The sequence below is a fragment of the Chaetodon auriga genome, chromosome 24 (genome assembly GCF_051107435.1).
Source record: "Chaetodon auriga isolate fChaAug3 chromosome 24, fChaAug3.hap1, whole genome shotgun sequence".
In the NCBI taxonomy this organism is placed as follows: domain Eukaryota; kingdom Metazoa; phylum Chordata; class Actinopteri; order Chaetodontiformes; family Chaetodontidae; genus Chaetodon; species Chaetodon auriga.
This window is the reverse complement of record NC_135097.1, coordinates 3371000-3511011: the sequence shown is the minus strand read 5'-3', so window position 1 is coordinate 3511011 and position 140012 is coordinate 3371000. Positions and strand designations below refer to the sequence as shown.

Here is a 140012-nt window from a genome sequence, read left to right as displayed (position 1 = left end):
AACTTCCCACCTGGCCGAGTGATGCAGAGGTGCACCTCAGCGTCTGTCAGTGCACCGTGACATCACTGCTGGGTGTGGCCACAGGTCAAACTGTCACTGGTTTCAAGCGGTTTTCTGATACTGTATATTGCAGTGTATAGATTATTAATGTGGACTGAAGCTGACACACGTCTTGAAGCCCATAATCGTGCTCAGTTTAGCGAGCGTAGACACAAGATGGCGATTCATCGGGCGAAGCGTGACTCATAAATGACACCAAGCAACAAAAAAAGCCAGGGTGTTAAAATGAGTTGTTTACAAACACTCACACACCATGTTTATTCACACCGTGTCCAAACCGCAAAGCCTCATGGCTGCCAGGTAGTGGGCTGGCAGCAGGAGGCGTGGACACACACACACACACACACACACAGAACTCATCGGGGCGTCCAGGTCCATGTGTTCAGTGTCAGAACTGTGTGTTCTGTTGTTGTAAAGCTCGCTCGTCCACGACGCCCTGCCAATAAATACTTGAGCTTTCCTCCGACGGCGCTGAACACAGCCGGGCCTCCTCTCCTCTCAGCTCCCCGATCACAGAAACTGAGCTCCTCAACTCACGTCTTTGCGCTTTAAAACCTTGATTTGGACATTTGTGAGCTCGGGCAGAGGATGGCGCTGTTGGGCTCCAATGCGACGCAGAGGTCCGGAGCTGGACATGCATTAACCATTTCAACTTTTTAGGAAATACTATGCAGGAAGTGTTTGTTATTGCTTGCAAACACATAGTTTCGGGCGCTGCGTGCCATTTTCATCGCTGCTTACTGCCTACCCGGTCGCCACCTTTTAAGTCCCGGCCTTACCTGTCCTCTATTACCGGCTGGGGGCTGCACACCCACTACCCAAAGGCTGCAGCCCAGAAACATCCTGAACAGAGTTAAATAAGAATAAGAAAAACAGGTCGAGCTGCTGCACAGCTCTCGTGAGTCATGGTGATGATTGAGAGGGATTATTTTTCTATGAGTCACCACATTGTTTTTTACTCTATCAACTTTTAAAACCCTTGCAGTTTCTGTTGAAAGCGCTTCCTTGCACAGCATCGTGCCCTTGTCTCCTTTCCTTGCTTGCATCCTTTCCTACCCTGCAGGTATCTCCCTCCACGCTGAGGTGATATTCCCCTCTTCCTCTCTCTAACTCAACCCCCTACGAGCAGCACTCTCTCCATCCGTCATCTGGAAGTGATTGCGTCCACCATTACAGCACGCCTTGGCCGACGCTGAGCGTGTTGGTGTTGACAGCCAGCCCTTTGTCCGTTACGGGCCTGAGAGAGGAGCTCTGCACAGAAACACGCTGATAAAAACCGACTCGTGCTGCGAACGCACGCACGCATGATGCTCGCTCGCAACCATCAGTCACTGCTACGAGCTGCAATTACCCCGAACGCACAGTACCACATCGCGAAAATACTACAAGTGAAAGTCCTGCATTCAAAGCCTTACTCGAGCTGTTTTCGGCTTTGTGACGATGCACTTTTAAGCTAAACCAAAAGAGGGTTTTTAAACAGTTTATTTAGCTTCAAATGCTAGCTTCAACCCATAGACCAACACTTAATCCTTCAGTTTATCAACAACATTCACAATCAGAATCACCAAATTTGGAGATACATGATTTTCACTGGAAAGGAAGATTTTTATTTTTTTTTTACAATTTTGGTCTATTTTTGTACTTTTATCCATAATAATTGTCAATTTCATGTAAAAATCCTGTACGACCAGTCAAAAGCTGCTCATATACAACCACCAAAAGGCCTTTCTCAGAGTGGACATTTGGTAGAAAAGCACAGATTTCAAAAATAAAATGAATGATGGCTGAATTCAGTTTAGCTTCTGTTTCAGGGTCTTGGTTCGTCCTCACAAAAGACGTCTGAGCGAGCTAGAAATCTGGTGACAGTGGCTGCTGGCAGGGCTAGCGCTGAGCTGCTGCAGCTAGCGAGCAACCGTTAGCTTGGTCACAATAGACAAAACTCAGAGCTTTTCCTTCTATCCTTGTGAGCCCCTGAACCCAACCTTAACCATCACAACTGAATACCTAACTTCCTCTAATTCTTCTCCAAAGTTGTGAGAACTGTCCAAAATGTCCTCACTTTCCAAAAATGTCCCCTCTTTGCTGGTTAGCAACTTTGGTCCTCACTATGTATCAAGTACAAGAACAAGTTTCCATGACTTGTGGGGACATTACATAGACTTCCATTCATTTCCTTAAGCTAACCTTAGCCTTAACCCGAGTCGTCACCCTAAAACTCGGTGATTTACATGATGAGGACTTGCATTTTGTCCCTATAAGCAAAGCGAGTCAACACATTTGTGTTCCTACAACATGAACGCACATCAACGCACACACATCAACACTATCACTGCATCTTCCCCAGCGTGTGTCGTCTCACATGTTGTGTTTACATACTGCCGCCATCACGGACCCATCTACTCTTTGAACAACGTGCCTCGTCCTCTCCGTCCTCTGTGATAGGAATCTGTCCTCAAGGAGAAGGTATACAAACCGTCCTCGTGTTAGCGCCGCAGAGAGAGACGGACGGAGATGTGGACGATGTGTGTGCGCAGCAGAGAACAAGAGAAGAAGAGAAGCGCGAAGGAAAAAGAAGAAATACGTCTTGTAAGCATGATAGACGACAAACTGGAAAATCTACACACGCCCATAAAACACTTGTAGGAAACTTGCTGGACCCAGAGGAGAGAGAGCTGCTCTGCACATGTACTGTATTTCATTACACACACACACACACACACACACACACACACACACACACACACACACACACACACACACTGGGCCTCTTCCTGCATTATATCACTGCTGTTACTCAATCTCCTGGACTCCTGTGGTATTTGTTATTTTTCACAGTGTGGAGAAATTGGAGGATTTTGGGATCTTCGTGGCGATCCATCAATCTTCCTCTGCTGCTCCTCCTCTTCAGACAGATAATCTTTAGCTTCCTCTCCACTCACACACAAGGACGAGTCTCAAATCAAAACAAAAGCAAACAACATCAGAGCTCCTGAGAGAGACTGTGACTAAAAAACACTTCATTTCACATTTATAGGCAGCATATACACATATATATAATGTAGTTTTAAGCCGATATAAGTGTTTATTAATGTATTTGTCAGTTATTTAAACTCCCCCTGTGTGCCTCCACACCTATGTGGTGTATTAACAGACGACAACGCAGTAAAACACTGCTGTAATAACACAGAATAGGTCTTCACAGGAGAAGTATTTGCATACAGGAGCGAGCTTAAATGTGCAAGATGTGGCCAGAATTTGACTGAAGTTAGCGTGCTAACAGCTAGCTGCGTGCTAACAGCTAGCTGCGGTCTGGCCTGTCTGGATATGTGGATTCGTGTTCCTGCTCACCTGACGAATGGAAGCCCACATTCGCTCTGCTTTTAGCTCTGTTTTGGGTCTCTACCAGGTCCTGATGCTCCAGCTGCTGTGACGTTTGATTGATTAGATCGGTACTCTTCAGACGTCAGGTGACCACATGCTAACTGCTAACAGGTTTTCAGACTTTTGACCGTCGAGTTCAGACTTTTCATCGAGCAATAGACGAGGGGAAACTCAAATTACATAACTGTCTGTTACGCTGCTGTCAGTCTCTCCTCCTTTCATCTTCCCATCCTTCCTCCGACTCCCTCCTCTTTCCTTATCTCTCCGCTTCCTCCTTCCTTCTCCTTCATCTCCTTCACGAACTCATCTGCTCCTTTTCATCTCCTCCAGTTTCACTCTGATTTTCATCCCTACTCCCACTTTTACTACTTTCCTTCTTTTTATTCAACTCTGTCTGCACCATATTTCCCAGTCTGTGTGTGTGTGCATGTGTGTGTGCGTGTGTGTGTGTGTGTGTGTGTGTGTGTGTGTGTGTGTGCGCGTGTGTGTCAGACTTTACTCATATACATACTGTACATTCATTTATATTCCCAGACGGTGCTCCCCGAGGGAAGATTGTAAGACTACAAGCTCAGCAAAGTGTGTGTGCGTAGTGTTGTGTGTGTGTGTGTGTGTGTGTGTGTGTGTGTGTGTGACTTCACACCATTTGACAAACTGGTGTTGATATTAGAAAAAGAAAAACTCTGAAGTTCACAGCAGGAGAGCAAGACTGCGAGAGACACTTGGAGACGACATGCACACACACACGCATGCACACACACACACACACACACACACAAACAAACACAAAAGCTCAAAACTCTGCAGTCGCGACATGGATGGTTGCCATGGTAACCCGTCCAACCAGAAAATTAAGAGAAAAGTTTTACCACCACTTTTGAGCGGGGTGTGTGCGTGCGTGCGTGCGTGCGTGCGTGCGTGCATGCGTGCTAGTGCGTGCGTGCGTGCGTGCATGCGTGCATGCGTGCGTGCGTGCGTGCGTGCGTGCGTGCGTAAAAGGGAACTGACTGGGCTCTCGGCCAAGACAGGAAGCTCTTAGTCGGTCTGACTCTTTTACCTGAATCTGCAACTCACTTTCATTTTCTGGAGAACAACAGCACTTTCTCTTTCTCTGATTGGTCATTTTCTTCATTTGCACACACACACACACACACACACACACACACACACCGCCCCCTCTGGAGGTATTTAATGGCCACATGCTGACCGCAGAGACCACTGAGGGGCCCGGAGCTCCACCTCCACCTAATCCTACCTCCTCACTAATCACGCTCACTCGTACAGAAAACTGAGCATGTGCAGACACACAAAAACACAACGCACAAAAAATGCCCACTCACACACGTGCACGCGCACACACTCTGTTGGAACGCACACTCGCACAAAGAGCAGTGAAAACAGTCGGAGCTCCAACAGAAACATTAAATGTAGAACTTCTACTATGGTTTCTCACTGACCTTGAAAGCACACTGACTTATACCAGACACACACACACACACACACACACACACACACACAGATGGTGATGTGTTTTGCTGACTTTCTGAGAATTACCGGTGAATCACACAGCTCTCTCCAGTCCGTCACATGAGGATGTGATGAGACAGAGAAAACTGAACGGAAGAAAACGACCAAATCACAACACGAGCGACTTCCTGTTTGATACTGAAGGATTTCTACCAGGTTTCCACTGAAATTTACCACGAACGTTCAGAAAACCAGAAGAAGAAAATGCAATTTTACGGGTCTGTGAGTGTTAGGAGTCGGTTCGTCCGGGTAAACAGCAGGTGGCGCTAGTTCTCGAGTCTGAAGACGTGATTAAAAGAGCACCGGTCACACCTTAAAAATACGACAGAAATATGGGATTTATGTTTGTGAGGAAGGTTACGGCCTCATCGCTCCGTGAAGTTTTCATCTGCGGCCATTTTTCATCTCCTCGGGGGGGGCATTAGAGTCACATGATGGAAATGCCTCTTCTGTTACGGATGGTTAAACTGATGGATAAATGTGAAAAGAAGTTCAAAGTTTCTAATTCAGGTTTCAGAACTGACCATGATAGTTATTTTTTCTACAAAACACACATCTTACAGTAGATATTCATCAAAAATCGAAGTGATTTTCATGCTATCAGGACACTTTTGACTGACAAACATCAGCGTTGCTGCAGTGGAAACCTCGTCCTGCTCTGGTTCCAAAGTATCCTCAAGAAGTTAGAAAGTGCTTTGTTAAAGAGCTGCAGCTGTTTTCACGAGCAGCACACGGAGATGAGTCTTTATCGCAACTTGGTCGTGATTCATCGAGTAAGTTACACAAGCAGCAAAGTGAACACAGAGGTAAGAAACGTGGACTCAAAGCTCTCCGTCGTGAGCTGACGTCTTGAGCTTCCACAGCCTTCGTGTTTGAGGGAGACGCTGTTGTTTCAACGAGTAACTTGGTTTTTAAAGATCTGCAAACGAGACCCCCTTCCGGCAATTTGGCAGCTGTGGACGTTGAATTTAACGAACAGCTAAATCAGGTTATTAATAAATGAAAGTCTTTCTTGTCGAGTGTGTTGGAGTGATGGCAGGAAGTTTGTGTGCGCTGCGGCTGGCCTCTGAATCACCGCCTGTAGGAAGATAGATGGTGAAGGAGGAGGAGGAGAAGTCGACATTTTGACCCCGGAAAGACGTGGAGTGCACGGCCTGAATCTGAGATACTAACCAGTGGGACTACAGAGCATCTCCGAAACCAACTAAGACGTCCAGAGTCATCCATCGCCACTGAGCGCATCATTTTGTCGGGTCAGAGCCTGAAAATATCTCCAAAAATCTCCTTTTTTTAAGAAGCTTTTTTTGCCTCCCGCGTGTCACCGCTCGTCAGTCGAAGGAGGACGAAGAGGAGGGAAAGAAAAGCAAGAAAAGTGGAGAAGGGGAATTACAGAGGGGCCATCAGGGAGGGATACCGAGTCATGTGGTCCATGTCCACCCGTGGGAACGAGGGAGGAGAGAGAGAGGAGGGGAGCCAGAGGGAGGAGAAGAGGGGAGTCAAAGCCTCTTTCTCACTCCCTCGTCAACCATTTGATTTCCATCACAGGATTTGGAGAGAAGTCAGTGGAGTGAAACATTTCCTGCATCACAACGTAGGAATCTGATCTTAAAGCTGCAGAGCGAGTCCATAAAAGAGTGATTCAACAATTCAGCGTCGCACTCTTAGAACAACGTCGGACTCAAGAAAGGATCAAAATCGATGCAACACAACCGGAGATATCTACACGCCTACCTTACCCATAATGCAACTCCGCCAGAGACAGATCAGTCGGAGATTCTAGTGTCCAACAAGGCTCCAAAACATGCTGCAACGACCAGTCATTTTGCAGTGAATCAGATATTTGTTGAGTCTGTACAATGTCAGAAAACACTTTAAAAAGCTTCCCAACAGCCCAGAACACAAAGATGTTCCTCTAAAAATGATGGAAACAAGAGAAAAGCAACAAATCTTCCCATTCAGGAAGCTGGGACCATCAAGAGTCGCCACCTGAACATTAACAATTCCCACGTCGAGTGAATGCACCATAAAGCTAATAAGCAATGACTTGCACCTGTGCAGGAAAGGTGTGAACATTAAACACGCACACGGGTGACGAGCTTGACTTCAGGTGCCGGCAGCTTCATTTGTGCTCACCGCGCTGCTTCCTGGTCCGTGTTAGCCGACGCTGGTGTGGAACTTGGCCGCTCTCCGATGGAACGCTGGACGCCTCCCCGTGTGATGGATGAGTGTTTATGAAAAGTGAAAGCCCTCGCTCCACTCGGCCTCTCCAAACCACACTTTCACATTTCAGGCCAAAACAACCAACTGATGTGCGCTTTTTCTGAAACACTAAACACATCATGTACCGAGTCGTGCAGCCAGCAGCAAAGCAGAAGAGGGTCGCGCTGCGTCTTCAGGCCACTCCCACTTTGTGATGTCATGGCAGGTGTGTCGCCTTCACAGCTGACGGGTGAACGGCTTGTCCGGCGGTGAAAACGTCCTTATAAATCACAGCTTTGTCGAAACAAACTGGAGCAGGGAACATTTTATTACAACAAACTTCAGCAAAATCTGCCTTTAAAATCAGTTCGGGGTCAGAGGAAGAATGTGGTTTCCCAGAGAATTAAGCTGGAAAAAGGCACCGAAAGAAAACACTTAACTCTGGTTCCCACTCACATACTTGGGATATTCCTGCCACACTCAGGGCCTCCGAGAGAGAGCGGCAGGAAATAAAGCCAGTGTGAGGAGCAGGGCGCCGCGGAGGTGCTGCGGAGGGCCAACTCCTCCAGTTCAGGCCTCTGAGCGACAGCTTCCAGTGGGAATAGGACGTCGCTATCAAGCCCTGCAAAGCGACGCCCTCTTCCTCCGTATCAGCGCAGCTCTTCCCCTCCGCCCCGGGTGGAGGAAGCCGGCTCTCTTCGCCGTGTCGAGGCCCTGGAAGCAGCTCAGGAGATCCGACTCCTGAACAAACTGTGGAAAAAATCTCCTCATCCAGGCCGTCCAGGAACATGTGTTTCAGCGTGGCCTTATGCAACTCTGACCGAGCTCTGGCAGGTGGGGGGGGGGGGGGGGGGCTGTCAGCGGCTGTTACAGGAGGAAAAGCACACGTCCACGAATGAGATGAGGGAGAAGAATGAGACTTTTTCTCATCATTACCGATTTGAAATAAATAAACTTTAGACGTGTGGAACTCGTGGATGTATTCAGAAATAATGGACACTGCGTTCAAAGATGGCTCCTCATTCGCGCAAACACAAGCTGCTCGATGGTCACGTGGGATGTTCAGGAAAGTCAATCCGCACCCGGCCCATATCGTTAGCATTAACCGGCGGTGCTGCAGACGTCCATCGTGAGAGTGACCCGACGTGATTCGTAGTTCACCTGGTCTGCACAGTGTTTCTCTTTGCATTCTGGGTCCTGAGGAGGAGTTTCTGTGGAGATGAAGGCTCACTCACTGGTTGTTGAACTGTGGGTTTTGTATTGAGCACCAACAGAGAGCATCTTCTAGTCTGCTTAGAAGTTTGATGTCACTTCCATCAAACAACCCTCGTGTGATGCATGTTCACACATTACAGGTGAGACGGTGTCGACCTGCAGCGTCGAGCTGAGTGAAATCTGAAATCTGAGACTCTGAGCTTTGAGAATCAGCAGAAGAGGAAAACCCCGATGGTTACGCCTTGTTGCTCCTTGGGGGAAAGTTGGATCAATGTTTTCCATCTTTGCTGAGACAGTAGGACGCAAGAGAAAGAGAGAGAGAGGGGTGGTGGAGAGAGGATGATGATGAGAGACGAAGGCCCGGCCCGGCTCTATTGATTGTTTAGCCGTGTGCTCTGCCCACATGTTAGTGATACAGTCACTAAGAACCCACACAGACTTTAGACAGGCGAGAGGAGGGTGAGGATGTTTGCATCTCACACACATGAACACATGAAATGCTTCACACACACACGCACACACACACACACACACACACACACACACACACACACACACACACACACACACACTCGGTAAAGTAAACTCAACGGCGAGCAGCGTTTTGTTTTATCTTTCGTCCTCTCCTCTTTCCAGCTCTACATCTGGTCTGCGTTTAGAGGGACTTTCTCTTATCGTACTGTACGTGCGCACGCACACACACACACACACACACACACACACACACACACACACACACACTCGTAAACTCTTGTTCGCAGCCACATTCATTCGCTGACTCTTCAGCTTTGACTCAAACGGAGAGAAAACGACCTGCGATACATTTGTCAGGTTTGCAGCCGTGGTGCAAATCTCCCATCATGCATCTGGGCTGCGTCTTACCTGCATGGGGACTGTTGTCAGGCAGACAGAAACACTAACAAACATGACAGATATCTGCACAGAGTACTGCTGTGCTGTGGTATTGAATTACGATTGAACAGTATTGATTTCTGTGCGATTGTTCAGATTATTGATTTCTATTGTGAGACTTTCAATGACTCGTTGAAAGCTGGGAACAATGACCCTGCCGTCGACTACACGGCGACCTGCGCTCAAAAAGCCACATTCAGACTGTCTGACAGCAAGAGCACAAGTTTATGATTTAGTGGAAGTTTCTCTTTTAGGTCTGTGGGGATAAGAACGACGAACCCTGTGTCCACACAGGACGCCGCGAGAGCAGCAGCAGCAGCTTCACTCCTCCATCTGTGTCTACACAGGACGCGTTCAGGCGCAGCGCTGGGTGTAGGTCTCCAGCATCACGAGTGAAATGGAAGGAAAGAGACCTGAGGTGTAAAAATATGCGTTAATGTGCAAATAAAGCAAGTTAAAGTAAAATCTGATCCATCAGACTCACCTGAAACAGATCACACGCCAAGTTTAAGAAAAATGGCTTCGAGAGCACGAGGCCAGACAACGACTTCTCCATTTAAAGAGCAACACTTTGACTAAGTTCAGCTCCAAAAACTGGGTTTGAAAACAAAAAGGAAAAATCCTTCATGTGCGTAAAAACTGTCTTCACCCCAAAATATGTCCCTGAAAATGACTCTTTAAGTCGGATGAAAGTTTTCAGACTTTAAGTTCTTCTCCTGAAACGTCTGGAGACGCATAAAAATACTCTGCTTTGGATGATCATTAGTGTCTGATGTGTTATTTCTACAAAAGCTTTAATTACTTGAATATGCAAACGTTCATTTCACAGGTTTGACAGCTGGAGACAAGACGTCTCCTCCTTCACTCTCAGTGTTTGTACGCTGGAGGCTTCAAGCTTCCTGCTGAACCACGATTGGCTCCAAACTGGCCGTGATGTCACAGGTAGGTACACCTGTTCAACTGAGATTTAAAGGAAGAAACTTCAGCAGGTGAGTGTGGAAACATCCTTCTGGGGTCCAAACGCACAAACATCCTGAATCCAGAGAAACATTTCAGAGCAAAGACTTCCCACTGAGCTTCATCCTGAACCTGAGCTCAGGTGCTTTGACCCACTTCAGCTCACTTTGACTCCAAACCCGAGCCATGAAGGCTGCACGGGTTAAAGAGAAAACAAACGAAAGACAGCAGGCCTGAAGGAGGTGACAGGTAGAGCGACAAAACTCCAAAACACGCCTGACATCTCTGCACATCAGACGAGTTCACATTCCGCTCTCCACACCCACAACGTGCTGCGTTCAGGAGCAGCTGGTAAACCAAAGACACACGGGTCACAGTTACAGAAAGTTCACTGGTCAGAAAAAAGGGGTAATGCTGAGCCTCTTATGTCATTTTAAGCGTGAAAGTGCCAAACAGAAATAAATCACATCAAGTCCTGACACGTCTCCACCCCGTAAACGTCACACGTTGCCGATTAATTCAGGTTTTACGTGAAATCCCAGCAGACTCCAAACACCTCTGTGCATCATCATAAGAGTTCATGTGTAAAACTCTTGATTTCCTCCAGCAGCAGGGCACCAGCTGACAATCACAAAGCCTCCCATGATGAACCACCCGACAGAGACGTCAGGCTGGGCCGCGCAGAGCGCAGTGGTGTCCGCGCACCGTCTGACCAAATGACCAAAAAGCACAAATCTCTGCGGAGAAGCGTGAATTCAGGCCGACATCCCAAAGTTTGACACCACTGACTGAACTCCAGCAGGCTAAAAAGCTCCTTCAACTGTCCTCCTGCAAGTGCAGCCTGTGCAAAGTGACTCCAGGTGTGTGTGTGTGTGTGTGTGTGTGTGTGTGTGTGTGTGTGTGTGTGTGTGTGTGTGAAATGGATTTTAATTTCCTCTTACTTCTCGGTGGAGGCTTGCTGGCCAGATCCGCGACGTGCCTCTGCAGCCGGACCACTCTGCCCTCCAGCGCGCCGGACCGGTGGCACACAGACACCAGCTCCCCCTCCAGCTCCTCCAGGATGCTCACCGAGTGCCGGGACAGATCCGAGAGCTGCCGGAGCACCGAGCACAGGGTGAAGCCGCACACGTCCACCAAGTCCCCGAAAACCTCCGCCTGCTGCCGCGGACGCGCCTCCCGCAGCCTCCCGCCGTCGGGCTTGCACACATCTTTCGGAAGTATCGTCCGCTTGCAAAAAGGCATGATTCCGAAATAACAAACTCCGCAGGTTGTCAAGTTATATCCCTGTGGTCCTTCTCCCTCCGCTTGGCGCACAGACGCATGCTACGAACCCTACGGGAGGAAAAAGTCCGCTGCCGCTGGAGACGCTTGGAGCGAGTTGCGCGTCGTGCGCCCTCATTGTTTTTGACTGCGAGGAGCTTTTCTCGGTTTTTTTCGGTGGAGAGGAGAGACTCAGCTGCTGCGAGGATTCATGTCAAACAGGCCAGACTGTAACACACAAAACATCCGGTTTAAACTTTCAAAATCAAAGCCGGAATTCAAGTTTTTTCCTCCACATAATCCGAATAATCGATGTGCCAAAATGGATGTGAGCATTAATTATGAGGTTTATCAAGCTGTCGTCAGTATTTCAATATGCACACTGACAAAAAGATAAAAGACCATATGAGGCCGGAGAGAAACTTCACTGTATTTTAATAATATTGAATCTTGAAAATAAAACACAGCTTGCACAAAAAATAAAGGTAAAATGATTAAATTTGCTTTTTGTTTAATAGGTTGCCCATTTTTCAAAGTTAAATTCTATATTTTATATGCAGGCCTTGTGATTCTGCTCATTCACTCCTTGAAACAGAAGCAAACTGTCATTGTAATTGATTTTAGATTAATTATTAATTGTGCACTATTGTATAAAGTACATTTTGGACTCTTGTTGATTTGGACGCCTCATAATATTCTGTAGGTGCTTTTATTTTGAAGACATCGAGCCCAGCATCAGACGTCACCTTGTCTGACTTGACGGCGACACGGGGCGCAACAGTCTGGTGTTTCCCGAGAAGAAAACCTGTCTGGAGGAGGAAGAGAGGACGGAGAGAGATGGAGGAAGAGGAGAGGAGAAGAAAGACGAGGAGGCGAGGAGGAGGAGGTGTGGAAGTGTGGAAAGAGGAAGGAGTAAGTCGGGGGGGTGGATCAACTCTTGGGGAGTCCTTCACGCGTCGCTGTGCGCGCCCACGTGTGTGTATTCGCGTGCACGCGTGTCAGCGTGGAAGAAAATGAGCAGAAGTGAGAGAGAGGCTGCAACTGTCCACATACTTTTGTCAACTTCTGGGAAACAGTGAGACGCCTGAGTGTCCACATACTTTTGGCCACGCAGCTCAGCATTCATTTCACTCTGTTGTTGATTAATGTGCATGCTTGATATGCTGGCTGCTGCACGATGGCTAATAAAACGAGTTTGAACTTCAACTTGAGAAAGAAAAGAAAAGAAAGGAAAAGAAAAGAAGATTAAAAGTGCTTCCAAACACGTCAGTGGAGGCTTCAGGGTGTAAAAACGAGGCCGATTTAAACAGCCGGCTTTGGGAATGAGGAGAAGAAGAACCAGAGGAGAGAAATTCCTGAGTGCCAGACAACATGGAGCGCTGCAGGCCCCCTCCTCCATCTTTCTTTCTTTACTCTATAAACTGAGGACAGGTCCAGGCCTCCACTCATATTTCCAGATGGAGAAGCAGTGCATGAATACATAACACACGTCGAGGATCGTGCAGGATCAGAGGAAGTCGTCCCTCCGTCCAAACCCTGGCTTAGAAAGATCCGTTTCTAACATGATTTCTGCATATTAACACTGATTCACAGGGGAATTTACCCACGTGTGTGTTTTTCTGCTACTTTTTCTATTTCACTGGCTCTTTTGAGCTGAAACTGACACTTAAGTCTGTTGTGTCGAATTACAAAACACAGAAGAGCAAAAAGTTGGCGCCTGAAGCTTCAGTTTATTGCAGCGACGCAGAACCGATCACAGATTTTCATATTTGTCCTTTTAACTTTTTAAAAACACTTTTAAAACTTGAAGCTTCGGTTGCAGCGGTGGCGTCCACAGGTGTTTCTTTGAAAAACTACAAATTCAAATCCTAAAAATCGACGCAAAAATCAGCCGAGCCCACTTGTCTGAAGGGCAGGATAAGCAGAATGAAGCGTTGGTTACCAAACCCTGTTAGCTGCATCTGAAACTTCCACATCTGTCATTGTTCTGACGTGCCATGAGTTACCCATTAATGTTACATCACACAGCACAGTCACAAGATTATGATTTCACCGCGCCTCTCGCACATGTGCAGAGGGAGGTTTCTGTTTTCCTGCTTCTTCCGCAGCCCCTGAACGCACCCCAGCCCTGAGCCAGATCTCTCTGGTCAACCAGCATGACCAAAGCCACTGTGAGAGGATTCTTTGCGTCCCCACAAAGTGACAACAAGTGCACGGCTGGGGGGGAGGAAGCGAACGCCTCTTTAGGGCCTCACCTCTCAGGCACACATGACGTGGCCCCCTGGACCCTGAGGAGAAGGGTGGAGGAGCTCCGTCCTCCCTCTGCGGAGCTGTTTGCTTCACAACTGTTTTCCCCAGCCAGCTGCTCACATCTTCTGCTGTAAATCTCACCATCAGCGTGTCCTCTGTTCACCTCGTCTCCTGAGAAGTGACGCACGAATTAAGAGTTTAATTCCAGAACGAGGTCTGAAGAATCTAATTCTTCCTCTGTTTAATCTAATAATTGTGTTCATTTGTCTTCCGCTGGTATTTTCAAGGCCTTTTACACACATGCTAATGATTCAGCCACACTTTGGTTTGTTCATTAGTGATATCTGACTGTTAATGCTCAGAAAACTCACACTTTTTCCATTACAACCTGCAGAAACGATGCATCTGTGCACATATGGAGTCAAGATGGCTGCCACAGCTACACGTCAAGACAAGCTGACTAAAGAAATCCAAGAAATACAACACAAAATATCTAAAAATCTAATCCTGCTAAGTTAACATGCTAAACTTTCTAAGCTAAATGTTGGCATGTTAGCGATACAGTAAGAATCTACTCATGTAAACATATTGGCACGCTAAATGTTGCACGCTAACATAAACGCTAGCGTGATAAAAGCGATGATGCAAGCCTGTTGTCTTACTGTAACGCACGTAACACGTGCTAAAAGGCCAATGGCACTCATGATAGAATGCTAACATGCTTAATATTACATACCAAATGTTAGCATGATGCTGTCTAAAACATACAGTTATGATAATAATACACTGACACACTAAATATTACATGCTAAAGTCTGACCATGTTATCATACTATGCTAGCATGCTAAAGCTAAAAGTTTACATTTTAACGTGTTGTTGGCATAAGATAATGCACATGATAGCATGCTAACTGCACACAACTGAACATGACAACATGCTCATGTAAGATTATTAGCATGTTAAATACTAGACGCTAACTTCAACATCAGCGTGATGTCGAGTCTGTTTTCATACTGTGACACATGTGACACATGCTAAAATGCAGAAAAGATGATGCTAATGATGAATGCTACCATGCTAAATATTAGAAACCAGATGTCAGTGTGTTAATATGCTAATATAAGCATGCTAACATGTTAGCGAAGCCACAATTGTAATTTTCTGGTGTGTAATGAGCTTTATGTTAAAATTAGCTGAGTACATTTACTCAAGTACAAATTTGAGGTACTTCTTCTTTAGAAGCGCACTTGAAAAATACGAGATATTGATCAGGAATCGAATTACTTGCCGCAAACAATGTCTGCTCAACCTCCTGTCTCTTCTGTCTTTTGTGTTTTAGATAATAAGGACATTTTTAACCGCTCTGACCTTTGACCTTCCTGTTGAGACGGTGACAGTTATTGATCATTCCCATTGCTGTCACATGACTGCAAGCTGTTTTTCAGAGTGATTTTAAACCGACATCCAATATTTAACAAGAATAAATCAAAGATCGCAGAGAATTCTTGAGGAAAAACTGAAAAATGTGCAGCATAAATGTCTTTTTTTATTCTTTTTTGCCCGTTAACCGTCACGCAAACCCTCAGATTCAGCCGCCTGCTCGTGGTATTTATCTCATTTTGAAGAAAAGTTATTTAGGCCTTCATCTTTGAGCATCTTCTCACAGAAGAACTTCTTGATTCACTTCACTTTCGTCCTCTTAATCATCTCGTGACACCCATGCTCTCCGTCTCCGTCAGCTGGAGGACACACAGATCTGCTCCTGCAGCTGGAGGTGGATTTACAGCGCGGTGACGTCTCAGCGCTCCTCCACAACACTTTCCAGGACTCTCCACTTTCTCTGGAGCCTTGTGAAAACTCCCTCTTCTCCAGGCCCGCGAAACGCACCCCTCCTCCCTGATACCCCTCCTCCACCCCCCCCCCAAAAAAAGCACATCTGGCCATCAGAGCGCCCCCTGGGCCCCCTTTAGAAACCCCTCCCAGACGTGAACTTGGCCTACCTAAATGTTTTTGTTCATGCAGCCTGTGTCTGTCTGACGGAGAGGGGGATGGAGCGAGCGAGCGAGGAGGAATTTCAACATAAACGGCCTTTTATTGACACAATTGAAAACATCAACATGAGAAACTTATGAGAGGCAGAAGAGAGCGAGCGTGTGTGTGTGTGCGTGTGTGTGTGTGCGTGTGTGTGCATGTGTGTACGTGATGGCAAAAATGTTAACATGAACTGCGCAAGCGGCTGGAGAAAGAGCGAAGGACGGGAGGGAGCGGCCACATGACATCATCCGCACGGTTGCCATGGCGCTCCACTAATCATATCAGTGTTGTCACTTTGGCCAATCAGTTGCCATGGCAGCCAACGTGTCACTCAGTCAATTAAGCGACGAGCTCGTCAACAGATCGTCCACGATAGGTCAAAGCAGCCGTCCGAAGCCCGCCCTCCCGCCAGCGACCCCGACTGTCACCGAGCCAATCGGCCAATCAGCCGACAGTCAGTCAGGCAGTCAATCACATGGAAGCAATTGATTAGAAACAGCTGTCCTCACCCACTCTCCCCCTCCTCCCCCTCCTCCTCCTCCTCCTCCTCCTCAAATGACTGAGTTCATTGTTTGAGCAGCTCGGCCCGCCTCTCTGCGCTCGCACAGGGAGCACGCTCCACATTCACCTCCATTATTTTGTCCACTTTGTCTCCTCTCACTGTTCAGTCTGTCTCCGTCTGCTGTCCGTCCTCGCTTTAATCAATTAGTTTGTCTCGCTGATGCTCGACTCAATGCAGGTGATCAGCAGTTTATTTCAGAGGGTCCCAAGGTGAATCTGAGGGGCCACGTACGGTGGCCCTGAGATTCTGTGTTGATTTGGCGCCCCCTGTGGACACAAGCGGTAGTGTTCGCACCGGCTAATCGTTTTAAATGCTATTTTTCTTTTTTAAACTTGTTAGCAGGATGTAGATTCAAAGATAAAGCATCATTTGGTCTTTGTCAGATTAATAACTGGAACACGTTGATGGCGAAACAATGAAATCTTTGTTTTGGTGCCGTTCACAAAGCGAGCTGACACTTCAGTAACAGACTCGGTAATAGTCTCGCCTCGCTGCTGCTCGTTTGTTGTCAAACTGGTTAATTTCCTTGTGTTTTGTCTGTTTGTTCAGCTGCAGAGCATTAAGTTTGCAGCGAGCACTCGGGGCCTCTGTTGACACAAGATGAATAATGTAACACCAACGAAATACGACAAAATATTTATTTTTCAGACGGCTCTCTGATTGCCTTTTTTACTTGTGAAATGCTTCTCCCTCGTCACAGGCATCACACGCAGACTTGACTGACTTTTAAGAGGTCAAAAGCCAAAAAGGTTTCTTTTTCCTGGATTGGGTCGCACCATAAATCCATCACTAAATTTGGCTGTCAAGTCCTTCCTAACTTCTTCCAAGCTAGTTTCAAACTCATGATTACTGTGTTGTGTCCCTGAATATGCAAAGAATTTCTTAGCTAATAAAGACTTTAAAATATGTAAATTGGTTCTAAGAAGCAAACATGTAAACAGGAAGTGACAGCAGCATCATGTGCTGTCATATAACTCCCTAAAATAAGGTTTAGGGGCTCAAACAAGACATTTAGCTCACCTCGCAAAACTTCTAAAATATAGGTTTGACTGCAGCTTGTACTGGACACGTGTCGTTTTTATTTAAATATCAATATTTCTGTTATATTTGGCTGCGAAATTATAAGGTTATCACAGGTGAGATGCTGGTAGCCCGCCGATCGACTCAGCGGCCAATCATAGACTCCCCAGTAATCATACGTTTGACAAATTGTTTAATATGCAGGACTTTGATGTCACCTGTTCGAGGTCCTGAGAGTCCCGCTGATGTCGTCTTTGGGCTGAATCTTCTCGTGTGTCGTCCCTGAAAGCTGAAGGACAAAAATACATTTTGGGAGCTGAAAAACTTTCAAGACAAATGCAGTCTGACTGTTAATGAGCCTCTGGTGTGGATGCATGAGGTAGATACACGTATGGAGGCTGAAGGCCTGTTGTTTCCTCTGTTTGATGTGAGTCTGCGCAGCCTCCCGTCACCGTGTTTAATCCTCTGTAAGATAATTCAGCGTATTAGTTTTCTGCTCTCTGAGTGGATGTTTTCCTCCATATTTCCTCTGCAGCTCACATTTCTTTTGCTTTTCTCACCATCCAGCCAAACGCACTTCAAAGCCGCTGTGTGACTGTGCAGAGTGTGTGTGTGTGTGTGCGTGTGCGTGTGCGTGTGCGCGTGAATCAAACGTGATTGTTGCTCCGCTCACGAGGGGATGCAGAGCAGGACCAGAGCAAAGCATGCGCCTGGCGAGTCTCAGATTTCAAATGTTCAAAGACTGCGTTTGGGCATGTGTGCGCGAGCGCGAGCGTGCACGTATTTGTTTACAAGAGCTGGTCCCAGGCCAGCGAAAACGGGGACAAGGCTGCCACTTTTGATTTGCTGGTGAACCGCAAACCCTAAAAGTATTTAAAATGTGCACTTTCATCTTGCTGCACTGCCTCGCGTGCAGGTCTGTTTACACTGCAGCCTCGAGGTCACGTCGAGGTCAGAGGTCAAATGATCTGCTCTCAGTTTGTACCTCAATTACGATCTCTATTACCCTTCCTGGCCATGTGAAAACCACAGATCTCCAAATTTGGTGACTTTGAGTGTGAATTTCTCTGATAAACAGGTTTCCTCCTCCTCCTCCTCCAGCTAAATAAACTCTTTAAAAAGCCTCTCGGATCAGCTGAAAATGCATCGTCACACAGCTGAAAACAGCCTGTTTCACTGAGCTCATCACACTTTTTGGAGATACGTGGTTCTCACAGGACGGCCACGCTGATGCACTGCTGTAGATTAAAGCAGCCAACAGGATATAAAGTCGCTCAACGAGCTCAACCTGAAACATCTACAGCAGTAAAATGCAGCAGATAGAAAAACACTGACAGGAACATTTTACTACAACATGAGTACTTCTACTTACGTCATGTTTTGAATGCAGGGCTTCTACTTGTAGTTTTTTCAGTGTGGTCGTAGTACTTCAGTAAATGATCTGAACACTTCCTCCTCCACTGCTGGATCCTGGAATAGAATAATAAAACACTGACAGGGAACATTTTACTGCAACATGACGACTTTTACTCCTCACACTTAAAATACTTTCACTTGGAGTGGAGTATTTTCACACAGTGGTATTAGTACTCTTACAGTGAAATACTTGAATACATGAGACTCACTGTCCTCACACACTGTCCTCACCTCTCTCTGCCAGGACTGACGGATTAATGTACTGTACAGGGTATCAAAGAGCAGACGGTCATGAGAGCGAACATTACACACATCGACACACACACACCGACACACACACACACCGACACACACACATCGACACACAGGTTCCTGCTGTGTGTGTTGTTATGGTATGAATCATGTGTTGGGAGTGGAAGTCACGGGGGAGAAGGGCAGCGGTGATCTGCGCACACAAACACACACACACACACACACACACACACACACACACACACACACACACACACACAGGTGAATCTGACGGCCAGAACTGGATTAGTTACTCACACACACACACATGCACACACACACGCACACTGAGGTGGTGCGTGCCAGGCCAGGTTTCTGCAGCGCAGAGCAGGCTGTATCCCAGCAGTCACCATATGGACTCGTACTGAAGTCAGAGCACAGAGAGATGATGGAGGGATGGAGTCAAAGATGGAGAGATGAGAGGACGGAGGTAGAGAGAAAGATGGCAGCTATTTCCAAAAGGGATATTAAATGGGAGGAGGGCAGGGATTGGTGCAAAGAAGGGTGGAGAGAGGGTGAAAGATGGGAGGTATTTAGGGAGGGGTGGGAGGTAGGAAAGGCCAAGAAAGAAGGGAGCTGAGGGGAAAGATGGAAGAGAGAGGGAGGGAGGAAGGAGAGAGAAGGAGAGAAGTAAAGAAAAAGGCTATTTTGGGAAGGATGGTAAGGAGGGAGGCGAGGGTGGTTGAAAGGAGGAGGGATATAGGAAGCAAGGAAGGAAGGTAAGGAAAGGGTGAATGGAACGAAGGATGGAAGGAGAAAAGGAGGGATGAGGCAGGAAAAAAGGGAGATGTAGGAAGGACTGACTGAAGGAGAGAAGGGAGGAAGAGGTCTAGGAAATGAGTTAGGGAGTAAAAATAGGAAAGGACAGATGCAAAGACAGAGATATTGAAAAAGAAAGGATGGAGGATAACAAAAAGGAAGTAAAGACAGTTCAGGGAAGGAGAGAAAAGATGAAAACTATGCAGGGAAGGAAGAAAGTGAGGAAGCTTGAAGGGAGGAGGGAGCTAGGAAAAGAGGCAGAGAGCTAAATCATGAGGGGATGAACACAAAGAGAAAACTATGGAAAGTATTTAGGGAATGATGGTAGGAATCTACTTGAGGAAGGATGTGAGGATGAGTGCGCTAAGAAGGGATTTAGGAAAATGTAGGAAGGTGGGAAGGATGAAGGAATGGAAGAAACAGGGAAAGATAAAAAGAGATGGAAAGAAGAAAGTAGGAAGGGAGGATGGTTGGAATCAATGAAAGGAAGGAAGGAAATTAAGGAAAGTAGGAAATGAGTGAGGGAAAAAAGGATTGAGAGGAGAGAAAAAGAAGGAAACCATTCAGGGAAGGAAGGGAGGGAGGTTTAAGGGAAGAGGATCTAGGAAATGAGGAAGAGAGCAAAAATAGGAAAGAACATAAGGAAGGACAGAGGGAGAAAGGAGGAAAGGAAGAATGAAACAGAAGGAATGGAAGGCAGGAAAAAAAGAGAGAGGGATTAGGAGCATAAACAGATGGATGCATGCATGACGGATGGAGGGAGAGGATGGAGGGAAGTTACCAGCCGGAGACCTCATGAAAAACCCGCCCACATGGAGGAATTAAAGGGACGGCTCGCCTAAAAATTTGAGTTTTACTGTCCCAGACCTTCATACACATCTTTAATTAACTGTTGTGTTTGCACTGGAATAATTCCAGCTATGAAGGAATGATTAATATTAGTTCCGTGTTTTCGTTTCCTGCTTTGACAACTTAAAGCGCCATCTGTCAAAAAGGTGAATTAATGTTGGGTTGATGAAAGATCTCGTCTACGTGCAGTTTATCGTGGCATCGAAGAGGAAAAAAACATTATACAATAAAAAACTTACAGGCTGCCATGTTTTAAACAGCTTAATTTAGGCCAAAAGACTACAAAACCCACCTTCAGTGAGCTGCCAGCTGCCATGACATCACTTCCTGTTTTCAGAGTCGAAGACCTGGAAATGAGGACTTAGCAACTTCTCATCTTTCAGTTTTATTCAATTGTTTGATGCATGACGTCATTTAAAAGGTGTCGTTTTAACGTCCCGCTTGGAAAATTGTTTTTTCGTGTTTTTGTCTCTGAGGCAAATTTAGACAAAAACATGTAACTACAACATCTGAGGTTTCAAACATTTCGATTGAAAGCAGGAAAATCACACAAAAACAAGGCCCGGGTCTAAATTAGGTTTCTTTTTTTCCTAGGGTGGTGAAGGAATGACCTGACCTTCTCCTCCCCTGATTGGCTGGTGCCTCTTGCCTTCATTAGTTGGGTTGGTCAGGTTTACTGAAAGTAAAGCAGGTCAATCCTTCGCCATCCTAGGGAAAAAAATGCTGCTCCCTGCACAAACGCTGGGATTTGTAGTCTTCAAACGTGTTCTCACTAATTTTTCCTGCACTCCGTCTCTTTCTCACGCACCTCTAGCTCTAGTTTGAGAAGCCTGATGGAAAAAAAAACACAGAGAAACAAGCCGAGCGTTTTGTAAATAACAGTTTATTTGTCTGTTCGTGGCCACTTTAGCTGCTGCCCTGCTTGGCGGCCAGCCTCTTGTCTCTCTCCTCGGCGATGGTCAGACGGATTCCCTTTCCTCTGGGCAGGGACACCCACGGCTTGTTGCCCTGAAGACAGAGAGAGACAAAAATCAATAAGCTGATGAGGGAAAACATAAATACATCGTCTTTGTGCTTTTTGTAATAAGTCAAAAAGGATTAGCAAGTTTTCTATTCCTCTGATGTTTTAAACAGCGTTTCTGGATTCGGGGTTTTGTCTGTAAATCAAGCTGTCAAACAGGTTTCTGTTAAAATCTGCTGAACATTAACTTCGAGGAGATGAGCCATTAAAAATATGGCTGCAAGGATCTCAAAACAGACGACGGCGCGACGATGTGTCGAGCTCTCTCGTGGCCGACAGAAGCTCGACTGTGCTGACATTTATCCCACGGCCAGCTCTTCAGCAGAAGGTGAAGACAAGCGGCGGGCCGAGGCCGTCGAATAAATGTCACGCGGCACCGAGACGACGGCGCTGCTGACAGCTCCGGTCACATCGGCGGCCAAGTGAACGGCAGGCGGCGAAGAGACGAGTTTTACTACAGAGACGCTCCAGGCCAGGTCCTCGTTAATCACTTCATGTGTTTGAGCTCAGTTCATACGAATCTGCCTGCAGCTACTGACAAGACCAGCAGGAGGAAACAACGCTGAGGGTGTCCGACAGTCAGGCTGTCACACTGTCGACTGACTGCTGTTGTTTTAACCCTCAGGAGGTTTTTCCGTATTTAAATCCCGCTCTCGATGAAGCCTCTCTTGTGGACGTTGGCCGCCTTCCCGTCCATCAGGAGCACCTGCTTCGTGTTACATCTGTCAGACCTGAGCAGCGCTTCCACTCCTGTTTTTAATGGCGTATTTCATCATGCATGTTGGCATCTTGCACTGCGCTCATTTAGTCATTATTTCTAGTGTAAACAATACTTTCTCACGGCATGCTCAGGATTTATTATGAAATTAGGACGTATTTTGACTTTGTTTCTGACGGGCCATGCACATTATGCTTCAAACGAGTTTCCGTCTTAACTGACTGGGAAGAGCTCTGAGGTTTTGAGCTCTATGAAGAGTCAACTTGTGCTGGAAAGACGAGGTTTCAAAGATGATTTTCTGAAGACGTGGAAACTCTTCAGATCAGGATTTGCTTGTCAGGGAGCTCAGAACTTCTTAGAGGAATTGGTAGTGTATTTTCATGGCTGATCAAAACCAAGAAATGTCATCATCGCTCCGGAAGTCATCTGAATTCTGTCTCAGCAGAGACAATAAAATATTCTGTTTGGGGTGAATTCTGCTTTATAGCAAAGAGGATCCTGACGCGTCGCCTGCGAGCACGTCTAAACGCATCAACGCTCAGGTTGAGCTCTTAGCCGTCAGTTCACAAGCGGCTCCTCTGGGACCACGGACCACAACAGTCCTGCATGTCCTCACCTTGCCGATGACGAAGATGTTGGAGAGCCTGGTGGCGAAGCTGTTGCCGGTGCTATCCTTGACGTGAACCACGTCGAAGGAGCCGGGGTGACGCTCCCTGTTGGTGATCACACCGATACGCCCCAAGTTAGCGCCGCCGGTCACCATGCACAGGTTTCCTGGAGGGAGCAGAGGAGGACAGCAGTGTTACTGAGGCATCAGAACATAAAGTTCTTCATCTTCAAAGAACCGACCTTCCAGCAGCCAGAGGAACGTACCAGTATCAAACTTGATGAAATCTGTAATCTTGCCGGTGTCCAGGTCGATGCGGACCGTGTCGTTCACCTTGATGAGGGGGTCTGGGTAGCGGATGGTGCGGGCGTCGTGGGTTACCAGGTGGGGGATTCCCTTGGTGCCAATAAGGATCTTCTTCACCTTGCACAGCTTGTACTGCAGAGGAAGATGAGAAAGGTTAAAGGCAGTTAACGACTGAAAACAATGTCCAGACGAAACAGCAGATTATGCTGAAAATCAAGCATTTTTCAGTATATTTGAATTGAAGCATATTCCTAACTTTGAAAACTGTTCAAATGGAGCATTTTCCAAACTTTGCAGACTTTGAACAAACCCTGTGGACTGGAATCAAATTTCATAGAGAATCTCTCATTACGCCGTCAGCGCGCTGAATCTGACGAAAAGTTCAATCTTTCATCTCGATGTCAACTGTCAGCGACTCGGCATCGCCAGTCTGCTGTTGTAATTCTTCTCACAGTCGAGGATTTTCACCAGATTTGACCGAGGTTTTGGAGATTAAACCGGTTTGAAACACCATCGGCTGCCGCTGCTGATCTTCAGCTTTGGCGAGAGGCAAAAACCAAATCCTTAAAGCCCGCCTCACATGCCGATTACACCTGCTAGATCTGCAGAGACTCTGCCGCAGCTCAAAACTCAGCCGCTAAAACAAACTCAGGCTCTGAGTCGTGTAGCAACAACCTGCTATTACTGACAGTGTTAATCTTAATCATGACCCCAAACTTTGACCTTTAGCCTCCTTTCTACCCATTTCCTCTCACCATTCTGAGCGAGTGATGGCGATTTTAAACAAAGGAGGGTACTGAAGGAAGCCTTGTTCCCTGTCATCTATGCTTACTTCCTGTTTTCATGGTAGGATTTGACTGTTGAGTTGTCAAACAGCATCAGGGCGTAGTCTCTTCTCTAAAGGTAGGATGAAGGATGCAGGACTTACCTTGGCCTCCTCGGCGGTGATGCGGTGGACGGTGAAACGTCCCTTCACATCATAGATCAGACGGAAGTGCTCGCCGGTCTTCTCAATGCTGATCACATCTGGATGAACAGAAACAATACTGAGTCTTAGCATCCAAATCATTTTCATTTAACATGCAGGTGGTATTTAAAACAGATATTTAAAACTGACTGGGTTCCACTTAATGCTCTGGAAATAGTTTTACTTTCACACCTAACAAACCTTATCTTTACTCCTCCTTTTTTTACTCCTGAACCTCCTGTCAGGGTCACCATTGCTCCTGACTGATGCTTCGAGGGGTAGCTGTCATTCCTTCACTATGATCCAACAATGTTTAACTCCCATCTTGCCAGGTCAACTGAAACCATCAACAACTAGCCACAGTCTTAGAAGTCAAGAGCACAACAAGCTACACAGTCTCAACAAAATGCAACTTTTCCACCGCTACTTCCTGTTTTACTTGAACTTTAAGTCCACTCCTAACCTTTAGCATTAGCTGACTTCCATCTCAAGATCCCAATTCACCATCGCAGAATTTAACCAAGACCATAAACTAGAGGAAGCCAAAAGCATCGTGTCACATTTGAGGATGAACACGTGGACAAACTTGAGGCCTTCTGACAACAGGATGGCCTTCACATGTTCAGAACCAGGTTCATTCGCAGTGACTCAGATCAGGAAGCGGGGACAGTTTCTTTCAAGACAAGATTACACGTGCAGCCAAATGTGGATAAACTTATTTCCAGTTTCCTTTTGGTACAAGTTTCATCCCACAAGTGCTTTGAATCACTGAAAGCCTGACCACTGCACCGTGAAATACAGATGAAACATTTACGTCACGTGAAATCTCATCAATTTAGTCAAAACAGTCAAGTTAGATTTGAGAGAAACCATTAGGACAATCCACCATTAATAATAAAGTACTTCATCTTCATTCTGAGAAGCCATCAATGTTGTCATGAAATTCCTCCTCTGCTTCAGGCCCAGAGCGACCGAGTGTTTAACGTGCAGGTATCTAAAGAGGCCGCGGTCGTGCTGCGAAGGCATCCCTTGGATTTGGAAATTAAAATGCCACACCTCTATATGAGGCTGTTGGCCAGCATCAAGGTGGAAAGAAAACTGACTGGGTGACAACCTGAGAGAGGCGAGACAGAAAAACATCAGCTCCTCTGCTGCAGGCCCGGCGATACTCGCTCCACCGCCATCATTGAGAAATATATTCAGAGCGGCAAAAACATGACAAAAAGTTGAGATGAGGCCAATGAAGTGCTGAAAGTTTAAGCCAAATGAATAATAAGGTGAAAAAGAAAATCCACATTTGCATCAACAACAAACAAGGACGAACCAAGAAGAAAGCTGTTCATCCTTAATATTCTCTCAAAACTGAAAGTAGCAGCACTGATGACTGAGATGGTTTGACAGTGAAGATGTTTTTCTTTCCGATGTCTAATTTAGGTAAGGCCAACATGTGTCCCATAATCACTAGTTCACTTCCGAATGACGACATTTACGTGTGAATCAAACCCACAAAGTCCTCTCAGTATCACCACTTCCAACCAAATAACTGGCTGCAGTCCATCCTTGTCTGGACCAATGTTCCACTACAAACTGAAAAGTGACTCAATGTTTAAGCATTTGAGCATTCAGACAACCAATCAGAGGACAGGACCAGATCGGACAGAAACAGACATGTAATGAACAAAACTGAACCAAAAAGTGCCAGCTGATCTTCAAAACCAACAAATGATTTTCAAACTTCCTGAGAAACTTTATGACCGAAGCCGAGCAAGGACAAACAAGGTCTCAAATTTAGTAAATCAAATTAGAAGCTGCTAATCTCAAAGTCACACTTCCTGCCGCACACTGTGCATCCCGACTGGGAGACGAATGTTTGCTTGCCTCTAATAAGACTTGACAATAAATCAGAAGTATTTAGGTGTAAAGGTTGGAGCTCAGAACTTCTTAGAGGAGTGGTCGTGTAGTTTCAGCTCATCGCTGATCAAAATCACATATTCATCATTGCTCCTTCTGCCTCCAACACCAACAACAATCTACAGTTCTATGTAACTCTATGATGCATTACCCATAAACAGCAAAACACTAACCAAAGACCCATTCTGCACAATTTGTGGAAAATATCTGACTAAACATTGGAAAACAAATCTTACAGCAGATCTGAGCTGCACTTAAAGCTCCAAATTCATCTAATAAGTGAACTCACCCATGAATCCAGCAGGATAGGTGACGTCGGTGCGGACCTTGCCATCGATCTTGATGAACCTCTGCATGCAGATCTTCTTCACCTCATCCCCAGTCAGGGCATACTTGAGGCGGTTCCTCAGGAAGATGATGAGGGGCAGGCACTCCCTCAGCTTGTGGGGACCGGTGGAAGGACGAGGAGCCTGATAGAACAATCGTATCATTATCTTCATCGTCATCATCATCGTGGGGGATGGATGCTAACGGTCCATTCCATCACTCATGGCAGTTTGAGAAGAAACCTGTTCAACACTCAGCTACCAACTGAAGCTCATATCTAATCTTTCGTCTCAACCATTTTTATGCATGTTTGAAGATTCAACAGCACTCTTAAATCTATTTAACCCTTAAATCTCTTATGCAAACAGAGACATCTTTATAAATCCAGAAAGTCCTATCTTAACGTCAAATAATCAGCAGTTTGAGCTTTTATTTCAATTCTTTCCGTAACGTCAAGACCTACTCTGTAAGGCCGAATGACAGTCTGTCAGAGGTTAACAATGGGCTGAAAAAAGGCCAAAGGCAGTGTTGTAGAAATTCAGGCAGCTACTGCTGGTACCCCTGTCCTAACAGACACACATTCATGTCAGGGTGATGGTTTTCAATAGGCCATGGAGTCACAGAACTAAGCCTGTGTTTATCTGAAGGCTAATTCCCTGATAATGACGAAAAGATTAACACTTGGCTCTGTTTTATAAAGTATTTTAATAAAGTCTAACAAGCTGCCCGAGAAGTAGTTACCCAGTTTCCCAAACTGCAATTATTTTCCTAATCAAAGCCACTAATGACATCTGAGAAAGCTGCTTTGAAGGTTTTACTGAACAGTATATATCGTTAAGCTCCAGGTTTACAGAACAAATTCTTTCTAAGCAGCAATCAGTTCATGTGATCTTCAATGTGATGCTTTGCTCTTTATTCTAAGCGTGATTAACGTGCATGTGAAGCACAAACTGGCCAAATGTAAACATATACAGAGTTAAGTTCAGACACGTAACATCCATGTGTAATATGATAAACCATAAGCGAGCAACACTGTCTATGCTGCATACACAACCTTTACAGAGCATTTAACTCGGGCCCCCACGACAAGTCCCCTTAAGTTATAGGAATAATTGGTAGAAAGAAACTAGCCGACGTAATTTAAATCAATGCATAGAATCTGGAGGAAACGTTACTTACGAACACTCCGGTGAGCTTGTCAAGCATCCAGTGCTTCGGCGCTGCGACGCGCTTCAGGTGCTTCTTCGGTCCTCTTGCCTGGAGGAAAAGAGAACCAAGCCGGTCAAATAACGGGACGAACAACCGGTGGTGGCCGCCAGACAGCAGGACAATAAGCTGTACTAAAACATACAATATATTGCCAAGTGGATACTGCTGGAAACCCCGCTAACAGACCCCTCGGTCCGTCCGGTTAGCATGGTATGCTAACATGCCGCAGAAATGAATGCCGAATAGCACAACCGGCTGCGGCCTAGCCAGGCTGACATTATCGTTACACGTTTAACAGAAATAATTTACAAAAAATTACACATAACTGCTATACATAGCTGTAATCTAGATGTACAAAGTATCGCTAAACGATACTTGCAACTACGAAAAGCAATTTTTCATTTATTTAGCATGCTAACTGCGTTAGCCACAGTCAAGCTAACGAGCCGTGGGTGATAAAACCGAAGTCAGGTTAGGTCACTTCAAATCATCCATAAAGAGCAAGAATCGATGCTGTTGGTTACAATTTAGAGATCTACCATTTTATAAGATGTTGAATTTCAAACTCGGACGTATATGTGTGTGATAATACAACAGCAAAAAGTGATGTTTAGTGATTGTTTCAGGGAGGAATTGTGAAGGAAGCCTGCTCACCATGTTGGAGTCTGCGGGGAAAAGGACCTTTCCTCTTCCGGTATTGAATGATAAGGCGGACTACGGCAGACTGGGAGGGACAAAAGTGCTGAATGTTGCATTATAAATGCTGTAGAAAGAATCATAATGAAGTCAGGGCAAACAAATTGCATTTGAAGGAATTTACCTTTCCACATATATTTTTGAATAACTCTTAGAAGTAACTACAGAGTTCAACCAAAACATTGATGTTAGAAACAGCAAAAAAGATTAGATTTTACCTGCTAAATTGACTTTTCCAAAATGCTGACATAAAAGAAATAGGAGGAAAATCAGATTGAGCCCTCCATCAAAAGTACATTATTTTTGCAAGCCGACAGAAATACGTGGCCTATATATCTCTGGAAGTGCCTTCTTAAATTCATTGTACAATTTTCCATCTATTTGATGCTTGTGGATTGAAATAAAAATAGCACCACGTCTTTGCACAAGCCACAGATTTGAAATATCCCGTGTATCCTCCATGTGGCCCTGCTGCTGGCGCCTGTTTCTCTGTGTTTCAGACTGTCCTGGTCAGGAAATGCCAGTGTCGCAGTCAGAGCCCAATCCTGTTTACACTTATGGAGATAAAACTCCTCCTGGGTCTTTGTCTTCCTCTGCCAAATGATACCAACTGATGCACACATGCCATCTCTCTCTCTGAAGGCATCTCTGCTTCCCCCCAGGCTGCAGGAACTAATCCCACAGCTCGGGACAAACCTGGGCTCTATTTCTACCTAATTAAAATGCTCCTGTGTGTGCATATTCGCACATTTATCTCTGGCGACCCACTTTATTTCGTTATTTTTCTTCTCTTGAAGCGTACATTTTGTGTATGCACAAGTGTGGATCCAGCAGAATCAACCCACTAACCTACATTTTAGTCAGACAATTTTTCTCACATTTTGCAGAGTGATGGAGGAGCTCAGCAACAAGGCCTGCAGCCAGCAGCGAGCCGGGGACCCAGCTATGTTTTCTCAGCTTAAATTTCCTGACCCACTTCCTTAAAAATACTGCTGTGCTGATCGCTCAATCCGGGAAGTTCAGGGATCCAGGAGGGATTGCAGACAGATTTCTGGAGTCAGATTACAAAAGTTGAAGGAATAAGGAGGTGACTTTTGTTTAGGCTGGATGTCTCGAGGCTGCAGTATTGGTTAATACAGACGTAGAGCGTAATAAAGTCCAGCTGATGGCTGTAATGAAATGAGCCTGCATGGCTTAAGATGGATCGTCTTGTTTTTAGAGAGAAATACACACTTCAGTCAGATTGACCCTTTAAAATGCTTTTCCTGCTTTGTAAACCTGAAACAGGTCACTATTAACGCCCTTTTTTTGTGTTGCCATAATCATATTAATTATTTGGTCTTTCAGGAATATTTATCCACCCAACCTAAATTTAACCAGGAAGTCTCTTGAGATATATTTCACCTTTTATGAGAGAGACCTGATGAAAATGACACACAGTCACTTAAAAAAATTATTTACTGCATTCACATATAACTCAATAACACAGGAAAGGAGACGCATGAAGAGGAGAAGCTTGAATTAAAGTACAGAATATTTATGTCATTACTCATCTCATGTGCTTTATGCTGCCATAAACAAACTCTTTAAAAAGCCTCTTGGATCAGCTGAAAATGCTCGAGTACTTTTACTTCTCATACTTTAAATGTGTTTTGCTGATAATAATATTAATCAAATTCCCACATAAGTAGTATTTCCCTTTTTGCTTATCATTGGAAACCATCTTTATGTGTGTACTTGATGTACGTATCTGAATACTTGTAGTACTCCTCTCTGAATACTCCCTCCGCCTTCAGCAGGCCTCCTCTTTTAATGGTGCACTGTTTTTGGACGTGAGCTCCACAATGTCCAAGTTCATTTAACTATCAGGAAGCAGTCAGTTTGTTTGTTTCTGCTTGAAATGCACCGAGGAACACTTTCTCTAATGTCTCATCCAGTACAAGAGTCACTGTAATCTACTGTTTATACAGCTGTAACTATAGTTCTGTGCAATACTACTATCACCGCTAGATGGCAGCATTGCATTGAGTTCCTATGCAAGCCTGACACTTCAAGAGAAGAACTTGATAACTTCATCAGCAACAAAGACTGAGAGAAGTGTTAAAATGAAGAACATGCACTTTTAAACGTGAACTTGGTAATGATAGGGCCATACAATAGTGTGAAATTACTTTTAAAAGGCGGAAAACACAAAGAAATTTAGTATGTGGTGTGTAGTTGCCATCATACACCAGCAGATGGAAGCATTGTACAAAAAACTGACAGTACCGACGTCAACGGCCTAAACATAAAACAACAGAATAATAACAAGAGCACTCAATCATTGTCACTGATATGCTCTCATATGACTCTACAGGTAACACAGGTGATGTTAGTATGCTTCAATTTATTGTAATCTTTAACCTTTCTGTTAGCTAGAAAGTTGTAACTATTAATTATCTTTGTTTAATCACATATAAAACTTTTTCTGTACACAAACCTTTGCTAATAACTGTATTCTTCTCTATTCTCTTTACGGCACATGTATGTGCTGATGTGGTTGAACTTATATGTGTTAATGGAAGACTGAAAGTTACTACATGTGTGCACTGTCTGCTGTTTTAATGACAAACATTCACGTCAGCTCAGTTTTCAGTTTCTTTATTTCCCCCCAAACTCAGAGCCGTAACAAAAATACAAGCGTTTTTTTCAATATGATTTCAGTCATTTACATATTCATATAGATGTACAAGTGAGAGCCGGTGAGCAAAAGTGCTTTAAAATCATCTTTGAATAATATTCATTTCATCATTAGAAAAAAAAAAGAAACTGCACATGAAACCAACGAAATAAAACACAGAATGAGACTTTAATCTACAGGTTTGAAAGTAAATATGATTAAAAAAAGAGGGAATAAATCAGTGCAGAGTCTACTTCAGGTTCACAAGCAGACCTGGCAGCAGAGCAGTGGCTGAACAGTTTCATTACCGTGGAGAGGAAACCTTGTAACGGCGACCTTTTAACACACACATCACCGGCTGCGTCGAAGGTTTTCACAGGCCTTGATGTGTCCGAACATGTTTCACGACCCTGAGACCCAGAGGCAACGGCCGAGCGAGTCACAAATCACCGCTGTCACATGCAAACTGTAAATCCACTTCATGAAGGTTTACATGGACGCTGAGCTCAGGAAGAAAGAGCATCACAACATCCAAAAACACACAGTCTGAGTCATGAATTCATTACTGTGAGCGTGAAAACAGACGCAGCAGCGTCCTGCGTTCGCTGCTCACAGCCAGGAAATAGTCTGGTCCAAAATCCTGCATTTAACAGTGAAATGTACAGTTTCTGTGTGGATTAAAGCAACAACATATAACATGTTAATTAGTGAGTTTCAGAGGTGTCGCTAGGCAGATTTAAGCAGAGCCAGGGTAGCTGTTTCCACCTGTTTTCACTCTTTGTGCTAAGCTAAGCTAACTAGCCAATGGCTTTAGCTTATTCACCAATTTATCAATCGATTTTTTCATCCAGCTAACGTCTGACAAGTGGCAGGGGTGTTATTTCGTCCATCGCATTTATATGTATGAGGATTAAAACCCCAAAGATATTCAACTCTGTAAGATTTAAGACAAATCAAAGCAGGAAATCCTCACGTTTGAGAGGCGAAAACAAGCTAATATTGGCTTTAATCCATTATCAGATCAACAGCCACAGCTCACAACTGCATGAGAACTTAATGATGACGGAGGTCTGGAGCAAAGTGAGGCCTGTGGATGCACTGAAGAAAGGGAAACAGGCTATAAAATGATGCTAAAATGAGCTGTATGAAGTTCAGGGGATCTGCAGTTTGAGCTAAGATACATAAAACCAACAGTGTGCTGCTTCAAGATAGCATCAGGCTAAGAAGAAAAAAGCCCATTTTCAGATAGTTTACCGCAATGAACCGAACTTTTCTGCACTAATTAGGTGGTAAAATACACCCATGAGGTACTCCAAGCAAATTTGAGCCACGGCGAGGATCTTTTACATGGACTTTTTGTTTTTGTCATTAGAAACCAAATAGCCGTGAGGTGTATTTTGGCTCAAGAGGTCTCTGCTGGGGTTAATCTGCAATATCTGGCGTCAAGGAGAGGAGGAAATGAAAGCCCTCAGACGACTCAAACATCTCGACCGGGCAGCTTCTCAGGGGAGGAGAGGGGCGACGTCCCTCTGCTTCACACAGAGAAAAACAACACTGGGTCAGCTGGGATTAAGGCCGGACCGCAAGACATCACACCCCCCCCCAGAAAAAGGACTTTAAAACAATGCCGAGCGGAGGAAAACAAACACGGGGCTGTCTTCGATCTGAAGAATGTTATTCTGACCCACTTCTGCGGCGAGACAGAGGAAGGGAAGAATCAGCGTCTGTCTGCTGGATTTGGGAGTGATGAGAAGCATCTTTATGCCTTTCGCTGTCTCAATAAAAGCGGCTGTTACAGAGCAATATCCGGCAAATCCCTCCTGAGAAGGGCTTCTGTCAATTACTCCTTCGTCGGGGTTTCATTAATCACTGCTTCTCCCGTTTCGTTAAAGAAAGGAAAGAAAATTGGTGCTCATTGACTGTAACCGAGACCCCTAATGAACATCAAAAACTGGTGTTAGGTAGAGTGTGTGTGTAGGAAAGTAGGATTTGAGACGTGTGTGTGCACTGTAGAGGAAAGTGTGTGTGTGTGTGTGTGTGTAAGCTGATCTGTTTACATCTAAATAAATTAACGAGCTGCAGTTTCTCCTCCACCGGTGGGCTTCACGCAGACCCTGGTTTCCCCTCATACGCACTCACACACTTGCACTTTCGGACGTGCATGCAGTCTCAACCTTTTGCTTTTTCACACACACACTCACACACTAACAACTCCAATACCCTGTGAAGTGTGTGTGTGTGTGTGTGTGTGTGTGTGTGTAACTGAACAAGTGCCTGTTTCATGGCTGCTACTCCCCTTTCCCTGCTGTAATACCATCCCATGCTCCTGTGTGTGTGTGTGTGTGTGTGTGTGTGTGTGCGTGTGTGTGTGTGTGTGTGTGTGTGTGTGGTGGGTTTATGTCAGCGTCTTTGTGTGCCTGCACATAGTTTGGTTTCAGTGTTTGTGTGTGTGTGTTTGTATGGACGTGAAAGCACATACAGGTGAGCCTGTGCGCGCACACACACACACACACACACACACACAGGTGTGTTATTTCTAGTGTGTGGTCCAAGAGGAGACCCACAACGCACAGATAACAGACACACCAGGCTGAGGTGAAAGGCCTTTGTTCCTGCCCCCCCCACCCCCATCTCTTCTTACCACAACAGGTACAGGTCACAGCCCCCATGCTACCTGCATCCACCTGCACAGCACAGCTCCTATAGGCGGGTGTCAATTTAACCCCCCACCCAGGATTTCTTTTCCACCACTAGTCTGTAGCAGCAAGAAGTAACACCTGGTAGATGAAGGGCGCAAAACATCCCTCCTCAAGGTCCACTAAGTGCTTCCCGGAGCTTTAACTGAATCTCATGGTCTCAGGGGGGTTGTCTTCTGGACGGGTTTGACATGCGAGCTCAGTGGCTGTTATGTCACAAACACTTTTAGGACTTCTTGTTCACGTAAGCTTAAAAAATTGTGCGTATGATAAAGTTAAGAGCCCCGTAGAAACCTTTAGGCTGCGCTTGAGTTGGTAGTGCTCCTATTTCAAAGTGATAAATTCAATTAAACGCGACGTTTCACGTGAAAACACTTTCACTTGTGTGCTTTTTTTTGTAAGAGTTTTGCTAACGCTAATGTTACAGCAGCCAAGATAACTTGTTTAGCAGATAGTGATTAGCTAGCTAGCAAGTAGCGAGTATACAAACCAAAACAACAATGTATTTTTGATTCTGCTCAGCAGGACAGGCTGAACAAATAACCGTTAGCATGAAGCTCAAGAGTATCAGGACCTCCAACATGGCCGCCGGAGAGCGCACTGCTAGCTTGTCATGATGCACTCCTTGTTATCGCTGCCTTCAGGCACAGTGAAGCAGTACGATGAGCAGAGGCTGGTAGCTAATGATGCTAATATGTTAGCCGCGAGCAGCATCAGTCTGACAAGGCTGCCCCGCAAGGTGTTCAAACAGCAGCCTCAAACAGACAAAATCAGACAACGTTCCCTTATCAGGGGACACACAGGTGTGGTGACAGAAAGGTCTGTTGGGGCTGAACCAACTGCTTTTACATAAACATCGAGGTGGTAAAACAGGAAACACAAAGAGAGGAGAGCATGTGAATGTATCTGTTTGCCATTTGGGTTGAAGACCTTCAATGGTGGCTCGACCACCTGGGTCAGTATTCTTTACAATGTGGACCAGAAAACAAAAGATGGACATGCAGTGGAGCCTCTCATGACCAGCAGGCCTGGACCGGATTCATGAGGCTGAGCTCCACATCGAGAAACAATTTACTCCATTCAGGTCCCGTGCTTCCACAGATTCCACATCCCTTGATCTAATTCACGATGTTCAGAGAAGTCGAGCCAATTATAGACGCACTACAGAAGGTCTCCTTGTCCAGACGTCCTGATGTATATCAGCCACTGTCTTAAATAACGTGTCCTATGAATACGACTGGTTGAACTTAATTCAAACAAAAAGAAAGACGGACAGAAAGAAAAAGAAGTACATTGAGATAACCAGTTCTCAGACAATCAGCGTCTTTGTGAGGCCCAGAGACAGGAGTCTCCTTCCCATGAGACCAGAGGCTAATATTGTCCATTAAGAAAACAGGAAACATAGTGTTTGTCGTCCTTCACAAATCTCCCATAAAGTATCCCAGTTTCATTTTCCTTAAGCGTTGATCGAGAGACCAGGCGGCTAGAAGCGTCTCCAACTCGTCTTAATGACCTTGCTTTCATCGAGCCGGTGCGATGGAGCGATGGCAGAAAGAAGACCACGACCCCTCCTCTCTGTTCATGGTCTGCTCATGCTTTTCTTCAAACAAAGGGAAAGATAAAAATCAGAGGCAAAACAATGACTTCTTAATCCCATTAGGTCGGTTTCAACCGCTGAGAGAGTGGAGCAAGAGCAAAACTCCATTAAAAAACAAAAACAAAAGCAAGCTGTCTTTTTCTTTTTATCCGGCTGCCCGAAAGCAAAATAGAAACAGGAGTATGCCTCTAATCTCTTTCTCTTTTTCACTCGGTGTCTCTTCTGTTTCCTCATTTTATCAACCAAGAAAGGGAAGAAAGAGAAAAACAGAGGAGAGAAAGTCTTCTCTCGCTTTGCCAATCGACTCCGCTGCATCTCGATAGTTTTCTCTTTTCGTAGGTCAGCATCCGGCCGGCACGTCTGACATGAAGTCGAACTCGTTCTGGCCCAGCCAAAGCTCGGGCAGCTCGTTGGCTCGGTCCAAGCCTAACTCCACCACCAGGGACATGAGAACCTCCTCGTCCACGGGGTCAAAGTCGATAATTCCACCTGCCCCGGAGCTTTGGTTCCCCATGCTGATGCCGACGCCCATCCCGCCTCCGCCAAGGCCTCCAGACGGTCCCAGAAGCTGGTTACCGGTGCCCAGAGGCGAGGTGCCGAATCCCCTTTGGGCACCGACGTTCGCCGGGTGTCCGGCAGAAGCGCCGGCGAGGTTCTGGTAGTGCGAGTTGAGCTTCTGCAGCTGCATGCTGGCGATGAGATGCGGCCCCGTCTGGAGGCAGAAGGGCTGAGGTTTGGAGAGCGGGGCCGAAGACAGCGATGACCCGGGCGAGGAGGCGGCGCCAGAGGACGGGGAGAACGGCACGACGGAGGTTTTGGAGGACGGGTAGTGGAGCAGGGAGCTGAGAGGAGAGGAGGAGGAAGAGAGGTCCTTCATCGCAGCGTGGGCGTTGCCAGGGAACAGCAGTGAGGTCATCACCAGGAAAACCCAGAGCCTGGAGGAGGAAATGAGAGACGTCATCAAAGTGGGACATGAGCAGTGAAACAGAGGCTCTGATGGGCATAAAGCCTGCGGTCAGCTGGCCTGGCTCTTCTGTTTAATTAGTACTTGCTCTGTCTTCTCCATCTGTAAAATGTAAACGCCTTTGAACATTTTCCAGGCTGCTCACATTCTGTTGAACAAAACTCAACTTGCTCGCCGTGTGCATGAATTTATTAGCATCTCCATGAGACGTTTAGCGGGGTCAGCTTTAAGTGCTGCCGGTTTTGAGAGCAGCTCCAGCCAGAAACACCACAGGTGTGAATTAATTCATGATTTTTTGGTTTGCACCTGTGCATCTCTCTGCTCTGATTAGTTGTTGCATAAAACAATGATGCAGGTGATACATAAGGAGTTTCCGGAGGGTAATATTTGCTGAGTGCTTCTCTTGTTTGGTTGCAGGGACTTTCCCGCTGACGTGCGTTTGGTTACTGGGTTACACTGAAATGTCCAGACTTGATCAAAGAAGTCCTCAGCGAGTATTTGACAGGACAGAACACGACATACAGAGTGATACCAAGCTAAATGTCAGCTGGAGGACAGTAGAGAAATCATCTAATGTGAACACACCGTGAGCCTGAATGAATGAAGCCAAACAGCACATCAGTCTGATTTTCAGGCTAACGCTAGCTGTTGGCCCTGCTTCCAGTCTTTATGCTAGGCCTTGCTAATCACCCTCTGACTCCAGCTCTGTTCTAAAGTCGTATCTGTTTCCTCATCTACAGAACTTTGACCTGTTTCTTTAATTTTTGCCTCCACTTGAGACAAAGCTGAGAGATAAAAGATGCAGATACCGCTAACGATAAACTGCAAAGCGGCCCCTTTGTTAGCTTAGCCTGTGAAAAACATCTGATGACTAAATCAAGAATGACAAATAACTTAAGTGGTTATTTAATAGCGACTTCCTGCCAACCAAAGACAGCAGCAGCAACAGAGTTGTTGACTTAAGAGCTGCTTTACTCATGTTCTTATGACCCAGTAAATCACTGAAGTCAGATCTGTCTGGGAAACACCCGACGAGCCGACCCTGGTGCCTGGACGGCCGCATGACTCGCTGTGTTTCAGACTGATTTTGCGTGTATTCGCTTGATGTCTGCTTTTCCTCTTGACCTATTGAGCAGCAAATTAACCATGAAAAGGCTGCAGGGAGACTGCCTGTGGGTCCCAACTGGGTTACTGAGTGTTTATAGGTCTATATGTGTGTGTGTGTGCGTGTGTGTGTGTGTGTGTGAATGGAGTTCACAACACAACGGAGCCTTTGAGGATCTTGAAGAGTGATTGGGTCACATGGCAGGATAAATACATATGGACCCTGAGAACAGAGCATATGTCTGACTGTGTGTGTGCGTGAAGCGCGACACACTGAGAAAAGATGTGTGTGGAGTTAAAAGGGACGGTGTGTGTGTTTTTTTAGCGTGTGTGTGTGTGTGTGACTCTCTTGCAAAAGGACTCCTATAGAGGCTCATGTTAAAGTCCCCGAGCTGGTTTATGTTACACACAGTTCAAACAGCATGTGTGCCTTAACACACACACAGAAACACACATCATGCGGCTATCCTTTGAGTAAGTTAATCGCTTAATAATATGTGCCGATACTCTGCACCCCCCCTCACACACACACACACACACACACACACACACACACAGCCCCTCCTCCCAGCGCTGGCTCTTATTTAGCGAGGACATAATTGCTACAGGCAGGCATGCAGCTGCACTCCACTGATAGAGTTAACACACACACACACAAAGATACCAAACAGCTGTCAGTGGCAGGTCCGTGTGTGAGTGTGTGTGTGTTCATTATTCATTGACTGATTACTGTCAGGGCCAGGCTGCACATGGTGTCTCTGCACAACAGCTTTCCAGCACATTGAGTCCAGCAGACGGACACAAATAACCAAAACTGGACTTCTGGCTAAAAAAAGCTTCGTCTAAACATACGTTTCATGTTTTAAACGGAGCATTCAGGGTGGAAATCAGCCACAAAAAAACACGCCTTCAATGGAGGGAGCATCCCGCTACTACTGCTAATCAAGATGCACGCAATTAGCCAGAAGAAATTAGCTGATTTGGACACTTTTCTGCATTTTGAAGAAGCTAATTTAAGTCCTACTGAAGAGCAGCTCCTGTCGTTAAGTGAGCTATGAGGTGATGCTAAATGCTAATCACTGTAGCACATGTGGAGAGGAGGCGGAAAATTCAGAGAAATGACTGACAGTAATATTTAGCTAAAGTTTGCAAACATCAGCTAGCATTAGCCACCATAAGCTAATGGTGATATCAGACCAATCAGGTTGCTGGGGATCAAATCTCAGTGCCTTTTTTTTTTGGTTCTGACAGTCATGTGTTCATGTGTTCATTGAGTTCCCACAGTGCTGTTAAAGCCAGGTAAATCTCTGCATTTCATGGCTTTAATTTGTAGTTTTTTGAGGATTTTTACAGAGTTGAAGGGCTTCAGCATTTTGCCAATTTCAGACTCTGATATTAAGACAAAGTTCTTGCACAGCTGCTTATATTTAACATTTTGGCTTGTTTTCTTCAATGAAACAAAGAGATTTGTGGAAAAACATGAGATTTCTGATGTATGAACTGCTAAATTCCAATGAAGCGAAGGTGCACGTGTCATTTTGGAGAGTTTAGGTTGACAAAAACACACTTCCTGATCTTAGAAACCATGAGAAAGGACTTTAAAAACAAAGCCAGAGCTCAGTGAGGTGTCGCCTGGAGTTCATCTTTCTGAGAAAATCCAAAGGACCAAATAAGGTTGTCTACAGCAGTTAGTCCCTTTGTTTTAATTCAGCGTTTGTCCGCAACAAAATAAAGAGTCCCAGTTGTGAATTTCAGCCTTTTAATTCAGTAAATTTGATATTTATAAGCCCCCTGGAGACGTGGAAAAGCCTGGAGGAAGCCAAGAAGTGAGAAATCCTGTTTTTCTTCCTCATATGCACACAGCAGCTTTTTTGGCTGCAGACGCGCTCGTGATAACAGAAGCCTGCAGCCTCCTGTTTTTGTCTGAAACGAGGATGGACGTGAGTCAAAAACGTCCGAGCGGCTCGGCCGAGCGGGGGGGGGGGGGGCTTCAGCGGCGCGAGGAAGGATGCTGTGTGAAAGTGCTGGAGGAGCGCCAATGTTTTTTCCTGTTCACAGCTGACCTGACTCATTGTGCTCCTCCACCACTTTTATGAGATTGTGAAACCGGCCCCGGCTCGCTCGTCCTGTAAATGATTTCATTAGCGGTCTCGGCTGCTGTCTTTGGCCGTGGGCCGCTCTGCGTTTATTTTAATTATGAGCGATGGAAGTCTGCTCCCGCTGCCAGATTAGTAGCTCCGACAGGGAGAAGCACTTCAGGCTCCGTGTGTGTCTTCAGATGTTTGAGCTGCAGCGAACGATCCACCAGCTGATCAGCAGAAAACAGTGAATCATCACAATTTGCTTCTTTTTTTTTTTTTAGTACTTGCATCAAATATTCACTTTTGAGAAGCCAGACTGGGTTTTTTTTTGCCCTTTTGACAAAGGACTTCAGCGATTGGTTATCAATGTAGCTGCCAATTATGTGAGTAATCAACCAATCGACTAATTGATTCAACACTAAATATTACAGGAAGTTTGGAAGAGGTCTAGAAAGTACACCAAGATCACCTCAAACCTAGTATTTAGAGGCAAAAGATTATTCCCGATACTTGAATATTTCAGGTGGAACAAGATGAAAGCATGAATTGATTAATTAACTGTTTTGATTAATCTTTGAAGTCTTTAACAAGCAAACAAATGCCAACATTTCTCTGTTTCCACTTGTTAAATAAGAGGATTTGCTGCTGCTTTCTGTTGTCTATCATTGTGAACTGACACCTTTTTTCATCTTTATCTTCTTTTGAATAATAACCACATTGACCAATAATGAAAGAAGCTGTTGTCGTCGACCTGCTGTTGGGAAAAATGCTTCAGATGAAGTCGCTGAAGTCGCTCACTGGAGCCCTCGCTTTGTTAATGTCACTGTGAAGTCAGCCTGGTTTCTATGAAGGAAGAAGTTCAGGCTTGACCTTGAAAACTCACCACAAGGCTCATTTAGTGGCTCCTCTGAAGCTTTCTGTCAAATCACATGACCTTCATCACTCCAGGTTTTCAGCCGACACACACACACACACACACACACACACACACACACACACACACTGTGCTGCAGGTAAATAAAATACAAACTGCTGCAAACTCACACTGACTGCAGGAGGAAGAGTTTTAAAGCAAGAATGACAAATAGGAAGATTATCTCACACACACACACACACACACACACACACACACACACACACACACACACACACACACAGCGCCGACAACCAGGGTTTCAATTACACAATTAAAGCGTGACAAGCAAATTGAAACGTCAGTCTGTCCCTTTCACACACACACACACACACACACACACACACACACACACACACACACACACACCATATGCTGCCCCAGCGTGACGCATTCACCACTTGCTTTAATTGCCTCCAACTCCATATTGAAGCCGGTTAATGAGAAGCCAGTTTACAGAAAAAAGAAAAACTTCACAGATTTTTCTTCTTCTCTCAAGTTTCTGTCTCTTATCTTGTTGAAACTTTAGCTGCTTTGGATGGAAACCCCAAAATCTCGAGTCATATTTTTGTTGATTTAAGCGTGAAATGAAGTTAAAAAAAATGCACAAATACTTCAAATAACGAAAATCTGTTTGTACGGTCAGAAATAAATGAATCTTTCTTCATCACACACTCGTTTCCATCAGTTTTGTGGCTTTTGCAATAAAGTCTGCCAATGTCTCTGATTTCTGCTGTAAAGATAATATACAGACAGTTATCTGTCAGCTCAAAGCAAAAAGGAAATGTTCAGTTTCAGGCAGAAAAAGCGTGACCTCATTTAAAATGCTGAGGGGAAAGTTTGAGCAGATTCAGACCCTGACAGGTCCTGTCAAAGCGCAGAGGACAGGACAGAGAGGGACCAACCTGAGAGAAAAGCCCGGTGCAGCTGCAGAAAGCTCCGCTGGAAGAGGAGTTTAAAGTCCGCAGAGTCCAGAGAGGCTGAAGTCCGCAGAAATGAAGCGTGCTGACGGCCCGCAGACGCTCCGGAGGGTCTGTCAGCTCCTCAATGAGCTCCTCACTGAAGAAAAAGCATTTTGTTCCGCGCTCTCTCCTCCGTGTGTGTGTGTGTGTGTGTGTCCGGCCAGCCTGCCATCCAAAAACCAGGAAGTGGATTTCCAAGGGATCCGGATGCAGGCAGGGATGGATAAATCTTATTGGGTGAAGCAAATGACAGTGGGTGGAGCCAAATAGATGTTGGTAAAATGAAATTATGATGAGGAATGAAGCAAATTATTAGTCACACATTAGTTGTTTCTATAGTTTATTTATATATGACACAACAAAGAAGCAAGCAGAGGTAGACGAGCAGTGTGGGCTGAGAGGTAAAACTGCTGTTTTTGTCAATGGAGTCTGGTGGCTTTGAACAGAGCGGCTGCCTCTGGGGAAACGAGGAGGTTACTCAACAAAAAAAGGTGGATTTCAGGAGGGATCCTTCCCACGATGCTGTCAGACACTCAGAGGAACAATCTGAGGCCGTCAGTGACACTTTGTCTGGTCACACTTTGACGAGGACATTCATCCTGAAGGATTACACGACAGCCATTGCAGCTTGTTTGCAGGCTGCCTGCTGAAGTGATTTACTGGACCATTTCCCAAAGCTTTTGCACCTATTAGTCATTGAGAGGCCTGAATATGTCAAAATAGAGCCTTCAAGGATGTGCATCAGTCATGCATTCATGTGGAATATCCATTATCTGGACATTTGCTGGCTATATTGGAAGCCCTGAATCACTGGCTGTTGCGAGATCGGACCACCTTCATGAGACAAGTTGGGCGCCGGCCTTCATATTTTTGATCAGGCTGTAGCTGCGATGTGTAGACTTAGAGGGAATAAATGGCTTCATAAAGAGCTAAAGGATAAACCAGGGATTTGCAGAAGTTCATCCCAGAGCGTTCTGGTCAGTGAATGTTACAGGATCAATCACATCTACTCATACTGATGAGCTTGTAAGGGTGTTACTAAAAGCATCAGCGATGACTCCGATGAACCAGACGGTGAGGCAGCATGACGATACCGGGACCTTGAGACTGAAGCAGCTGAATGGAATTCAGCCATCACCGCTTTCATTATTCACACCTGTGCTTCTCCGCCTGCGACTCAACTAAATGCCTCTGTCCAGCTCCGGGTCCGGGCCGATCCGGCCTCCGGGGTTTGCGTGCTGCCGCTCTGCAGGGCAGATGTTGCTCATTCTGAAGCAAACCCCATCAGGAATCAAATGGACCATTTGAGGCCTCTCTGTCTTTGTGTCCCTCACCCAGAGAGAGAGAGAGAGGTGGTCTGCGAATGATTTGCATAACTACATGCTCTTGTTGTGTCCTCGTGTGATTAGACACTGATGAATATGTCCTGAATGATTCATGATGTCAGGCTGCTTGGCGGTTGGAGCAGAAGAAACAATGTTTGATCACAGTTTGGGTTCTACTCGTGTCTCATGAACATTTAATTTACTACCTTTTAAATGCAAAGTGACACCTGAGCAAAAGCTGATCAGTGACTTCCCACACGCAGAACGTCCTCCACCGTTAATATCGACGACTTTTGCTTCAGTCACACTCTCTAAAATCATCACAGCCACTTTAAACTCTTTATTGGAATCATTAAAACGCTGCCTGTTTATAGTTTTTCTTATTTCACTGCACTTTTATTTGGGGTAATTGGTCACACAACTTGGTCTGGTTCGGATTCATTGTGTCGTAAAACAATATCTGCTTAACATATAAGCTAAATGACACTCAAAACACAAAACAAAGCACCCAAATTTAACAGAATGAGGGTTATTATGTGGGAGGAAAAAATCAGACGAAAGAAAACAAAGCAAAAATCATGAAAAACATGCACGTTATGCATAAAAATGAAGCAAAAATGACACAAATTTAAAACAGCTTTTTAGCTTTCCAAGCTGAATCTTTCCTTCTGCAACAAATCAATTTCCTCTGAGCAATCAATCTTATGTTCACTCATCTTCACATGAGACCACCCTGTTCCAGCGTCAATCGAGGAAAACGCTCATTTTAAATCTACTTCCTGCTGAATATCAGGTATCAGCAGGTGATCAGCGACCGTCTGAGGTCCGTCCGACTGTTTAAATGTTTAAAAGTTTGTCAGTGGGTGCAGCTCACGCCGAAAACCAGAGTCTCCTCTGGGTCCATTTAGCCTTTTTTATTCATAAGGGACAAACAAAAGACTGTTGGGTAAAAAGGAGAAAAACACCCAAAGTGTCGTTGGGGAACCAAAACCAATTCATCCAAAAAAAGAGAAAAAAAAACGTCCCTCCCCCACTTCTTGCTAAAAAAGACCAAGTCCATTCACCTCAATGGTCTGTGCGGCGAGGACGTCGCTACGCGCCAACAGCATGCGTCGGCGCGGTCAAGTGCCACGCGCTCGGCCTCTCTTCCGTTAAGCACATAAAAGGTGGCATCTGTCTTTATTGTGGGAGCAAATCCCCTCCGCCATTGACCGCAGACACTTCACATGTTGATGAGGAGGAGGACGTATAGTCGGAGGCCCCCCCCCCAACCCGCCGCTTTGTTCCCCCGGGGGGAGACGTTATGCAAATCAAACAAACCGTTTGTGATTTCCATCTTAGCAGACAAATAATTAGAGCATGTTGGTCAAACTGCCAGAGGACCAAGTGGACTTTTGTTCCAAGGTTGGAGGATTTGGACGATAAAACCTTTAAAAACTTGACGGACTTTCTGCTATTTCAGAGCCACCAAAGCTCTGGAAACAACCTCCTCTTTCTCCCAAAGCAGATACAATCTGGAAAATTCCCCCAAATTTAAACAGGCTTCACAAGACTTATGCAAATGTTCAGCACAACCGGCAAACAGGAACCACAGAGAGGCAGGAAGAGGAAGGACGAGCCCCTGGTTTATCTAAACTAATCAACAGCGAGGGTCAGATGATACTTTATTCAAAGCACCGGCTGAGCGGTGGAGGGGCCCCGGCGCTCATTTGCATAAAAGTCGTTGGAGAAGTTCTTTCTGTCTTTGCTTCACAGTCAAGGTGTGTTCCACTTGGAGCAGGAAGAGGTCTGGTGAAGGATGTAGAGCTCAGGTTTACCGAAACCGACGGAGCATCCGTGGGTAGCAAAATGAGCCAAAGTGACCGGCATCCCGAACAGGATCGTACAGCTCCTCAGCTTCTGATCCAGTCCAAACCTTCGCCCCGAAGCTTCCAACACCGCCTTCCATTTTCACATCGGAAAAAATAAATCTGCATGAGCCTGGAGGACGGCGGCGCGAGCCAGAAACAAATTACAGCTCAGCGCTGGCAGAGATCCTCCGTCCTCAGCGAACTGTGGAAGATCACTTTTCCTCTGCAGGATACGTTGCATCACTCGGCTGGTTTATGTGGGATTTTCAAGTGACAGAAAAGCTCTGTAATCTTGTCTCTAGGTACTTTAAATTCCATGTAAACAGAGCTCAGGGTAGACAAAAGTTATGTAACGAACTGTATCCTGACTGGAACCAGTTGCCTCCAGAGTGTCATCTGATGATGGACCTTTCTCTGATGCACCAGCGTTTGAGCCACTTCTGACTGATTTGATGGAACTAGAGTCAAACACTAAAGACACAATGAGGTCTTTTAACAGCCTTGTTTTGTTTTTCATTAGCTTCTTTCTTGCCACAAACTCCTTTAAAAACCCTGCAGAAACCTTCACCCCGAGGTTCTCGCTCGTCTCTCAAGCTCTCTTTTGTCTTTTTGCCCCTTTTTGGACGCGAATCAACCGGCGAAGCCTTCGAGGAGACGCTTCCACGCGACGGACACGCGTCTCGTCCGTCTCGCCACGTGGGAAATGTTCTCAAGGTTCAGTCTTGTACTGTCTGATGTTCTCTAAACTCTGCATCCTGGTCTTGTTCCAAGAGGTAAATTTAGAGTGTGAAGAGAGTTAAGAGCTGGAAACGTTTTCTTTTTTCAAACAAGTGTATTATGACAAATTTAGGGGGTTCTGGGTTTTTGCTTTTACTCAGCAAAGTTATGAAAATAGCTCAGTAAACCCGCCTCTGGGAGGTTCATTTGTCCAAATACACAAACCTATTGGCAGACAAAAATGTTGTTAGATGATTCTGCAAAGGCCTGGATTACGTTCAATGACACGTGATTTGCGTCCTGCATGTCCATCCACCCTGACCTCCACCTCCTGACCTCTACACCTCAACGCTAAGAAGCTACGCTGGATATAAACCACGAGGTGAAGAACTGTCCGATATGGAAGCTAATTCCATCTATAAACATTACGTAAAAAAAAAAAAAGTCGTCAAAGTCGTCAAAGTCCACAAGTCGTGGACGAAACTTTTAGTCGACTTTCCGAGTTGTTTGGACTTTAGGCAGCATTCGCACAAATTTTCGGATTTTCCGACACCACACGAATGCGCTATCAAATGTTTATGTGACTGATATTTGTTCAACTTCTTCAGCTGAAAATTGTTTTTGGCATTGAGAGCGAAGAAAAACTGGAGTCAAACTCCTCGTATGTGAACGCACTGTTGGCTAGCGAAGCCGATTCTGAAGTCCTCGGCGAGTATGAGCACGTGGGAAAGTTTTGATATCACAATAAACACAACAACAAAACACTGTACAACACGAGCACACACTTTAAAAGATTTTTGGTATTATGTGTTTTCAGTTTTGTTTGGCGACGTATCAAACTGTAAACAGCCAGCAGACCCAGCTTCCTCCGTCAGCGGGGTCACCGGGTCACGCTGGAACACAATCTCTTTCGTCTTTTGTGAAAGTGCAATCCACGAATTCCAGCGGTGCCCTGAATCCTCCCGGGGGCCCCTGAGTTTTTCTAATTTGACTCGGCGGAGCAAAGAAAACTACATAAACACGCACAAGTCTCTCACGTCTCTCATGTTTACAGCCCCACGCCCGGCATTGTGTAAACCCCCCCGGCCCCCCCCCCCCCCCCCCCCCGGCCCCCCACCTCCCAGTTTATGAGATAGAATTTCAATCGTCTCTCCTTTTCCGAACTCGTAAACGGTGTAATGAGTTTCATTTGCTTCGGCTACGTTGTGCTCAAACCGCCGAGGTGACCGCAGCAGTGTTCATAAAGATCACAGGGAATCCTCACACACACACACACACACACACACACACACACACACACACACTGAACAGCTCACTTCTGCTCAGCACATGCCAGCTCTGACTGGTGAGTCCTACATTTGGTGTGAATTTCTAGGCCATTAATTTGGGGAACATCACTTCTAAAGGAAACAGCTCGACATTTGTGGTTCCTCTTTCAAACGCTCTCCATTAAAGCCTCTATTAAACAGCCCACACTGCATAAATCACCGCTCAGAACGCTGCACAGACACATGACAACAACATGCTCTCGTCTTTTATTCCGACGAACGCCCGCGATGCAGCGTGTACGTCAAAACACGGCAACAGATGAAAAAAAAAGAAAAAAAAAAAGAAAAATGTGAAAACAAAGGCATAAACATTAATCCTCAAACTGCCTGATAGACGAGACTTGACGTTTGTCTGCAGTGGATTTGAGGGTTTTGACCACGTGACAGCGAGTGTACGGTTTTGTGAAAAGTGTTTTCACAGACGTTCATTTGTGGTGGAAGTGACCTTTAAAACTATTAAAAATTAAAAATGTGCAGCTTGCTAAGGATGCGAGGTACAGCAGGTTTTTTCAAAATAAAAGCCCAGCAACAAAAAAAGCACAAATGACACTTGTTCAAAAAGAACCAGTGAGGGATTTAATGCTTTTACTGACTACAATTCTGGTCATTTGACAAAAAACAAACAAAAAACTTTCAGTTAAAGCGTTCAGTTAAAAGCTCTTTCTACTAAAAATGGGTGTTGTAAAAAGGAGTTTGGCCCTGAACACGTGCATCTTTCAGACTTTTGGTGCAATCCCAAATTCAAAAAGTCATTTTTCACACCTTTCTGTGATTCTGCGAAGGTTGAGCCTCCACATGTGCCTCAGCTCCATCAGAGGATCTGAAGCTTTTGGTCACTTCTCAGTTTCATGTGGTTGAAGCTGTGCAATGTGACTAATGTGCCACATCACAAACACTACAGCTGGAGGGATTAACAAGATTTTTCTGTCTTCTAAACCTCTGCAGATGCAGAGAACTATTTAGGCATTTTAGTGAACTGTTAATTAAGAAAATGTTGGTGATGCATTAACAAAAAAAACATAAACTGTACATTTACAGACACTGTAGAGTACTTGGAAATAATATAGCTGCATTTCAAGAGTTATTGTGGTATTTTTTAACATATTTCAGGGTCCACATGACTAACAGGTACAAAATGTTTTGGATTTGGTCGAGTAAATCACCAGCAGCCACCAAACAGGCACTAATGGCTGCAACGTAAGCCCTGAAGGCAAACGCGCCCGTCCAAGTACTAAAAGTGTTTGTTTTTGTCACTGACAGGATCAGATTGTTATTCCAAGCGCCTGACAACATCATGGAAAGGATCCCGACAGAAACTGACCTTTTTCTAAAGAGTAAGATCCTTTCTGTTTACCCAGAAACAGCTGTTGCGTCACTCTGTTCAAAGCCACCAGACTCCATTGAAAAAAACGGTAATTTTAGCTCGCAGGACTGAGGAGTAGCTGTTCTGCCGCTGCTTTGGCTGCTTAGTTTGTTTCACATCTGAACTACTGTGATCAAGTTGTCACACTCAGAATAACAACGAGAGCCCGTCTGTGGCGAAAACAAACACTTTCAGTGGGAGGATTTGGCCCAAACGATGACTTTGCAGCCCGTTTCCAAATCCAAAACCTTTTATATCCATTACTCATCTCGACTCCAAAATATGTAAAAACAAGGCCCAGGTTTAAAAAGAATTACCATTTAAAGGCAACTACAAATACAACTACAGAGGATTATGTTTCTTTATTTTTTAGCATATCATTTAGACAATTTTTAGATTCTTTACCAGAAGATTTCTAAGATTTCAGCCTGTTTTTGGTGATAAACTGTGTGGGGGAACACAACAGCTCAGCAATGATACAGAACATTTTAGCGACCAAATTGTAGAATTGTGAAGAATATATTTCTTGTCCTGCGTCTGTCGGTCTTCAAGCAGCAGCCATGTTTGTTTACTGACCTGAAGTTGATTTAACTTCGGTCTCGGCGGTGCCAGACCGGCTGCTTTTATCTGAAACCTTCGAAAAGTTCATGCAATCTGTTATTGTCTGTCTCTGGAAAAGAGAAACCTTTTCAACTTTCTCTGCATATTTTCCATTTAAAATTCCAAACTCCGTCCAGATGTTTAATTTGCAGATTTCGCCCAGGGGTCAAAACAATGCGGCCGAGCAAATCAACTTCTACGACGTGTAACCGCCTGTTTTCCAAACTTTTCCACACTGTTTGTTTGTAAACTTTCCAAGTTTCTCAAGACTTTGGAAAATGCATTTCATGTACTTACAGGACTTTCCGGGCCTGTGCAGAAACCCAGGGGTTTTTACAAGCATAACGAGGCGTTCGGGGAACCTTCGCTTTTTGTCTGTTTTAGAGCTTATCTGTCCTCAGAGGGCTGAAATCACAGCGGCACCGCGGTGAACGTGAAACCTGACACCTGGCAGATCTGTTTTCCCGTTTAGCTTAAAAAAGTCCCCGACTGATAGGATGTACACAAACGCATCCTTTAATGCCAAAATCTCTGGGTGCACTTACTGTAAAAAACCCACTGTAATTCAGTTTTACATACACACACTGAACTCACCGCAAACTCTCTCATTCACACAAACACACATACCTTTTCCAAAAACACAAAAGGATTAAAAACAGTGAACATTGTACAGTAACCACATGACGCCCCCGCCCCCCCCCCCCCCATTAAACTGTTTTCCCCTGGAAACACTCAGCTAATGTTTTCCAAAAGCCTCACTCGCTCTCTTTTTCCTGCCTTCATCCCTCCCTCGTTCGCTCCGTGCCTCAGGGCCGAAGGGGTCTGCTCCATATTGTCTTCATTAAAGCCGCAGAGCATCGACCTGGTTTGGAAACATGGTGTGTGTGTGTGTGTGTGTGTGTGTGTGTGTGTGTGTGGAGGAGGAGGAGGAGGAGGAGGCTGCTGACTCCTAAACCACATTCTTTAAATTCCCTGTAAACAAGAGAAAGAGAGAGAAATGAGAGGGGTGAGCACACACACACACACACACACACACACACACACACACGCAAACACACACACAGACACACAGACACACACACACACACACACACACAAACACACACACGCAAACACACACACAGACACAGACACAGACACACACACACACACACACACACACACACAGAGGGAGGAGGAGGAGGAGGGAAAAAGTCAAATCCATCACATTAAGTTAGATACAAAAAGAGGTTAAATACACGTTAGACAACAGGAGAAACCAAACCAAAGATGGAAGCACACACACACACACACACACACACACACACACACACACACACACACACACTCAGACCATTGAAAATGCAAAATAACATCTGGCCGAGGTAAGTCGCGTCGCTCCTGAGGAAATACAAGCATGCAAAGAGGGGAATCGATATGGAAATAACGTTCAACAACACGGCGAGTTCATTTGCATGAGGGCACAGACTGGCCTCCGTGTCTGACACACACACACACACACACACACACAGTGGATGAGTAATTGCTCTGACACATGTAGCTGCCGTGCTGACGCAGTGAGGGAGGATGTCCTGTTTGTCGCCCATTGTGGAGCTGTCATGTTCTGCCTGCAGTGACAGCGGCGGCGGCGGCGGTTTTATCGCGGAGCGCGCTGGACAGACTCCACTGTTGGTGAAGACGTCCTCGTGTTTGTCCTCTGGATGCTGATCACTGTGGCTTGTATGTTAGAGAAGGCCATGCTGCTGCAGGCGGCTCCAAACACAAGCGCACATTAAAACATCAATACCCCGAAACTCGTGCTCACTGGCCTGTTTGGGAGCCTTCAGGCTGTATTCAGACCACCAGAAGCACAAAAATACGCCGCCGCCTCCTCATTCAGCTTAACAAGGTCACTGTGCTGGCAACATGACGGCCCCCCCGCGAAGAAAGGAACAGAGGGTCATCTGGACAAAAACCTCTACCTGGTCAAATTATGCCACAGCGTCGTCGCCCAGCTGTGCACAGTCTAATCGTGCTGTTTACCCACGGCTGTCAGCATGAAAAGAGGAAATGATGATAACTTTGCACAGTGGTGAGCTCTGTGCAGCGTCTGAGGCTTTAATTCACCTCCAGACTCTTGGATTACTCGTTACGCTTGAGGTTTCTGACCCTTTCTTGTCCAACATGCCCCCCACAGCCCTGTCAGATGGGCTGAATACCCCGTCTTTGCACACAGTGGCTGCAGTGCATCAGGGGTACAGTTATCCTGTAAACAGTCTGTAAAATTTGCCTTCCTACAACTCAGATCTACATGTCAGACAGTAGCTGTTTTTGCTTTTGCAGGACTTCTGCCAGCGTATCCAAAGCTGACTCCCCACCCGGCACCTCGCATCATGGACGTTTCTTTACAAATGCATGTTTAAGATGTTTTTTAAGCTAAAATGTGTTCTGCATAATGCAAACTGCTATAAAGAATAACTAAAAAACGTGTGTGTGACAGTTAGCATGAAGTTAGCAGTGATGTTAGCTGTGAACGTAGCAGCGTAGCGTGTCCACAGTTTAGGCTATTTGTCGGTGATTAATGCTAAAACTCCTCCACGACCTGAACCAAGTTCCCGTGTCTTGCTTGCCAGTGAAGGGGGTCAGTGCCAAAGTTAGCAACACTTTCAGCCCAGGCTCATTTCAGGTGCGTTTTGATTTATTCTCATTTTCTTGCCAACTCCTTTTCTTGCACTCTCAAAGGCAGCACCTGGTGTAAAAGTGTTAAAACTGACTCTGGTTACTGACAAACTGAGGTGTGGCTCGTGACAACGAAAACACTAAAGAAGAGCAGCAAGCTAATTTGTATATGTGGAAGTCCTTTAAAATATCACCGCTCTCCTCACAACGAACTTCCCTGACCTCCGTCATCTGTCCCACACTGATGCAGACCCTACCATTTTAAATTTAATGACCGTTTTCAGGCCAAAACTTTCCCGTCTGGACTTTCCACTGCAACATGCAGGGAATCCTATTAGCCTTGTTTTGTTTGGTTTTTGTTGAGACTGTCAACTCAGCACAATCATTCCTTCTTTGGGTTGAGACTTTCCCTTTCCACCTCACAAATTCAGGCAACAATTACTGTAAAATTACAGCGACAAAAGCAGTTATAGCTGCGAGTGAGTCACACTGGTTTCTGACTTTACACGTGAACTTTAAAGGCCGCATGAGGTAACTGTGGACAGATAGCTGCCGACGGCGTTTCTGGGGCAACACTTGCAAACAATGCAAAAACCCTCCACTGTGACAAGGGGGAAGGTTTCAAAAATCACGACGTGTGCTAAAAACAGGAAAACTGCATTAGAAAAGAGGAAGAGCGGTCACAAATGGACCCTCAGCAGCACCGACAGAGCGACAGCTGACGGGGTAAAAACTACAAAACTGATCAGAGGCTTGTGATGGGCATTTTTAATTATTTTCCAATGTTTTATGGACTGAAAGATTCATTGAAGAGCTGCAGATTGTCTCTTCCTGCGTCCCCCATCCAGCCATCAGTCCTCTCTCCCTCCATCCCGCCGCTTCTCTTCACTTTCCAGATGTAGACGGTGAATTGACGAGCGTCCGACGGGGGCCTCTGATATTTACTACCTGCTAACGTTAATCTATCACAGCATCTGTGGGTGGGTATCATACTGCACGTGTGTGTGTGTGTGTGTGTGTGTGTGTGTGTGTGTGTGTGTGTGTGTTTCTTAGGTGGTATTCTGCATGTGTACGTATGTCTTCTGTGAACATTTGTGTGTATTTTTCTGTGAATGTCTATTCATGTCAGCGCAGGGGAGGATTAACGACTACGAGTATCTGGATGTAAAGATGCTGCAATATTTCCATGCTGACGCACACACTTGCACACAGATAAGATAGAGTCACACAGAAACCACCACCGTCACACTGATGAAGCCGAACACACACACATGCAGCCTCAGGGGAAATCACGCTACCGGAGTCTCGTAAACACAGAGTTGTGACACGCAGTCAGACAGCTGCTGCTGCCTCCGACAGTCACCTAATAAAAATCACATTTTAATTAATGTGCCCGCTAAACAAGCCGCCGTGTGTTTGTTTGAGAGGGAAACAACAGGAAAGCCCGAGTGACTCCCCAGATAAGAATGCTAGAAAGCACACAAAAGCACGCTGAGGCCGATATTCTTCCTTTGTCTGAATGTTTTTGATGCCCGTCACAGTGTTTGTCATTTGTTTCTATCGCATGCATTAAGAGGAAGCTGTCGCGTCTGTGAGGGAAACATGTTGGCATCTATTACTTCAGAAACATGAGCTGACTCTGTATTAAAGGCTCTTTACTGACTTTCTAGACACGTTAGCGACGTGGCTCTGAGTCAAACTTATCCAATGAAAATTTCTCAGGTAACCTGCTAGCGTTAGCATGCTAAACCTGCTACTATGTTACACTAACATACTAAACGTTATCAAAAAAGAGCACCATGCTAAAAGTAGCATCCTATCCATCCTACTGACTTCAGCAATAAACATACAACCGCTAACATGCCAAAGGTTGTTAGCATACATGTAAATATAGAAACTGTGGGCATGTTTGCGTGCTAGTTGTAGCAAGTGAGCGAACTTTAAGTCACATTTTTATAAAACAGAGGTCACACAAAAGAAAGAAGGTAGAAGAGAAGAAGGACGTGAAAGAGACAGAGAATGTAAAAGCGCTAACGTTAGCATCCAGCTCAAAGAGAAGCTACACTTAGGTTGAGCTAGGTTTTCAGACTTACCAAACTCAGCTAACGTTAGCATACTGAGTGAATGCTGCTGAATAACGGACAGATGAACAGATAGACGGACAACCTGAAAAACGAGTCGCAATAAAGTAGATAGTTAATGAAGTAAAACTCCTTACAGCTGAGCCTGACAAGCTTGTTGCTAACGGTAGCTTACATGCTAACATTATCATTCAGCTCAACACACGGCTGAGTTTAAGGACATTAGCGGCTGACGAGGGTGACAAAAGTCCAGCGAGTCTGGTCTGTTGAGTTTGAGGTGTCCTCCCATATTTAGCCATAAACAAGGCCTTTCATTAGCGCCGCCCGCAGGACAAAAAGCACATTTTCTGCCTCACTCCTGGTAAAGCCACCGCTCCATGTTTCCATCCACTGAAAAACTGCATGTGCGTCATTTCCTGTTGGTGCCAAGCGATGAAGCAATAACGCGCAGTGAGCACACACGGTGCTCGGCGTTATAAGCTTTGGGACATACCACATGCTTCAGGAAAATGAAAAAAATGAAAGGATTTTTGGGGATTACCACTTTAAGATTGAAATCTTTACGGTCCGTTCGTGCCAGCAGACAGCAGATGTGGGCACGCAAACATACATGCAAACTCACACGGCTCAGTTTCTCGGGGAAACCAATGTTTATAAGCAGCACAGCACTTCCAAACCAGAGAAACACTTATCCACCCCGATGATGTCATGTGGATATGTTCGCCTGGAGGTGTGTGTGCGTCCGTTATAGCCGATCCTTACTCGTGTGTGTGCATTCGTTGAGCCAGCAGACATGCAGGCCTTTCTTTAATCGGACGCAGAGACCGAACGACGCGCACATTTACACCCGTATTTAAAATTATAATCCCTCACTTCTCCTTGAGTTCTGGCTTTTTGACAGCTTGTTGTGTGCTGAGAAGCTGTGTGACAGAGCTCGTTTAGCAAAAACGAGAAGGGAGAGAGAGAGATGCAGGAGAAAAGAAGGCAGGGATGAAGACATAAAACAGATCTGACAGGTTGAAATCAGGACCAAAACCTCAATGGAAGAAAGAAGTGGATGCAGGGAACAGAGAAGCAGACAACCCCCCCGACACACGAGAGACGGTCAGGGAAGCCATGATCTTTGTCCAACAGGCTCTCCAGGAAAATATATCAGGAGAACAAGTTTTCTCGACAAAAATCCAACACATCCCAGCAATAACTAAAAATTCAGTCAATTTACACCCCTCAAAGTGAAAAGCTGAATCAGCCCTGACAGAGCAAAGGCAGCGAACGAGGGGTCCGACAGGAGAGACAGATGGGACGCAGCAGCCAAACACACATTCTCCCACTTTCTCTCCATCTCTGGCTTGCCTGCATTTCATTTCTCTCTCTTTCATTCCCTCCGTCCATCCAGTCGTCCCCTCCGTCGCCCCTAATAAAAGCCGTATGACTGGAAACCAGCGATACTTTCAGCCCCTCCGGTTGTGATGACTTGATGCGAGCCAACAGGCCGAGTGAATTTCGGCAAATAAACTCCCGTTCCCTTGATTTGATGCGACCTGGAGTGTTTCAGAGCGCAGGGCTTAATGCTGTTTGGACAAGTCGCCGCTGCTTCCAACAGCGAGTTTGTTGTTTGCCACAGTGAGATGATCTGATCTGTCCAAACGCACAAAGTCTTAGCTGCTAATTGGTACCACGTCCACTCTTAATGGGGATAAAATCTGAGAACACATATTTTCCCCTCGTTTTGGCTCTCCATTCACGCTGAGATGAAGAAACAAGTCAGCTCGTCAAACAGCAGTTCCAACACAGCCATATAAAAATGATTATCAGCCGTTCTTGGACATGGCTGAGTACTTCCTCAGCGCACCAAAAAGCTAACTTTCTGTCACTTCCAGCTCTCCCAGCGATCACTTATTGGTTTCAGTGTAGCTCATTACATAACACAGTTGTTGCTCTGCAAAGGCAGAGATCTGAGGGTTTGAAGGGACTGATGGGTGTTCAAAACAGGAAGTGCAAAGACCAAGAACTTCACTACAACAGCGACAGTTAGCCCTGATGCTAATGAACAGAAGCTTTACAGTATTCACAAGACTTTAACCGCTGGAGTGTTTTTGTAGTCCGAGCTTATTCAAGCAGGAGCAGCTAAGGTACAAACGTATATTAGCATTAGCACGTTAGCTGTACCTAGTTAGCTAGCAGCACATCGACTGTGTGTGTGTAGAGTGTGTGCGTGTTTTCCTCTTGTCTTTGCACGTCGTTGTAATCAGAGATTTTACTGAGGTTGAGCTGTAAAGCCTTGGAACGAGCTGGAGCACGTTATGCTAGCTACGCTCTGCTGTTAACATGTGGATGCTGCGCTGCAGAGACGTGACTTTCTTGAAATTAAATCCCAAAATTATGAATCACGGAGAGATGAAGGGTCACAGAAATGAGCTTTAACCTGCAGCACAGTCAACCTGTGCAGGCACACTTTACACCTGATGGAAGCTAACGTGCCTTTAGAGTAAAGAAGATGTTTAGCAGCTTTTAGCACCACTTTTGGTGCTAAAAGTGCAGAAAAACAGCCATTAAATGCTAAATGTTAGCAGAACCCATGAGAGATACAGAGAGTTAATCAAAGAATGACCTCTTCTTCCTCTCAATGACGACAGCTGTGGTGCTTTTGAGCAAGGCACTTGATTCCCAGTTACTGTAGAAGAGGTAGTTCAAATGTCTTACATGTACAATTTTGTGGTTTGCAGGCTCAACATGAAACTGAAAAAAGTCATGAAATACAGATCTTACATTTTTCAGCCTAACTTTTCAACATGAAACACGGCGATGTGACCATATTGTGGTCATATTTCCTTCCTCCCGGCCTCTTCCCATTAGCCGCAGTGTTTTAGCACCTTTCGTCCAATCAGACGCTCTCTCGCACGCAGAAACGCTGCGTCAAATCCGACATTTCACTGACAGAGGGAAAGGAAGGAGGATTTCCTGTTGGTCTGTGGTTCACACCTCAACACACTGGATCTTCTACATTTATGAGACACCGAATGATCAAACTCAGACTCTCAAAAAGCGGCTATATAAAGCATAAAGTTCGGAAAATGAACTCCGCTCGTCGACGTACCCCTCGCTCGTTCCTGACCTCGCCTCCTTACAATAACTCTCCCGCCGCTCAACTCTTCGCCTACGTTTCACCCCGCCGGAGGATCTCTCCTGGGTGTTGCGGGCTGTCAGCGCCGAGACCAAAAGCCCGGCTTCGGGTTTAACCACACGGCTGCACACACTCGCAGATTAATGTACAAACACACATGTAAAGGAACATATAGAAAGAGAAAGATGCAGAAAGGAGAAAACACCACAAGACCCAGACTCTGATTGAAGGGGTTGTGGATAAAAGAGTGGGGTCAGCAGCACTGTATATTCACACACACACACACACACACACACACACACACACAAAAGGATGTGAAGAGCTACAGCGGGGGGGGGGGGGGGGGAGAGAACAAGTCATACTTTCATCCCACACAGAGACGTATAGAAACAAGAGCAGACACATGAAACCACACATAAAAAGAGCCTCGCAGAGACAAAAGGGCTTTAGGTGGTCGAGGGTTCAGAAGACACACAAACACACGGCCGCCTCCTCACCCTCACCCACACAAGCAGACGCACCTGCGCATCCACACACACACACACCTTTGATGGTGCTGATGACCTGGTCCAGGTGTTTGGAGTCGTTGCGGTCTGGCCGACAGCTCGGGCTTATCTCCAGCGAGTAGTCGGGTCCGTACTCTGTGAAAAACTAACACAACAACCAGCGTGTCAAACGTCTGCTTTCATGGCTTTTAAAGTGATGTTTCTGTTCTTGTTTTCTTATTCGCAGTCACACTTTCATCCCTCACATCTGCACAAGGTCGCTGCAGCAGAGCGCCAGAGTACACTCGCTCCTCTTTGTCTCTTCTTTAAAGAATGCAGCTGCTATGCTGCTGGAAAATTTCGGGCCCCGTTTGGACTTTGAAGAGCTGGATGTTGAAACTGACTGGTGATGAATATTTACGCAGGCTTTCAGGGATCATTTAAAAAAAAAAATTGAAAGAAATTCAAAGCAGTGGAAAACATCAAAGACATTGTCGCGCCATCAACTATCTTCTCTTTCTTTCTTCTCTTTCTTTCTGGCAGACACAGATCATAGATCATTGATTTTTTCCTCATATTTAAATACATAAATATATTTAAAGTAGCAGTAGTTTGAATATTAGCAATGAAAGTTGTGTTTAGTACAGTTTTCTCCACTTCTTGACTGAAACAGTGTTGAAAAATGACAACAAGACCAACTCCACCGCCATGCTAGCAGCTCTGTGAGGCTGAGCTTCGCCATAGAAGTGGTTTGAGCTAAATGCTAACAATGATGATGCTAACATACTGATTTTTAGCAGGTATGATGTTTAGCATGTTAGCATACTAACGATTGCTAAGCAGCAATAAACAAAAAGTACAGTGCAGGTGGGAATGTCATTAATTATGCAGGTCCATAAGTCATTGGTCAAGTTATAATATTGACCTGATGGTGGCGCTAGATGCAAAATCAGGGATCACATTTCTAAAACAATTCATCCTGATAGAGACATAAAAATTAATGCCAAATCTCACGGCAACCCATCCAATAGTTGTGGCGATATTTCACAAATGAAACCACAAATGTGAACCTCATGGTGGAGCTCCAGGAAAAGTCGGAGCTTCACCAAAGTCGGTGGGAACCGTCCTCTGGGCGTCATGTGTATCTGGACAACATTTCACAGAATCTGTCCAGTGTTCGTCGAGATGTCTCAGTCTGGACCGTCAGACAGACCGACGTGGCCATCCCTCAAGCCAGGATGAAACAACAACAAAAACCCCCATCAGAGCTCTCAGATGGACACATGTTCCTTATTTTCTGATCCCAGTGTGTTGTCTCCGAGCTGCATTAACACAAACAAATGCATGAGACTAGTCTTGTTCATGTACAGAAAGAAAATGTAATACAGATCCCAGACGAGGAACCACAAATCAGTCAAAGTCCAGTGGACAGGCTGGGCCTCAGCAACATGAAGAATCAAAGAAAGAGAGCCTGAGATTTCAGCAAATACCAAAGTCTCCTGGCATTTCACGCAGAGTCGGACCAACTCCATGAAACAAAACCAGCCAGAAGACAAAAAAACAGGTGGAAATCCAGAGAGTGGGTTCAACCAGAAGTTAAAACCAGAGCACGTCAGTTGAAAAAACATATTTCCAGGGAATCTGTCGGGCCGTGACTCAGTGCCATGAGAGCAAAACAAACTCGGAGGCCAGATCTGACCACAAGTGCGTCAGTCCACTCGCAGAGACTGTTGTGAAAGCCTTGGCCTCTGAAGACTCAGCAGAACACCGAGCGGGCCGAAAACTGCTCGTACGTACAGCACATACCCAAAGTCTCCCTTTAAAAAGTTCGAAACCATCGGAGCATGAACGCCGGACAAAGCTTTCTCAGCTCGAGGTCCACGACCGCTCACGATATTATGTGCTTTTGCTTTACAGTCTGCTTTGCAAAACGCGCCGCTGACATGACGCTCGGACTGCACACGCTCCGCGAGCACGTCGGGCTGCTCCTTTGAGTCGGCGCAAACATCCCATAATGATTTCCACGATAATGCCACGGCCGCTCTGAAGGCGGGGACGTGTTGTTTTGGATTGAAGCTCTTTAGTGGATTAGATGGATGTCATTAGAGAGGACTTCAGACAGCCTGTTGGCAACACACACACACACACACACACACACACACACACACACACACACACACACAGCTTAGCCAACATGCAGTAGGAGTATACTTTTGTGTACTTGAAAGACAAAGACTACTCTGTCTTTGTGTAACAGCCCTGTGTGTGTGTGTGTGTGTGTGTGTGTGAGTCACAGAGGGGGAATGCATGCTAGTTTAGCGACGACATCTTAACGTAAGAGTGTGTGTATATTTATGTATATACATATATGTGTGTGTTTGTGTGTGAAGGCTCGTGGATATTTGCTTGTGTGTGTACATGCATATCAAGGTAAGGCCCTGTGTGTGTGTGTGTGTGTGTGTGTGTGTGTGGTTGTCTGTTTCCAATTAGCTCCGATGAGTTTCTGTGTCTTACCTCCGGTCTCAACAGAGCTCAACATGAGAGCAGCAGACACACAGACACACACACAGACACACAGACACACACACACACACACACACACACACACACACACACAGTATTCCCATGAACCCAGTGCTCTGTCTCCTGCTGTCCAGCAACACAAAAACACACACAGGAATCGCACACACAGCCTCCCGCTGCCTGCTTGTTTAGCTTGGACGAAGGGCGAGGAGAGAGGGAGGAAGCGAGGACGAGAGAGCTGCAGACGCACTGAACCAAACACTCATCTTAATATAACATCTCCAGAATATTCCTAATATTTCTTGGACGAGCAGAACGACAGAAAAACGCCGGAGTGAGCGTTCGAGATGGAGAGGATGATAAAAGAGAGGCTTTGATTCAGTGACGCAGCCAATCTACGTCACCTGGACGAGGTCAAGAGACAGAAAACACCCGCTGACCAGCGCGGTCCTTGACACGGACCCTGTGCCCATCACTCACTGGGACGACCTTGTCTGTATGAGAAACAGGCCTAGACGCAGAGAACGCTGTGTGTGTGTTCGTGTGTGTAAATCGAAATAAAAGCAGTGAAAATAACGATGATTATTAGAACATCAGTACTACTTAAAGCAGCAGTATTAACAGCACAGCACACTGTTAGTGTTTATTAATCTCATGCTTTTTCTTATCTGCACACGTTTGGTTCGTATAAACAGCATCACACTGAACGGCTCTGTGTGCATCACGAGCGTCCCACCCGCCGGGCCGCCAACAAGCCGTCTGCAGACGAGTCGGTCGTGTCGGACGGCTGAAGAGGACGCAGCGCCGACGTCTGGATCGCTCATAGCTCGGCTCGTAAAGCTCAGCTCCTGCTCATCTGAGTACAGTGAAGCAGGAAAAGCAGCATAAGCAGCAGTATTAGCTACAACAGTGCTGGTAGCAGAGTAGTAGTGATGGTAGTACTAGTAGTATTCTTAATATATCTCTATACTTATCAGTGCGTGTGCATTTATTAGTGTGTGTGTTTAAGCTGAAAGCCAGAACATGTTCGTGTGCATGAGCCCATCTGTGGACAGCAGTGTGTGTGTGTGTGTGTGTGTGTGTGTGTGTGAGAGAGAGAGAGAGAGAGAGTGTTTGTTTTCACAGCGATCAGCAGGATCTCCAGCTATGAAGGATGCCGAGCCGCACGGCGGAGGGGGAAACATTCGGGGAAAAACACAAATGGAGCGTCTGCTATCAAGCTGCTATCTAATAAATGTTTTCGGCGAGGAAGGGGAAAGCGGCCCGATGCCCAAATCACAGTCACATACCGCACGTACACCTCCCTCCCTCCCTCCCTCCCATCCTCCATGCTCTCTCATCAATCCATCTTTTTTAGACGCATCTGTCAGTTCTCCTTTTAAGGCATGGTGCCCCGCAAAGAGCGTTTTTTTTTAAGCATTCGGAAAGCTAAACGGGAACGAAGTGGAAGAAATGCTGAGTGCAGAGGAGTCCACGCTCAGCTTTAAAACACAGCTGATCAGAGCAGAAGACGATGTCTGTGCAGTGCATGTATGGAGCTTAACAGAGTGTGTTATATTTCACATTTTCTGCTCCATCATAAAGGTCTTTCAGGGTACAGTCGGGTAACTTTGAAATGGATGAAGGCTCATACTCAATATTCTTGTGTGTGATAAGATGAATTGTTGATTTATGCTATAAAAATGTTTGAATAATTCATTAAATTTGCTGTGAAGCACGCTGTAAACACTGAACAATGATGAGGTGTGCAGACGCAGCGCGATACATCCGAACTTCACCACATAAAGGTTGATTTCAGGACTTGAAAAGCAAAACAAAAAGCACTTTTTTTGAGAAATTCGTCAAAAGAAAATGCCAATTATGGTGCATGTTAGGATTTGGTGCACCTCCAGTCGGGTGCCTCTGGGGTTTATGCAAACACGCTGCCTGATAGGACAGTGAATGATGGTGCGGTCTTCGAGGATCAAACCTGCCCATGAACTTGAAACACAAACATTGAAAAGACAACTGCAACAAAGACGTGACTCCCTGAAGGAAACCAGACAGGAAACCAACTGTTTCAGCTGCATCCTAACACTGATCGCCCACTGCGCCGACCCTGATTCAGTCTAATGATCCGCAGCAGAGACGTTTGATGAAGAAAGACGTATAAGAGACGCACTGAAGTGGAATAATCAGCGTCTCCACAGCACATTTTTCTATGTCACATTGTAAACAGACAAATTCCCCTTCGGGAACACGCACACATTCTACTCCGGTGACGTTTCCGGTGATTGAGCCCGTGACTCTGGGAGCCGACACATCCCTGACGGCGGCGAGGGGCAGGACGGGAAGTGGCTGCAGACAGGAAAAGAGGAAGGAGGAAGTAAAGAGGCGGGACGCTTCCCCGCTGCCAATCTGGGACCAGAGATGTCCTCCCTTCCTGTGTGGCTCTGAGACAGACACACATTTGGACTGACTTGTGTTGTGGGAGTTGCGTTCTACCCGTTCGTTAATATCCATCATCATTACAGCAACATCTGTCCACACAGACTTTTTCCACAAGCCCTTCAATGTCATAATCCGTTATCGTCTAATTGACTTGGATGGATGGATGGAAAGCTCTCATTAATGAGCTACAGCTTACCCAGAAACGCATTCATTGCTTCCTTATGCAAGACAATGGACACATAACGTCACAGAAGCATGTTTTAGATCGACTACTGCTCGCTATAAAAGTTCAAGATCCATGAAATGAAGGCTTTGGGCACTTAAAATCGACCTGGATTAGCGTGAGTGGCTAATAGCATGTTATAAAATCCAGAATGTGCAAACCAAGCTAGTCCAGGTGCCAGTTTCTGTTCCAGCATATTTTTAGCACGAGCAGCGTGTGCTTCGCCGGCCTGCGCTGGAGACAGGAAGCAGAAGAGCGACGGAACGAGGGGAAGGTACAGTGTGAGACAAAGGATACGAGCTGGATTCACACCAGCGACAGAGGAGCACATGGCGAGGCAGCAGGGCAGACGCAGGAAGTTTGGATGTGTGGTTTGTTTTTTATGGGAGGAACTGAGCTGCTGGGAAATGGCAGAAAACAGAATTAGAGGAGAGGAGGGCTTCAGGGTGGGCAGGTTAGAGAGGAAAACCTCACACCAGCGTGGAAAACCGGCCATCGTCTGTACGTTTGAGCACGCAGACAGTCGCGTTAGCATCACTATGAGCATGTGACGCTAACATGCTAACATTTGGCACAGAACGTTTTGTGTGTTCTCAAATTTGGGCAGAACGTAGGACCATAAACACGAGCATGTCGGAGAGCGTCTGTCTAATCGTTGATTTATGGAGTAACTTAAAGAAAAACCTTGTTTTTGCTGCCCTGCAGTGGTTTAACTTGTCACTTTGCTGCAGTGACGCCGCTGCTGCTGGTATTTGTATCCAGATATAGTATATGTGTACTTATACTGTCTCAGGATATTACTTAATCACATATATTATCATACTGTTCATTGTTTTAGTGGATTATATCGCATTATTCTGACATATAATACACTTTGCTGCGCTACGACGCCTGAGATGATGTTGCATATTAGCTGCCTTGCATTTTGCCTTGCATTTTGCTCTTGCGTAATTTTATTTAGATTTAATACTTAATTTTCTTTATATATCTGTACTTAATTCTGCCCGTTTGTGCTGCAACAGCTGACTTTCCCCTCTTGGTTTAACACTGGTGGACAGATTTATCATTTCCTTACATCTTAAGGCTGTTAACTGCCATCAAATTAAGACTTTCAGAGGTTATTCCAAATAAGCCCCACAGCACAGAACAGTGCAGCTACTCCCCCAGCATGAAACCCTTCTGTTTTTCCACATAACATCACCTTTAAGGCAATCTCATCAAAGGCGTATCTGACATTTGAGGCAATGAAACAACACAGAAAGCTAACGGCGAGCTACCAGCTGCTGCGACAGTAAAAGGTCAAACGCCACAAAGAAATGTTCTCAGAGAAGTTAGAACAACAAGTACGCTGAAGGACATTTCTTCAAAAACAGAAAAGCCAATCCCCGTGCCCGTCCAATCAGGAACACTAACTAACCTTTGACCTCTGTGGTTATTCTTAGCGCGCCCCATACTGCTGCCTCCGATTCACACGCGGATCGACTCCGCCGCTATCGGACAATGGAGGTCAATCAGGATCAGCTGAGCGCTAATAGACAATACGAGTCAACAGGGAGGGTTAATGACTACAAAAGGCACTTTTTACTTGTGTTTTTCTAAGATACGGCGGGATAATAAGTGTGACAGAAGCAGGCCATTGTGTGGGTTATCTGCAGGGTAATATTTTGTCTGGTAATCAGTGAATATTACAGCACTATTGTTGATGTGACTGGCCAACTCTGACTAATGTTTGTGTTTTTTAGACTACTATTTTTAATCATCAGTGTACGGTTTGTACATGCCCCAAACTGAACACCCTCGCCCTCTTGAACAGAGAGAAAAAAAAAATCATTATAAATAAACATGTTCAGCAAAATATTTCAAGCGAAAATCAAACCAGACGTATTTGTTTGGAGAGATTTCAGTGAGATTTGAGCAGATAAAACAAACCAGATGTGATTGAAGTGGCTGTTTTTGGATGTTCAAACTCTGGTTTACTCTGGTTTCACAAATTTTGTTAATTACGGACAAATTTGAGGATGTTTTCCTCAATGAAAACACCTTCTTTTAGTGCAGCTTCCCATCAGAGGAACAGCCGTTTCCTCCACACTGACGGCAATTTATCATACAATGAAACACAAAAATGTCATAAAACAGGCCTGTGCATTATCTGACTGGAATAAATGTGTGCATTCATGCGCTTTTTTTCTACAGTAGACACACACATGCACACATGCACACACACACACACACACACACACACACAGAAAAGGGGTACAAAGGTGGTTTTTGTTCCCCGTGTCGCTGGAACTTCAGCTTTGCTTGGTCATCATGGATAAATGCCCCTCTTATCGAGCACAACGGGCAAGGACAGAGCCAAGAGCCCCCACACACACACCCACACACACACATCTGTGTAAAGCTGTGTAGTGACTTCGTTGAGAAAATGATGAATATTACCTTCGAAATGGGAAAAAGAAGCCTTTAAGCACTTTTTAAGTTAAGAAAAGCCATTAGGCTGTTTGTTTGGGATCTTTGGGATTTCAGGGATAAGTGCGTGTGTGTGTGTGTGTGTGTGTGTGTGTGTGTGTGTGTGTGTGTCCTCTCGTCTTCATCATCTGCAGCAGCTGCCCGCACTGATAGTTGCTTTGTTTTCAGTGAGTGCTTCTTAATGAGGTCAAAGGCTATTTAGGGCCATTGGATGCCGACGAGGAGAAACAAGAGGTACCTTTATCACGGTCAGAACACACACACACACACACACGCACACACACGCGCGCACACACACACACAGCTATTCATTACATTTGACCAAGACAAGGTCCAAAAATCAGTTGCTGGAGAAAGAGACTCTTTGTGTGTGTGTGTGTGTGTGTGTGTATGTGTGTGTGTGTGTGTGTGTGTGTGTGTGTGTGAGACGGATCCACTGGCTTCTATTTAGAGCGAGGATGGGTCTATTTGATTTCCCACTTAGCCTAATGAGAAGAGGAGCATTAAGCGGCCTCGCGTCCATCGCTCCTTCCACGCGGCGGTAAATCCGCAGAGCGTTTTCATTCACGTCTCGGCGGCGGCGCGTTTGTTTACATCCACACGACGGCCGAAGCGCGGCCAATCACCAGATTAAGCTCCACTTGGAGCACATGATCCGCAGTGACCTGATTTTTGCAATAAGCACATGTTGCGTTTCATAATCCCGTTAACGCCGGCCTCCAGGAAACCTCTTCATGTCGTAAAACAGCGGCGGTGACACGAACGCACTGATCTGATTTATTAGCGGTGTCATGGAAGCCATTTTGCGGTGAGAGTTTCTGGTTCAAACAAACACAACACCGAAAACACTGACAGTAACCAGACTATAATTCATACTTGTTGCAGTAATTCAGAACACTGACGACTGATGGAGTCATGCTTTTCCCTGCAGCTGCTTCGAAGCTTGGAGGGCGTTTATGCGCATGTTCACTTCATCTGGGAACAAACGAATCACTGCGATGCACGTCGATGTGTCATCATCATTATTACTGAGTGTGTCAGTTCAAAGCTGACGATAACACGTTTTATAATGTGAGATTTCAGAATACTGTGTTTGAATAACTGCTTGAGCTGCATTGGTTCATCGCAGAAAAGATGATTTAATGGAGGGAGGTTTGAATCCTCTCAGTGCTGGGTGGAGCTTTGCAGGAGGGTCCGGGGACATTTTTACGTTAGAGCTAAGATCCTGGATCAACACAGGACTTTGAACAACTTCATCATAAACACACTGGCTGTGCAGACACGACTGGTGACGACTGGTGACGACTCTTAATGTCCCGGTGTGGGATCGACAAAGTCACATCTTATCTTATCTTATCTTATCTTAGGAAGGCTGACTGACAGGGAGCGACAGATGCTTTGCTGAAGCAGTGAACAGTGCGAAACACAACCTTAGAGAGCTTTAATGTTATTGCTTAACGCTAAAATTGTCTAAACTCAAAGCTTAAATGACGATGGTGAGATGTGATCGAAAGGCCTGGAAAAAGCTCATAAGTGAACCTTGACTCGGGACCATTTGCAATAATTTCCTCATTGTTCTCTCCTCTGACAGTAATGATGCATGTGATCGTTTATTCCCACAAACACTGAACCAAATCACATCCCTGATTAGTACCACCAGCAGGGAGGACGTGGCAGTGACGCTTCGTGTCTAAAATAAACACAGAACCAATCGCTGGATTTCGATTCCTCTCTCTTTCAATGACGCCATTATTCCCACACGGCACATGAAAATTCTCCTTTATGCCAAACGAGATGGAAATAGAGGAGCCAGTGTTCGACGAGGCGGACTGAGAGGAATTGTCAACACTGGTCGCCTTCTTTCTCACACACATCGTCTGAGTCACCTGAAGACAAACCCCTTTATTGAGAAGCGGGCGGCCATCTTTGATTAGACGGAGTGACTCAGCAGACAGCGAACACAAGGGGCGTGTGTTTGTGTTTTTCATGTGTGCGTGTTGGCCTGTGATTTTCCGCGACGGCGCAATGAATGAGCGCGTTTGTGTCCGTGTGGGAACACGTGGATGTGTGTGACCGCGCCTATCAGGGATGAGAGTGTGTGTCGTCGTACCTCGTGGTCTGGTATCTCAGAGGAGAGCGTCTTTCCCAGCACGGACGCCGTCAGGTAGGTCCAACAGCGAGCCGTGTTGGCCAGGTTATAACCGCCTGGTGGGACACAAACAGACAGAGCTTAAGGGACGGACATCGTGTTGTGATCACATGCACGAAGAGATGGAATGAAGTTAAGAGAACGACAAGAACCGAGAGAGAGAGAGAAAGTATGTGGGACAGAGAGGGAGGGAGAGAAAGGAAGAGAGGTGGGATTGTAGTTGAGTAAAATGGCTTCATTGTGTTGTATAAGTAGTAGCTATCATCTGGCCAAGGGGTCTGGAACATAGCACGGTGTGTGTGTGTGTGTGTGTGTGTGTGTGTGTGTGTGTGTGTGTGCTGAGATTCAAAGCAAATGCAAACACACAAAAACATTGTACATGACCCTTCATTAAACTGTGTACGCTGAGCACACATGCCTGTAGAGGAGGACACGCACGCACACCGGCCTGCATCTACGCGTCAACACACAAAGCATCAGCCAGAATAATAAACACACACACACACGGCGTACCTCCTCCCAGCAGCAGTGTTGGTAGCTGCCACCCCAAGACATACTGCAGACACTTGCCCACCCCCACCGGGGTCATGTTGAAGGAGCACATGGGGTCGCCCGCCATGGTGTCGGCGCCCAGTTGCATCACCAGCGCCTCAGGGTTGAAATGCGCCCGCACTTCCTGCATCACGCTGCAGAACGAGACAGCTTGAAACATCAGGGCCAATCAGGAGCAAGCACTTTCATTCCACATCTTTGATGTGTCATTTTTCCAGTGTTTATGTTTGCCTGATTGACAGGTGTCTCAGCCAATCACACTCAGCTGAGACGATAAGACAGTCCGACCAGGATTAGCGCTGCTCTATGGAGGACCCTGACCTTCCTCAGGCATTGTGTGTGTGTGTGTGTGTGTGTGTGTGTGTGTACCTGGTAAAAATCTGGTAGTATCTGTCATCCTTGATGCCGTCCTCCAGCGGGACGTTCACGGCGTACCAGCGGCCTTTACCCAGGCCGGTGTCACACAGGTCACCCGTACCTACGCACACACACGCACACACTCATCTTACACTGCCTCACAACACAAGTTATCACATCAAAACACTTTTTTTTCCACGCAAACACAACCTGGAAAGAATCCAGGAGAGAACTTGTGCAGAGAGACGGTCATGACTTTGGAGGTGAAGCTGAAGGCGTCTTCCACACCTGCAGCGAGAGGAGGAGAAAAACAATGACTGAACTGAACTTTCAAACCAAAGAGTGTGTGTGTGTGTGTGTGTGTGTGTGTGTGTGTGTGTGCGTGCGCGTGTGTGTACCATCTCCATGATGCAGGTCCACGTCCACGTACAGGACTCTCTCGTATTTCTCCCTCAGCCTGAGGATTCCCAGCACGGCGTCGTTCACATAACAGAAACCGGACGCCTCGTCCCTGTGAGACGGCGAGAGGGGCAAACAAAACAGGAAGGTTTGACAGTCCCACCTTCGCCTGGAGCGCCCCCATCGGGCCCACCGGTGGAGCTGATGAACTTAGTGATATCTAATGTTCCACCATCCGCTCTGACATTATAAATTATATCATGACATCAGGTATTTCGGAGGAATTGGCAGAACTTCCTGTGTTTGTGAGGCTGTGTGGGCAACAGGTGGGCTTACTTCTTGGCATGGTGCCACCCCCCCGCCCAGTTGATGGCCACGTCACACGTCTGGTTGAGCAGACACTGGGCCGCTGTCAGGGTGGCGCCCCCTACTGCTGCTGCATAGTCATATATCCCCTCCACCACCGGGCAGTCGTACCCTGGAGGCAGAGCAGCCCAGAACATAAACAATGACCAAAATTATAATAAAAGCACTAAACAGCACTAAATATACTGCAATATACTGTCAAGACTCAATGGGAAACGATGACAATACAAGTAATTTATTAATAAAAAACTGCACTTCAGCATAAAAGAGCAGGGATGTAAATCTTTAGACACAGAAAAGCTGCATTATGAGTGGAAAATACATTTATTCCTTCTTAATTTTTCCTCTGATTGAAGCTGATTCAGGCCCTCATAGAAGAATTTAAAGAGAGACGAAGGACAAATGAGACAAAAAAGGAAGGGAGGGACAGAAGTGAGGGCAGCGAATGGACGTGATGGATGGCAAAAGGCGTGAAATAAATCGGAGAGACGGAAGACAGAGACATGTCTTCATCCTGGAAAAGGTGGAGCAGTTTGAGAGAAGACGGAAGGATGAACCGGAGAAGACAAAAGGAGGAAGCAGCGCAGCGAAGAGTCGAGGACGTGAAGAGGAGCAGAGACGGATGAGGGCGAATGAATGAACAGAGAGGGAACGAGTCAAGGATGTGAGACCAGGGAGGCTGAGCTGGAGGATTAGTCTAAAGTTAGAAAGGCAAACTTCGCTGAAGGATGGACTCGGGCTCGGTTCAGCCAAGAACAACAAACCGCGGCGGGATCTCTCTGACTGCGTCCCACCCGGTGGAGGTCCAGCTTAGATTAACGTATTCCCATCTCTCCCAACACACACAAACAATGTGAAAAGCAATCCAGATATTATTTTAATTCAGGGCAAGAAAAGCACCACCCGTTAAAATAAACTGAAACGACACATTAGCAGACTCAAAGCCTTGACCTGGACTGTGTGCTCTTTTAATCTTGTCTAATATCGCCCTCTGCTGGTGACACACAAAGCTTTTCTGCCTCTCATTACACTTTAATCCCTCCAGTTTCCACATTATGCTGCAATGAACTGAGCCAGACGACACACTGGTGAAAAGTTACTCTCGGCCTTCCTCACCCAGGCCGTAGTCAGCTGACTGGGGGTCATCGTTGTCTCCATCCTGGCTGATCTTGCAAAGGTGCTCCAGGTAAGAGTCTGTGTGGAACTTGGCCATTTCCTCTATGGTGGCCAGCTGAGGTTTGACGGTGCTGGAGAGACAGGACAAAAATAAATACTGTCAAATAAAATACTGTGTGTGTGGATAAAACCAACCAGCGCACCTCTACAGATGATTCATGGGAGACTGTGAGCTGGTGAGACCAACCGAGGCCCTTTTGGATCAAAAAGCATAAAAAAAAAAAGCTGCCACACAGTCAGCAGTGAAAGAAAATACCAACTTTTTGCTTTTTTTATAACACTTGCCGGCTGTAAAGACTTAATTTCAAATTCTTATCTTGGAGTGAAAAGTACAATATTTGCCCCTGAGATGTAGTGAAATAGAACAGCATAGAATGGAAATTTTCAAGTAAAAGTACCTCGAATTTGTGCTCAAGTACAGTAAATGAGTAAATATACTTGTGTGGCGGGCTACACTTGTATTCCCCCACTGCCAGCAGTCCCACTCTTTACCCAATAGGCTCAGTCAGTGACCTTAAGCGCTGTGTTGTAGTTCCACGTGTTACCGCTGGGTGGAAGCACCTGTCAGCTGCTCGTGTGCAGAACAGCACAAATGCATTGATTTGAAATGACGCCTGAAGAATCCAAAGGTGACATAGTTAGTACAGTTTATTAAATAAGTAATGGAATAAGTCTTGTCACTTGTTTGGAAGAGAATGTTCGTCGTGTCTACATTCAAAAGTCGCACGTACATGCGCGTGTACGTGCGGGCGCGTCGTGGGTGTGCGCGTGCGCTCTACGTCAAAAGCGCGATTTTAGAATGTCGACATCAAAGACATCAAAGCCACTCAGCCTATAAAAGCCAGGATCAGGTCTCACAGCGCAGATCGCAAAACTATCGAGACCAGTACGAATCACAGACGACAGCAGAGGCACTTGCACGCGAGTTTTCTGAATAACGGACGACATCAGAGGCACTTGCACGCGAGTTTTCTGAATAACGGACGGTATCAGAGGCACTAATACGTGAGGTGTTTGAATCGCACATATTAGGAGCACCGACACGTGAGGTATTTGTGTACAATCGTACACAGACACGACAAGAGATGGAGAACGTCTCTGAGGTTACCGTGGTCGAGCCTTTTAGACCGAAGTCTCCTGAGACCCTTCCACCCACTGCTGGGGGGTCCTCACTTGAGGAGGTACAGGAGCTCCGGCTCTTTGTCACCCCTCCAGCTTCAGTTTGGGGGCCCACACCGGAGGAGGGACAGGAGCCCCGGCTCCTTGACACCCCTGCAGCCTCTGCTGGAGAGTCTACATCTGAGGAAGGAGAGGAAGACATATCTGAGGTCACCACGGTCGAGCCTTTCAGATCCACGTCTCCTGAGACCCCTCCATTCTCTGCTGGAGAGTCCACACTTGAGGAAGGACAGGAGCTCCGGCTCTTTGTCACCCTGCTGACCACCAGAGTGTTGGTCAAGTGCAGCGCCTTCCAGGAACGCAGCCAGGAGGAGTGGACCACGCACATCAAGAGACTCCGAGACGAAACGATGGAGGGTCTGTCCCACATCACAGACTTCGTCTGTCCGGATCTCAAGACCACAAAGAAGGTGTGCAAGACTGTGATACAAGAGCTGAAGAGGAAGTTCGGCAGCAGGCGGCAGCTGGAGCCTCTCATCAAGTTAGAGGATCCAGGTGTGGATGCGACTGTCGTACAGACTCTGCAGGACTGCATCAGGGATTTCAGTGCAAGGCCAGAGAAGGAGAAAACCTCCAACGCTTGGTGGAAACTTGTATTGAAACACCTGGTCAGATTCACAGTGTTTTCTCTGTGTCTGCTGGCTGTGTCAGTTGGACTCTTCTTTCTGCAAGGTCTGGTTTTCTAAGACACAACAAGACAAGACAGAGGTGGTGGTAGTGGTGGCGATGGTGGCGCGGTGATGGGTGGGTGCATCCTCTCAAGAGTCACAGCAACAGGACTCTGTGCGCTCCCTCCCGCTGTCATGCTGGGTTTTCTCCGGGTGCTCCGGTTTCTCCCACTTTAATTGGCAAAATAAAATAATTAATTGCATTTCTCCTGTTTCATGAACTTCTTACAGTTATGATACTAATACAAGTATGTTTCCACAGGTTATATTCATCATATCAGATGACACACAGCACACATTTAAAAGCTAATCACAGAGTCCAGAGTCCATACACAGGATGTAACTTTCACACTAATGTGTACTCCACATTTAATGTACATAGAGGTTAAGAGCACAGAAGGGACCACTGGAGGATGTTCAAGCCAGAAGAAGTCTCTGGGAGTGTAACAAATGAAATGACAAGAAGAACATGTCCCTCCAAATGATACCCCTGATTTAGAGGACGGTGAGGACTCCGGCGATGAAGAGCTTCAGGACAGCTCGAGCACAATCCAGCAGCTTTTTGTTCTTTAAAGATGAAGGTTTTCAAGAAAAATTCAAGAGAGTTCTGTACAAGAAGTCATACAACAGCTTTAATAGCAGCTAACGGTTGATTTGATGGTTAACACAGATGATCCGTTCTCCAGTCAAGGTGAAGTTTTACAGACTTGTATCTGGTTTTAGTGCATGTCTGTATGTGTCCAGTCACTCACCAGGACACAGCACATATTGTTAAATGGTGTGCTTTCATATTCCTTCTCAAAACAAGCTTACCAAGCAGGTTTAATGCCTGTGTTTACTCGTCTTTTTGGTTGACAAGGTTTTTGATTGCTGCAATCAAACATCTGAAGTGTGTCAGCAATAAAATACACTGGAACAAGCTTTTTAATACAACGATCTCAAATTCAAGCAGTGTACCACAGTAGAGCAGCTAGCTTAACACACTGAAGCCATTCTCTCCGATTAAAACACACTTTGTTTCCTCCGTTCAGGTCAGAAACAAACGTTACCTGTCTGATAACACTCACCTCATGTGCTCGAGGAGTCCGTAGGCTTCTATCAGTGAGTGGACCATACTCGCCTGGAAGTGAAGACGGTAGAAACCATGAAGTAAAGACACAGTAAAGCAGAGCTGGCGAGTGAAGACGTGCTAGCTGTCTTTAAAGGACGCTGCTCATTCAATGCGACTCACCCGGTTTGGCACTTTGGATAAAGAGTCGCAGGTCTCGATGTAGTCCGGGCTGTAGACATACGCCACTCTCCGTTTACCGCAGCTGTCATCATCACTGTCCCCTGTACGACTCATTTACGACAGATAAAATGGGAATAATTTGACGGAGAATGTCGCTAAAACAATTTCCCAGCGAAGAGATGCAAGCGGCGTCTCCTTCTCTACTTCGGTGTCACACCGTCAACATTCCCCCCCGGTACAGCCGGTTAACGGCTGCTCTTCACCACTCGGTTAGCGGGAAGACGACGGTGATAGAATCTAAAAAATATACACACTGTTGGATGATTTTGTCTTATTTAATACAAGAGATTCCGACGATTTTGGGCCCAGGAAGACGGAGAACTGCTCGGCTACAAACATCGAAGCGAAAGTTCCGCGCGCGGACGTTTGATTACAGTGGAACGCACGTAGAGCGCAAAGCATTGTGACTAACTGTAGTCTTTTTGCCTTTCACTAAAGTAGCTACCGTTTCAAAAGGGTACGAAACGACGTTTTAGGTTAACTAGGACCCGACCTCCGAAACTAATACATTTCCAGTCAACACATATCTTTTATTTTCAATTTTGTGAGTGGATTCTACCGCATATCACCACCTTTTCACCATATTCACCACAAAATTTCCCCAAACAGAATGTATTCGGGGTAACAATCTGAAAAACTGGAATGAAAATACAGTTATTGGGGAATAATTTACAAGTAACGGCAATTCCCCACTAAACTACACCAGTAATGAGCAAAGTAAACAGAGGGCTTCTATCCAGGACAACTGCTGTTCATGGAAAAATCTCCAGCAGCCTCCTATAGAAAGAGGAATCCATGCCTTTCGCTAGAGGGCATTAAAACAACTGACGTACACCAACCACAATTCACTCACTGAGGCACAGTGCCAAAAATAAAACACCATTATTTTATCTATCACTGGTATGACTCTGGATAATGCGCTGATAAAACAGTCAATATGCTTTATGGGGTGGTGCACAGCTGTTCTCTACTGTTTTTCCCGGTCAGTTTGCTTCCTGGTTGAATTTGACAGCAGCTGAGTCAGAGACTTTTCAATTATTTCTGCAATTCAAGTATTTCTACACAGCAGTTTTATGGAATTTTACTGTATAACTGTTAAGAAAATACAAGTACTTCCACCCTGAAATAACAAACTCTGCCGTCGCTCTGCCTTAGTGTGCAAACTCCGTACACTGGGTTACACAAGTGTCAAGTTGTGAACGACAAAAATAGAATTTCCGGTCAAAATTTTCAAAATTAAATATTGATTAACAGTTCAGCACTGATGCCAAACACAACGGTACAAGATAGAAGTGCAGTATGAAAAAAAATAAATTATATCAATAAAAGTGTAGTAAATGAAAATTCAACTGTGATTACTATTACTAAATCATTCTCAATATTGACATTATTTCGACTGTCAGTTAAAAACCTTGTATGTCATGCAGCATCCAGTCCTGCACCACTGGGCTCTGGACCAGCTTCATCCCGCAGACCACAAAACTGCTCAACTATTTTCATTATGACACTTAACCTGACTGCCACAGTATTATATTTTGTTTGCTATTTTATGTTATATTCTACTTTTACATTTAAGGTAATGCATTATTTTATTTCTCAGTTAATTAGTTTTGGTTCCACTTGTGTGATTTTTCTTTGCACATTTATTTTGTACTTCTTGTACTATTTGTACTCTTATAATATCGTGATTGTTCTGCATATGACATGAAAGTACTTCAACTATAATAAATGTATGCATCTATGCAACTTTTCTGAGCCCACGAACTGACAAGTTTTAGAACTCATCGTGTCGCGCTGACAAGCCTTTATTTTGAAGACAACATCTCGCAACTTCCGGCATTGTTTCTGCTTCCTGTGACCAGCTTACCGCAGCTTCAGGTTACAACACTTGCTGGGTCTTTAGCTGCCGCCGTTGAGCTGCTTCATGACAGCCAGGCAGCAGCTCCTGCGGTCGCCCTGAAAGCCGTCCTCCCTTTCGGCTCTTTGGACTTCCGAGAAGCCCCGAAGAAATGAGCTCACTGTCGAGGATTTAGTGAGTTCTGTGTTCTTGAGTACTTGAAACCACCTGAAGTGAACTGAGCTCACCCGTTGACTTGTCACCATGAGAAGCAGGAGCAACTCGGGCGTTAAACTGGACAACTATGCCCGGATGGTCCACCAGACTATCCTGAGACACCAAGTAAGCGCTTCGTTAAGCTTTTCACGTATGTTTAGCAAACTTTGCATCTAAATAAAAGTAGTCTGTCAACTACAGGAGTAGCTGCTTCGTACCTGCAGCCAGGTAAAGTTAGCTTGACCAGTCACTCTTTCAGTGCGCACAGTGGGCGGGCTGAATAGATATTGCGCAAAGCGTTAGCACTCTTTCAAACAGACCGTGCACATATTACACTGTCATGACTCGCGTGTGTCGTCAGTGAACGCAGCTTCATGAAGTTTCAGTCAGCTTTGTGGCTCTCATTGACCTGCATCACGTGCTCAGACGCGTACTGACACCTGAATATCACACGCACGTGATTGTTGGACATCTTACTTCGAAGTCGTGGGTGTTAATGTGCAGCTGTAACAGCCTCCACTGAGGAGCCCGCCTGCAGGTTGGCTGATGAGGTCTGCGGCTGATGTGGGGCGGTAAGGCCCACATGTTGTGGTTCTGCAGAGCCTGGAAGAGACCTCGGATGGTTATGGAAGTGGACCCACTGAGGTCACCTTTGAGTCCGTCCCAACTGGCCTCCAGCCAGGCTGCAGTTGTATACAGTTCACTGCTCAGATGGATCACTGCGCTGATGAGGTGACTGAGAGCAGAGACGTCCTGCTGCAAGCCCACAGTCACGGATGAAGAGCGATCAATTTGGCACGTGGGGGGTGGGGGGCGTGGGGGGGGGGGGGAGATCTGAGATTTGTGCAGCCTGTCGGTGGTCTCAGTGAAATCTCTGACAGCACAGATCCAGACTCTGGAGGTCACTTGTCGTTGGAGTTTTAAATGTTCCATTGCACTTGAAGCTCTCATTACTTTTGAGTTCGTGTGTAGAAACGTTCTTCCTTGTAGCTGATAAAACGTTGCTGTACACTTTGATTTCTGGGTGTTTTACACTCTTTCAATAAGTGCTGTGAGGGTAACTACAGCCTTATATCACCTCACACATGATCCCAGCAGCATCAACAGTACAGCACGATACTCTGAACGCATCACGAAGCGAAGGCCTCGACAGAGATCCAACACGCCGCCTTCTCTCTGCTGGTGATGAAACTCGATGTTGAAAGAGCTGCCTGTCGGTTCGCTGCAATAAAATGATAAGATGTAAGTTAAACATGAGGAGAAATGATGGTTTGGTGGCACTGATGGAGAGGGAGAAGCTGTGTTTATATTTCTGTGAGTCTCCACAGGTTCAGCTCCCACGTTGTCTCACCTGGATGTGTGTTTTGCTGTTATTAAGGGTTGTAAACATCCTCTTTTCAGTGGGAAGCAGTGGGGCTTATGGGAAATGTAGTTCTGGGAAATGTTGTGCTTTTAAACAACCTGTTTCAAGCAGCTGTACTGAGCCGCAAATCCCAGCAGAGTTAATCTAAGTTTAAGATGTTTTTCACTGAAAATGAACCAGTTTCTTTACCTTTGAAAGGAGCAGATGAGCGTAAAGACGATTTCTGACACGTTTTACGTCCCCTTGCAACCAAACGTTGATCACAGTTTGTAGTAAATGAAGTACTTTGGTGGCTCTGGAGGCGCTTTCAAGTCAGTTTTATTTCATTAGCAGAACATCAAAAATCAGAAAATTGGTCTCATGTGACAAAAATTCATGAGTGCCACCCTCTTAAATATGAAATTTGAGTCTTTTGAAGGTGATTTTTCTCTATTTTCTCACATTTTCTCCACCAAAACAATATTAACTTAAGCAAATACACTGCTGAAGATGCACCAGCCCCTCATTAGTTCATACTGACCTTTGACCTTTGACCCCTCCGTGTGTCTGACAGGACCCAGTGACGGGTCTTCTGCCCGGCGGGCCGGACCAGCCGCACTCCTGGGTCAGAGACAATGTTTACAGCATCTTGTCCGTGTGGGCCCTCAGTCTGGCCTACAGGAAGAACGCCGACAGGGACGAAGACAAGGCCAAAGCCTACGAGCTGGAGCAGGTCGGTGTGCAGCTCCGCCCTCCGCCGGGCCTCCTGTTTCTCTGCCTGCAGCCACGTGTTGAAAACGTTGACTTTTAACCGTCTTCTCTCTGTGCAGAGCGTGGTGAAGCTAATGAGAGGCATCCTGCAGTGCATAATGAGGCAGGTATGTGACCTGCTCTCTCGTGCTTTGTCTTTCTTTCTCTTGCAGGTTAAATCAGAGGTCCTGCTGCTAATGCTACCATTAGCATTCATTTGTAGTCACCTGATTTTGCACGTCCAGTCTGTTCTTCACCAGCTCTTCAGGGAAATATCTGTTTAGATTTTAGTGAATTAAATTGCTGAAAAATTAAAAGCTCCTTTAAAACCAATGTTGCCATAAAGCTCATTGATTTGCAGCTTCGGCCACAACGTGTGACACAGTCTGAGATATTAAAGGACGTATCATCACTGTCTCTCACCCTGTTGTCCTCCAGCTGGACAAGGTGGAGAAGTTTAAGTACAGCAGGAGCACCTCAGACTCGCTCCACGCCAAGTACGACACCCACACCTGCGCCCCTGTCGTTGGCGACGACCAGTGGGGTCACCTGCAGGTGGACGCCACGTCCCTCTTCCTGTTCTTCCTCGCTCAGATGACCGCATCCGGTAAATATGCAAGCAGCACGCTGAGTCTTTGCAGTTTGAGGGACTTTTCTGTGAGTTTTCACGCGTTTAAAGATTTGAATTTTGTGCGTTTTTTTGTGTTTTTGCTTCACCTGCAAGCCAACAATCAAGGACATTTAAGGTAATATGAAGGAAAAATGGTCATTGTGTGTGTTTGCGCACCAGGTCTCCACATCGTCTACACCCAGGATGAAGTGGACGTAGTTCAGAATCTCATGTTCTACATCGAGACGGCCTACAAAGTGGCTGTAAGTGTTCGTCCTCAAAGTTCTGCTGGAGATTTTCCATGAAGCTTCTTCTTCTTCTTCTTCTTCTTCTTCTTCTTCTTCTGTGTGGCCTACTCTATTCGCTCCAAACCAGTTAATGGAAAAGGCCCTAATTTTAGTTTGTTTTTTGCTGCCTTTCCAAAGTTCACTTCAGAACTCCCCGGAGCCGTTAATGCCACGTTAACGCTGTCTTTCCTGGTTCCTCGCAGGATTACGGGATGTGGGAACGAGGAGACAAAACCAACCAGGGCATCACGGAGATCAACGCCAGCTCTATAGGCATGGCCAAGGTGAGCGCACGCACACAGGAAAAAAAAACTCTTTGGGTTCTCCTCAGTGTGATACAGGAGGGAGGTGAGCGGTGGGGAGCAGGTAGAAGGAGGAGAAAACAGCTCCTGAGCGCTGAGCGAGGCCGAACAGGTGCTCCAGTAAAAAAATCCCTGGCTGGGTGGAAGGTGTCTAGTCGCTGCGACGGCCTTTACGATGACCTTTAGACGACCCGGACTCTCCAGACTAACTCTGGATCAGATGAAGGACTTTGTTTTGGTGCTGTGTGTGTGTGTGTGTGTGAGGACGCACACACACACACACACACGTCCTCCTGACGTCAGCGCAGATTAATGTGACGCTGCTGAAAATCCACCAGTTTTCACACAACAGGATACCGACCGCGTGCCTGACACTGTGCTGTCCTTGGCCAGCCGTGGACAGGGGGGATCAGGTTCTCTGCGGTCTTCCAAGAATGGCTTCTCACTCAGAAATAACACAGTACTCGCAGTACCCAGTACACACACACACACACACACACACACACACACACAGAGTTTAATTTAAGACTGTGGAAACAGGCGCCACTGCAGGACGTTCCCTCCGTTAACCACATGTAGTTATTAGTATTTCAAACATGCTCTTTAATCTACTGTCGTTTGATGCAGTACTACCATGTACACACATAACACTGGGGTACTACACACTCCACAGTATGTGCTGCATGTAAACTATTGATTACTACGCTGTACTCTGCTGTGGCCTTGTCTTTAACGAAGGTCACGTGACTGTATGTCCTCCAGGCAGCTCTGGAGGCTTTGGACGACCTTAACCTGTTTGGAGCGAAAGGAGGACCTGGATCTGTGGTCCACGCCTTGGCTGATGACATACAGCACTGCCAGGTACACACACACACACACACACACACACACACACACACACACACACACACTCTTTCAGATCCAAATAGATTTGTTTTGCTGTTGAATGTCAAATTTGGTCTCCCTCTTCCCTCCTCATCAGTCCATCCTGACGTCGATGTTACCCAGAGCCTCCATGTCCAAAGAGGTGGATGCCGGAGTCCTCGCCATCATCTCCTATCCCGCCTTCGCTGTTGAGGACATGAGCATCGTCAACCTCACCAAGGAGGAGATCATCTCTAAACTGCAGGTGCAGAGAAGTGCAGCGAAATAGAAAGAAAATACTTAGTTTATGGTGAATTTGTCCTTGCTGACTCCCCTCTGTGTCCGTTCAGGGTCGATACGGCTGCTGCAGGTTTCTCAGAGACGGACACAAAACACCTAAAGAGGTAAAACAGCCTGTAAACGAAGCTGCTGCCTCCTTCAGTTAATGCGTTTCTGTAGACCGATGCTTTGACGAGCGTTAAGCTCTAAGCTAAGTTAATACAAACACATCAGAGGGCTGAAGGTGGCTGCAGCCGCATAAAACTCATTAGCTCTCTTGGTTAAGTTGCTTGGCTTTTAGCTCTTTCTTTTTTTAGGAAGCAGGAGAGATTAAAAAGCAAAGAAAATCACATCAAAAAAGACAATTGTGCGACGCTGTACAAGATGCAGATATTAATCACTTGATAAGTTATTTTTCTTTCTCTCACGTTTTCATCCCCCCTCACACTGACGTCATTGTCTCTTCTTCTTTGTTCCTCCAGGATCCAAACCGCCTGTATTACGAGTCTGCTGAGCTGAAGCTCTTTGAAAACATCGAGTGTGAGTGGCCGCTGTTCTGGACCTACCTCATCCTGGACGGCATTTTTATCAACAGCCCTGAACAGGTAATTTCAGTCTGTGTCTGTGTGTCCAAGCGTCTTTATTTGCCTCCTGTCCTGGAGGTGAATATCTGACACAGTCTCCGTTCATTCATCCAGGTGCAGGAGTACCAGGAGGCTCTGGAGGGCATCCTGATCAAGCAGAAAGACGGGGTGCGACTGCTGCCGGAGCTCTACAGCGTCCCCCCAGACAAGGTGATGCCTTCGAGGGGAAGCTGGGAAAAATGATAACGCTGTGAATCTGTCCAAGCTGTTGTTAAGAGTTCTGGACTGAACCCCTGAATTCACCGGGCGCGCAGCTGATCGCCGCCATGAGAGGCAGTTGTGCAATTCCAGCATCTCCATTTCAGAAGCGTCTCCCCGCAGAGAGTCGCCACCGAGTCTATTTTTGACCTGTCAATCTACACAGAGCAGATCAAGCCAGACAGGAAGTCAGACACAGGAACAGTGTAGAGAACCTGGTTAACTTTCAAAATAAAACACCCTCTGTGGACTCTCAGTCGAACATCAACGATACACGCAATTAAAGCAGACAAACTCTGGTTTTTTGTAGGGTTTTTGTCGTCTGCATACTTTAGCACCAGCACTGACTTATTCTGGTGTTTGTTTGTGTATAAAAACAGGTGGAGGAGGAGTATGTGAACCCTCACTCTGTGGAGAGGATCCCGATGGGCAAATGTCCTCTGAAATGGGGACAGTCTCTTTACATCCTGGGAAACCTTTTGTCCGAGGTGAGCTAAAACGTACAGTGTTCTGTGCAGAAACGTTGTTTTTTGGCAGACCTGTTTGCTAAATATGAAGCAGGAGCCGTGGGTCAGTTAGCTTAGCTTAGCATAAAGACTGGAAACAGCTAGCGTGGCTAGATATTGATCGAGATCTTCAGAGGTGCTGGTAGGTAGATTTAGTCGCCTCTGGACAGAACCAGGCTAGCTGTTCCCCCCATTTCAAGTCTTTATGCTAAGCTAAGCTAACGGAAAGTTTTTAAATTACCAGTATAAGTAGCATTTAACACAGTTTTTTACTCTTTCTATTTCCTAAAGACTTTCTCCTAAAATCATTTCAGGTATTTTTCGACTGTTAAATTAAATTTTCTTATTGTTTTTTCTATTTTGTCTTTTCATTAATTTGTTATGATTGTGTTTATTACATTATCACATCCAGCAAACAGCTTTTCAGGGTTAGGCTCTCACTTTTTAAGCTCTGTCTCATTTTTAAGGGATTTCTGGCCCCCGGGGAGATTGACCCTCTTAACCGGCGTTTCTCCACCATCCCCAAACCTGACGTGGTCGTACAGGGTGAGTTCATCTGATGAGGCCTCAGCGTATCGTCAGAGGCGATAGCTATGCATGCTCAAAACTCCTCTTTCCTCCTGTAGTGTCAGTTCTGGCAGAGACTGAGGAGATCAAGCAGCTGCTGCTGAAGAACGGTATCGAGGTGGAGACGGTCGCCGACATCCATCCCATCCACGTGCAGCCCTCCAGAGTCCTGAGCCACATCTACGCCAGACTCGGTACGAGCTCGCTGGACGTTTTCTGGGCATCAGAAATCACATGTTTTTCATTTAATCAGGAGGTTTTTCAGTGGCCGTGGGTGGACGAAGTGCCTTGTATTCTTTCTAATGGCCAGCAGGGGGCGACGCCACTATTTGCAAAGAGAAGCCAATGAGAAAATGACCCTTCTCGTCTCCTGACTTTGCAGGCCGTAACCCGAGGCTGGGTCTGACGGGGCGACCCTACAGGAGGATAGGAGTGCTGGGAACCTCCAAGTTCTACATCATCAGGAACACCATATTCTCCTTCACACCTCAGGTTAATGAGAAACCACAGCAGTCACTCTGTCCCAGTTCAAACCACCAGAGCATGTAAGAACCACAGCGTCCACTGCTCTCCTCACCCCTCCTCACCCCCCCCTTCCTCCCATTAAACCCTCCAGTTCATCGACCACCAGCAGTTCTACTTGGCGCTGGACAACAAAATGATCGTGGAGATGCTGAGGACGGAAATCGCCTACCTCTCGTGCAGGTGGAGGATGACCGGACGGCCCACCGTCACTTTTCCCATTTCACAGAGCATGCTGAGTAAGTACAAGCACGCACACACGCACACACACGCACACACACGCACACACCATGCATCCAGCAGTCTTAATTCAGCCAAAGACGTTGAATGTGCATCTGCAGAAGTGCATGTTTTCCTCATCTTTTGTGTGTGTGTGTGTGTGTGTGTGTGTGCGTGTGTGTGTGTGTGTTTTTAGCTGAAGACCACACAAACCTGGACCCTGCAGTCTTGGCTACGCTGAAGAAGCTGCAGGATGGATATTTCGGAGGAGCGAGGTGACGAGGACTTGATGTATTTTGACGGCTGGTTTCTTAAAATACAGTTTCATCTTTGAGTTCTATCACTTGTGTTGTAACCTCAGTATTTGTACTCAGCATTGAGTATTTGTACTTTAAAATCCGGGCTACAGGCCTGAACGTCATGCGGTTCAGACTCACGTTTGCTCTGTTTCATCTTTCCACCTTCACCTCGCACTGTTCTCCTCCTCCAGGATCCAGACGGGGAAGCTGTCGGAGTTCATGACCACTTCCTGTTTCGCTCACCTGAGCTTCCTGGACGGTAAGGGTTCTGGCAGCATGAGCCGCCGCGAGGAGGAGTATGATGATGATGATGACGGCGATGGATACGTGCATGAGTTACGCTGTGATGATGGTAAGAGAAAACAGACTGACGGATGGATGGGGAGGAATGGTGACGCCCGCGATGGATGGCGGCGCTTGTTTGCTCTCCATCGCTGGTTTGACCATTCCTGGCTGTGACACGTGGAGGCACGTGAAGTAGATGTACTTCACCTGTATGTGCTGTCAGTACCATTAACCTACTAAGACGCTGAAAATGACACACCCACGAAGTGAACATGTCACATGCATGTCTGACTGTCATTCAGCTGAGCCCCCTCACAGTTCAACACCTGTGAAATATCTCACCTGTAACCGAAGCAGATTCTCATGAACCTCCACTTCCTGCTTTCTCCTGCGGTCACATGATCCCTGACCTCTCGCCCCGTCCCGTCCTCTCTGTGCTGATCTGTCGGCTGCCCGAGCTGCATTAAAACATAATGAACATGAGAGGTTTGGTTGCAGTTAGCGCACGTCTGCCTTCATCCGATGACCGTGTGTTAAAATCTGCATGTGGATGATGAAGCATGTCGGAATCTCATTTTTAATTGTTAATGGAGCTTTTTAAATCGCTGCTACCCCGAAACTCTGAGCCTGTGTGTCATGGATGGATAGCAGACAGTGAGCATGTGAAACCTTGTGCATCACATTTTAAAACACTTTTCTTCTGATTTAGTTTTATTTCTTTTGTTGTTTTTTCTCTTGCACTCTCCGGTCGTTTCTCTCTTCGCCCCCCTGCCTCCGCCCTCTGCAGAGGCCGATGACCTCGCCCAGTACCTGGACCACCTGTTGGCTCACTCTGCCCCCAAGAAGCCCACGCAGCAGGTCAAAGGTCTGGGGAGGTTCAAGGCCGTCGCCACCAAAACCAAGGAGATGGTGTCTCTGAAGAACAAGGCCCAGGACCTCAACGTTCACAGTGAGTGGACCCGTCGTTTGGGAGTCTGAGGTAACCTCTGAAGATACTCACACCTGACTGCTCTTTGTTTTTCTGCTTCCTTTTGTCCAGATGTCAACATGTACCTGTCGAACAAGCTGTTCCGCTCCTCTCAGCCTTCCCTCAACCTGAACCTCCCAGACTCCTCCGCGCCGCCGGACGCTCAGGTGTGTTGTTGCATCCTTTAGTCCTGATGATGTCCTTCAGGCTTCAGCTTGACCTTTCCACCTCGGTCCTCCAGATCCCCGAGGTGACGGTCACAGCAGAGAGCGGCATCCCCAGAGACGCCAGCGGCGCCATCGACTACAACGCTTTGGCCCTGCTGCTGAAAGACATGCAGAGTCTGCAGGACCAGGCAGACATTCTCTACATCCTCTTCAAAGACAAGTGAGAGCTGCAGTTCAGGCTGAGACGTCCTCAGCTGCTCACCGGGACGAACTCTCCGTCCTTGTTTCTCCAGTGTTTTAACAAATGGAAATGTTTCTGTACACGCACGCGCTCTGTGCAGCCCTCGTCAGACTGTGTGTCCGTGTGTGCGTTTGTTTTCCTCACAGGGGAATGGACTGGGACACCCGTCTGCACGGCAAAGGCTCCACGGTGAGATCTCTGCTGACTGACCTTTACGAGAAGGCGGGTGAACTCAAACACTGGAGCCTCATCAGGATGATCTCTGGCATGCTGAGGAAGAAGGTGGAGGAGCTCGACTCGGTACGACACGCACAAACATGGACGCAGTTATAAATAAAACAGGGTGACCTTCACTGAATGGTTTCTCCCTCAGCCGGGAGGTCACGCTTTCCTTTACGTTACTCCTTCGTCAAATATGGTGGAAAATGTCTTCATGGAAAGCTTCATTATTTCCTCCCTCAGTCTTGATCGATTCCTCTTTAGTTATTGGTCCATATCTGTATTCTCATCAACAGCTTTTCCACCGATCTCGTGTTTTCCAGCACTCTCTTTCTGATTGGTTGTAATCCATCTGTAGGCCTGCTCTGATTTGCTGGCGCACCAGAAGCACCTGACAGTGGGTCTGCCTCCCGAGCCGAGAGAGAAGACCATCGCCGCTCCCATCCCCCCGGACCAGCTGGCCGCCCTCATCGACGAGGCCAGCGACAACAACATCAGCGTGGCCATACTCACTCAGGTGGGTCCCGCGCTCCGCTCTCACCTGGGCGTTCCTCCTCCTGTCCTCCTCTTTAATCTGTCCTCCCCCTCCAGGAGATCATGGTGTACCTGGCCATGAGCATCAGGACTCAGCCCAGCCTGTTCAGTGAGATGTTCAGGCTCCGCATCGGGCTGATCATCCAGGTGATGGCCACCGAGCTGGCCCAGTCCCTCAACTGCTCAGGTGAGGCGGCAGAGAGAGGAAGTGATGTTTTAACATGGATCTGAAACTACAGATGACTTTCTCAAGCACGTGTGTGTGTGTGTGTGTGTGTGTGCGTGTGTGTGTGTGTGTAGGAGAGGAGGCCACGGAGAGTTTGATGAGTCTCAGTCCATCAGAGCTGAAGAACCTCCTCCACCACATCCTCAGCGGGAAGGAGTTTGGAGTGCAGCGCAGCGGTCAGTCCACCAATCCAAACCCTCGATCTTAACGACCAATCACATCCTGCATCGCACACACAGCCAATCAGGTTCTGCTCTGTCTGTCATATTTCTTAGCTGGCTTGTGTTTTTCCTCCCTCCGCAGTCAGAGAGCTGGACGCCGGCGTCAGTCCCGCCATCTCCATCCACCACCTGGGCAACGTGGGCGCCACCAAGAGCGAGAGAGCCGGCATCAGCAAGCTGAAGAGCGACATGAAGATGGTAGGACGCCGCGGCTGTGAGATAAACGCACGCTTCTCACGTAGAGGTGGAATAAACAGCGCAGAAGGATTCTGTTTTTATCCTATTTTGCATTTTATTGTCGCCATGTTGCACCATTTTTCAGAGAAAATTACGGTGGCCCTGACAGCTCAACACAAAACGCATGCAAATAAGAAAACGGTTAAAAAAAAAACTTCTTCACCAGTTTGACAAAAAGTGAGGAAACACAAGAAACGCGGCGAGCAGAACAGCCGACGACAGAAACTGACTGTTGTCTCTTTGCAGCTGGAACACAGGTTGTCTTTGACGGACCCGAGTAAGGTGATGATGATGATGATGATGATGATGATGATGATGATGATGATGATGATGATGATGTGGGAGCAGATTAGGTGCTAATTCACCGGGCTAATCGTGGAGAAATGAAAGGGCGAGCTGCATCGGTGGGAATCATTCAGAACAGCTGATGAGTTGTGGAGATTTAGATTCCAAACGAAGATGAAAAACTCTTGTTTCGGTTGAAATCAGCTTGTTGACTGATTCATTTACAGCCTGGTTTTTGTGTTGCAGGCGGAGCACAGGTTGTCCTTGACGGATCCATTCAAGGTGAAGGAATATTAACTGTGGCCGTTTCTCTTTTTCCTTTCACCCTGAACTCATCAGTCATCAATAAATGAAGCAGAATGTGCTGCCGGTGTTGATTCACCTTCCATGTAAACGTCACCAATCAGAGCTTTCAGCTGCACCTCGCTGGCTTCATCATCAGATGGAGGACGCTCAGACGTTCAGGACTTCCTGTCCCCGGTGGACGGCGGTCGACTTCCTGGCTTCTTTCCCAGAGCAAACTCCATCTGCTGATGAAGCGAAAGTCGCTTCGCTGCTTCGAGTCGTGACGCTCAGCTCGATAACGCTGCCTGTTTTGTCTCTGTTTCGATCCAGGAACCCAGGTTGTCTTTGACCGACCCGGTCGGCGAGGTGATGATGATGATGATGATGATGATGAGAGGAGTAAATTCACCTGACTGACTGACTGACTGACTGTGGAAATGACTTCCTGATTTCAGGAAAACAAACGTGGCTTTGCAACTGCTTGTCAACAATTAGCGCAATTTAGCGTTGGAGCGTTTCATTCATTGTGTTTCCTCTGTTGCAGATGGACCGCAGGGTGTCTCTGAGCGACTCAGTTAAGGTGATGATGATGATGATGATGAAGTTTAGAAATCCATCAGAGACGAGGAAGAGTTAGCTGCTGGGATTTGATTTTCGTGATTGAGTTTTAATGTTAATCTGATGCAGAGGGCTCACAGGTCGTCTCTGACACTGCTGACCAAAGCGATGATGATGGTGATGATGATGATGATGGTGATGATCAGAGTTGGTTTTTTTCTTGTCAGACTTTGGCTTAAAGTGTCAGATCTCCTTGTTCAGCAGTCACATCCTGTGTGATGCCTCTGGGCTCGCAGGAAGTTAAAGTCCATAACGCAAAGTGGATTTTCTTTTGTCTCCGTTTCAGCTCGACCAGCCGCTGATGTTTCCTCGCAAGGTGACAACAGTAACCACAATTAAACCCGGTTTTCTGTTAATTCATCTGAGCTAATTAACACGATCATCCACTAACTGGAGCAGATCAGACGTTAACACTGCTGCCTCATGTTCAGCCCTGCAGGCCTGCAGCTCGAAGGCCTCAATTGTTTGCTCAGATGATATTTTGTGCAACTGAAACCCCAAAAATAATTCTACAAAACAATTTCTTTTCATCTAAGTGGAAGAAGAGCAGTTTTAATTTTTTAAACACACTCGTGTTGATCGAAATGTTCAAGCTCTTGTCCTTTAAAAGCCGTCTGTTAAATTGCTGTAAAATGATAATGAGGTTTGGTTCATGTGTCGCTGTGTGCGTTTGTGTGAGTTTGGAGCCGCCTCTGCTTCAACGTGTCCTGAAACTTGAGAATTAACCTGCAGTGTTTCTTATTTTCTGGCCTCATTTCTATCATTTCTCATCCTCATCCAGACTCGTGCATGCTGCGTCGTCATCCTCGCAGCCTAAGATGCTGGAGTCCGCCGGCTCTTGGGGCTGTTTTCTGTCACCGTCCAGTTTCTTGTTTCTCACTTTGTGCATCTTTTGTGTTTCTCTCCCCTCCTTTATGTTCTTTTCCCGCCTCTCAGGGTTTGCGAGCTCATTCTGTGGACTTAGAAAACTTTGAATCTGGGGTAAAGATTTGTATATTAATCAGATATTTGTCAACATTTTGAGCTGCCAGTTTTTGGAGAGTATTCCTCCGGATTGCTTTAGGCCTCGGAAAGAGGAAGAGGACGCTGTTCCTTCACAACAAACTGCTTTAAGTCTTTTTTTTTTTGCTCCGGTTTGGCTTTTCAGAGGTACAGGCTGCCGTCCATCGAGTCTCTGGACATTCCCGAGAGCATTACGGTGGCTAAGGATACCAGACACGGCCAGTGGCTGCGCAGGAGGCGTCTGGATGGAGCGCTGAACCGCGTCCCCGTGGGCTTCTATCAGAAGGTCTGGAAGATCCTGCAGAAGGTCAGTCTGAGTGTCCCGGTCAGGTGTGGTGCATGTAAACATGCTGGTTTTGAGAAACCAGGACACCGTGAAGACACCTGGTCCAGGTTTGTCACATAAATGAGTTTTTAAAGTAAAGTTGTGGTTGTACGTTGTCTTTTAGTGCCACGGTTTGTCCATTGAAGGGTTTGTCCTTCCGTCTTCCACCACCAGAGAGGTAAGAGCCTCTTCATTCTAAACATGTTTGTCATTTAGATAAATGAGTTTCAACCAGCCAGTCAGAAACTATTATTAAGTCCTCCCTCGTCTTCTCGTCCTCTTGGATTCGCCGTCCAGATGACGCCAGGAGAGATCAAGTTCTCCGTCCACGTGGAGACGGTTTTGAACCGCGTCCCTCAGCCTGAGTACCGGCAGCTGCTGGTGGAGGCCATCCTGGTGCTCACCATGCTGGCCGACGTGGAGATCCAGAGCATCGGCTCCATCATCCACGTGGAGAAGATCGTCCACCTGGCCAACGACATGTTCTATAAGGACCAGGTGAGCAGGGACGCCAGGAGACTCTCAGTGTTGATACCTGTGTGATGGAATGAGGAAGATTTTCATGTTTCCTTCCTCTCCAGAGGGACCTGGGGGCAGAGGAGCACATCCTGGAGAGGGACCTGTCCACCGGAGTGTGCAGGCTGCTGTACGACAGCGCCCCCAGCGGCCGCTTCGGGAGCATGACCTACCTCACCAAGGCCGTGGCGGCGTACGTGCAGGACTTCCTGCCCAGCGGGTCGTGCGCGGTGCAGTGAGACCTCTGCACAACGAACGAATCAAAGCTAACATCTCTCACGTTAACAGGACGTAAATAGGATGTGATGAATATTCTCACCATGTGTGTTAGAGTGTGCGAGGCTGCAGGTGAGACGTGTTACAGTTTGTGTCATTTATGTGCAAATCAGATCAAAGTTCAGCAGCAGACGCACACAATTTGTCGTTTACGTCAAAATAATTAAGATGCAAACTCGCAGTTTTTCGGCATCTGCCTGTTACCTCCGAGCTCGCGGCACCTGGCCGTACCTGAACGATGACGTCTTCACCAAATCCGACAGTGCACGAGGAGTAAACAGCATGATTGTGTTCGGGACTACTTCCTGTCGCGTTCATACACGTTTGTTGGTCATGATGAAGGAACAGGTGGCTCAGCCTGACCTGTTCCTTCATCATCACCTGTGAACGGCTCTGTGTCACGTGTCAGACTTAATGTAAAAATATATACAACCTCCAGACTCATCGTTACAGTGACAGAGATTCGACTTCAGGACGGGAGATGTATTGTCATCATCCAGACTTCATCTCAGCAAACCGTCGCTTTGGCTTTGCAGCTCGTGTCACTTTACTTCCAGCACAGCACGTGTGGGATAACGACTGATATTAATCTATCGACTATTTATTTTACTGAACGATAATTATAGAAAGCTAAAACATGAGGTGTCTTAAAGAGCACGCGAGCCGGTTTGGGAGTTTTTTTTGTTTTTTTTAACGTTGTTGCACTTAAAAAATATGTGAATGAAACTACAGGAGCGTGTTTTATTTTGAAATATGCAAAAGTAGCTGACTGGGAGTTTGTTCAGTGATCGAAAGCGCCTTGTTTTTGAGCACGTGACGCGTTGATTTGCTGTAAATCGGAGAGTTTTCAGCGTGCAGTGGACTCATGTTTGAACCGCCTTAATTCACTGCAGCTAAACTGAGCTTAGAGTCATTTTAGAGTAACTGCAGTCATTTGTTTTACATTTTTATTAACACGTTTCACATTTAACTGTTTGCCGCACAAACGTTTGAATAAATAAAAGGTGTTACATGAAGGTAATCCAGAAGCACACGTGTTTTACCTTGTGATGCTTGATGACGTGAGCGCCACACTCCAGGTGAACCACACACCATCCCAGAACATTAAAGTCTGAAAACATCATCCACTGAGCGGCTGCTGGATGCTTTTGTTGTATTTTGAGACTGGTCCTGTAATAAAACTGAGTGTCTGGTGTCTAACTTGAAGCTGCTTTAGCTCAGCTGGGGGTGTTGTGTCCTTGTCTCGGCCCCTCCAGCTCGAAGGTGACTGAGTGAAATGGTTGAATGCTCTTGAAACAGCCGGTACGTGGACCTCGTGTTGGGACTGTTTTGTCAACAATGGACGTTTTAAGCTGCCGTACTTTGGTCATTTGCAGTCAATAATTAACATGATCATCAGTTATTTATCCATCTACATCAGGCCTTGTTGAAAATCCTTTTGTAGCTCAGTGTCTCCTTGTCTTTACACTGATACAGACTCATAAAAATAACAATATGGAATGATAATAATAATTTTGGCCCTGTGGCTCTGAGTTATAAATAAATTAGGTCAATAAAAACACTCAAAACTTTTGGAAATACTGAGATCATCCAAATACCCCGTCTGCCAGTCCAACTCAGGATGAAGAAATTCTACTAGACCATCAAAAATTGCAAAGTCTCCTTCATATCTGACCTTTTAATATTGGTTTTAAGTTAATGAACATTATTTCCGTGCCGGTTTCAGTCCGCACAGTCGAGCTGAGGCCTGCAGCACATCACATCACAGATTCATGACCGTGAACCCAAAGTCCTGCTTAGAGGGGCTGAGTGAACGCGGTCTGGACTCTGTGGAGGAGGGTCTCTCTGCTCAGGACCAGAGATGAATGCGTGAATCTGTCCGGGTGTCTGGGGTAGTCCTGCTCCTCCTCCACGTTTGCTGCTTTTCTGTCCCCCTCAGATAACGTGTTCGGGTCCAGTGTTAGTTCACATGAATACCTGAAGAACTCAGACCTGGTCCTGGGCTGCTCTTCAGTCTCTGCTGGGAACATCTTCTGATCTTCTGGTTTTTCTGGTGCAGCTTCTGTCCCCTCACAGGCCTCATGTGCGGGTCCATGGACTCCGAGCAGAGACTCTGTGTTACAGAGCAGGAAGGAGAGGGCAGGGCTGTCTGGGTTTCATGTAGTCCAGGAAGAGGAGTGGTTTCAGTGAGACAGGGAGTGTTCAGAGCTCACAGGACACGTTCAGCCTCTTCTCTCATGAAGCTAAAACCAACCCTGCAAAGATGAGCCAAAGAAAATCTGTTCCATGCACCATTTTTATTTCACTGATATCACATGAATATTATATTACTATACTAAAAATGACCGAGTGAAATGTTTATATATATATAAACATTTCACTATACAGTATACTGAAACTCAATGAGTTCAGCAAGGGATGCTACTGAAATGCTAATCCCGCTGCCCTCGTGTGGGTCAGAGGGGCCGCGGCGGCTAGCAGTGGCTAGCACATCCAGAGGCAGGGTTAGCTGCTTTGACTACTACAGCTACTATTTGGTGTTCATCATGATTTGTATGTCTTTGAAGCAAGGTGTTCATACTGTGAAGGGACAGCACGTGTGTCTGATTTGAGCGGGAAAAATGCTGCGTTCAGGGCCCCGGAGATGCAGCGGTCTGGTTGGTTTCCCCTCGCTGCTCTTCTTGAAACTCTCGTCCCTTTTTTATGAATTGTTAAATGATTGCTGTTTTTTGTTTGTTTGTTTGTTTGTTTGTTTGTTTGTTAAAATGAAGATTATCCTCATCTTCTGTAGCTTATCTGCATCTTCTTGGTTACTTCCCTGCCACACCTGTTCAACCCACACTTATTACGATACAGTTACACAACAGTTATTCTCAAACTTGTTTTCAAATGTGAAGATAATACATCTCGGGTGTCTAATTCTCAGTTATTGAAGTTTTATTTATTTATTTATTTATTGTACATTTTTTCGTTTTTGCACTTTGTAGACGGTCCCTGCGTCCTCAGCCACCCTCTCAGCGGTGCTGCGCAGTCTGTGGATGAAGCCCTTCATCCCGGTCAGGCCTCCGCTCATGGTCCAGCTCACTGCAGTCTGAAAGGTTTCAGTTTGAACAACGTTTCGTTCGTGAGTTATTGATCCGGAAGCATAATGAAGCGTTGGATGACCTGTGAGGACGGACGACTTTTTTTTCAGTCTCTGCCTGAAACTGAATTTATTTTTCTGCATTAATTGGTGATATGTCTGTGAGCCCTGGTCCCTGCTGGCTTCTTACACAGGTATGGATGTGCTGAACCTTTCTGGTGTTTTTACTTTACGTTGCTGCTGATTAGAAATCAGTGAAATCAGTGAAATCGTGTTAAACGTGAAACAGAAAAGTTTAAAGAGCTGGATAACCTCACTGAAGCAGTGTTTGGTAAATGAGGTCATCATAACTTGTGGGCTGTGGAGTCACAGATATTTAACTTTGAACTAATCAATACTTTGATCGATATTGTATCGGTCACTTTGTTCTGCAGTAACTCATCATTATCTATAAAATCTGTCCTTGAATCACTTTCAAAGATGAAAGCTTCGTGAATATTTGAATTAAACGTCGTTCCTGGTTCGTTTCCTTCTTGTTTCTAAGAAACTCAAACACTTGCTGAGGACCCTCACCTCATTGGTGGAGCGGATTCTCCACCCTGCCGCTCATTTCCTGTCGGCTGGACAGCTGGACTGGCTGGACCCAGCAGAGATTTCAGAAACAGAAAGTGAGCACAGGACAAAGACAGGAAACGGTTGGGTACACATTCGAGACACATTCAGGAATTTACACATGTTCTGTCCCCAAACTGGAAGTCAGGAGAAGAGGACCTGCACCGTCTTCATCGCAGGTGAGTCCAGTCAGAGTATTAGATGATGAGGGGACGCTCGAGCTTCCAGACAGCCGGAGGACTTGTGGGTCCAAACTTGTGGGTCCCTTGTGGGACTTGTCCAAATCGATGCAGCAGAGGACGAGACATCCTGACCTTTGTGTCCTGTTGTGGTCCTACATTTCCCATAATGCAATTTGATTTAATTTCCAGTTTGTGGGCTTCTTGCAAAGCTGAGACAGTTATTTTCCATCCAGAGACACAGAGTATCTGCGGAGTGTCCCCATAAGATGTCTGCTTCCATAGATGTGTCCATACTCAGATCAGTGGAAGGAGGCCGTAGCGGTCATCGAGGCTTGAGAGAGCACAAACATGTCAGTTCAGAAATCAGTTCAGAAATCAGTGTAAATCAGTTCCTGCTGTGTTCTGGCAGGACGCCGGCAGGTGGCAGCATAGGACCAGTGACGTTTGGGGTTCAGAGGCTTCTGATCAGCAGCTTTTTGTTGTCCTTCATGTTGAGCTCGTGACTTGTGGTGCTGTGATGTTTGGATCGTTAGCATTTTGTTTTCAATCATTACCTCTTGCGGTTTCTCGGGTTAAGGTTGGGATGAGTTTCCAGGAAATGAAGCCGTCAGGGAGACTTTTCTTTTTCACGCTTCGGCCTCTCGTTTGTCTCTCAAACCATCCTGCGTCCACTCCTCTCACACGTGCTCGCCAATCATTCAGCACAGCCAATCACCTTGCTGCCCAACACGGCTCTCTGTCTCAGGTCTTTCATGCTGCTGTGATGCTCCCCTCCGCCTCCTCATCACCGCCCAGCCTTCGCAGATTCTTCATCTTCATCATTTCCATCATCCTCAGTGTCAGCAGAGCCGCCACCAGCAGCCGCGCCTGGACTCCGCGCTGCGATGCTCCCTGTGGAGTCTCAGCTCCTCAGACTTTGTCATCATCTGTCATTATAAACAATCATGTTTCTGTGGTTCACTTGAATTTCCTGCTTGAAATGAATGGAAGTCTGTGGAATCCAAAGGTGACGGAAACGCGAGTTAACGCAGCACAAACAACAATAATACAGGCCAAAGATTACGAAATAAGTTAGATACAGTAATAATAATAAATATGGATTTAAGACGTAAATAAATTACGTATTTATTCATTAAATGAGGGTTTAGTCCAGTTGTTGAATTGTGTGTTTTGTGTGTTGCGCAAAACTCATTTATAAGAAAATAATTTTAACTTTATTGATCCCACGCCGGGGAAACTGTGCTGTTACAGACAGCAGTAACAGCAAGAATAAAGAATACAAATCAATAAGAAATAAAGAAACAAAAAAATCGCCTGTGTGTTTATGAACATTTACGGCCGCCGGTGCGTAAAACCAGAGTACCGGCTCGGTAAAGGACAGGGGAACGATCCATCTAGGTCAGTCCAATTTATCCCGATTTAAGGGTCGATTTAATGCTTTGTTTTGTTTTGAATTAGACTTTCCACAGCTTTAACTGTGTAGCACGGAATTAAAGCTTGGTGACAGTCGTTTGCCAAGCCGGTACTCCGGTTTTACACACCGTTTGTAAATCCGTGGGAACGGTTTGCGGACAGATTTGCTTTCTTTTCTCACCTGACACCAGCGGGGTTCTGTACACATTTCATACAAAAAACACTTTAGACTGCTTCTTTATTGATCCCAGTTTGGGAAATTATTTTGTTGCAGTAGCAATTAAACATACAGACAAACACAGAATGCATCGACAGTTATTTAGAAAAAAGAAACAAAAAATATAAACAGGAATAAAAATAAAAATATAACTAAGTAAAACTAAATATATATAGTCATATAATATGCATTATAATTATAATACATATTATAATAATATTATCAGAATATAATTAAAATACAATATAACTAAGTATACAAACAGTATTTACAGCAAAAAAAAAAACAAAAAAAACAAAAAAACAGCAGGTGTATAAAAATAAAGTTGCCTTCAGAAGGATGGCTCCGTTTCTCAGTGGAAACTGAACAGGAAAGTGTATGAACACTAAAAACAGCAGAGGATCCCGCGAACAGCACATAAAGAAGAGCCTTTAACTCTTCCACATCCGCTCTTTGTGTAACCTCTGACTGTCATGATTTCAACACTCAAACACACACACACACACACACACACACACACACACACACACACACACACACACACACACTCAGTACACTGACTTTATTTTTATCGATGAGGTGAAGCGTCTTTGAGTTCCTTGAAAAGCGCGATATAAGAATAAGGTATTATTATTATTATTATTATTATTATTATTATTATTATTATTATTATTAATCAATCAATCAATCAATCCAAAATAGTATTGTTGGGAACATAATAATAGCAATAATAACATTATTATTGTTATTATTAGTATTATTGTTGCTGTTGTTGTTGTTGTTATTAGTATTATCATTATTGTTGTTGTTGTTGTTATTATTAGTATTATTATTATTATTATACATAAGTCCTTCATTTCTAATAAACCCCAATGCAAAGCGATGTTGGGATGCTGAGTAATTTTTACTTTTCTATGTGGTTCATGTGGTTTATTCATATTCATAACCGGTCCAGCGGGTTTCCGGTCGGGCCCGTTCTCTTCCTCAAACACGTGATGAACGCAGGTCTAGTGCTGCATTCACGGGCACTCGGATATCTGTGTGTCATTCGAGTAAACTTCCGACTAGGCATGACTTTCCATATATATTTGAATTAGATTGTTCAAAACTGGTGTAACAGTTGGGGCGGTCGGGGGTCTTGAACTTGTGGCAGCTTACACGTCCTTTCGTCCCGGAAGATCCACACATTTAGCAGCATGTTCGGGAATCCCCCCCCCCCCCCCCCCCCCCTTTGAGTGTTTGACCAACCCGTCCCTAAACACAACACGGATTCAGGGTAGGTTGGTCTCGCATCTCAGCGGCTCGTCGCTCAGGATGGATCTCAAACTTTTCTTGTCGCTGTTTATTCTCCTTTTTGCTGCCAATCACGTCTCTGGAGAAAACGTAAACGCGGGAGACTCCGTAAACCTGACGGCGTATAAAAGCTGCGCAGATGGCGACGGGTTCAAGCTGACTACCCGGGATAACTCAGTGACGGTGGCCACACTTGTTGGCGGCGTCTGGAGGCCGGAGGAAATTTATGAAGGTCGGATTGAGCACCTCTCGGCCTCCTCTGTCTGCCTCAGCCGTGTCAACTTCAACGACCGCGGGGCGTTTGAGTTCGTCTGCGGCGGCAACGACGACTCGCCGTCCGTCACCCAGCTGACGGTGGTCGTTCCTTACGACATGGCTGTGAGTGATGGAGGAGCGGCTCTCCTCCCCTGCCATGCCTCCACTGACGGCGACACACAGAAGGTGAGATGGGAAAGAAACGGGGAACTCGTGCTCGAGCTGGATCGCTTCTCCGGCCGGGTCTCACACGGACCGGGATTTGAAGGAAGAGGGTCCGTGCCTCCCGACTGGAAGTCGACGGGAAACTTGTCGCTGACTCTGGAGAGGGTCCAGCACGAGGACGAGGGTCAGTTCACCTGCTACATCATCTCTAAAGACGGAAAGACGAAGATGGGGGAGCCCCCTGCCGTGAGGATGAGGGTCAACGAGAGAAAGCAGACCACCGGCCCACCGCCGTCTGTGAGTGTGTCCCCCTTCTCAAACAGCTCACCTGCGACATTTATAATCACGTGACATGTCAGTCCCACCTGGTCTGAATCTAACTGCTGTGTTTTCTGTCTGTCTCGTCCCTCTGCAGCAGACTCCGGGACCCCCTGGAATGAGCACGGGACTCACCGTCAGCATCGTATTCAACGTGATTTTGGGTTTTTTGGTTTTTTTGTTACTTTTGGTTTTGTGCCTCAAATCTAGAAGACGTCAGACACGTAGAACAGCTCGATCAGCTGGGAGAGAGGGGGCACCTGAGAGAGATGTGGAGGACGAACTTGTCCCTCACAGTAGAGTCACTCTTTCTCAGGTTAGTGGAGCTTAACTCCAGTCGTTCACTCAAACTGAGTGTTTTAAATTATGACGACCTTCAAACATTTGTTGTTACTGACTGTATGAATTAACAGCATCTATGCAGACCAACACAGGCCTTATTCCCACACACTTCTCTCCTCCCGTTTCAATGATTTCCTGTAAATCTTTCGTATTTTCTCCTTTCTACAAGAAGTTCTGACAGTTGTGAAATAGATTTTAGGCAGAAGTGAGTGGATTTATCCTCATGGCATCACTTGTCAGTCGACTCTCTCCGAAGCTCCAGTGGAGAGTAAAGTGTCATTGATGTGTACATATCCTAAATAAACTGCTGCTGAGTGTGTTTGAGCCTCTGTGTCTTCATTCCTGTCATGTGATCCTGCAGATGTTCACTGTCTGCACTCACTTCATGGAGGAGCACTTCATCCTGCTGCTCTCATGTTTGACAGCAGCTGGACGTTTTAGGATTCACCGTGTCTGAAATAAAGGAGGTGAATCTCTGCGTGGTTTCCTCTGAAATGACCAGTTGTTGCTCCGCTCTTCTCCACAGTCTGCTGCTCCTCCTCTGGACCTTCATGTCAGCAGCAGCAGGAACCGGTGGCTCAAACCTTATTTATTCACACAATTACAATGTCGATTTATTCGTTAGAGAACCGTCCATTTACTAAAGGTTTGGAGGAATAAGCCAAAAAGCAAAAGAGGCACTCAGCGTTCCTGTCAGGAAAAACAAAAGTCATTAAAAACAGCATCAAGACTTGATTTAAAAATAAAAAACACCTTAAGAAAGTCAAACATTTGCCTGATGCTTGATGTTTCTCTGTGGGAAAGTGAGAAAAGGCCTCGGCGAGCTGCGCATGCGCACTAACGAAGGACTGTTCATTTGCATGAGAGGATGGAGGGACGACTCAGTGCGTCATGTCTGAAATCAGGTCAGATGATCAAGGAAAGTCGCAACAAGTATTTTTACTGCAGCCAGCAGCGCTCTGAGACAATACCTGAGCTGCAGATTTAATGATCAGAGTGACTGTACACAAAACCTCTTCTGCTTATTCAATATCATCAGAATAATTTAGGTTGCTTCTTAAAATGATAAGTTATATTTCAGTAATTTCACAGCAGCTTTCTGAGATTTCTCATTACAAACAACAAACATTTCATTAGCAGTTGTACGGTAGCCGTTATCTTATCTTATCTTATCTTATCCCTTTGTCACAGAGTGATTTAGCTGTTTGCAGACTGAGGAGTCTGCTGAGGGTTTGTGTTGATTAAAAGACGATTATTGAAAGAGAGACTGGAGCTAGCAGCTAAGAAAATGGAGCCCCAGCTTGATTTTCTGTGTGATATTCAGCGGTGCACGCAGAGAAGAGCAGCGGCATCAAATGAAAAGACCCAAAGTGCAGAAAAAACAGACTCATCGTGTCTGAACAAACTGGACCACAAGGACGTAAATCTGCTGCAATGCAGGTTTGTCTTCAACAGTCAGGTTTTAAATAAAGCTTTTAGATTGACGCCCTGATGAAGATCACGCTGCTGCCGCCTTCATCTCTTATTATCTCGTATCTCATTCATCAAGATCAATATTCCTTTATTTGTCCCGCGAGGGGAAATTCCAGAATACAGCAGCATCAGTAAAGGTTAATATAAGAAGTGCAATGCAGATTAGAAACAAAAACAGTATATACAAAAAGAGTGAGGATTTAAATAAAAATAAAAAGAAAGAAATTGTAGAAAAAATTGTAAGAAATTGTAGATCGTATTTACAGACTGTTATGTCCATGTTTTTATTGCACAGCTTATTGTCCAGACTATTGCACTGACTGCTTGGAGCAGCTATTATTGTACAGTCTGACAGCTGCAGGGAGGAATGACCTGCGATACCACTAATTCACACTGGATTCAAGATCTGTGCCTGCACCTGTGGACAAGATGTCTCACATGATCTGAAAATGAAAATAGTATTTTTCATGCCAGCAGTATTCTTGTAATGTTGTACATAATGCAGTTTAATTATTTATCCTTTTTATTGTCATGTTGATCTTTCTGAGGCTCTTTTATACTTTGCTGGCTGTAATATTCTAATTTCCCCGACGAGGCATTAATTAGGTTTTATTTTATCTCGCTGGTTTGCTGAAGGATCTCACAGCGTTTTCTCAATTTTCCAGAGAAACATCAAGCATCAGGCAAATGTTTGACTTTTTTTTTTTTTTTTTTTGGTGTTTTTTATTTTTAAATCAAGTCTTGATGCTGTTTTTAATGACTTTTGTTTTTCCTGACAGGAACGCTGAGTGCCTCTTTTGCTTTTTGGCTTATTCCTCCAAACCTTTAGTAAATGGACGGTTCTCTAACGAATAAATTGACATTGTAATTGTGTAAATAAATAAGATTTGAGCCACCGGTTCCTGCTGCTGCTGACATGAAGGTCCAGAGGAGGAGCAGCAGACTGTGGAGAAGAGCGGAGCAACAACTGGTCATTTCAGAGGAAACCACGCAGAGATTCACCTCCTTTATTTCAGACACGGTGAATCCTAAAACGTCCAGCTGCTGTCAAACATGAGAGCAGCAGGATGAAGTGCTCCTCCATGAAGTGAGTGCAGACAGTGAACATCTGCAGGATCACATGACAGGAATGAAGACACAGAGGCTCAAACACACTCAGCAGCAGTTTATTTAGGATATGTACACATCAATGACACTTTACTCTCCACTGGAGCTTCGGAGAGAGTCGACTGACAAGTGATGCCATGAGGATAAATCCACTCACTTCTGCCTAAAATCTATTTCACAACTGTCAGAACTTCTTGTAGAAAGGATAAAATACGAAAGATTTACAGGAAATCATTGAAACGGGAGGAGAGAAGTGTGTGGGAATAAGGCCTGTGTTGGTCTGCATAGATGCTGTTAATTCATACAGTCAGTAACAACAAGCGTTTGAAGGTCGTCATAATTTAAAACACTCAGTTTGAGTGAACGACTGGAGTTAAGCTCCACTAACCTGAGAAAGAGTGACTCTACTGTGAGGGACAAGTCCCTCCTCCACATCTCTCTCAGGTGCCCCCTCTCTCCCAGCTGATCCAGCTGTTCCAGGTGTCTGAAGTCTTCTAGATTTGAGCCACAAAACCAAAAAAACCAAACACAAAAACAAAAGCAGCACGTTGAATGCGATGCTGACGGTGAGTCCCGTGTTCACTTCAGGGGGTCCCGGAGTCTGCTGCAGAGGGACGAGACAGACAGAAAACACAGCAGTTAGATTCAGACCAGGTGGGACTGACATGTCACGTGATTATAAATGTCACAGGTGAGCTGTTTGAGAAGGGGGACACACTCACAGGCGGCGGTGGGCCGGTGGTCTGCTTTCTCTCGTTGACCCTCATCCTCACGGCAGGGGGCTCCCCCCTCTTCCCCTCTCCCTTTTTAGGGATGACGTAGCAGGTGAACTGACCCTCGTCCTCGTGCCGGACCCCCTCCAGAGTCAGCGACAGGTTTCCCGTCGACTTCCAGTCGGGAGGCACGGACCCTCTTCCTTCAAATCCCGGTCCGTGTGAGACCGGGCCGGAGAAGCGATCCAGCTCGAGCACGAGTTCCCCGTTTCTTTCCCATCTCACCTTCTGTGTGTCGCCGTCAGTGGAGGCATGGCAGGGGAGGAGAGCCGCTCCTCCATCACTCACAGCCATGTCGTAAGGAACGACCACCGTCAGCTGGGTGACGGACGGCGAGTCGTCGTTGCCGCCGCAGACGAACTCAAACGCCCCGCGGTCGTTGAAGTTGACACGGCTGAGGCAGACAGAGGAGGCCGAGAGGTGCTCAATCCGACCTTCATAAACTCCCTGCGCCTTCCAGACACCGTCAACAAGTGTGGCCACCGTCACTGAGTTATCCCGGGTAGTCAGCGTGAACTCGTGTCCATCTGCGCAGCTTTTACTCGCCGTCAGTTTTACGGAGTCTCCCGCGTTTACGTTTTCTCCAAAGACGCACTTGGCAGCAAATTGAATGAGCAGCGAGAAGAGAAGTTTGAGGTCCATCCCGATCGACGAGCCGCTGGAGAGTGAAGACAAACTCCGCTGACTGCCGGGTGTGGAGGCGGAGTCGGGAAAGACGGGGGCGGGACGCCGTCGCACTTCGACAACCCTACGACCAGCCCAGCTGTTACACCCGTTTTGAACATACCTGGTGGGAAGTTTACTCACACAGAAGCTTATTTCAATTAACTTCCATCAACAAAGTGTTGCATGCAGGATGAGAAAAACATCAACAGTAAATAAACGACTGTCCCGCCTTCAGACCGCCTCCTCTAACATGAGACGATCGGTGCGCTTTTCTTTTCTCTCTACAAACAGTGAACATTTCATTCCAGCTGTACGTTAGCTGTTATTTTATCTCTGAAAAAGTCGCTCTTTGCCTCAGAGGGATTGTAGCTGTTTGCAGAGTGAACATTTGTTTTCTCCCTCTTTATTCTTGTTGTCATAGCTCTCTGTAACAACATAATGTGGGATCTTAACTTATCTTCCTAAAACAACCCTGTGAATGACGGAAGTGATAATGCACATTTTCAGCTGTCTAGTAGCTGCAGCAGCGAGTCGACCTGAAGTAACCCCTCTGTGTAAACACGACGGCTGGAGTAACACTTCCGCAGCCGCTGGGACTCAAGTGTGCTCATTCACTTCTACTCTGACCCTCTTCACTCAAAGAGGTATGAAAGAGGAACGATGACATCACGCGGTCTCAGTGTGATGTTGTGTGTTTGTGTGAACGTGTCGCTGTGTTGGATCTTGTAATGCTATGTACTGTACTACAGACGGGACCTTTATTTTAAAATACTTGGAACCGGAACTAGACAGAGCAGGGGTAAAGAAAGTTAGTTTCGACCTCGCCATGGAGCGTGGCGTTCGCGTGTGTTTGGATACGGCACTAAAGAGCCTCGTGTCCTTAATAGACCGAAGTGTCAACAGATCTAATCAGTGCGTCCTCACACAAAGGAGACAGAGCCTTTAAATCTGCCGCTCTCCGCTCAGCCATCTGTCTGTCTCTGTCTCTGTCTCTGTGTCTGTCTGTCTCTGTCTCTGTCTCTGCTCAGGTGGTGGACGTGCACCTGGCAGGCTGACACCACCAAAGACAAGATGGACTCGTTTAAGCAGTTTCGTCCAATGCAGCGCTGTGTGTTACTTCCTGCGGTGTGATTCTGTGTGTCCATCACTTCTCATGTAATGTCTGGTGCAATATCACATTCCTGTCCTCCTGTATGGACTCTGTGCTGCTACACATTTTTAACCAATAGCAAACAACACTGTACTTGAACCAGGCGCAAGTCTCCATTCTCTGTACATGTTTTTCCATTAGCAGTAACATTTTATAAACTGCTACATACTTTTTATCCAGTGTGCAGTACTGAATAACGCTGTTCTCCCATGTGCAGAATGTTTGTGTACAGAGTTTTTATTTATTCTTATTTTTCTACTGCTGCTGCCTGTAACTCCCAAATTTCCCCTATGGGGGATTAATAAAGTCTTATCTTATCTTATCTTATCTTATTTTGTGGACAAAAAGACAGAAGTGTGAGACAGGTGTGTGTTGGTGGCTTTGTATGTCCACAGTGTTGGACAAGGAAGGAAGGAGAGGAGACAGACAGACAGACAGACAGACAGACAGACAGACACAGAGGGAGATAAAGACAGACAGAGATGCAGAGATAGACAGACATAGAGACAGAGACTGGGAGAGACAGAGAGAGATAGAGACAGACAGACCGATCGAGACAGAGAGACGGGGAGAGGGACAGACAGACAGACAGACAGACATAAAGAGACAGATAGAGAGTAAGACAGAGACAGACTGTCACTGTGCAGGGACTGTGTGACTGTCTCATTTGAAATGTGTGAGCGTGGACATGTTGGTGTCCGACCTTTGTCCTCCACCCTCTCCACCCAGCGTCTCTGCATACAGTCTGTCCACTCGGCTGACCCCTGATCAGCAGAGGAGCCAAACGCCGCTTAAAGCCGAGCTTACAGCTGAACCTGACTCTGCAGCCTGAACCGTTAGCATGAACGCTAACTACTGTAACTGTTATGACAGCAGCTACTGAAGTGAGTCCGCACGCGGGCGCACACCCTGAGCGCGTGCTTTGTGTGCGCGCTTCCTGGTGAGTCAACAGATAAGGGTACCAGCAGCCCTGCAAGGGTGGGAAGCTGAGACGAAGACGAAGCTCAGGATCTCAGTCGAAGTGGAAAATTACCATAAAAAAAAAAAATGCAGGAAGGCTGATTGAGGGATTGAAACTACGACGGTCAAACCAAAAAGCTGCAGCCGCTCAGCAGCAACATGACCTGTGAGTCATATTAGGCTGGAAGACAGAAGTCCAATAAGTCTCCAATTAACATTAAGTTATGTGCCCCTCTGACGCCCCCGGCCCATATTCAGCTCTCAGTTTCAATCTTTCTCTTCAACTCCAACGCTGTAGAGAATGAAACGGCTCGGCTTTGGGTTTTTTTTGTTTTTTTTTTTGTGGACATTTTACACATTGAATCCCTCCACATGAGTTCACCTTGTGCTTTCTGTCACTCCTGCAGCAGCTTTTTCATGCAAAATGTTCCTGCAGTGAGTTCTGCAGCAGATCAGCCTCCCAAACGCCTGCAGCAGCTAACGGTTCATCATGTCAGATAAGCTCACCGGTCGGCAGATTAGGCCTGTTTGGTCTGTCAACACACTCTGCTGTGTTTGAACAAGGAGCCTGGCGGGAGTCCAGTGAAAAGTGTCCTGTTGTTGTTGGCTGTTGAGTAGATACTTCCTTCAGGGCTCACCGCTGCTGGAGGGAAGATGTGATTTTTCTGTTTGGTGTCAGCGGTGGAAGTCATGTAACAGTAGGTATTCCCCTGAATCTGTGGGAATGGATTTAAAGTCAGAGACACAAGCAACATCTCATTGCTCCACTTCCTGAACGGAGTCAGACTTTTCTTCTGAGCTGTTGAAAAAAAACAAGAAATGAGGGGAAACGTTTGAGGAAGAAGAAGAAGAGTCACTGTTAAAGCTTCAATGATGCTGGAGCCTCAACATTAGGCAACATGAAGCCTGTTTCATTAAGGTGTGATGCTCAGTGGTGGAAGAAGTAGCCCATTACCTCTTTTTTAAGCAAAAACTGCAAAAATAAGCTGTCACAAGTAAAAGTCTTGTATTAGCCTGTTGTGTGTTATTATTATAAACTGATCATTTATTTCATCCGTCAAGCTAAATGGAGAAAACAGGACAATATTTGTCTCTGAAATGCTGTGAAACAGGAGGAGAAAGTGGTTTAAAATGGAAATACTCAAGTAAAGTTATACTTCAGTACATGCAGGCTACTAAATCACTGCGCTCTTCATTTCTGCATTATGTATGATGGAATATATGTGAAAACAATTATCTAAAAACAGCCGGCAGTCACGAAAGGACGCAATTTAAGCCCTCCTGGCGTTGGCACACCGTCAGTTTACGTCCTCTAGAAGTGTTTGTTTTAGCCACTGACAGGCTCAGATTGTTATACTAAGTGTCTGACAGCATTATGGGAAGGATCCCCGCAGAGACACGTTCATTAAAGAGTAACATCAGGTGTGTTTAACCAGAAACAGATGTTAAATATCGCTCTGGCCAAAGCCACCAAACTCCATTCACAAAACGAGCAATTTAAGGATTGTCAGACACACCTCATGCTGATAGGCGGTTTGCCCGCACAAACAGCTCGTGAGCTACAAGCCGGCTTCATTTGAATCAATCCAATCTGGGCACCTCCTCAAACCCGCAACAGCAGATATGATGAAAGCTGTGAGAAACACGAGAGCGGCAGAGGGTGAAGAGGAGAGTCTGCATCAGGCTGCAGGAGTGGATGAAGAAGGCTGTTTTCTATTTTTATCCAGCCGCAGTGTTTCCTGTATACATAGCAGGAAATCAGAAGGTCTGATTGTGAAGCCCTAAAATGGAAGCAGCGGGTTCACTTTGTGAACACAGGATTGGATAAAGGATGTTACTGCACGCTATTAAACTTTTATTTGCAGAGTTCCAGCTTGTTTAGAATCGAGGCTGTACGTTGACTTTGTCATCAATATGATTTTGGTTGCTTAAAAAGAATTCATGTGACTTTCAGATGAGATCAGTGTCTCTGTCACAAATAAAAGGCCATCGATCGGCCTGAAAGTCAGGTTTTGAGGTTTTCTTCAGTTTCAGTTCCATCCATCAATGGCTGTCTCTACATCCATAAATGCACTTAAAAACAGGAACCGCTACAGGATGGTGTCAGTGGTGCAAGTGTGCCAAAATCAGCAGAGCTCAGTGAATCCATAAACTTCCTGTTGATTATTTTATATTTCAGGAAGTGTCCAAAACTCAAAGGGTGGTGCTTCCTGTCTTACTGCTTGGATGACTCACCTGAATGGAGTCATCTGAAGTTTATTACACTCGGTTTATCGGCCATGCAGGAAACTGAGTGTGCCTGACCCTCACACACTCCTGGAAGTCACATCTGAGGAGCTGCGTGGGCAGAAACGAGGCTCAGGGGAGCGCCGGATAGATTTAAAGGCCTTTAAATATCAGGAGAAAATACAAACACGAGCCCCTGAAGACACCTAACAGGGTCAATGAAGACATTTTGTTTCTAAAAAATGATTTTTTAAGGCCACTCTTTAGGAAGTTGAATGCACTGATCAGCAGAGACAACACGGCTTCTCCTCTTGATTAGAATCACACACACGTGTGATTTTATTCATTTTCCACATTAAATAAGGATTTACTTCAAATGTGTTATTGTACACTGAAAATCAACAGTGGAAAAGCAACGACAGGTAAAATCTACATGGTTTACAAGGACGCTAAGTTCAAATGAACATACAGCAAAACAAGTCAGAATCATTAACAGGATCGTAATCCTTCAGTTTAGGAGCCTTGTGCCTAAATATGATGTTTCCAACAACACGGCAGATTTGAACGCAGCATGCTTCTGGCGGGAATGTCTGAATGAGCCGCTGGGAAACGTGAAACTTTCTCTCCAAAGGCACGCAGTCAAGGTGCTTCTCCATCAGTGTCCATACATCAAACCTGCACAACCTCGGCCAATCGGCTTTCAGTTAACACGGAGGCGGAATAAGAGATCACATGACAAAGGCGGGGTTGGCAAAGAGGGCGAGGGTGCAGGATTTTAACAGAACAAACAGCACATGAATACAGAGCATATCTGATAAATAACAAGTGAAAGGTCGGACACATAAGAAAATAAGATACAAAAACATTGGCAATATACAGCTTGTAACAGAGCGTGAAGGAAATGACGTTTAACTGCATGAAACACACAAGTTTTCGTTTTCAAAAGCAGCGTTAACCTTCATCTCGCTTTAAAGGGGACGCAAAGTGGAACAAGAGCAACGTGTTGTTAATGAGAGCCAGCGGTCAGAGGAAGACCGCCGGGCTCCTCCCGGTCATCACCTCCGGCTTGTTCTTTGAGTGTTTTTCTAACTGAGAAGGTGAGTTTTGTTCTTCTGGGTCGTTTGTTTTTACTAACAATACACTACAATGTTTCCCTGTCTAACAAACCAAGAAAAAAAGACGAGATCTGGGCTGCAAATCAACAAAAATCTGGACTTGTGTTCTGGTACAGACACGGCTGTGAGCACAACTTCACTGGTTTATGTTAGTACCCCACGCGTCTTCTGTCCCGCCCCTCAGTGCACCAGCTCCAGCTGGCTGGTGGAGAAAGGCAGGACCCCGCTGACGTAGTAGGCGATCCCCAGGGAGAGGAGAGCGATGACGACCAGCAGCAGCAGGACCCTCCAGAAGCCCAGATCCTCCACGAACTCCTGCCAGGTGGTCCTGAAGCTGGACAGGACGCCCTCGCTGCTCTGCAGGTTGGGGTTGAGTAGAGAGTGACTCTCCATGGCGCTGAGACAGACAGGCAGACAGACAGAGGACAACACCGTCACTCCTCCAAAGAGTTCGCTGTGACTTCGTTTGCTCAAACTTTTATGTCCAAGTAAAGGAAACAATTATCTAAAAACAGTTTCCAGTATTGAATGAGAGCGCGGCAGCTGCCAGCCATGAAACTCCTGCCGTTGGCACACCGTCAGTTTCCGTCCTCTAAAAGTGTTTGTTTTTGCCACTGACAGGCTCAGATTGTTATAGTTAGTGTCTGATTATGGGAAGGATACCCGTCAATCATCAGACCTGTGAACCGACCCGTTACCCGTGATTACATGCACTAAATAGCCAACAACAGACGGTCTCTCACTTAAAAAAAAAAACATTTTATTTTTTCAAGCCTGTTTTAACACAAGATGACAGCAGCCTTCATTAACGCTCTCAGCGAAGTCTTACAGTAGTAGACCGACTAGTCACACACAGACGCACCACTAATTCATATTCACCGCTTGCTGACTTGGCTCGTATCTCCTTCTCCTCCATGCTGTTTTTGTTGTTATTTCCGCGCACACACGCGCTGCTGCCGGGGTGTGTTTATGTACTGGAGGTCAGAGTGCGTGCTGTGCCGTGCGCAGCGTCTTTGCTGCGTCATGCTGCTTGAAACTAGTGATTTTCATGACACAATAAAATGTTACCCGCCCGCTTTTGGTTCCGTTCCGCCCGTGCCCGTAAAATTATAAATGCATATTTTCCACCCGTTTGTACCCGTCAATTGCGGGTACCCGTCGGATATCCGTGGGTACCCGGCCCGTTGCAGGACTCTAACGCGCAGAGACACGTTTATTAAAGAGTAACATCAGGTGTGTTTAACCAGAAACAGATGTTTAATATCGCTCCGGCCAAAGCCACCAAACTCCATTCACAAAACGAGCAATTTTAGGATCGTCAAACGCACCTCATGCTAATAGGTGGTTTGAGGGCTATGGGGCGGCAGGATTGGACTGGCTGTGGGAGGTGACGTCACAGCAGGTCAGTGAGGCGCCAACAGGGACGACTCGGTCTTATTGTCGAGAAAAAGGCAGCATCTCGTCTGTGAGGACGTTCTGGGTTTTAACCAGAGGCCAAAAGGTGAGTCTGGGGATCTTTCACAGTCTATCTGCGAGCTTTGAAAAAGATGTGCCAGTGAACAACCCTTTTAAAAGGTGTGTCCGTGCAGCCTTCATACCACAATATCACAAGCACAGGGCAACGTTGTGGCATGCAGGCGGGTGGAGAGCGGAGAGGTGGAGTGTCACACTCTGCCAGAGGAAAATGAGTGGATTCCTGTTCACCACTGCTCTGACTGTGTGATGGGATTATTAGCAGCGCAGCACATCAGGGTTAATTTTGCCCGAAATGCTTTGAGTTTTAGTTCAGGCAGTGTGTCATTATCCATTGTTTCCTTCCTGCTGGTATCTTTGCGGCTGAATGACTTCCAGTCTTTCCTAAATTAAAACTTGTGTCACATTAGCTGCAGGGAGGGGCACCAAGTTGAACCAGGGGCAGGAAGTTGAACCACAGGCAGGAAGTTGAGAAAACATCTCCCTTTTGAAGCCACAGCGTGTGCCTCCACCACCCACACACACACGCACACTCACCTCTCGCTGTCGGCCATTTGCATGGTCTCCAGTTTGGAGTGGGGGCCTCTGTTGAAGCCTTTCACCTCCTGCTCCTCCAGCCCCTCCAGCAGACGAATGGCGTCCTTGTTGACGCCGCGTCTCTTGGCCAGAACCAGAGGGGTCGATCCGTTGTGGTTGCTGTCGTGCGAGACAAAGACAGCGCTGTTAGACCAGGAGTCCAGGAGCGGGAAAGGAAACATTAGGTCGCTCTTTGTCAGGAGGAAACCGCATTTCTCACTCTCACACACACACACACACACACACACACACACACACACACACAAACACACACACACAGCTCAAACGAGGTGCAGAGCTTTAAAGAGCAGGGCCAAACTACGCTGCACGTAAAGACACAGACTTTCTCAGATTCAACATAAATCCATCTGTACTGCACTAAGCAGGGAACAAATGACTCATCAGAGGCCAGATATTATCAGTGTTCTCCACCGCTTCGTTTTTTTCTGCTGAAGGGGGAACGTGTCCCCTCACCCAGCTTCAGCCTTGAAATTACCACCGTGGGAATTTTGAGTCACCGCAGAGAAACACACTGTATACTGACACCAATGAAGCATCTTGTGTGGTTTCAGTCTGGCAGCTCAAAAGGATATTCACACATGCCTGTGTGGTTTGAACCAAACCAAAATAACTGCTGGACGCAACAGGCTCCCATTGCTGCGGGCACTGTGGGAAATATTGTTTTGATTAGCGCGGTAACGCCAAAGACTAGCAGCACATTATGGAGGAGCCCAGAGAGAGGAGGAGAGGAGAGCAAATGTCTTCTGCAGATTTGGGCAGACGACAACATAAAAAGTATGCTGGAAAACACAGAAAAATGCTGACTCATTTCATACATTCAGTACCAGGATGGGGAAGAGGTTCGAGCGTTACCCCGCCCCCGACCGTTTTGTCCAATGACTGAACGATCTTTGAACACCTGTGGGTTTGTTACACCAAAGCAAAACAGAAACACTGTATTTTGGTCTGAACCGAAGACAGCGGAACAAAGGACTTTCCTGGTCCGACTACGCCCTGACAGTGAGCTTTATGTGAGCGAATGCACGGCAGCTCGAGTTGACGATGACACAACACCCGTGCTTCTGTTAACCTTAACCAAGACAGTATGTGTCATCGTTATCTTTATTAGGGCTATTATCAAGACGGCCACAGTTCTCAATCATCACTTTCAAAGATTAAAGAAGGTTCCAGACCTCTGCAGGCTTTGCTCTGCGGGACACACCACCACAGCGCTGCATGGAGACTTCAGAGGGGAGACGGTGCCTCTGAGGACGAGGAGGAGATGACTCAGATAAACCCCTCTGGGCACACACTCTCTCTCCGGCACTCAGTCTGAGTCCCAGAACAAAGAGCCTTTTTTTTAAATTTATTTATTTATTTATTTTTTAGCAGCTTCAAAGGCAGAAGTTTCTTTGTTAGAGGAATCGGGGTCATTGATGTGAGCAGTTAGAATCACGTGAGGATTTGCTGCATGAGCTGCAGCCCTCCATCATACGCACATGTAAAATTTAGGTTTTCCAAAATGAATTTTAAGAGAGCTGTGAAGTTGTCACATATGGCAGAGCAGTAATCCAGCTGGCAGGTGAAATCTGTGGATCTTCTGGTGTAAAACAAACCAACTGTGGGCTCACAACAGCCCCACAATCAAGAAATGACGCAGGCCTAAACTGCTACGTGCAAAAACAAATATTTATATATAAAACAAAGGGAATTTTATCTTTCAGGAGGAGACAGACTCTGATGCCCATAACCAGACCTAAAGCTCAAACAGAAGTGACCCCTGGCTCACATGGATCAGGGGCACTGAGATCGGGCGGGACTGATGTCTGTGAGGGTTCAGAACTTTAACTGTACGTTCAGACCAAAAGAGGCAAAAGAGGCAACAGAGGCAAGGACGCCGGAAGTTAATACATTTTCAATGAGAGCCCGGTGTCCTGAGCGGCCAAAGCGTAGCCGCCGCCAGCCGCGCGTCTAGAGCGTCCAAAGCGGCACCAGATGAAAAGTTGAACCTCGGTTAACTTTATGGTAATTAGCTATGACGCGGTTCAGCGGCAACCGGCGGCAACGAGTCAGAGTAGAGGTGTCCTTCGCTCGAGCGGGCCCCAAAGAACAACGCATGTAACTTTGGTTCCTAGTTCCGTCATGGATGCCGAGAAATTGATCACTTGTGTCGATATGATTTTGAGGGTTAAACGCGCATATTTATAGTCGTCACAGACCATGTTGATGATACAATAATAACAATTATGAGCGGGAGTTAATTTAATTCGCTAACCGCCTTACCCCATTTTCCCCGTTCTTCCAAAAAAGGAACACTCTTTGGCCACACACACACACACACACACACACACACACGAACTTGACGAACTTGTATGACACCAAACGAAAGACAAGCAGACAACACCACATGCGTAATTGTGCACAGAGATGCTGCAGCTGAGACGTAAGGAGCACGCATTTGCACCCGTGTGTGTGTGTGTGTGTGTGTGTGTGTGTGTGTGTGTGTTCTATAGGCCTAAAGAAAATTACCCCGGAGCCGGAAAACATAACAATCTTGTGGCCAAAGAGCGTTTTACTTTTTTGGAAGAACGGGGAAAAATGGGGCGAGGCGGTTATGACATTAAATTAACTCCCGCTCATAATTGTTATTATTGTATCATTAACATGGTCATTAACACGGCGGCATGGTCAAAATCATATGGACTCATCATGGATTTGGATGACATCGCTGTGATGTGTGCTGCTGCCTGCCTGTACACCCGAAGAAGACGCTTGAAAAAAAAAAAGCACTTTTCACTGCACACATCAAGATATTTTTGCTCTATTTAAATGTCAGTTAGTTGATAAAATGCTTTGTTGTGCAATGTGTCATCTCATTCAGATGAAGCAAGAAAGGCTTGCATGCCCAGGGTCCGTCTTTGCCACAGAATTTTAGTATATTTCAAAGTTGTAAAAGTTTGATGTTGTGGTGGGTAAATCATAATGCCCTTTGTTAATAGCTTCCTCCTCAATACGCCAATCCGCTCGTGACTAGATGGTGATTTTGATTTATGTTCATGCTCTGAGATTTTTTTTTTTCTGTATTTAATGGCACACAAAACCTCCTATGCAACTAGGCATGCTTTAAACTGAAGGTGAACAACAGCAAGCAGCACTATGCCGCTGTCAAGAAGTCTGCTTTGCGGCTCCTTTAAATGACTAGCGCGATTTAACTTTGACGTCAGTCACGTGAAGAGCGACCAAAGCGGCTAAAATATTTTGCCGCTTTGGAAGCTGTCCTGTTTCTCGCGCAGCCTCGGCCTCTGCCAGTCACTGTGTCAACAACAAGTAACAGCACACGCTGGTTTTCAGGCATGTCCTGGCGATCACTGGAGTTTAAGATACAAAGGAAGCGTCTGGATGTGTTTCTGCCAGGAGATAAGCCCACATGGTGTTAAAGGCTGACAGAAACCAAAGACGTGAGTCCCTGTGGTCTCACTGTGCTGAAAGAACAGATTTAACTCAGCAGCAGAGACATTTTCCCTCCTTTACAGGATCCGTAAGCAAACAGTAACCGATCTAATCTGACTTATCTGCTTTAACACAATTATCCTCATTGGGTTGGAAGCTGACTGAAAGCTCAAGGGAGAAGAAAACACACAGCACACATTAATGTCCCTCCAGCGAGCTATGTATGGGTTTCTTCCTCTGCTGCACACCAGGCCAGACGTGTCAGCTGGGACAGATTACAGGAGGTTTCTCTGCCGCTGTCTCAATCTAAAGGTTTTGCCTGAAACGTGCCTGCTCTCACTTCCAAGGTCATCATAGGTCTAGTTCTGTCTGAGCAATTCAAACCCCGAAGATATTCAGTTTATTATTATATTATATTATTATTATATTAAGGACGTTGCACAGTCCACTCAGAGCCTCCCCTGTGCCCAGATAAAGCTGTGCTGCATGTCTGTTATGAGTAACATCAAAGGGTGCATTTAGAGTCTTTGCTTTGACAACCAGGATGTGACAACTTTAGGAAACCTGGTTAGTTACATCCTGCACACACACGATCATAACAGTGGGTCTGAGTTTTCTGGAGTTTCTGAGCAAACCTCCATAGACTCCCCTCACTCCACACAGACTGGCTCAGTGTCAGTGCGGCAACAGTAACAGGACGGGTTCAACAAAGAGGATGGCTGGTGGTGCAGCGCAGTAAAACTATGCACAAGAACGTGACATGGAAAATATTTCGGGTGGGGTTTAAACCCAACATCCACCCTCTGACTGCGTCTTTGATAAGTGTGCTATGACTTCAATGGTAAAAAATGAACAGTTGGGGATGCAGTTCAGTTCAGTTCAGATCTTTTTTTAACCTTTTATAATAAATGCTTCATAAAGCACTTTTTATAGCAAATGCATAAAGTGATTTATAGAGAAAAACAAAAGCAAATGCAAACACAAGATGAGCTCCTCAAACAGTTAAAAGCTCAGGAGAGGAGAAACTTGCAGGGGCAGAAAGATAAAATCCCACCAAGCATTAGATTTCTTACCAGATATCAATCTTCAGTCCATTGGAAACCAGGAACTGTATTGTATCCACGTGGCCACAAAGATGCAGCGCTGTGTTTCCTTGATAATCCGTCGCCAACAGATCGGCCCCGAACTTGTGGAGGAGGCGGCATATGTCCACATTCCCTCGGGCGGCGGCTAAGTGCAGCCCGGTGCGGCCCCGGTTGTCGCGGATGTTGGGGTCGCATCCCGTCTCGAGGAGCCTCTTGGCGAAAGGCAGGTCTCCATCGATGCAGGCCTGCAGCAGAGGCACGTTGGTCTGCGACGAATCGTTGATGAAGACATAGGACATGTCCGAGTGGGTGTCAGAAAATTCCAGCGTACCTGCATCGACGATCAGAGAGGGAAAACAGGAGAAGTTACCAGCTGATCAGCAGACCTGCAGAAGGGCTCAGGGAGGAAGTACATAAAGTAAATCCATTTGAAATGATGTGAAAATATCTGAGCAGCTGTCTCAGCAGACAGCGCAGAGCTGGACAGAGTTACAAAGCCTGTTTGACAAGAGCAGGTACAGTAAACAGGACCCTTAGACTCCAGCAGCACCTCGACTGGGCTCACAGAGGCTCTTACCATATATCGGAAAATACTGAGAACCCTGAACCATCAAATTCAAGGTTAAGATACAAAAGGCTCCTCAGTGGTTCAGTGACATACGGGCGTCTGGGTTCAAAGTACATGTAAATATATGGCCGGGGAGTCCGCCTACTTTTGATCATATCTTGTGTTTTATGAGTGTTAAATGTTGCACCATTTGAATAAATCTGATATCTCTCTGTAAACACTTAACTGACCACATGAGAGCAACCTCTTGGTCATACACAGGGACATGTCTGATGTCTCTGGCTGTCTCGGTCTGATCCAGGTTTGTTGAGGATTCAGCGCTGAAGGGACACAGCGATGCCAGATCTGCTGTTCTGTGGATGAACTTTGACCTTAATATTTAACGTGATGATAAACCAACGCGCACCCTTTATCTGCAGTAATCCCAAATATTCTGGTTCAATTGGTCAAAATGACAAATCAAGACTCTGATAACTGATTTCTGAGTCTGACAGGACAAACAGATGTGTCCCTGAACAGACTCCACACTCATCATTCGGTTCATCTGTGCATCTCGTTTTAATTATTAAGACGGTAAATAAGAATAAAATGCTGTATTTGGTTTTTCATGGTCTTCTTTTGTTTGTTATCTTCTAATAATCCCTGTCATCTGAAAATACAACGCATGTAAAACGTTTACACTGTGTAAGCGACACACTAAACATCGTTTATTCCCGGACGTTTCTAGAAATCACTTTTGAGGAAAATCAGCACAGCTAACGTTAACGTTTCATGTTTGTGTTGGTAAATGATTGCTAACGTTGCAAAGCTAACTGCAACTGCAACGGATGTAGCATTAATTAGCTTGCAGCGACAAACACGGCAGCAACATGAAATCACAACGACACATTTATTATCTTCATGACATATTCCACTCTTAACATGCTACGACTTCACATTTTGCACCAGAATTAAACGCCAGCAGGTGACAGAAAAGCTAGCTAAGAAGCTAGCGGGGCTAACTAAGGATAGCTAAGAAGCTAATGTTTTTACACACAGCTGAAACAGATTAACATGCGATTTATTAACTGCAGGAAGGGCCACGCGACATAAAATCGCGATTTATGCGCTTTGTCGGCTGCCAGTGCCATAACTCACCTGTTAATATGACCCAAATCAGAAGAAAAAACAAACTTCGCTTTCCTTCGAGCTAACGTTACTAGCTGCGTTGTTGTGATGCTAGCGTCTTCTTCTCTGAGTTTAAAGGTGCGCACCGCCACCTACTGTGTCGGATGGTGTAATTACATTCGATCGTTTCAATGCAGAGCAAGAAAACTACTCTTCCTCTCTTTTCTGCGGGGCGATATTAGAGCTTTTGTCGCCATCCAATATGCCCCATTAATTTGAAAAATCCTCTAGATCAGCTCAATATATCGTCTGATCAATATTAATGTAAACTACTTAGACAGTTGTGTTTAATAAAGCACTTCAACAGCTGCTTCTGTCTGGTCTGTACATACAACGGTGAAAGAAGCAGTCAAGCCTTTTTCTGAAGTACTACTAATAATAATAATACTAATGCATTGATGTGAAAACAGGATTTTACTCTTTAAGTTGAAGCTCATTTTGAACCGTTTTGCATATGACTGCAATTATTGATTCTTTTCATTATGGATTCATCTGATTATTTTCTCCATTATTCATTTTTCCCCACAGTGACACCTTCAGAAACAGTCCAAAATTCAAAATTATCAAAACTAAATCAGAATTAGAAAATTAGAAGGAGAAACAGCAAATTATGACATGTGAGAAGCTGGAACCATGAAATGTTTTTGCATGACTTCTCTAAATAGTTGCCAGTTAATTGATTAATCATTTGTAGAAATCTTCAACCTGGTCAGGCGGGAGTTGTGCTGGGATTCAGGTGAGGTCATATACTTTGTGTTCAGGCAGGATTTGTACCCAATATCAGACATGTAGACAGGCAGCAAGGCTAAAATAGGAATTTATTGAGTGAAACTTGTAGCTGGGAAGTCCTGGGAGCAGCAGGTGAGGCGTGAGGCACTGAGGTGGAGAGCAGCTCAGACAGAGCGCAGAGCTCAGGTGTGAGTACAGCGTTGGGGGCACATGATGGTGGAAGCACAGGTGGAACTCGGAGGTGATGGCTGTGGACTAGAGGCTCACGGCAGGTGGAGGCAAGAGTTAGATATAAACTTCTACTTGCAGGTAGCACTATCAAAGCAGCCAACTCTACCACTGAGCATCAGAAACAATCTGTCAACGAGTCCTCTGCAGTCCAGTCTTTATGCTGTGCCTGATTGTGATGAGTCCCAGCTGTGATGGAGTCAGCTCCATATCCACCTATAGAACCACGCCCAGGAGCCAAGCCCCACACCTCTCCACAGCCCACAAGAACACACCAGAATGTCCCAAACCACCACCTGTAAAAAGGTAACAGGGGAGCCCAGAAGTCCTGAAAGAAACACTTTGTGATAACTTCTTACTATTATCTTGTATCTATGTACATTTTAATCACACATCTGATCGTGATGAACGAGTCATTCAAGCTGAAAATCTTTACTGATGCACATTGTGTAACTTGTTGAGAACAAAATGATGTAACAGTGGAAACGGTCAAAGACACAAACAGAACTCAAAACTAGAGAAGAATCATTCAGGGAGGATCAGGAGGCAGCGACCGGCTCTGCTGCACCTGTTGTCACTTTCATTTGCACCAAAGCAGGTGGAACTGAGTCCCAATCAGTTGTGCTTCTGAAATGCACAGATTGATTTCCCTGAAGTTGAACTGACTTGTGTTCTTCTGTGTCCCCTTAACCCTTCTGAGCAGTGTTTTTTTTACATGATATCATCAGATTAATATTACTCATGCATTAATGTGACAGCAGGATTTTACTCTCTCTGAGTGCAGCCATGTTGCACAGTGAGTACTTTTGCTTTTGATACTTCAAGTACATTTTGCTGGAATTGCTTGCGTACTTTTACTCAAGTCACAGCATTTCTCCACACTGTGGTATCGACGTAGTTCTTCCACCTCTGTGAGTCATTACGCTGTGCTGGCAGTAAAGGCAACACGAGCATCAATCACTGAGTGAAGCTAAACAAACACTGGTAATATCCTGAGATATTTCACATAAAAGCAAACATGAGGAGAACCTGCTGCTGCCATGAAAACACTGACACTGTTTTCTGAGAAATCACTCTGCAGCAGAAACTCTCCGTTAGTTTAAAGACTTTATTTCAAAGTGTGTGAGCACAGAAATACACATTACAGTAACAGACATGTTATGACCTTTTCTTGTTATGGATCCTCTTTGAGGAAAACTGCATTTCTTTTCTGTCACTTTCAGTATGTTGCTGCATGAAACATTCTCGGGGTGAAGACTAAACAGACATTAAAAACAGCTGTTGTGTCTGTTAAATCATCAGCGGTGAATACATTTTCCATATAAAAACATGATCCTAAAGGCATTTCTTTCATAATATTTAATGTACACATCATTATCTTCCCATTCCCTCCCATCTCAGTAAATAAAACCAGGGGATAGTATCATGACTTAAGTAAAATAATTACAATCTAGATTACAAAACAGCAAAGGCTGGCAAAAAAAAAAGAGAGAGAGAAAAACAAAAGAAGCAAAATGTGACAAAAAAAAATCAGGGCTACCAGCAGAGAGACAGAGCGATGTGCTCGACACGGCGGTCATAGTGGTTACAAGTCACTCAGGAGCCTCCGCTGTCCAAGGATGAAGCTAATGAGGAGGATCGACTGAGCCAGGCTGGATTTCAAAGCACACCCAACGGAAAAAATGATCACTTCTGCTCTTACGTTCCTTCGCGTACGCCAGAAAGTCCGCCGAGAACTTTCATTGACGATGCAAACCAAACTCAATGTAAAAAAAGGCCAATTCTGATCTTACTGATCGGCTGCAGAGTCGACATTAACAGGCGACTTCTTCCTCCTTCTTATCCGAGGACAGAGAGAAGACACACAGACTGGCATTAAAAAAAGAAAATAAAACTTAGAGCTGACAGCGTTATAGACTTTTGCTCTAACATACTTTGCTGGGAAAGACGGAAAGCACTATGTACAGCAATAATTAACAATCTATCAGAGAGTGTGTGTGTGTGTGTGTGTGTGTGTTTGGCTTCCTCTTGCAAATTTAGCGTGAATGAAGGGTTTACTGCGGTTAAAACAACACTACTTTGGTCACAACATAAAGCCCGTGAAGGTGGAGATGCAGAGGAAGTCGGCCCCTTGATTTGACTTGTTTGTATGAGTTCACATCAGTGCAATATCGACGAGCGGGGGGGCCTCGTTCACATCGTTCATCACCACTGCTAACGGCTGCAGAGCTTCTGCTTCCAGAGGAAAAGTGCTGGCTAGCTGTTTTATTGCAGGCAGTTTAATAAGAATGCTTTCAATGTTGCCTTTCAAGTCAACTGTCAGGGTATTGTAGCACCATAGAGTCATTCTGTGATCACAGGCACACGAAACGTGAGAAAGGTAAAAGACTGCTCCGGTTATGAGTAGATTATATTATAGCTTCGTCATAACAGCTCTTATTTCCTCAGATTACTCTTTCCAGGGTGAAGAATGAGGCTCATCATACTTCCCAGGCTGTCACTGCTTTAAAATAATGTCTATGAAAATCAGCTTGTTGAGGTTTATAACTTGCTCGAAATGATCAAAACCCATTAAAATGAACCTTTAGTTGCTCTTTTCTGTCAGGTATGTTTTCTCGAGCCGTCGAGGAAGCTGAAATATCTGAGATTTGATCGCTGACACCTGAAAATGTTGTTTTCTATTGTGTTAGAAAAACAGATCCAGACGAAAAAGATGCACAAATTCTATTGACTGGTTATGAGCAGAAAAGTTGCTTTTCTTTCCTCGATCTTGATATTTCATACTGCAAAAAAGTGCAGCGCGTTTGTTCTTTATCATTTTCTCTTGATTGTGTTTTGTGCATCTGATGTTGTGCAGACATCAAAATGAAGTGAATACTGCAAAGTAGCGCTGATTTTTACTTTTGGATGCGTTTCCTTTAACGTATGAAGGCTGATGTTAACATTAATGCAACTTTCAAAAAACAAGTCTCAGATCTCAGCAATCTGATCTCAGTGCTGTAAAGATTGAGTGATAACCAGCGGAGTCACTCCTGCAAAGCATGCGGCGCCACCAGAGGGCGACAGCGTCAACAGAACCTGGAACGAAAGCAGGTAAAGTGTTTGCAGCCGGTGGGAAATACAGGTTTTGCGGCAGCCGTGTCACTAAAAACGTGTGTTTGAACCGGAATCGTCAGATCAGTTCGGAAACGGAGCGACCTGAAGCGGACGTCCGGCCCGCTGTGTGAGCGGGGCAGTGCTATCCAAAGGGGGCGGCACTCTCCGAGGTAGCCGAGAATGATTCTCGCCAAAACGGTAACGAGAAAACAGACACAAAATAGACACAAAGGACATGAACAATAGCACCATTGTCAGTGATAACCTGGAGAAGAGCACCCACAGCGGAGCCCTCCTCTTTCCATTTCCTCCCTCCAACTCTTCTTCTACCATTTATTTGTTTTAACAAGCCATTCGTTCCTAAAGCGGGTCAAAAACTCTAAAAACTCGATTCTGAAACCACCGGTGAAGCAGGAGAGGGGCTCGTTTTCAGTCAGTCACGTGTTCTTGTTTTTAAAGATTTCTTGATAAATCATCTCATCCTCCATCATCGACACCTTTTTTTTCCTTTGAGGTGTCACATGACGCTTCCCTCCCTCCACTCGCCTGCTGCTACTACAAGATCTTGCTGCAGACTTGGCAGCGGCTCACTCTGGAGCGCTCCTGGCCTCCCTTCAGGGTCTCCATCGCCGGCGAGTAGAGGAACTCCTGGCTGGGATCCACCGTGGTGAGCCAGAAGCTGTACTTGTTGGCGAAGTAGTGGCAGGTGCCCTTGGCCCCATTGCACTCGATGAATGGCGTCGCTCTGAAATCCTCCAGGCAGGAGCCGGGAGAGACCAGGGACTGACCGCCGCCCTCAGCGCCGGCCGCCGTGTGCTGCAAACCAGACATTTCCGAGATTTCAAGAGGTCGTTCTTTATCGTCTCTGCAGCGAACTGCTGCTGCTGCAGGGAAGCAGCAGTTCGCTGAACAAATGCTTTCAAATCTGGCTGTAGTTCAAAGGAAGGAAGTTTGCGTAAAACGAGCATTTGGATGAATTTTTTAAGCAGATTATTTCCTGAGAAATGAGATTTAAGGATATTTTCAAGAGCGTCTGTTACATTCTCTGTCTGTGTTATGTATATTTTACTTTTTAACCATCGTACAAACTTAACAGGCTTCTTTTTTTTTGACAAGTTAAGTGATTTAAGAGTGCTTCTTGTATGTGCTCTTTGTTTGTCTTGAGCACTTTTCTAAAGCAGGATGAGGCTGTTTAGCAGAGTGACGCCTCTGTGAACGCATCCTGTGTTCAGGTCTTCACTTATCCTCTGTTTGTGAAGTGGAGCACATTTTATTTTGAAAAGACAGCTCCAATATTTGCATTTATTAAAAGTAAAAACTACAGATTTTTTGAAAGCATGGCTACACTTTCTTATTTCACTCAAACTAAAACTTTGCTTTCTGAGAAAATGGTTATTAACAGCCTTTGGTTTACCATGAGGAAGGAGTATCCTATCCAGAGACTCCTCCAGCCGGGAGGACAGGTGGGGATGGTCAAGTCCTGACTGTGGACCGCCACGGCCTGAGACGGAGCCTCGCACACAGAACACCTGGAGGGAAACAGGTCCGTTAAAGACGCGCACCTGTGCGGCATCGTGGCCCTCAACACGTCACACCAAACGGGCTCCGTACCTGCTGATGTAAGGCTGAATCTGCCCCTCGGCCACAGGCATCATGGGTATGGATGCGGTGGTGGAGAGCCAGTAGGATTTGTCGTTACGGCTGGCGTAGTAGCAGACCTCGTTGGGGGAGCAGTAGAGGAAGGGGATGGTGCTGAACCTGGGGAGGCACGACCCCGGCTGACCTGGACAGACACAGAGAAGACAGAGGGGGTAACGGATAATGACACAGCTAATGTAGCAGCTGTGCTATTATTAAAGAGCTTCCATACCGAGGTCCTGGTTGTGAGCCTTCTCCTGTCCCTCCACGTACAGCAGACTGTATCCGTCCCACAGCTTGGCCATGCCCTGAGGACACATGGGGACCTGGGAGTCCTGGCTGTGCTTCACCAGAGTGTAGCCGATGCTGTAACTGCGGCCGACGCTGCCGGGAGCGCCGGGACGACCGGCCTTACCGGGGAGACCTGAGGGATGTTCAGATGGACAGACGGTGTTGTCTTAATCCAGGTTAATTTGTGTTTTCAGCAGAGCTATCGTTGTGTTTTTTTTAAGCTCCATCTTTGACAGACTGAGACTGCTGACCTTGTTCTCCAGTGGGTCCGGGGAAACCAGGGGGTCCGGGGTCACCAAGAGATCCGGGCAGACCGGATGATCCAGTCCTGCCCAGTTTACCCACAGACCCAGGACGACCCTTTGCACCTGCAGGAGAGTATCTTACTTTTATTTTCATTTCATTTCATATTTCCTCTGCGAAGCACACCGCATGAACTGCCCTTTACTTAATTATGACATTTCTATTCTATCTCTGAAATTCACTCATTAGCACGCTGTAGTTCATTTGATGTAAATAATGATGTCTTGAACGTGACAACGATCATTTTAAAGACTGTCTCACTCCTCACCTGGACGTCCGGGCATTCCAGGCGGTCCGGGTTCTCCGGGGATACCGGAGCGTCCGCTTTCACCGGGAAAGCCCATCTCTCCATAGGGTCGCTGGAAGTTTGGCGGTGGCAACGGCAGCGTGACTCCAGGGATCCCTTTACGACCAGGACGCCCTGGAGAGGAAGGGATGGAGAAAGAGGAGGATGGAGGACGGGTGAAGGGTGGAGGGAGCATATAGGATGAATGTGTGAGGGGAAAAAAGACGGAATAGTGGTGGACGAGTAAACTGAATTCATTTTCTGCACCATCACAGCTGCTGTGGAAAGACAAAAATCCTCCTACCTTGAAGTCCCTTAGGTCCTTTGTTTCCATAATATCCAGGGTCACCGGCGAAACCCTTGAGGCCAGAACCTCCGCTGAAGCCGGTCTCACCTCGTTCTCCTGAAAAGCAAAAAAAAAACCAAAACAGAGCTTTATTTATCTGTTTGTTTTAGAAAAACTAATGTTTGGTTCTATTTTTGCTTCATGTTGTATTTTTGTTAACTTCACCTTTGAAACCAGGACTGCCAGGAAATCCGGAGCCTCCGGAGCCGCCTGAATCTCCTTTCCTGCCGGGTGAGCCGGGGAATCCTGGGAGCCCAGAGTCCCCTCTGTCTCCCTGGGCTGTGCCTGGACCAGCAGGACCGGGAGGACCTGGAGGACCCTGAAAACCTGGAGGACAGAGGAGGGTTAGAAGGAGGAGAGGAGAGGAGAGGAGAGGAGAGGAGAGGAGAAGAGAGGAGAGGAGAGGAGAGGAGAGGAGAGGAGAGGAGAGGAAACTGGAAACTGGATTGAGAAACTTTATTTACCATACTCTCCATCCAGTCCAGGAAGGCCGGGGTCCCCCATAGGTCCAGGAATATTTGACCCCACAGTCTCACCAGGAAGTCCGGGCGGACCAGGGAACCCTGGGAATCCAGGACCACCTAACACAAAAACAATCCAGCAGTCATTATTTGATCTTACATGATTTTTACTTTCCATTCAATCAGCATTTCTGATTTCCTTGAAGTCTCTCTCACCTGACTGTCCTCTCTCTCCCTTCGGTCCGGGGAAACCTGGACCTCCGGGGTAGGAGACGCCTCTCTCTCCCTTCAACCCTGGAGCACCAGGGGCACCTGGGCGACCTCCTGCGCTCCCACCTGGATACAAATACAACAAAATGTTCAACATCATCTTCAACACCTGCTTCTTCTACTGTCGATGACTTTCAACGCAAATGTTTTCCAGACCCTGCGGACCAGGATGCTTGTACACAGGAAGTACATGCATCCTGGTCATCATGGAGACAAAAGATGAGCAGCTAATTATAGCACCGCATGTCCATCAGCTTAATTTGGAATCGATCGACACTCAGACTATGAAAAACAGCTATCTGTAAAAAGAAATGCATTATCGGACTCTGGTGTGCATGATGAGGTCCTTGCCTGGGGTTCCGGTGAGACCTTTAGGTCCACCAAGGCCATTAAGTCCATCCAAACCAGGGGATCCAGACAAACCTGCAAAAACACAATAGAGTGAGTTTTCTTCCCTGATGTGATACCTCGTCTCATTTGAAAACACAATTTCAACTAATACTTCTGTCACCTTTGGCTCCAGGACCTCCAGGACCTCCTGGCAGACCAGGAGACCCATCTGGTCCTCTTCTCCCTGGGAAGCCGGACTGGCCCTTTGGCCCGGGGAAACCAGGGGAGCCTGCAGAGGGGACGAGGCAAATACTTGAACCATCTGACTCTGAGTGTAACTCTCTCTGGTGTCTGTGAGGTTGTCAGTCACAGTCGGGGTCTCTCACCCATTATTCCAGGCCGTCCTCCCTCACCAGGACCTCCTTTGGTCCCGGGAAAACCTGGGCTTCCTGGAAAGCCACTGTCACCCAGGGCGCCGTCGTTGCCACGGCCACCTGAGGACAGATCAACGTGAATAAATAAGTGCTGGATTGTGAGTTTTAACTGTGTTGCTGTTTAAAGGAACCACTGCTGGTCATTCCAGATAAAACACTGTTCTGTTCAGGTAAGAGGAGGCGGGTACCTGGGAAGCCTGGGTCTCCTGGCAGGCCTTTAGCTCCTGGAGCTCCAGGGTAACCAAATGAATCTCCGGGTTGACCTGATGAACAAAACATGTGAGACAACAAATGCAGTTATGGTCTCAATTATTCAAAATAGACTGGCTGCTGGGTGTTTTTTTGGCCTGATGTTGACGCTCACCTTTGCCACCAGGCCGACCAAATTCTCCGGGGTTTCCAGGTAAACCAGGTGCGCCATCATCACCCTGCAAGCAGCCATCAGAAGTCGGATCTCATTGCCTGACCTCGCTGCATGTTTTTGTTTTTAGGTGTGTGTGTTTTCTTACCCTTCCTCCAGATGTTCCGGGGAATCCCATGATTCCAGCTTCTCCCTTCGGTCCGGGGAAGCCTGGAGATCCGGGGCGCCCGGGAAACCCAGGCTGTCCCGGCTGTCCTTTACTCTGCTCTGCAAAACCGGGAAGTCCAGGCAGACCCTGACGCCCGGGCAGACCTGGCAAACCCTTGTCACCTGAAACCAGACACAGAGTGGAAATGACAGATTTCTGACTGATTACATTTGAACACACCATGTTTTACAGCCTGGGTCAGGAAGCAGTGTTACCTCTGGGTCCGGGGAAGCCAGGAAGTCCACTGCTTCCGGGGGTTCCGGGTTCTCCTTTCTCTGCAAACTCTGATCGGAAAGGAGGAGAGGCTGGGCCGGGGAGACCAGGATATCCTCTTTCACCTACACAAGTAAAACCACATGGACGTTAGCGTCACTCACAGGCGGCAGATCTCCCGGCCTTTGGATCTCTGACTCTACCTTTCTGTCCAGGGTATCCGGGACCAGCGGGGAGTCCGTCTCTTCCGGGCCCTCCTGGCAGTCCTTTCCCTCCGGGAAAGCCTGGGCTTCCAGAACGTCCTGGTAGTCCAGGGAAACCCATCAGTCCTGGGAAACCGGTCTCACCTGTGGAAAGACAAAGAGAATCAAACTATTGTTGTCTCTGTAAGAAGGAGTTTAACGTAGGAACGCTCACTGTGACGTAGCTCCAGCATACCCTTCCTTCCTGGCACTCCTGGGATTCCCTCTCTAGTTCCTGGTCCTGGAGGTCCAGGGGGTCCCCTTGACCCTGGTGATCCAGGGGTGCCGGGCAGTCCTGGGGTTCCTTTCATTCCAGCTGGCCCTGGGAAACCTGGGTCTCCTCTTTCTCCCTTGCGACCAGGGAAACCTGGCGGTGGACGGATGACGAAGGGACAGATGAAGGACGGCGAGACGGACAAAAGAAAGGCGGAGAGAGATTTAGTCAGACGCTGGACATAATCTACATGTCACATGGTAATATGTGGAAGACAAGGCCAACAAATATGAGCTTACCTTTGTGTTTGCAATAAATAAACTTACCTCCAACACAACAAAACCAATTTACGAATGATTTCACACAAACACACACGCAAAAAGCCAAAAAGCAGACAACAATGTAAACACACATGTTCCATTACATTGTTTCATTGCCTTGTTTGGGCTGCAATTGCACTTTGACAAGAGTTTATTTGCTTGATCAAATCTGAAATTATACTGAACAACTTCATTAAAATATAGAAGAAACTCAAGTGCAATTCCAGACTGAATTAGCGACGTTCAACAGTCTAAAGTTTGTTTGTCCTACAGGACAGCAAACTACCCGCTACTGTTTACACTCTTAAAAACAGAGCCCGTATTCAACACATCCATGCAGCTAAACTGGACATATCTGTCCGGCTTGTCACTTATCTGGAACATCGCAGGGATGAGCTGAACAGTCCTTTTTAAGAGTGTGGAAAATGCGTCTACGGTCACTGATGCAGCGACTTGTTAAACAGCATTTGAGGCAAAATCGTCACACAAGCTTATTGCAATCAATGCAATAAACACTATGAGGGTTAGTACTGGCTGCAAAAATAAAACCAAACATCAGCAGTGCCATTTCCCGAGAGAACTTTCTGTTTCTGAATCTCTCACAGCTAAAATGTCCATCTGGAGCAACTCGTCTGACCATTAATCGAACGAGTAAGCCCTTATTTAATCACACGAGTTCATATCTTTATATGTTCGCGTGCCTGGCAGCTGGAGGAGGGACTGGGCAACAGTCTTGTGTTGCAAAATGACGTTAAAATCTCCTTGATACCTTCGTGCTAACAAACTAAAACTGGAATCAATTTATGTTGATGAGGCAATATCGTTTTAGTTTATCTGCTTACTGTCGTTTTAGTTTCTGTTTAATTTTAAGGGCATTACGTTCAAATACTGCGCTGCTGAAAATTAGGCCTGTAAGACAAAGAACAAACCCGAACACCAGGAAAGTTTTAAATCCCACCTTTCACAAGCACCTGAACTAACCACCTGCAAACAATGTCAAGAATGTACTTTCAGTCTCAACTTTTGTGCCAGCATGGGTGAAAAGTCCTTAAATTGCGTGGAAAGAAAATGGAAAATTGAATCTACTTTTCCAAAACAGCACCAGCTGTGCAGAAAGATGATGCAACCATCAAGAGACGGTTTTCATAACGCAGGCAAATGAAGCCACGCTGATGAAGACTAACTTCACTACGATAGATTAACTGTCGTATACAAGCTATTTTCACCTGCAATGTTTTGAAACACGGAAACAAGCTTAATTATTCCTGAAGTGTACGGTCCTTTAATGAGTGTAACTCTGATGGCTTCCACGTAATAATTTCATCATTCACAAGGAAAACCAGAGTCAAGTTATGGATGGAGATGGACATTTTTGTGCCGTACAGATGAGAAAACAAGAGCAGACGGACACTTTGAGGAACACTGCAGTTAAAGCATTTGGTCTAAGAGCAGGAGGATGGAGGGAGGGATGGAGGGAGGGATGGAGGGAGGGATGGGGAAGAGAGTGTCTCACCTTGGCAGCCTATAGCGAATGACCCAACACCAAGAAAAGGATGGAGGGATGAGAGGATGGGTGGAGATAATGGTGGTGGTGTGTAGGAAGGAGGGATGAAAGGAGGAAGACAAAGAGAAATACAAAACAGGAGAAGAAGACATTCTTTTGGGTGATGCAGAGTTTAAATAAACAACAAGAACAAAACGGACAACTATGGCGTCTGATTGGAAAATGGAGGATCGTGAAAGCAATACGGTGGAAAGAGGGAGGAATGAACCAACACTGGTACAAGTGGAGGGATGAGAAGTGACAGACGACAGCCAAGGTCGAGCTAAATAACGGTTTCTCTTCTTTTGCTATAAATCAAGCTATAAGTGACTTTATTTGGACATACAGGGGATCTCTGAACTGTAGAGCGTGGAGTCCAAAATTTCTAAATTCATACAAAATTAAACAGAAGTCTGGTGGCGAAACATGAACAGGGTTGCTGATCTTTTCTCTCACCTGGTGGTCCGCTCAGTCCCCGGGTGCCAGGAGACCCAGGCCGACCAGGTATGCCACCAGTCGGCTCCCCTGGAGGTCCGGGAGTGCCGGGAATGCCAGGAAGACCGTCGACTCCGCGCTCCCCCTTCCGTCCAGGAAGACCGTTGCGTCCGTTCCCACCTGGCAGAGGAAGAAGGAAGGAAAGCGTTCACAGACATCACTGCTGCTGTTCAGCTCACCCTCACTGATACTAACGAGATGGACAGAATTTCAGAACGTAACAATGGGAGTCTTGTCTCAGACCCACCAGGTAAACCAGATCCTCCCGGTGTGCCGGGCTGGCCCTTGTCTCCAGGGAATCCTGGTGAACCGTCCCGTCCTGGAGCTCCTGGCGTGGCTCCTAGCACCTCTCCAGGCTGGCCCTTGGCTCCAGGACGCCCTGGAACTCCATCCTTGCCCCTGCCTCCATCAAAAACCTGTCCTGGAAGACCTGGAACTCCAGGGTCCCCTCTGGGTCCAGGGAAACCTGCATGGAGTAAAAATCAAGAGTAAAGTAGTGACAGCGATGAACAGAGTCTGGCAATGATTCTACTCTGGATAACCAAGTAGAGGTTTACCTTGCGGTCCAGGTTGGCCTCCAAAACCAGGATCTCCCCTCTCTCCTTTGGCACTACCAAACCCTGGACGCCCAGGTGATCCTGGGAAACCTGGCTGACCTTTAGGACCTGACAGGTGCAGACAGGCATGGCTCCAGTTATGATGATGCCTCATTTTGTTCACATTTTTAACTAAATTACATTTTTCTGTACACCAACCCAAACACGACTGGCCCTCCAGCCCCACCCCTTCCCAAAAAGAACGTAAACAACGCAACAACAACTGACAGAAGAACCTGGAGACCTTTCAGTTTGACAAAAACAGAATAAGACAAAAAAGGATTAAACTAAATAACATGCAAAGAGACAAGAGCCAGAATCAATGAGTGCATCACATTAAAAAAAAAGACGCTGAATTGTACCTGGTCGTCCAGGTATACCGGGGATACCGGGGTCTCCATCCTCACCAGGTATGGTGCAAGGCAGCACTTGGCCTGGTAGCAGTCACATACAGGTTAGCAATCACACTTCATAGACTTTAACAGACATTTACAGTGAACATTTGTCGAAACATTGGCTACTCATTCCTTCCATATAAGACATAACTACACTACACACACCTGGTCCAAACACAATCATCTAACGGTTCCACAGAGCTGGAGAACCTTACATACTGTCACGGGTGTCTGAAGATGAGCATTCGGCCCTTTGAGTAACAGTTAACACAAACAAAAGCAGACTGATGCTAAATCTAAGACAGCGCTACCTTATGCTAAGCTACAGAGAGCTAGCAACAAGGTGCTAAAAGCCTAGCACACGTTTAGTAATAATGAGAATATTACACACAAATCTTGTGAATGTCTTTCGCAACGTTGATTGTCTGTCGCCTCCATTCACGCCGTCACCGCTCTCAAATAAAGGACTTTCACTTGGGTTAATTTAGACTTTGATCATGGGAATTATTGAGTCGTTAGTAGCAAATTCGTCACAGTGAAGGGGCAGTTAAAAAAACTCAGAGGATGATGAACACGTTAAATTAATTAGAAAAGTCATGACTTCAATCTTTTGTTTGGGGGGTGAGTTCTATTACTTCCGTTGCCACCTCCCGCCCCACCCTCACTCCAGCCCTCACTGGTTAAAAGCACTTAGCAGAGGCAGGGCTTGAAAACATGCGCCAGGTTTCAGCAGCTTTGATTGGAGGAAGAGGAGAGCGTGACCAGCTGCGGCTGTCCAGTGATTGGACGGGAACCTGAAACTCGGCTGTCAATCATCGACTGACTGTGCCAGAGTGGAATCCCTGAGACGCAGGGAGCGAGAGGCTTCCATCGGCTTCATCATGAACAAATGATTGACAGCAAGCTTGTTGATGCATGAAAAGACTACGTTTCCCAGAATTACTTGCTTTCTCCGAATCTATCTAACAGAGTTCTTGTTACTACCAACTCTTTGTCTTTCTTCCTGGATCACCACACTTTTCTTATAACGCTGACCACGTGTTCACGCTGCAAACGAAGCATCAACTGGTCACTGGAGGTGTTTTCGCTGCCCCCTGCTGGCCAGAGTGAAACACTGCAAATATCATTTTACCTTGTTAATCCATCTCTGATACAAATACATTTAAAAATTTCCAAACATGCTTGTGGATGTGTTATTCTGCTGGTGTGCAAGTATGAAAATTTCAACAAAATGCACAACAAAATAGAGCGCATTAAAGAAAGAACCAGTTATTATTATAGACGTAATATTACAGACTTCACAACAAGGTTTCTATGTTTAGTTTTTAAGATTTGAAACCATGTTTTTGTGACCTGAAACCACGTTTTCAAGATTTCTGTGTGTTTTTTCTGTGTTGAATCAGTTCATCTCGAATCATATTGCAGTTGGCAGCCCATTAGCCAGAACACAGTGACCTGTCAATCAAGCTGCTTGCATTGTGAACACATGATGTTTGAATGTGGCGATACCTGATTAACCGGTTAAAGTTGGCCCTGACTAGCACCGTTCATTTCCATCTAACAACGTCACTTCCTGTCTGGCCTGCATGTGAAATCTTGCCTCTAGTTGGTATAATTTCCCGCTCTGCTGCTTCTGCAAGTGAGGGACGCTTTACGAATCCACCAGTGACTGAAAACTAAAGCTACAAACTGTCCCAGGCTCGTTACTCTGGCTGGTGGATGAAAAAGTTAGTTACCCACCCGTTCCCTCTCCGGCGTCATTAACCCCTCCACAGCTGTTTTCACCTGGACAGATACACATGCACAGGGAAGGTCAGAGAGGTGGAGGGATGGATGGATGGAGAGAGAGAGAGAGAGAGAGAGAGAGAGAGAGGGAGAGAGAGAGAGAGAGAGAGAGAGAGAGAGAGAGAGAGGTAGAAGGTGGCAGCATACAAAGCCAGTCAGGGTCATTTGCATGCGCCAATAAAGCAATTAAATGTCTTTGTCATCAAACAGATATCAGCAAATCAGCAATCACTTCCATTCAATTAATTCAAGGCTCATTCAGTTAAGGCAAAAGCATATTAAAATGCTTAAAAAAACAGGTTATTCCGCCCAATGAGAAGAGAGAAAGCGAGAGAGAGAGCGAGCGAGCGAGCGACGCCGGCTGAAGTGACAAACGCGGCAGAACAAACTGCAGCTGAAAGTCCACCAAAGCGACTCTGCCGTCGCCGTCTCGTCTCAGCGTCTCTCAGCTCATGTGAGCGACAATAACCTTCATATTAAGAGCAAAATGAATCAGTTGCCGCGCATCAGCTTCACGGTTTGAGAGCACACATTCACACTGAGGATGAGTGGCCAGCTGCTGCTGAGGAGGACTTTGTGTCGTTTAGTCTCAGAGAAGAAGAACGGAGGGACGGCGGTCTGAAGGACGCCGCTGGTGTCTTTTAGTCTTCACACTCCCCTCAAGTTCTTCTAAACAACATTAGGTTGGATGGGTTTTCATTCAGTGAAATTACACCAGCAGCACAACCAAACACAACTAATTTCAATAATCAGCTGATTGATTGATTTGGAGTAAAGTCTTCTCACGTCCTCTGAGACTAAACAAGCACAGTAGCTGTTGTGCAATCAGCATTAAAATCTCATCATTGTGCGTCAATCAGTCATCTAACGAAGCAGTTTATGGATTATAGATTATTGGCTGCAGAAGAAGTGTATAAGCACATTAATGGAGACCATTAATCATGTAGTTAACAGTATGCTGCTGCAGCTGAGGCATGAAGGGCAGGAAGCTGCTTTGGTAGAGATCTAACGAGAGCCGCGGCGTCCCTTCAGGTCCTGGAGAGTTCGGCTGCTCCAGCGAGGCAGATGAACCGGGAGCTGTCTGTCCCCTACAAATGTCCTCTAATGGTTTAGGGTGTTAGGATGAGGCTGCTACGATAACTACGGTACATGGAGGATGGATGGTGATGGGATGGGATGGATGGATGGGCGGGGGGGTTTCACCCTGTGGGGGAGGATACGGCTTGACATCCACGCACACACACACCCAGCACTTCCTCTCCCTTCTTCTCCTTCCGCTGCTCCTTCCCCTGGAATCACTTACCTCGCGGGCCGGGGGAACCCGGTGGCCCCGGCAGTCCAGATATACCAGGGTCTCCGGGCTCTCCGCGAAAGCCAGGCGTTCCGAGGTAGCCGACACCGGGCTCGCCGGGGCCTCCAGGACGACCCTTGGCCCCTGGGAACCCCGGGAAACCTTTCTCTCCAAGTGTGCCGAAGCCAGCGTCACCCTGAGGAGGAGAGGGGAGGACAGACGGGAAAAGGGAGGAGAGGCTGTTTTAAAATCCTTATTTTCTGGCCTTTCTTTGATGACTCGCGAGGTGAAAAGCTTTAGATCAACATGCTGTGTGTAAGCACTCACTGGGGGTCCAGGGGCTCCAGGGAAGCCAGGCAGTCCGTCTCTGCCGGGTTTTCCAGTTTCACCTGTAGGCCCTCTGTGTCCCGTCGCTCCGAGCTCTCCTTTCCCGCCCAAACCCTGGCTGGGGTAGTAAGACGCCCCCTTCTCTCCCTTACGACCAAAGAAACCCCTGTCACCAGCACGGCCCTGCAGGAGGACACATGATTAGATAAGAGACAAGAAAAGATTAGACTTTATTGATCCCACACCAGGGAAATTAAGTAGCCAGTAGCACAGATGAAAGATGTCCACATTCTACTCACAGGAGGTCCCTGAACGCCATTAAAGCCGGGCGAACCAGGGTCACCAGACTCGCCCTTTCGTCCCGGAAAGCCGGGGCCGCCGTTGCTTCCAGGAGATCCAGGTAACCCTGGCACCGTTGAGACGCCTCCTCCGAGGCAGGCGCAGTCACCAGGATCACCTGGAGGACGGAGGAAAGACGGCGGAGGTGGAGAAGATGACAGAAGACGAACAATGGGTGAAAAGCAGTTTTAGACACACCAGCAGAAGCTTTTCTCCCATCTTAACTGTGTTAGTGATAAATGTACACGATGAGCTGAGACAGTTTTGGTGAATTTTATTTAATGTTTAATGATTGGAGTGTGTATTAAATGTATTAAAACATGTACAGATACTAACACCAAGCTGCATTTTAGATGTATTTTAGATATGTTAGTGTGCGTACCTCTGAAGCCTTTGTATCCTGTGTTACCCGGCGCTCCTCTGGGTCCAGGTGTCCCAGGCTGTCCAGGTATAGCATTGGGTAAACCTGAGGGAGAACCTGCAAGCGCACACACAAACACAAACACACACACATAAAGTTAGAACGCCATAATAGTGCAGAGACGCCAAAAAGTACAGATCCGGTGGTTTCTTTGATTTCACACAGTTTGAACTGAAGCTGAATTGTACTGACTGATGTGAGATGGAAAACAATGGATATCTGTGAGTTTCCTGACTTTGGGGAAGCTCATTTACATTTAACTCATAGCTTAATGTTTACATAAAATAAACAGGAATCATTTAAACCAGCACGGTGCAGGTGCAGCTTGTTGTCACGGTGTGAAACCAGGATTAGTCTCTTTTGGTCAGCATGTAACATGAAAGAGTTTAGCAGCTGTTGCAAGGTGACAGATGCTTATTAAAAAAAAAAAAAAAGCATGAACTTGTTTATATTGTATTAAAATATAAAACAGAATTGTACTGCAGCATGAACCAATTCAGTGACTTCATCAACTCTGATGGCTAATAGCTACCTGCCGTAAGCAGCATGCATAGGCTGTTGAAGTTTGGCACCTACACAAACAAAGGAAACAAACTGCTAACAATACACACTCCTCTTATTATCTGGTGTCCAGTGAATATGTAAATGCATTAACTGTGAATGGCTCCTTCTAGACCTTCAGGGTGCAGAGAATCCAAGGTCAAGGGTCAACTTACTGCTGATTCACAACATCCAAAGGCAGCAAAGCGAGCTGGCTCAGGTGTCACGACCTTGAAGGGTTAGCTCTGAAGTGGGGTTATTTGCCATCTGACAGGGGAACTGAAGCTATTATATCGCTCTCTTCAAAGCCATGGTCCAAACCAGACTCCTTTGACAAAAACAGTAATTTTACATTGCGGATCACAGCAGTTGTCGCTCTCCCACTGCCTCCACCAGTTAGTTCCTCTGTGTTATTGTGTGACTTTTGTGATTTGACTTGGTAGTTCACACCCAAACTGAACAGTGTAACACAAACAAACTAAGCGATCGAGGCAGCGGTAGGACCAGCGACTCCTGTGTGCTGCGAGGTAAAATTACTGTGTTTCTCAAAGGAGTCTGGTGGCTTTTTTTAGAAAGCATACATGGATACAACGCCTCAGTTTCCCATTGGAAATGTCTGTCTGATGACAAGGTAAAGCAGTAAAAATATTCTAAATATTGAGTACACTTAAACTGATATTGAATTTTTTAGATGGGTATTGAACCCTAACCCTGACCTAACCCTGACCCTTTCACCCAAACCTGACCCTGACCCTAAAATACATTTTGCTGATTTCACCGTCCACAGCTTCTTACTCCTATACTCCTGCTGCCATCTACTGTCAGTAACACGCTGACTGTGGAGAAGAACCTCTCACAAACCCACTTAAAAAAATCAAAACTAACCCTTTAATGTGAACTCTGGTCACATGACAACAAGTTGTCATTGATAGGAGGGAGGTAATAACCTTCATCTTGGTTCAAGGTTGATGAAACCTCAGTAAATAACCTTTGAGCTGAGATTCTCACCACCAAACACATGCAGGAATTTGTAAAACACCCTAAACTAGGAGATGAAATATTTTCCTGCCATGTTCCTGAGAAACTGAAAGAACAACAAGTGTGGGATAATTATCAGTTATTACTGTTATTTTCTTTCAGTCTGTGTCTCCATTCTTTCCTTCGTTTAATGCGTTTGTGCCGACAAAATAAAAAAAAAAATCCCTGTTTGCAAAACAATACTGCTGCCATGCATTACCTCCATGTAACATCAGTGAATTTTCTTCACAGCAGGCGACACCTTGTGGCCAAAGATGAGAAAAGCAGCTTGGAGTAGAGAGACCCTCCCATCCAAGTCTGAAGCCTACGAGCCTCCGCTCTTCTCAGCTGTACTTACCACCGCACCCTCCACAGAGAATAGCGTAAAGCGTCTTGGCTGTTAGATTCTGCCTGCTGAAAGTTGTGTTTGTCGTTTTGACTTTTGCTTTGGCTGAATATTGCCATGGCGCTCATAGCAATATGGCCGCCTTTTTGATACCTGCCTTTGGGCCTGATGGACCACTCAGGATGGATGACGCAGGGACCTTCGACCAAGCCTTGGAGGACAGTTAAATGAGTCAGCCATGATGTTTTAAAGTCTTGTCTTGTACTTTTAGCGATGATCTGGCTTTTATGGCTGGTAAATTTACATAATCCACTTTTTCACTGTGAATTCCTTCAACCCCACCTCTGAGTCCAGGTGTCAAAGATGCTGCATCCTCATCTAGACGTGTCAAATCATTTCAAACAAATGGAATAATTTATCTGCTTTCATACAAGGAAAGTAAATAAAGAGCAGACAACATAAACAGCAGTTAAGACTCCATATAACTCCTACTGTCTTTCATTGGCTGAGACCTTTGTGGAGTTCTATCGTTTCACCTCATCAGGAGGACCACCTGTGAAGGAAGCACCAATGAGCTTTAGTCAGCCGACTCTGTGTGAACATACTTGAAGGGCCCTGAGGTCCAGGAGAGCCGGGGGGTCCGGGGAGCCCAGGAGAGCCGGGGAGTCCTTCGGAGCCATAGCTTGGTCTGCCCTGGTTACCTTTCTCCCCCTTCGGGCCCACTGTGCCTGGAAAACCTGGGGAGCCGCCACGACCTGCATGTGCGGCACGAGGTGAGATGATTGGTTGATTTAATAAATTTATTTTCCAGACATAAACTGATTATTGATTATTAAATGACTCAGTCTGCATGTAATACCTGGACCAAAACCTCCACTTCCTGGTTGGCCTGGTGGTCCCGGTAATCCTGGAGCTCCCTGGTCACCGGCGGAACCGGGTTGGCCACTGTAACCTGGGTCACCTGGTGGTCCTGCAGCCAATCAGAGAAGAGAGGGTCAACACAACACATGAAAAGTTACAGTCAGCTGATTTTTGATCCATTAAATTATTTTGGTGTGCTTACCTTGAACAGAAGTACCCAGATCACTGACGTAAGCTGGAGGTCCTGGTGGTCCGGGGTCTCCCTGGTCTCCCTGTTAGACACAAATGCAACCAGTTCAGGACAAAACCTTACATAAGAAGGAGAACGTTATCAGGAGCCATTTAGCTTAATGTTAGCTTACGTCAACAGGAAGTGTACGCAAACACACACACACACACTTATGTTACCTTGGGTCCTATGTACCCTGGCTGCCCGGGGAAACCTGGGTTGCCTCTGAATCCCTGTGGCAGAAACAAATCTGGTTTGAATTTGCTGTGCGGGTGACGCTGGTTTTGACAACTGTCAGCCAATCAGAAGTCAGTATTTTCTTCGACAAGGTTACAGTATAATGGCTTATGCTGAGTCTTCACTTTCTACAGTTTTGAAGGAAGCCTACCTGTTGTCCTGGAGATCCAGGAGGCCCGTTGAAACCAGGAGGACCCTGTTTGGTGGAATCAAAGATGACATCCACCACAGAGGAAGAGGACATGTGAGAGACGTATTTGAGCACAGAGGAAGACAAACTAATGCTTCTGAATACAACAGAAGTTAGAAATCTCCAGGATTCATACAACAAAAGGCCACATTTTCACTTCTGTATGAAGCTACTGCAACACAGTCATCTGTTGGCTCTTACTCTTGCCCCGGGGTATCCAGGAATGCCTTTCTCTCCAAGTTCACCACGATAGCCAAAAGGTCCCTGGAAATAAGTAAAAACAGTCTGAGATGAGCTTCTTAAGACAGACTTCCTTTCAATGATCTCCACTCTCTCAATCATAGTAGTTAACACATAACAAGCGTTCCTATTCACTTGTGCAGAAACGCCATTGAAAGTTGGAAACTCACAGGTCGGCCAGGAGATCCGGGGAATCCTCTGAATCCCTTTGGGCCAGGTTCACCCTTTGAGAAAGACAGAGAGAGAACAAAGGTGAACTTGAGAACGGCATCATTAACTTTTAGTTTTCTGGTTTTGAAGTGTTCTTGTATCATCTTACACAGTATTTGTATTCGAACTTACCTTTGAAAGTTCATGCCAACAGTAACATCTCACTCAGAGGAAACACGAGAACAACAAAAACTGCACCGCTACGAGAGGAACTCATTCTGTGGGATCGGCTTCGTGCATAATGGCAGGAACATCTGCATCATGTGGATGTTGAACAGAGCTGCTGTGTTCCAGCCCCCGAGAGGATGCACTGGGTCGGGCTTGGAAACGCTGAGGAATCCAGGGTGGAGGATCCAGATTCATTTCGTCTTGATGGTTAGCAAACATCAACCATGTGTTTTTGTGTAATATGAGTGAGAAAATAGCCATTAAACCATCACGTCATCAATAGGACGACCTGTTCTGGTCACGTCCTGGATCAAAAAGGTTGTGGTTTAGTAGCTAATACTCAAATCTTGGATGTTGGAGTGTCTTTAATTGCAATAACTAAAACAAAGAAAGCAATTAAGCAGTAATGTCATGAATCCAAGATTTAGAGTTTTTCTTCTAAATCTCAAAATCTAAAATTGACCCATTTTTCTGAGTAAACAACCACGAGAGGAGGCGGGAGGTTGGACGACACATGGCTGATGACACAGTTTGGGTCGTCCTGCGTTTCAAATGTCCACTATGAGATGAGTCGTGTTTTCCAACAAACCTGCATTCCTTTGTCTCCTTTGGGAAAACCCACAAACTCCACAACGCCATTGATCATTGGCTGGCCGGGGTCACCGGGCAAGCCCACGTCGCCCTGGATGCCATAACCAAGGAAGAGAGAGCTGTTTACGCTGGTCACAGTGGCGACGGGGAGAAGGCGGAACAAGGAGGCGGCGGAGTTTTGGAGCGTTTACGGGGGGCCGTACTGTGGGTGAAGCCACTGGAGGGGCTGCTGCGCACACAGTGAGTGGAGGAGGGAGGACATTTTGGGGTGATGATGAGAGACTGGTCAAAGTTCAGAGCTTCAGTTTTCAGTTCAAGAATCTCTGGAGGCAGAAATGACCTGATTGATTCCAGAGAGAAATCAATGGAAGAGTCACAACTGACCAAAACTTAAAGGCAGTAAGTTTTATTTTAATGAACTTCTGATGATGAAGCCTTGATTTCAGCGGGTCAGAGGACGATCTATGTACATAAAGACTTTCCAAAGCTTCCCACCACATCCCGCAGCCGAGATTTTCCACTTTAATTTTCCACCAATCATCTCTGAGCAAACTTTGGTTGCGTGCAACTAAACAGTCGGATGAAAACATGATTTCTGCCTCCAGAGAAGTTGGACTGATGCTCGGCTGGACCAATCTCTCCTCCACCTTTCCCCCCTAAGTCTCCTCCTCCTCTGACTCCTCACTTATCTGCACCAGCACGTCCTCCCCTCCACGGCTGTAAGGTTTGCTGCAATCACTGCTCCTCTTCCTCTTTAGTCTCTCACAGCAAACAGCCTGCTGCTGCTGATATTTACCTTCTGGTTACCATTTTTATAGTAAAACCCCACCACATCCGTGTGTGTGTGTGTGTGTGTGTGTGTGTGTGTGTGTGTGTGTGTGTGTGTGTGTGTGTTGTGAAGGCGCTACATCTTCTGCTCCTAGCCTTCCCTTGCTGTGTTACCTTATCTCCTTTGTAGATAGTGAGAGTTTGTTCGCTTCTTAGTGACCCGTCGCCGGGAGTACCACTGGGTCCGGGAAGACCCACGTCGCCCTGGAGTCCGAAATACACACAACACACTGTTAGCCAACCAGGAGGGTTCGTAGGGGGTGGAGGAGAAACACGAGGAGGAAGGAGGTCATAATGAGAGGAGAGAGGAAGAGGATGAAGAAAGGATGCAGGATGAAGAAACAAAGAGCAGATAGAAAGATGTAATAATAGACTACATGGCCAAAAGTATGTGGACACCTGGATATTAACCTCATGTGAGATTGCTCCAACCATTCCAAAGCCGAGGTCATTCACAAGGTGCTACAACAGCCTCCACTCCTCTGAGAAGACTTTCCACCACATTTCAAGAAACTGGCTGCAGGTCTCAAGTACTGCATAGTGACTCCGCCTTCACCCATCTGAGTAAGACACCCCTGGCTGGGTCCACTATAAAGTCTCAGGTGACACTGATCTTGACTTCCCTACACTGGCTTCCCATCAACTTCAGAATCCACTCAAGGTTCTTGTGACCACGTTTACAGCTCTGCACCTTCAGACATTTGAGAGCGACGGTGGACCTTCATCACCGGCAGGTCTTCAGGTGTTGTGGACTGCTGCTGCACATGTGACAAAGGTTGAACAAAGCTTTTTGTGGCTCCAGAGGGAGCTGCAAGGAATCTGATGAATTGCCTCAAGTGATGTCATCTGAGTCAAACTTGCATGGGGCTAAAGACGACAAGTTAGAAAAAAAAATCTGAGGGTGTGGAGAGAAAGAAGTGAGCTCACCAGACCTCTGCAGCCCGCTCCTCATCTCTGCTAGAGGCCACATGAGCTGCTAGCATAACACACATGAATCTCCAGCCTAGCTGTTGGCGGATGTGTTGCATTGTGGGTAATGTATGCAGCAGGTTTGGTCAAGGAAGAAGAGTGCATGGAGTAAAAAAGCTGAAATCTGAAATTCTGGTTTCATCGTGAGACCCCAGACTTGCTCTCAGACTCCATACCAAACAAAAAAGGCACAAAGCACATCCGTCCACATACTTTTGGCCATATAGTGTGCATAGATAGACTGAAGATACAAAATAAGAAAAAGAAGTAGCGTGGCAAAAAGTCTTAACTTAAAGGTCCACCTTGATGGAGAAAGCTCGTTTGTAGATTCTGAGTTAAGACTTTTGGTCAAACAAGAAGAAGAAAATCACCAACGTAAGAAGAGTAAAAGAAACAAAGTGAAAGGAGAGAGGAAGAGGGAGGAAAAGGAGGAGAGAGAGCTCAGGGATACTTCATCTGGACTTGATCAGTTTTAAGAAAATTCAAGCCGGTTTGTCGCCGCGGCTCAAGGAGAAACAGGGCAGTTTGAACATCGTCCTACAGGAATGTCTCTCAACAGGCTCTACAGTAAATCCAGCTGCTTCCACATCCCGTTCAGCCCTGCGTCCGCCTGACTTCAGTGTTTGGCTGAGCGTCACATGCATGCAGTGTGTGTGAGGAAGATGACTGTTAGTACTCGTGTGTGATTGCTCAAAGTGAGATGGGTGGGTGGGTGGATGGGGGTCGTGGAGTCAAAAGAGCAGGCACATGGACTACAAATCCCAGAGTTCACCACCAGAGGCCCACAAACGTGATTAAAGGGAAGATGTCGTGCAACGTGGGAAGTAGGAGCAAGTGATTCCAGCACCCAGTTACAGCCCACAGGTCGACCTCCAGAGTGACAGCTCAGACATTTCTAAGGAAGCTTTTCTTAATTTAGCCAAACTTTTAGTATCAAAAGCCACTGAATGCCGCAGGAACTGATCAAGATTGTCTGTCTTTGTTGCAATTTCGGAGGAAAAAATCTCTGAACTGTCATTCAGCAGTGAGGGAAACAAGTGTGCGACGCCACCGGTCAACTCACAAACGACATCTGAAGTAGATTCTGAGTCAGAGAAGCTCAGAACTATGTTGGTTTTTAGCGTTTAAGAAATTGAATTTGGGATTTGATGAGCGTTCAAAATGGAATCTGATATAAAAGCGTCGTCTCAGGTGAGTTTGCGACTTGTCTCGGCGGCAGCACAGATCATCTGAAAGAACAAACCAGACTGAATCAAGTAGAGGTTCATGTGATCTTTTTATCATACAGGAAACGGATGCAACAAACAGTTCAGCAGCTGCGTCAACGTGGGGATGGAGAGAGGAGGGTGGAGGGATGCAGGGGCGGGTGGGGTTAAGGATGGACGGAGGGTAAATTAATGTGTGCTGGACGGAAGAAGTGCAGGTCGCCAAGCCACCACCAGTCAGTTCAACATGCACAGTTATCCTGTCCGAGCAGTTCATTTTACAAACATGCACACACACACAAACGCATTCGCACGCACACACTGAGGACACAGCTAGAGCTCTCTAAGCCTGCTGTTCTGTGCGCTGATGTTCATGTGAATAAAGTTTTAATGGAGGATTTAATGGGAAGAGTCTCAGAAACGCTCTTCAGGAAACTGGCTTCACTGTCTCTGCGGAGTACCAGCTGTGATCGATCTGTTCTTTTTATTTTCACCATGAGGTTGAAGCCGATCGATGTTTTAAACCGACCGTTTGTTCAGTTCTGCTCCTCATGTGTATGTTAGCATGTGTTGGACGACAGAAACAGGTCAGAGTGCTAAAAGCAGCAGCAATCACAAACAGAAAACATAAGATGAAGAAAAAATGATTCAGTAAAAATGGAATGACATGAATAATATCTAGAAATATAAAGAGTTTCTGAAGAGTGTTTCTTTACTGCCACCTGCTGCAATGTGAAACTGAACTGAAAGCGCTGCATCCATTGTGTTGGGCAGTGATCTGTTAGCCAAATTTAGCTTAGCACAAGGACAGCATGGAGGCAAAAGTAGCATGCTCGCTAGCTAGCTAAACAAACAGCTAAAAAACATCCTTAAAACTGCTCACATCTTTTTTCAGCTCTGGAGGAGCCTGCTGTTTTTGTGCTAAGCTAGGCTAACGCATCCTCACTCGCCGACCAGATAA

At 46.1% G+C, this 140012-nt stretch overlaps 9 protein-coding genes and 2 non-coding genes across 19 annotated transcripts in view; 2 read left to right on the top strand and 9 right to left on the bottom strand.

Annotated features, from left to right (window-relative positions):
• Positions 1-19464, bottom strand: part of nhsl2 (NHS-like 2) — a 129394-nt gene extending 109930 nt beyond the window's left edge. The window contains exons 1-4 of one of the 3 annotated variants that reach the window (XM_076725187.1): positions 19026-19464; positions 18751-18848; positions 17597-17667; positions 11193-11739 (exon numbers count right to left, since the gene is read on the bottom strand). In XM_076725187.1, the coding sequence (XP_076581302.1) occupies positions 11193-11493 (301 nt within the window). In that variant the 5' untranslated portion in view covers positions 11494-11739; positions 17597-17667; positions 18751-18848; positions 19026-19464. The other 2 variants (XM_076725186.1, XM_076725188.1) reach the window with 2 other exon arrangements.
• Positions 19465-21559: 2095 nt separating this feature from the next.
• rps4x (ribosomal protein S4 X-linked) lies at positions 21560-28462 on the bottom strand. Its single transcript, XM_076725526.1, has 7 exons — positions 28414-28462; positions 27730-27807; positions 26513-26693; positions 24274-24371; positions 23306-23477; positions 23049-23206; positions 21560-21701 (listed from the first exon to the last, which is right to left on the bottom strand). The coding sequence occupies exons 1-7, from the start codon at positions 28414-28416 to the stop codon at positions 21600-21602; spliced, it is 792 nt and encodes a 263-aa protein (XP_076581641.1). The 5' UTR covers positions 28417-28462; the 3' UTR covers positions 21560-21599.
• On the bottom strand, positions 22774-22846 carry LOC143317533 (small nucleolar RNA SNORD61). Its single transcript, XR_013076678.1, has one exon. It is a non-coding gene; the product is annotated as a small nucleolar RNA SNORD61 (small nucleolar RNA).
• Positions 26240-26314, bottom strand: LOC143317535 (small nucleolar RNA SNORD61). The gene has a single exon (XR_013076680.1). It is a non-coding gene; the product is annotated as a small nucleolar RNA SNORD61 (small nucleolar RNA).
• A 2626-nt stretch (positions 28463-31088) lies between the features above and the next one.
• On the bottom strand, positions 31089-46346 carry cited1 (Cbp/p300-interacting transactivator, with Glu/Asp-rich carboxy-terminal domain, 1). The gene is made up of 2 exons (XM_076725425.1): positions 41375-46346; positions 31089-36342 (listed from the first exon to the last, which is right to left on the bottom strand). Exon 2 carries the CDS (start codon positions 36321-36323, stop codon positions 35748-35750), a length of 576 nt encoding a protein of 191 aa, XP_076581540.1. The 5' UTR covers positions 36324-36342; positions 41375-46346; the 3' UTR covers positions 31089-35747.
• An 855-nt stretch (positions 46347-47201) lies between these two features.
• hdac8 (histone deacetylase 8) lies at positions 47202-72915 on the bottom strand. The gene is made up of 11 exons (XM_076725636.1): positions 72685-72915; positions 72521-72573; positions 69547-69677; positions 68401-68542; positions 68064-68176; positions 67876-67953; positions 67678-67786; positions 67270-67442; positions 66718-66812; positions 57023-57128; positions 47202-49586 (listed from the first exon to the last, which is right to left on the bottom strand). The coding sequence occupies exons 1-11, from the start codon at positions 72796-72798 to the stop codon at positions 49564-49566; spliced, it is 1137 nt and encodes a 378-aa protein (XP_076581751.1). The 5' UTR covers positions 72799-72915; the 3' UTR covers positions 47202-49563.
• Positions 72916-74732: 1817 nt separating this feature from the next.
• Positions 74733-89609, top strand: phka1a (phosphorylase kinase, alpha 1a (muscle)). Of its 3 annotated transcripts, XM_076725261.1 has the most exons (35): positions 74733-74923; positions 76714-76872; positions 76970-77017; positions 77328-77496; positions 77680-77762; positions 77990-78070; positions 78851-78949; positions 79071-79217; positions 79303-79356; positions 79714-79836; positions 79930-80025; positions 80454-80561; positions 81047-81125; positions 81206-81340; positions 81529-81638; positions 81763-81907; positions 82084-82162; positions 82378-82538; positions 83259-83420; positions 83511-83605; positions 83680-83825; positions 83993-84146; positions 84424-84582; positions 84657-84786; positions 84900-85001; positions 85129-85244; positions 85815-85850; positions 86184-86219; positions 86398-86433; positions 86758-86787; positions 87408-87452; positions 87619-87780; positions 87923-87976; positions 88096-88296; positions 88380-89609. In XM_076725261.1, exons 1-35 carry the CDS (start codon positions 74846-74848, stop codon positions 88551-88553), a joined length of 3792 nt encoding a protein of 1263 aa, XP_076581376.1. In that variant the 5' UTR covers positions 74733-74845; the 3' UTR covers positions 88554-89609. The 3 variants fall into 3 exon arrangements, with proteins under 3 accessions (XP_076581376.1, XP_076581377.1, XP_076581378.1); XM_076725262.1 differs by lacking the exon at positions 86758-86787; XM_076725263.1 differs by lacking the exons at positions 85815-85850; positions 86184-86219; positions 86398-86433; positions 86758-86787; positions 87408-87452 and adding exons at positions 85530-85540; positions 87290-87342 and having other exon boundaries at positions 85129-85284; positions 87663-87780; positions 88380-89603.
• A 5800-nt stretch (positions 89610-95409) lies between these two features.
• Positions 95410-96770, top strand: LOC143317236 (uncharacterized). 2 transcript variants are annotated; one of them, XM_076725288.1, is made up of 2 exons: positions 95410-96106; positions 96228-96770. In XM_076725288.1, the coding sequence occupies exons 1-2, from the start codon at positions 95411-95413 to the stop codon at positions 96456-96458; spliced, it is 927 nt and encodes a 308-aa protein (XP_076581403.1). In that variant the 5' UTR covers position 95410; the 3' UTR covers positions 96459-96770. The 2 variants fall into 2 exon arrangements, with proteins under 2 accessions (XP_076581403.1, XP_076581402.1); XM_076725287.1 differs by having other exon boundaries at positions 96225-96770.
• Positions 96454-100471, bottom strand: LOC143317238 (uncharacterized). 2 transcript variants are annotated; one of them, XM_076725290.1, is made up of 3 exons: positions 99772-100471; positions 99418-99653; positions 96454-96477 (listed from the first exon to the last, which is right to left on the bottom strand). In XM_076725290.1, exons 1-2 carry the CDS (start codon positions 100462-100464, stop codon positions 99423-99425), a joined length of 924 nt encoding a protein of 307 aa, XP_076581405.1. In that variant the 5' UTR covers positions 100465-100471; the 3' UTR covers positions 96454-96477; positions 99418-99422. The 2 variants fall into 2 exon arrangements, with proteins under 2 accessions (XP_076581405.1, XP_076581404.1); XM_076725289.1 differs by lacking the exon at positions 96454-96477 and having other exon boundaries at positions 99133-99653.
• A 4664-nt stretch (positions 100472-105135) lies between these two features.
• ankrd46b (ankyrin repeat domain 46b) lies at positions 105136-114356 on the bottom strand. The gene is made up of 4 exons (XM_076725494.1): positions 114229-114356; positions 112512-112854; positions 107950-108108; positions 105136-106336 (listed from the first exon to the last, which is right to left on the bottom strand). The coding sequence occupies exons 2-4, from the start codon at positions 112820-112822 to the stop codon at positions 106120-106122; spliced, it is 687 nt and encodes a 228-aa protein (XP_076581609.1). The 5' UTR covers positions 112823-112854; positions 114229-114356; the 3' UTR covers positions 105136-106119.
• Positions 114357-116309: 1953 nt separating this feature from the next.
• The window catches only part of col4a6 (collagen, type IV, alpha 6), a 106550-nt gene continuing 82847 nt past the window's right edge, over positions 116310-140012 (bottom strand). Inside the window, exons 13-48 of one of the 3 annotated variants that reach the window (XM_076724526.1) lie at positions 136992-137081; positions 135251-135304; positions 135042-135104; positions 134802-134846; positions 134593-134646; positions 134387-134456; positions 134183-134293; positions 133929-134078; positions 131382-131477; positions 130960-131117; positions 130661-130843; positions 130346-130529; positions 128998-129042; positions 127225-127296; positions 126824-126931; positions 126514-126732; positions 126228-126386; positions 123891-124061; positions 123656-123799; positions 123455-123577; positions 123180-123361; positions 123035-123098; positions 122859-122933; positions 122623-122730; positions 122418-122525; positions 122258-122329; positions 121853-121972; positions 121640-121756; positions 121341-121502; positions 121134-121232; positions 120812-120964; positions 120492-120608; positions 120182-120373; positions 119923-120094; positions 119726-119840; positions 116310-119127 (exon numbers count right to left, since the gene is read on the bottom strand). In XM_076724526.1, the coding sequence (XP_076580641.1) occupies positions 118867-119127; positions 119726-119840; positions 119923-120094; positions 120182-120373; positions 120492-120608; positions 120812-120964; positions 121134-121232; positions 121341-121502; positions 121640-121756; positions 121853-121972; positions 122258-122329; positions 122418-122525; positions 122623-122730; positions 122859-122933; positions 123035-123098; positions 123180-123361; positions 123455-123577; positions 123656-123799; positions 123891-124061; positions 126228-126386; positions 126514-126732; positions 126824-126931; positions 127225-127296; positions 128998-129042; positions 130346-130529; positions 130661-130843; positions 130960-131117; positions 131382-131477; positions 133929-134078; positions 134183-134293; positions 134387-134456; positions 134593-134646; positions 134802-134846; positions 135042-135104; positions 135251-135304; positions 136992-137081 (4416 nt within the window). In that variant the 3' untranslated portion in view covers positions 116310-118866. Of the gene's footprint in view, positions 119128-119725; positions 119841-119922; positions 120095-120181; positions 120374-120491; positions 120609-120811; positions 120965-121133; positions 121233-121340; positions 121503-121639; positions 121757-121852; positions 121973-122257; positions 122330-122417; positions 122526-122622; positions 122731-122858; positions 122934-123034; positions 123099-123179; positions 123362-123454; positions 123578-123655; positions 123800-123890; positions 124062-126227; positions 126387-126513; positions 126733-126823; positions 126932-127224; positions 127297-128997; positions 129043-130345; positions 130530-130660; positions 130844-130959; positions 131118-131381; positions 131478-133928; positions 134079-134182; positions 134294-134386; positions 134457-134592; positions 134647-134801; positions 134847-135041; positions 135105-135250; positions 135305-136047; positions 136489-136991; positions 137082-140012 lie in introns of those variants that run through there. The other 2 variants (XM_076724528.1, XM_076724527.1) reach the window with 2 other exon arrangements.

What these genes read in the sequence shown, in the direction of transcription:
- rps4x (XM_076725526.1), bottom strand. An exon ending in TTTCATCAAGTTTGATACTG is followed by an intron (nt 23,207 to 23,305) that starts GTACGTTCCTCT and finishes TGCTCCCTCCAG; the next exon opens with GAAACCTGTGCATGGTGACC. An exon ending in ACATCTTCGTCATCGGCAAG is followed by an intron (nt 21,702 to 23,048) that starts GTGAGGACATGC and finishes CTCTGTCTTCAG; the next exon opens with GGCAACAAGCCGTGGGTGTC.
- cited1 (XM_076725425.1), bottom strand. Translation starts at nt 36,323, where the DNA reads ATGACCTCACTGCTGTTCCCTGGCAACGCCCACGCTGCGATGAAGGAC.
- hdac8 (XM_076725636.1), bottom strand. Translation starts at nt 72,798, where the DNA reads ATGAGTCGTACAGGGGACAGTGATGATGACAGCTGCGGTAAACGGAGA. An exon ending in TATCCAAAGTGCCAAACCGG is followed by an intron (nt 72,574 to 72,684) that starts GTGAGTCGCATT and finishes CTTCACTTCCAG; the next exon opens with GCGAGTATGGTCCACTCACT. An exon ending in CTGAGATACCAGACCACGAG is followed by an intron (nt 57,129 to 66,717) that starts GTACGACGACAC and finishes TTGTTGTGTTAG; the next exon opens with TTTTTCACAGAGTACGGACC.
- phka1a (XM_076725261.1), top strand. Translation starts at nt 74,846, where the DNA reads ATGAGAAGCAGGAGCAACTCGGGCGTTAAACTGGACAACTATGCCCGG. An exon ending in CCTTGACGGATCCATTCAAG is followed by an intron (nt 85,851 to 86,183) that starts GTGAAGGAATAT and finishes GTTTCGATCCAG; the next exon opens with GAACCCAGGTTGTCTTTGAC. An exon ending in CGCTGATGTTTCCTCGCAAG is followed by an intron (nt 86,788 to 87,407) that starts GTGACAACAGTA and finishes CCCGCCTCTCAG; the next exon opens with GGTTTGCGAGCTCATTCTGT.
- LOC143317236 (XM_076725287.1), top strand. Translation starts at nt 95,411, where the DNA reads ATGGATCTCAAACTTTTCTTGTCGCTGTTTATTCTCCTTTTTGCTGCC. An exon ending in CCACCGGCCCACCGCCGTCT is followed by an intron (nt 96,107 to 96,224) that starts GTGAGTGTGTCC and finishes GTCCCTCTGCAG; the next exon opens with CAGACTCCGGGACCCCCTGG.
- LOC143317238 (XM_076725290.1), bottom strand. Translation starts at nt 100,464, where the DNA reads ATGGACCTCAAACTTCTCTTCTCGCTGCTCATTCAATTTGCTGCCAAG. An exon ending in CCACCGGCCCACCGCCGCCT is followed by an intron (nt 99,654 to 99,771) that starts GTGAGTGTGTCC and finishes GTCCCTCTGCAG; the next exon opens with CAGACTCCGGGACCCCCTGA.
- ankrd46b (XM_076725494.1), bottom strand. Translation starts at nt 112,822, where the DNA reads ATGTCCTATGTCTTCATCAACGATTCGTCGCAGACCAACGTGCCTCTG. An exon ending in GGACTGAAGATTGATATCTG is followed by an intron (nt 108,109 to 112,511) that starts GTAAGAAATCTA and finishes CTCGCACGACAG; the next exon opens with CAACCACAACGGATCGACCC. An exon ending in CAAATGGCCGACAGCGAGAG is followed by an intron (nt 106,337 to 107,949) that starts GTGAGTGTGCGT and finishes TGTCTGTCTCAG; the next exon opens with CGCCATGGAGAGTCACTCTC.